General features: G+C 48.3%; 2 protein-coding genes and 1 long non-coding RNA gene across 7 annotated transcripts; 1 reads left to right on the plus strand and 2 right to left on the minus strand.

Annotated features, from left to right (window-relative positions):
* Positions 1-1009: 1009 nt before the first annotated feature.
* IWS1 (interacts with SUPT6H, CTD assembly factor 1) lies at positions 1010-113392 on the plus strand. Of its 5 annotated transcripts, none has more exons than XM_086468002.1 (16): positions 1010-1073; positions 1682-1797; positions 7925-8300; positions 83995-84009; positions 102560-103234; positions 103844-104036; positions 104280-104337; positions 104710-104810; positions 105539-105689; positions 107357-107439; positions 107761-107890; positions 109018-109135; positions 109877-109988; positions 110187-110243; positions 110436-110547; positions 112985-113392. In XM_086468002.1, the coding sequence occupies exons 1-16, from the start codon at positions 1040-1042 to the stop codon at positions 113114-113116; spliced, it is 2463 nt and encodes an 820-aa protein (XP_086324128.1). In that variant the 5' UTR covers positions 1010-1039; the 3' UTR covers positions 113117-113392. The 5 variants fall into 5 exon arrangements, with proteins under 5 accessions (XP_086324128.1, XP_086324129.1, XP_086324131.1 ...); XM_086468003.1 differs by having other exon boundaries at positions 111130-113027; XM_086468005.1 differs by lacking the exons at positions 1010-1073; positions 1682-1797; positions 7925-8300; positions 83995-84009 and adding exons at positions 95606-95675; positions 96278-96393 and having other exon boundaries at positions 102520-103234.
* Positions 113393-118196: 4804 nt separating this feature from the next.
* Positions 118197-120779, minus strand: LOC147415103 (uncharacterized). Its single transcript, XR_015183565.1, has 4 exons — positions 120610-120779; positions 119706-119730; positions 119460-119573; positions 118197-118240 (listed from the first exon to the last, which is right to left on the minus strand). It is a non-coding gene; the product is annotated as an uncharacterized LOC147415103 (long non-coding RNA).
* A 4240-nt stretch (positions 120780-125019) lies between these two features.
* PROC (protein C, inactivator of coagulation factors Va and VIIIa) lies at positions 125020-135167 on the minus strand. The gene is made up of 9 exons (XM_009955068.2): positions 135150-135167; positions 134549-134632; positions 134001-134161; positions 133245-133269; positions 132505-132615; positions 131655-131795; positions 131181-131290; positions 130101-130218; positions 125020-125690 (listed from the first exon to the last, which is right to left on the minus strand). Exons 2-9 carry the CDS (start codon positions 134613-134615, stop codon positions 125122-125124), a joined length of 1302 nt encoding a protein of 433 aa, XP_009953370.1. The 5' UTR covers positions 134616-134632; positions 135150-135167; the 3' UTR covers positions 125020-125121.
* Positions 135168-138870: the final 3703 nt, after the last annotated feature.

Below are 138870 nucleotides of genomic sequence, written 5' to 3' on the forward strand. Positions count from 1 at the left end.
AGTGTGGGATGATAGCTCTTTCAAAGGCCTCAGGCCTACAGCAATGTAAGAACTGTTGACCTCCATCATGGCACCCAGAGCCCACGTGTGTGGTTTTGCTCTGCTCCCTTCTTGTAGAGATTCACCTTAGTTCTTGCTAACTTAATTTGCAGGGAGCAGATAAATTCACCTATCACTTAAAACAGTAAAATCTTGTCTATGCAAGACAATGGATCAAACTTCTGATCTCCCATCCTTTGTCAATATGGGAAGCATTTGTACCAGATATGCCTTTGACCGGCCAAAGGGAGACATTCGGTAACTTTCGTGGAGTGCAGGGCTGAGGTTTTAAGCCATCATCTGACATTTTCTGGTGTTTACTCTCTTGGAAGTTCCCACACGGCTCATCCAAGGAAAGATCTTTACTAAAATAACCACCATTTTACACTCCTGTATAGATGTTCATTTCCCATGTTGACACAAGGGCTCAAAATGGCCGTCTTTTGTCAAAGACTCCTTCAAGTCCCCAGCTTATCAAGCTAAACCCGAACTATTTTCTAAAAAAAAAAAAAAAAGAAAAACGACGTTTAGGGAGGGGCAAAGCGCTGTTGTGTAGTTCGCTGGGCTACGTCAGACGCCATGCCGACGCAGCTCTCCCCCACTAACTGCTGGAAACCGCCGCAGCGGCCGGGAGGGGACGGGACGGGAGGGGAGGGGCGGGGCGGGGCGGGGCGGGGCGGTGTAACGGCGTAACGGTGTAACGGCTGCCGCCCCGCCCGCCCGCTCAGCGCCCCCTTGCGGCCCCCTTGCGGCGGCTCCCCCCTGAAGCCTCGCGAGAGCCTCTCCCTCCAGGGGCGTGCGCGGGAAAGCGGGCGGCCGTTCTTAGCGCATGCGCAGGGGCAGCTGCCGGCTGTTCGGAGGAGAGGCGCCATTTTGGGCCTGTGCGCAGGTCGGCGGTGTCGGCGGCGCCTGGAGGCGGCGGGCCCTAGCGGCGGGCGCTGCGCTAGGGGCTTCGCCCCGCCGCCAGCCCTCGGCGGGGAGGCGGGGCCAGCGGCCCGCCATGGAGAGCGAGTACTATGGCGGGGACCAGTCAGGTAGCGGTGCGGGAGCGTCCCACACGGGAGGGGCGACCGCGGCGCTGGGCCCGGCGAGGGGGGGTGATGGGCACGGCGAGGGCCCGCGGGGATCGCCTGGCCCTGTCCGCCCGGCGGCCGCTTCCGGCTCCCGGGGCCCTTCGCGCTTACCGCGGTGTCGCGTAGCGGCGGCGCAGCCATGCCCAGGACCCGGCCGCTCCACGGAGGGTGCGCGGGGCCGGGCCGGACCGCCTCTGCCCCGGCGACAGTCAGTAACCGGCTCCGCAGGGGTCCGGGGTGACATCGGCGGGGCCGAGCCGCGTCCGCTGGCGTGATCGCAGCACGGCGGCCGCCTTGTTATTGTTTCGGTGTTTTGGTTAGTGTATCAGTCACTGGTTGCGTGCATGTTGTACGTAGTTCTGTGATGTCTTGGGGACTATCTGTGGTGGGTTTGGTCCAAACCTTTCTAGTAGATAAGGTCCAAACTCTCCGTTTCTCTGTATTTGTGCACTGTCAGAACGACTGGTTGTAGCGCTGCCTGGCTCTCTGCTCATAACCCCTGTCAGCGCTCTTTTAAACACTGGGAGATGTCACTGAGTTTTACTTTTCTTTTTTTAACTTCGGAGTAGATGATGGCGGAGCTACTCCAGTGCAAGACGAACGAGATTCAGGATCTGATGTTGAAGATGAAGGAAATGAGCAGCATTCTGGATCTGAGAATGCCAGTGTAGGGCACCATTCAGAGGTACTACTGCAACTTTATCTGGATAAAGATTACTATTCTATAAATTGATAATTTTTTCGTTTGTTTAAAGAGGCATTTTCTCTTGACTGGACTTGTGTTTATTCAGTTGTTCTTAAGGGTCTCATCTGGCAAAACCTTACTTCCAGAAAGAAATGTGTCAGGTAGTTTCTTGACCAATACGTAGGATAGGGTCTTTTTTGTTTTTCTTCTTAATTGTTATAATAGCGTTCACCACTTTGTAGTAGAAAACGTTTAATATTGTTTGCAAGACGGTAAACCTTTTGGGTTTGAAATTCTAAGCAATGGGTTATGAGGAATTTGGAATTTTACCTCAAATTCTGCACAGTAATGTAAAACACCACGCTATGGAGGCACAGATTACCAAAGAATAAATGCGCTTCCATCTTTCCTCTCAGATGTGAGTGTTGGCTCTCAAGTCTGTTTTGTGCTGTGTTTTTCACCTTGTCATTCACAAAGGAGCAGGTCCCCATGTGGAGAAGGAGCAGGTTAAGGTTCCTAAATGGGGTCTGTTCTTCCTCTGAAGATGTTCTTGCTGCAAGAAGCCTACAGCATGAAAAGGGTGGTGATGCTTGGATCCAGGGTTGTATTTGGGGCAGAGTCACTTAATTTGGGGGTGACTATATTGGTTGAAAAGAGATTCTGATAAAAGTGAAGGTTCCCTTTAGATTTCTAGGACAGTTCTGGAGTTAATCTTGATTTTGGAGAATTTTTGGTGACTTGAAATAGAATTACATCAGGTCTCACTAGGAAGGAATCATTTTGGCTAGCGAACCCGTGTCTTCTGCCAGCAAAGTTATGTTAGGGAGAACTTTTTGATACTCAAAAAATGTAATCAAAGCCATTTCATTCTGTTTTGCATATTTTGTTGCATTTCGTCTAAAAATCAGGATTGACTCTGGGTTTTCAGTGGCTATATGTTTTTAAAATTGCTTAAAATGCTTGATGTGATACACTTGATACACTGTAGCAGGCTGATGTGTCAAAAGGCTCAGCTCTGCTGTGGTATAAGTTGCAATCTTTTTTTTTTTTTTTTTTTTTTTTTTCCCTCCTCCCCTTTATTGAATTCTTACTTTCCTCAGAGTTAGAAAGTAGGTGAACATTTCATATTTGTACGAAATGAAAGTTCTGTTGTCCGTGTATTTGAATTTGAGTGTAAAGCAGATTCGGAATTTCTTTTTTGTTTGGTGTTTTTTGTTTGTTTGTTTGTTTGTTTTATAAAGGTGTTGATATTTACCATGGAAGAAATTGATCTGGTGCGAGGCAGCATCTCTTACTGTGACAATCAGGATTTCATTGTGGGAGAAAATATGTTTTTCAGCATGGGAGAAATAACTGTCTTTCAAAGGGATGCAGTACTTCTGTTTTAATGGAAAAAAATGGTGATGAGTGCATGGAGAGTCAAATGGCTGCTGCAATAATACTAAGCTTTTTCTGCTGTATATGAAAACGTGGTCATTTGTTCTTACTCTTCTATGTTCTGTGGGATTTTAGTTTTACTTACTGTGGCAAAGTAGTTGGAAATCTGGCCTAAGGAACAGGTGGTTGACTATTACTTAAATCTCCAGCTTGCTTTTTTTTGGATTTAAATAACCAGAAGGTACTAGGACATGTTATCATTGTTAACTGATCCTCCTCGTGTGCCTGCATTATTTTAAGGGCTTTGTTCTGTGACGGCTGTTGAATATTCCTCTGTAGATAAAACACTTCAGAAAGTCCATGGAGAAATATCCTCCCCAAAACCCCCAACGAACTACAACACCTTTCTGTCCAGTAGTAAATGTGAATCTTCAAGCTTTAGTGCTTTGTTTGATTCAGTTCATATCATGAATATTCGACCACTTTGTTTTGTTATGAAGTCTTACGTTCTTTGTTTTCCCTACATCAGATTCAAATTGCAACTCAAAATGCAATAATGTGGAGCTGCTGTCTCTGAAAGGAGTAGCTTTCAGTGATTTCTCATATTATTTACTCTAAATACTCTCTCATCCTCTTATTTCCTTCATCTTTAGGAATATGTGGGAGGAATGACACTCAGAGGTAATAAAACCTTTGAGACAGCCTAATCAGTTAAGTCTATTTAATTACTATTTCGTCTCTAATTCAGAACTCAGATGTAAAGAACTGGAGTTTTAAACTTTCAAACTTTTTTTTCAGGTTCTTAACTTTAAAGAAAAGGGAAGGAATTCTGAGGAATTACTTATGTAGGTCTCAGGTATGTGGGTTTTTCTTTTCCACAATTCTTTTCTGGCTTTCCTTCCCCCAATCCCACTTTATCTATAAATGTTCTCTTTGATGTCCTTACCGATTCTGCTTTAGACAAATAGAATTAGATAACATATAGTTTTAGTACAGTAATGAATATGAAATCATGTTTACAGTGTTTGTACAAGTCAGGCCCACGGAAATCTTTAATGACTTAGATTCTTGCGCTGTCTTCATGAATTAAGTTCTGGTTTGACTGTGACTGTTAACAAAGATATACAAATATCTTACATTTCTGAAGAGACAGTTGCTGATAAGGCTGTGATGGTTATGTATGCCTTAGTTTAATAGTTGTCATTCATGAGATTGTAGTGGATGGGTCGATTTTGTTGAACTTACTAAACTATCGAAGTAGTACCTCTTAAAAGTGGCTGCATGTTGATCCAATAAACTACTTGCTGACTGAAACTTTTATGTAGAAGGATAACACTGTAAATTTGATTTTGATGTATTCCTTATTTTATACTGTACTAAAGCCTCCTGTTACAGAATTCTTTCAGTTAAAAAAATTAAGGACATCTCAATTAAAATGTTTATAGATAAAGAGGAGGAAGAAAAGAAAGCAAAGGAATTAGAGAAAAATGCAGTAGCAATTACCTGAGACCTACTTGTTTTTGAGGATGTCTGATCTTTTATCTTAATTAAGTATTTGGAAAAGGAAAAATAGAAAGCTCCAAAATTACATACTCGATTTCTTTGAAAACATCTTTTTAGAGACGAACTAGTAAAAAAAGAAACAAACGAAGGGGGGAGGAGTGGAGGGGAGACCATCCTACAGAGTTTAGTCATCTTACTGTAAAGTTGCATGCACTTTTTATATTGAGTCTATTCCAAAACATTCAGAAATTCAGTAACTGTATGCAGAAGCCCTTTGCACTGGTGGCTGTGGACAGGGCCTGCCTGTTCTCTGTAGGCTCTGAGTCAGCTCTGTCTCAGCTCTGCTTTAAAGATGCTCGGTTCTGTTCAGGTGCTGAGTCTGAGGTAGTGTGTGGCTTACTGACTTGGCGAACGTAACTGCGCTTTTTGGGTTAGCTCTGGTTGTGCTTTCCAGGCTCAGGACTGTTGGCCCAGTCTGTGTAGGGGCACCTGTTTTATCCAGGTGGTTCATCTGTAGGTGGTTGTATCACAGCAGAGTTCAGCTGCTGTAACCACTGGGATTCTGTGATGCAGAGCACTGTATAATCACGGTGTGTGAGCTAATTAGGATGCATGTCTGCTCGCCATCCCCAAATGTCTGTGTTCTCAAGAGTGATTGTCAGTTTGCAGTAACAGGTTAGAGATTCAATGTATTGTAAAGTGCCTCAGTAATAGTGCTATATAATTGTAATGACTTCTTACTGAGTATTTTGCATAGGAAGTTCCTTGTAATTTAGTAATATATTCTGAATAGGTGGATATATAACCTACAGCCACACTTCTAACCTTAGAAACATTTAAGAATCGTTATCGATTCCAGTTGTTTATTTTAGTTTTGTTTGCTTGCTTGTTCACCAAAGACTTTGTAGACTGGCAGTTTGGAAGGTGATGAGCCTAATAGTTTAAACAGGATTATTTGTATTGTTTTCCTTGGTGTTGTTTAGCAAAATCCCTTATTGATGCTGACATGATTATCAGTACCTATTCAGCGTTAGCCGTCTGAATTCAAGAGAAAAGACAGCCAAACTCACCAAAAATTAAATGGCAGGAAAATAAAGATTAAAGAACTTCTGTTATTATAAACATCAATTTTGGTGTAGCCCTCTGTATTTTAGTACTTCTCAATGACCTTACCCATAACACTGCTGTGAAATCCATGTTTCCTGTTCGGTTTGCAGCTGTAGTTTTCTTTAATCTGAAATAATACAGTCAGAGAAAATACATCACATACGCGTGTTGTTAGTTTATGTCAGAGATACTGGGCAGGAGAGGGCACTCGAATTAATTTTTTTTGGTAAGAAAAAAAAAAGTAAATAAAATCCCATAGCGAGCTGAGAGCAGTTGAGTGGGTGTATGGTATTCCTCAGCTGTGCATCCTCAGTTCTGTGACTTCTTAATCTTCATATTTAATTATTTAAAATTCCAAATTCATGTTTTAACAGCTCCATGTTTCCTTTCTGTAAGGAGAAATGAGAAATACTGAACAATAGTGCCGGCATGATGCAAAAGCCTGGCATTGCTCTAGAGACAGGGACAAGCAGTAGAGAGAAAACTACTCTCAATCACAGCAGCTGTTTTGTAGCTAGCATTTCACATGGAAAGAGTAAAGTTTGTTTGAAATGCATGTTTTAAAATTATATAGTCCTGATTTTTTTCCAATGTGCAGTAGCTTTCTGTTAGTGATTCTGCAGTAATTTAGAAGTTATTATTTTATCGAGTGCTGGCCAAGGGAATAAATGTGTAAGGTCTGAAAGCTTAAAAAGCATTGTTTCTTACCACTTAGTATAATTATGGAGGGAGTCGTTTCTGAAAGCAGTTAAAATCAATTTTATTCAAAATTCCTTCTTATTTCAAAGATGAATAGTATTGCCTGTTGTAGCTGCAGGATAGATACACCTGCATTATTTTGCATGGCTCTGAATGTGGGAGTAGAATGACTCCAGAAAATAAAAATAGATAGAAAGTCTGTCTTTCCAGGGAAATTAGATTGCTGACAAAACTACTTGGAAGTTCCAGGACATACAGGTCTTAAAGTATCTCCTGGGACAAAAAAATCCTCAGTTTGCAAATATGCTAATGGAAGCAGTCTGTGGCTCTGACAAAATCACCCCTGAGGAAAGCCTGGCTGAAGAGTGGAGTTGAGTATGTGGAAAAGTAGTTCCTTTTACAGTATTGTTCTTTTCAGTTGAAAACAGGATTATTGTAACAGTGACTGAGAGGTGTACTGAGTTAATGAAATGAGAGTTCAAGAGTCTTAATTTTGTGTTCTCAGGTAAATGCAATTGAAATGATTTATTTTTCTCAGGTAGAAATTAGGCGTTGCAGGAAAGATAAAACAAGATATTGTCAGTAATGATATTGACAGGCAGCTTCTGAAATAATTTTCCAAAAATGGAGCGTGTGGTTCGGTATTTTTTGCTGCGTAGAAAAAGACATACAGGATTGTGTTTCAGTTGTAAGGTTTTGAGAAGATCGGTGTATTTGAGCATCTCGGGTGTCTGGATAGGCATGGGAGCGATCGGCTTAAGGGAGAGAAGCTTTGAATCTCTTCTTACGTTCTTACACATTGAAAAACACAACTTGTGGACAATAATACTCTGAAAGGTCTGACTAAAACTTTATTCCTGATTTTTTTGGTAGGCTTTTGGTCTTGATGTCTTGTTAAATAAGTTCCCTTGGCAAAGAAGGAAAGGGCACAAGCTCGCTTGAGCTTCACTCTGAAAGTAATGCACGTGCAGTTTTGGTAAATGTTTAATGCAAAAAAATACCTGTTTGAGATCTTAAGAAAAAGAAAGTGACAAGGGTGAGATACTGTTTCTTGCCTTTATTACTGGGGATTTGGACTAAACCGCTCTGAAGGCCTGACTTTTAAAAAGAAAAGCACCAGGCATTTACCCTCAAGGAACTGGACTTTTCTTAGACATGTTTATTTGAATGTTTTTTAAATTCTTTTACCATTTCCAAAATATGATTGAGCTGCAGGGTGGACAGACTTCTGTTGATCTCTTAATATTTTTCTTGATCTGAAGTATTTGTTAGTCCTTTAATGCAAATTCTCTAATACTTAGATCTGTACAGAAAGTATTTCAGTTTGCAGTACCTTGGGTAATCAAATTGGAGGACGGACAAGCAAAAATTTCAGAACATTTTTTGTTTACTTTTTAAGGGTTTTTTTGCTTAGTTGCCTGAGATTATTTTTCTCTTTCAGAATGAACACAGCGATGGAGAAGATGATGGGCAAATGGAAGAGCCTCATATGACAGACTCTGAAAATGAAGATATCCCGAGGCAAAAAGACAGTGACTCAGATGATGAGGAGCCTGCAAATCACAACGTAAGTGACTCAGACAATGAAGCGGCTCATGGAGGGAAAGACAGTGATTCTGATACTGAGGACCGTCCAAGTCGGCGTTTAAGTGACTCTGAAAATGAAGATGCCTTAAATCATCGAGCAAGTGACTCTGAAAATGGAGAACCTCACAGGGATCACAGTAGTGATTTTGAAAATGAGGAATCACACAAGCAGCCGGCCAGCGACTCGGAGAGCGAGGAGCTCCGCAGGCAGCCGGCCAGCGATTCGGAGAGTGAGAAAGTTCCCAGACACAAACAAGAAATAGAGTCTGAGGATAGTGATGCGGAGGACAAGAAGGAGGACGTGCAGAACGATGCTCATCATTCAGATAACAAACATGTAAGGGAAGGATTTCAGGGCTCTGACAGTGAAGAGGAAGCTCCTAAGAGACTAAAAACACCAGACAGTGATGAAGAAGAGACGGAGGAGGAGAAGACAGTAAAGCGGAAAACAGCTGTTATTTCTGACAGTGAGGATGACAATGAGAGGGGCTGGGAGATGCAGGCAGAGCTGAGAGATCTGCGCTTACGTTCCTCAACTCCTGGGTGAGCTCTTGCAGAAAGGTCCAAGATGATGGGCCGGAGCTGTCACAGAAAATCTCATTTCCTTGGGATTCCTCGCCGGAAGGCAGGTCTCTGACAGCTTCTCTCACACCTCCAGCACTGGTCCCAGCTCTGCACGTTATACTGCAAAGGAAACAGCCAAGGGCTCACTTCTTTGCCCAGCATATATTCACGCTTTATTCTAAGAAGCGTAATCTTCTGATGTACAGTATCCCTGTTGGGACTGGTAGCAGGGACGCTAGAAGGGGTTAGAATGAAGTGAGTCCAGAGAAAGCCTGGTGTGCGTGAGGGAGGAACTCGGAGGCGATGGCAGAGCTGAGAGGTCTCCGCTCACGTTCCTCAACTCCTGGGTGAGCTCTTGCAGAAAGGTCCAAGATGATGGGCCGGAGCTGTCACAGAAAATCTCATTTCCTTGGGATTCCTCGCCGGAAGGCAGGTCTCTGACAGCTTCTCTCACAGATCCAGCACTGGTCCCAGCTCTGCACGTTATACTGCAAAGGAAACAGCCAAGGGCTCACTTCTTTTGGCCAGCATATATTTACTATTTATTCTAAGAAGCGTAATCTTCTGGTGTACAGTATCCCTGTTGGGACTGGTAGCAGGGACGCTAGAAGGGGTTAGAACGAAATGAGTCCAGAGAAACCCAGGTGTGCGTGAGGGAGGGGCTGGGAGACGCAGGCAGAGGTGAGGGGTCTGCGCTCACATTCCTCAAGTGCTGGGTGAGCTCTTGCAGAAAGGTCCAAGACGATGGGCCGGAGCTGTCACAGAAAATCTCATTTCCTTGGGATTCCTCGCCGGAAGGCTGGTCTCTGACAGCTTCTCTCACAGATCCAGCACTGGTCCCAGCTCTGCACGTTATACTGCAAAGGAAAGAGCCAAAACAGCCAAGGGCTCACTTGCTTTGGCCAGCATATGTTTACTATTTATTCTAAGAAGCGTAATCTTCTGATGTACAGTATCCCTGTTGGTCATGGTAGCAGGGACGCTAGAAGGGGTTAGAATGGAGTGAGTCCAGAGAAACCCAGGTGTGCGTGAGGGAGGGGCTGGGAGACGCAGGCAGAGCTGAGGGATCTGCGCTCGCGTTCCTCAACTCCTGGGTGAGCTCTTGCAGAAAGGTCCAAGATGATGGGCCGGAGCTGTCACAGAAAATCACATTTCCTTGGGATTCCTCGCGGGAAGGCAGCTCTCTGACAGCTTCTCTCACAGATCCAGCAGTGGTCCCCCCTCTCCACGTTCTACTGCAAAGGAAGCAGCCAAAGGCTCACTTGCTTTGGCCAGCATATGTTTACTATTTAGTCTAAGAAGCGTAATCTTCTGATGTACAGTATCCCTGTTGGTCATGGTAGCAGGGACGCTAGAAGGGGTTAGAATGGAGTGAGTCCAGAGAAACCCAGGTGTGCGTGAGGGAGGGGCTGGGAGACGCAGGCAGAGCTGAGGGGTCTGCCCTCACGTTCCTCAACTGCTGGGTGAGCTCTTGCAGAAAGGTCCAAGATGATGGGCTGGAGCTGTCAGAGAAAATCTCATTTCCTTGGGATACCGGGCCGCAGCTGTCACAGAAAATCTCATTTCCTTGGGATTCCTCACCGGAAGGCAGGTCTCTGACAGCTTCTCTCACAGATCCAGCACTGGTCCCAGCTCTGCACGTTATACTGCAAAGGAAACAGCCAAAACAGCCAAGGGCTCACTTATTTTGGCCAGCATATATTTACTGTTTACTCCGAGAAGCGTAATCTTCTGATGTACAGTATCCCTGTAGGGACTGGTAGCAGGGACGCTAGAAGGGGTTAGAATGAAGTGAGTCCAGAGAAACCCAGGTGTGCGTGAGGGAGGGGCTGGGAGACGCAGGCAGAGCTGAGGGATCTGCGCTCATGTTCGTCAACTGCTGGGTGAGCTCTTGCAGAAAGGTCCAAGACGATGGGCCGGAGCTGTCACAGAAAATCTCATTTCCTTGGGATTCCTCACCGGAAGGCAGGTCTCTGACAGCTTCTCTCACAGATCCAGCAGTGGTCCCCCCTCTCCACGTTCTACTGCAAAGGAAGCAGCCACAGGCTCACTTCTTTTGGCCAGCATATATTCATGGTTTATTCTAAGAAGCGTAATCTTCTGATGTACAGTATCCCTGTTGGTCATGGTAGCAGGGACGCTAGAAGGGGTTAGAATGGAGTGAGTCCAGAGAAACCCAGGTGTGCGCGAGGGAGGGGCTGGGAGACGCAGGCAGAGCTGAGGGGTCTGCGCTCCCGTTCTTCAACTCCTGGGTGAGCTCTTGCAGAAAGGTCCAAGATGATGGGCCGGAGCTATCGCAGAAAATCTCATTTCCTTGGGATTCCTCGCGGGAAGGCAGGTCTCTGACAGCTTCTGTCACAGATCCAGCAGTGGTCCCAGCTCTCCACGTTCTAGTGCAAAGGAAACAGCCAAGGGCTCACTTCTTTTGGCCAACATATGTTTACTATTTATTCTAAGAAGCGTAATCTTCTGATGTACAGTATCCCCGTTGGTCATGGTAGTAGGGACGCTAGAAGGGGTTAGAATGGAGTGAGTCCAGAGAAACCCAGGTGTGCGTGAGGGAGGGGCTGGGAGACGCAGGCAGAGCTGAGGGATCTGCGCTCGCGTTCCTCAACTCCTGGGTGAGCTCTTGCAGAAAGGTCCAAGATGATGGGCCGGAGCTGTCACAGAAAATCTCATTTCCTTGGGATTCCTCGCGGGAAGGCAGCTCTCTGGCAGATTCTCTCACAAATCCAGCAGTGGTCCCAGCTCTCCACGTTCTAGTGCAAAGGAAACAGCCAAGGGCTCACTTCTTTTGGCCAGCATATATTTACTATTTATTCCAAGAAGCGTAATCTTCTGATGTATAGTATCCCTGTTGGGACTGGTAGCAGGGACGCTAGAAGGGGATAGAATGAAGTGAGTCCAGAGAAACCCAGGTGTGCGTGAGGGAGGGGCTGGGAGACGCAGGCAGAGCTGAGGGGTCTGCGCTCACATTCCTCAAGTGCTGGGTGAGCTCTTGCAGAAAGGTCCAAGACGATGGGCCGGAGCTGTCACAGAAAATCTCATTTCCTTGGGATTCCTCGCCGGAAGGCAGCTCTCTGGCAGCTTCTCTCACAAATCCAGCAGTGGTCCCAGCTCTCCACGTTCTAGTGCAAAGGAAACACCCAAGGGCTCACTTCTTTTGGCCAGCATATGTTTACTATTTATTCTAAGAAGCGTAATCTTCTGATGTACAGTATCCCTGTAGGGACTGGTAGCAGGGACGCTAGAAGGGGTTAGAATGAAGTGAGTCCAGAGAAACCCAGGTGTGCGTGAGGGAGGGGCTGGGAGACGCAGGCAGAGCTGAGGGGTCTGCGCTCACGTTCGTCAACTGCTGGGTGAGCTCTTGCAGAAAGGTCCAAGACGATGGGCCGGAGCTGTCACAGAAAATCTCATTTCCTTGGGATTCCTCGCCGGAAGGCAGGTTTCTGACAGCTTCTCTCACAGATCCAGCACTGGTCCCAGCTCTCCACGTTATACTGCAAAGGAAACAACCAAGGGCTCACTTCTTTTGGCCAACATATGTTTACTATTTATTCTAAGAAGCGTAATCTTCTGATGTACAGTATCCCTGTTGGTCATGGTAGCAGGGACGCTAGAAGGGGTTAGAATGGAGTGAGTCCAGAGAAACCCAGGTGTGCGTGAGGGAGGGGCTGGGAGACGCAGGCAGAGCTGAGGGATCTGCGCTCACGTTCGTCAACTGCTGGGTGAGCTCTTGCAGAAAGGTCCAAGACGATGGGCTGGAGCTGTCACAGAAAATCTCATTTCCTTGGGATACCTCGCCGGAAGGCAGGTCTCTGAAAGCTTCTCTCACAGATCCAGCAGTGGTCCCCCCTCTCCACGTTCTAGTGCAAAGGAAACAGCCAAGGGCTCACTTCTTTTGGCCAGCATATGTTTACTATTTATTCTAAGAAGCGTAATCTTCTGATGTACAGTATCCCTGTAGGGACTGGTAGCAGGGACGCTAGAAGGGGTTAGAATGAAGTGAGTCCAGAGAAACCCAGGTGTGCGTGAGGGAGGGGCTGGGAGACGCAGGCAGAGCTGAGGGGTCTGCGCTCACGTTCGTCAACTGCTGGGTGAGCTCTTGCAGAAAGGTCCAAGACGATGGGCCGGAGCTGTCACAGAAAATCTCATTTCCTTGGGATTCCTCGCCGGAAGGCAGGTTTCTGACAGCTTCTCTCACAGATCCAGCACTGGTCCCAGCTCTCCACGTTATACTGCAAAGGAAACAACCAAGGGCTCACTTCTTTTGGCCAACATATGTTTACTATTTATTCTAAGAAGCGTAATCTTCTGATGTACAGTATCCCTGTTGGTCATGGTAGCAGGGACGCTAGAAGGGGTTAGAATGGAGTGAGTCCAGAGAAACCCAGGTGTGCGTGAGGGAGGGGCTGGGAGACGCAGGCAGAGCTGAGGGATCTGCGCTCACGTTCCTCAACTCCTGGGTGAGCTCTTGCAGAAAGGTCCAAGATGATGGGCATGAGCTATCCCAGAAAATCTCATTTCCTTGGGATTTCTCGCCGGAAGGCAGCTCTCTGACAGCTTCTCTCAGAGATCCAGCAGTGGTCCCAGCTCTCCACGTTCTAGTGCAAAGGAAACAGCCAAGGGCTCACTTCTTTTGGCCAGCATATGTTTACTATTTATTCTAAGAAGCGTAATCTTCTGATGTACAGTATCCCTGTAGGGACTGGTAGCAGGGACGCTAGAAGGGGTTAGAGTGAAGTGAGTCCAGAGAAAGCCAGGTGTGCGTGAGGGAGGGGCTGGGAGACGCAGGCAGAGCTGAGGGGTCTGCGCTCCCGTTCTTCAACTCCTGGGTGAGCTGTTGCAGAAAGGTCCAAGATGATGGGCCGGAGCTGTCAAAGAAAATCTCATTTCCTTGGGATTCCTCGCCGGAAGGCAGGTCTCTGACAGCGTCTGTCACAGATCCAGCACTGGTCCCAGCTCTCCACGTTATACTGCAAAGGAAACAGCCAAGGGCTCACTTCTTTTGGCCAACATATGTTTACTATTTATTCTAAGAAGCGTAATCTTCTGATGTACAGTATCCCTGTTGGGACTGGTAGCAGGGACGCTAGAAGGGGTTAGAATGAAGTGAGTCCACAGAAACCCAGGTGTGCGTGAGGGAGGGGCTGGGAGACGCAGGCAGAGCTGAGGGATCTGCGCTCACGTTCGTCAACTGCTGGGTGAGCTCTTGCAGAAAGGTCCAAGACGATGGGCTGGAGCTGTCACAGAAAATCTCATTTCCTTGGGATACCTCACCGGAAGGCAGGTCTCTGACAGCTTCTCTCACAGATCCAGCAGTGGTCCCCCCTCTCCACGTTCTACTGCAAAGGAAGCAGCCAAAGGCTCACTTCTTTTGGCCAGCATATATTCATGGTTTATTCTAAGAAGCGTAATCTTCTGATGTACAGTATCCCTGTTGGTCATGGTAGCAGGGACGCTAGAAGGGGTTAGAATGGAGTGAGTCCAGAGAAACCCAGGTGTGCGTGAGGGAGGGGCTGGGAGACGCAGGCAGAGCTGAGGGATCTGCGCTCGCGTTCGTCAACTGCTGGGTGAGCTCTTTCAGAAAGGTCCAAGATGATGGGCCGGAGCTGTCACAGAAAATCTCATTTCCTTGGGATTCCTCGCCGGAAGGCAGCTCTCTGGCAGCTTCTCTCACAAATCCAGCAGTGGTCCCAGCTCTCCACGTTCTAGTGCAAAGGAAACAGCCAAGGGGTCACTTCTTTTGGCAAGCATATATTTACTATTTATTCCAAGAAGCGTAATCTTCTGATGTATAGTATCCCTGTTGGGACTGGTAGCAGGGACGCTAGAAGGGGTTAGAATGAAGTGAGTCCAGAGAAACCCAGGTGTGCGTGAGGGAGGGGCTGGGAGACGCAGGCAGAGCTGAGGGGTCTGCGCTCCCGTTCTTCAACTCCTGGGTGAGCTCTTGCAGAAAGGTCCAAGATGATGGGACGGAGCTATCGCAGAAAATCTCATTTCCTTGGGATTCCTCGCGGGAAGGCAGGTCTCTGACAGCGTCTGTCACAGATCCAGCACTGGTCCCAGCTCTCCACGTTATACTGCAAAGGAAACAGCCAAGGGCTCACTTCTTTTGGCCAACATATGTTTACTATTTATTCTAAGAAGCGTAATCTTCTGATGTACAGTATCCCTGTTGGTCATGGTAGCAGGGACGCTAGAAGGGGTTAGAATGGAGTGAGTCCAGAGAAACCCAGGTGTGCGTGAGGGAGGGGCTGGGAGACGGAGGCAGAGCTGAGGGATCTGCGCTCGCGTTCCTCAACTCCTGGGTGAGCTCTTGCAGAAAGGTCCAAGATGATGGGCCGGAGCTGTCACAGAAAATCTCATTTCCTTGGGATTCCTCGCCGGAAGGCAGCTCTCTGGCAGCTTCTCTCACAAATCCAGCAGTGGTCCCAGCTCTCCACGTTCTAGTGCAAAGGAAACAGCCAAGGGCTCACTTCTTTTGGCCAGCATATGTTTACTATTTATTCTAAGAAGCGTAATCTTCTGATGTACAGTATCCCTGTTGGGACTGGTAGCAGGGACGCTAGAAGGGGTTAGAATGAAGTGAGTCCAGAGAAACCCAGGTGTGCGTGAGGGAGGGGCTGGGAGACGCAGGCAGAGCTGAGGGATCTGCGCTCACGTTCGTCAACTGCTGGGTGAGCTCTTGCAGAAAGGTCCAAGACGATGGGCTGGAGCTGTCACAGAAAATCTCATTTCCTTGGGATACCTCACCGGAAGGCAGGTCTCTGACAGCTTCTCTCACAGATCCAGCAGTGGTCCCCCCTCTCCACGTTCTACTGCAAAGGAAGCAGCCAAAGGCTCACTTCTTTTGGCCAGCATATATTCATGGTTTATTCTAAGAAGCGTAATCTTCTGATGTACAGTATCCCTGTTGGTCATGGTAGCAGGGACGCTAGAAGGGGTTAGAATGGAGTGAGTCCAGAGAAACCCAGGTGTGCGTGAGGGAGGGGCTGGGAGACGCAGGCAGAGCTGAGGGATCTGCGCTCGCGTTCCTCAACTCCTGGGTGAGCTCTTGCAGAAAGGTCCAAGATGATGGGCCGGAGCTGTCACAGAAAATCTCATTTCCTTGGGATTCCTCGCCGGAAGGCAGCTCTCTGGCAGCTTCTCTCACAAATCCAGCAGTGGTCCCAGCTCTCCACGTTCTAGTGCAAAGGAAACAGCCAAGGGCTCACTTCTTTTGGCCAGCATATGTTTACTATTTATTCTAAGAAGCGTAATCTTCTGATGTACAGTATCCCTGTTGGGACTGGTAGCAGGGACGCTAGAAGGGGTTAGAATGAAGTGAGTCCAGAGAAACCCAGGTGTGCGTGAGGGAGGGGCTGGGAGACGCAGGCAGAGCTGAGGGGTCTGCGCTCACGTTCGTCAACTGCTGGGTGAGCTCTTGCAGAAAGGTCCAAGACGATGGGCCGGAGCTGTCACAGAAAATCTCATTTCCTTGGGATACCTCACCGGAAGGCAGGTCTCTGACAGCTTCTCTCACAGATCCAGCAGTGGTCCCCCCTCTCCACGTTCTACTGCAAAGGAAGCAGCCAAAGCCTCACTTCTTTTGGCCAGCATATATTCATGGTTTATTCTAAGAAGCGTAATCTTCTGATGTACAGTATCCCTGTTGGTCATGGTAGCAGGGACGCTAGAAGGGGTTAGAATGGAGTGAGTCCAGAGAAACCCAGGTGTGCGTGAGTGAGGGGCTGGGAGACGCAGGCAGAGCTGAGGGGTCTGCGCTCACGTTCCTCAACTCCTGGGTGAGCTGTTGCAGAAAGGTTTGAAGATGATGGGCATGAGCTATCCCAGAAAATCTCATTTCCTTGGGATTCCTCGCGGGAAGGCAGGTCTCTGAGAGCTTCTCTCACAGATCCAGCACTGGTCCCAGCTCTCCACGTTATACTGCAAAGGAAGCAGCCAAAGGCTCACTTCTTTTGGCCAGCATATATTCATGGTTTATTCTAAGAAGCGTAATCTTCTGATGTACAGTATCCCTGTTGGTCATGGTAGCAGGGACGCTAGAAAGGGTTAGAATGGAGTGAGTCCAGAGAAACCCAGGTGTGCGTGAGGGAGGGGCTGGGAGACGCAGGCAGAGCTGAGGGATCTGCGCTCGCGTTCCTCAACTCCTGGGTGAGCTCTTGCAGAAAGGTCCAAGATGATGGGCCGGAGCTGTCACAGAAAATCTCATTTCCTTGGGATTCCTCCCCGGAAGGCAGCTCTCTGGCAGCTTCTCTCACAAATCCAGCAGTGGTCCCAGCTCTCCACGTTCTAGTGCAAAGGAAACAGCCAAGGGCTCACTTCTTTTGGCCAGCATATATTTACTATTTATTCCAAGAAGCGTAATCTTCTGATGTATAGTATCCCTGTTGGTCATGGTAGCAGGGACGCTAGAAGGGGTTAGAATGGAGTGAGTCCAGAGAAACCCAGGTGTGCGTGAGGGAGGGGCTGGGAGACGCAGGCAGAGCTGAGGGATCTGCGCTCGCGTTCCTCAACTCCTGGGTGAGCTCTTGCAGAAAGGTCCAAGATGATGGGCCGGAGCTGTCACAGAAAATCTCATTTCCTTGGGATTCCTCGCCGGAAGGCAGCTCTCTGGCAGCTTCTCTCACAAATCCAGCAGTGGTCCCAGCTCTCCACGTTCTAGTGCAAAGGAAACAGCCAAGGGCTCACTTCTTTTGGCCAGCATATGTTTACTATTTATTCTAAGAAGCGTAATCTTCTGATGTACAGTATCCCTGTTGGGACTGGTAGCAGGGACGCTAGAAGGGGTTAGAATGAAGTGAGTCCAGAGAAACCCAGGTGTGCGTGAGGGAGGGGCTGGGAGACGCAGGCAGAGCTGAGGGATCTGCGCTCACGTTCCTCAACTGCTGGGTGAGCTCTTGCAGAAAGGTCCAAGACGATGGGCTGGAGCTGTCACAGAAAATCTCATTTCCTTGGGATACCTCACCGGAAGGCAGGTCTCTGACAGCTTCTCTCACAGATCCAGCAGTGGTCCCCCCTCTCCACGTTCTACTGCAAAGGAAGCAGCCAAAGCCTCACTTCTTTTGGCCAGCATATATTCATGGTTTATTCTAAGAAGCGTAATCTTCTGATGTACAGTATCCCTGTTGGTCATGGTAGCAGGGACGCTAGAAGGGGTTAGAATGGAGTGAGTCCAGAGAAACCCAGGTGTGCGTGAGGGAGGGGCTGGGAGACGCAGGCAGAGCTGAGGGATCTGCGCTCGCGTTCCTCAACTCCTGGGTGAGCTCTTGCAGAAAGGTCCAAGATGATGGGCCGGAGCTGTCACAGAAAATCTCATTTCCTTGGGATTCCTCGCCGGAAGGCAGCTCTCTGGCAGCTTCTCTCACAAATCCAGCAGTGGTCCCAGCTCTCCACGTTCTAGTGCAAAGGAAACAGCCAAGGGCTCACTTCTTTTGGCCAGCATATGTTTACTATTTATTCTAAGAAGCGTAATCTTCTGATGTACAGTATCCCTGTAGGGACTGGTAGCAGGGACGCTAGAAGGGGTTAGAATGAAGTGAGTCCAGAGAAACCCAGGTGTGCGTGAGGGAGGGGCTGGGAGACGCAGGCAGAGCTGAGGGATCTGCGCTCACGTTCGTCAACTGCTGGGTGAGCTCTTGCAGAAAGGTCCAAGACGATGGGCTGGAGCTGTCACAGAAAATCTCATTTCCTTGGGATACCTCACCGGAAGGCAGGTCTCTGACAGCCTCTCTCACAGATCCAGCAGTGGTCCCCCCTCTCCACGTTCTACTGCAAAGGAAGCAGCCAAAGGCTCACTTCTTTTGGCCAGCATATATTCATGGTTTATTCTAAGAAGCGTAATCTTCTGATGTACAGTATCCCTGTTGGTCATGGTAGCAGGGACGCTAGAAGGGGTTAGAATGGAGTGAGTCCAGAGAAACCCAGGTGTGCGTGAGGGAGGGGCTGGGAGACGCAGGCAGAGCTGAGGGATCTGCGCTCGCGTTCCTCAACTCCTGGGTGAGCTCTTGCAGAAAGGTCCAAGATGATGGGCCGGAGCTGTCACAGAAAATCTCATTTCCTTGGGATACCTCACCGGAAGGCAGGTCTCTGACAGCTTCTCTCACAGATCCAGCAGTGGTCCCCCCTCTCCACGTTCTACTGCAAAGGAAGCAGCCAAAGGCTCACTTCTTTTGGCCAGCATATATTCATGGTTTATTCTAAGAAGCATAATCTTCTGATGTACAGTATCCCTGTTGGTCATGGTAGCAGGGACGCTAGAAAGAGTTAGAATGGAGTGAGTCCAGAGAAACCCAGGTGTGCGTGAGGGAGGGGCTGGGAGACGCAGGCAGAGCTGAGGGATCTGCGCTCGCGTTCCTCAACTCCTGGGTGAGCTCTTGCAGAAAGGTCCAAGATGATGGGCCGGAGCTGTCACAGAAAATCTCATTTCCTTGGGATTCCTCGCCGGAAGGCAGCTCTCTGGCAGCTTCTCTCACAAATCCAGCAGTGGTCCCAGCTGTCCACGTTCTAGTGCAAAGGAAACAGCCAAGGGCTCACTTCTTTTGGCAAGCATATATTTACTATTTATTCCAAGAAGCGTAATCTTCTGATGTATAGTTTCCCTGTTGGGACTGGTAGCAGGGACGCTAGAAGGGGTTAGAATGAAGTGAGTCCAGAGAAACCCAGGTGTGCGTGAGGGAGGGGCTGGGAGACGCAGGCAGAGCTGAGGGGTCTGCGCTCCCGTTCTTCAACTCCTGGGTGAGCTCTTGCAGAAAGGTCCAAGATGATGGGCCGGAGCTGTCACAGAAAATCTCATTTCCTTGGGATTCCTCGCCGGAAGGCAGCTCTCTGGCAGCTTCTCTCACAAATCCAGCAGTGGTCCCAGCTCTCCACGTTCTAGTGCAAAGGAAACAGCCAAGGGCTCACTTCTTTTGGCCAGCATATGTTTACTATTTATTCTAAGAAGCGTAATCTTCTGATGTACAGTATCCGTGTTGGTCATGGTAGCAGGGACGCTAGAAGGGGTTAGAATGGAGTGAGTCCAGAGAAACCCAGGTGTGCGTGAGGGAGGGGCTGGGAGACGCAGGCAGAGCTGAGGGATCTGCGCTCGCGTTCCTCAACTCCTGGGTGAGCTCTTGCAGAAAGGTCCAAGATGATGGGCCGGAGCTGTCACAGAAAATCTCATTTCCGTGGGATTCCTCGCCGGAAGGCAGCTCTCTGGCAGCTTCTCTCACAAATCCAGCAGTGGTCCCAGCTCTCCACGTTCTAGTGCAAAGGAAACAGCCAAGGGCTCACTTCTTTTGGCCAGCATATATTTACTATTTATTCCAAGAAGCGTAATCTTCTGATGTATAGTATCCCTGTTGGGACTGGTAGCAGGGACGCTAGAAGGGGTTAGAATGGAGTGAGTCCAGAGAAACCCAGGTGTGCGTGAGGGAGGGGCTGGGAGACGCAGGCAGAGCTGAGGGATCTGCGCTCGCGTTCCTCAACTCCTGGGTGAGCTCTTGCAGAAAGGTCCAAGATGATGGGCCGGAGCTGTCACAGAAAATCTCATTTCCTTGGGATTCCTCGCCGGAAGGCAGCTCTCTGGCAGCTTCTCTCACAAATCCAGCAGTGGTCCCAGCTCTCCACGTTCTAGTGCAAAGGAAACAGCCAAGGGCTCACTTCTTTTGGCAAGCATATATTTACTATTTATTCCAAGAAGCGTAATCTTCTGATGTATAGTATCCCTGTTGGGACTGGTAGCAGGGACGCTAGAAGGGGTTAGAATGAAGTGAGTCCAGAGAAACCCAGGTGTGCGTGAGGGAGGGGCTGGGAGACGCAGGCAGAGCTGAGGGATCTGCGCTCACGTTCGTCAACTGCTGGGTGAGCTCTTGCAGAAAGGTCCAAGACGATGGGCTGGAGCTGTCACAGAAAATCTCATTTCCTTGGGATACCTCACCGGAATGCAGGTCTCTGACAGCTTCTCTCACAGATCCAGCAGTGGTCCCCCCTCTCCACGTTCTACTGCAAAGGAAGCAGCCAAAGCCTCACTTCTTTTGGCCAGCATATATTCATGGTTTATTCTAAGAAGCGTAATCTTCTGATGTACAGTATCCCTGTTGGTCATGGTAGCAGGGACGCTAGAAGGGGTTAGAATGGAGTGAGTCCAGAGAAACCCAGGTGTGCGTGAGGGAGGGGCTGGGAGACGCAGGCAGAGCTGAGGGATCTGCGCTCGCGTTCCTCAACTCCTGGGTGAGCTCTTGCAGAAAGGTCCAAGATGATGGGCCGGAGCTGTCACAGAAAATCTCATTTCCTTGGGATTCCTCGCCGGAAGGCAGCTCTCTGGCAGCTTCTCTCACAAATCCAGCAGTGGTCCCAGCTCTCCACGTTCTAGTGCAAAGGAAACAGCCAAGGGCTCACTTCTTTTGGCAAGCATATATTTACTATTTATTCCAAGAAGCGTAATCTTCTGATGTATAGTATCCCTGTTGGGACTGGTAGCAGGGATGCTAGAAGGGGTTAGAATGAAGTGAGTCCAGAGAAACCCAGGTGTGCGTGAGGGAGGGGCTGGGAGACGCAGGCAAGGTGAGGGGTCTGCGCTCCCGTTCTTCAACTCCTGGGTGAGCTATTGCAGAAAGGTCCAAGATGATGGGCATGAGCTATCCCAGAAAATCTCATTTCCTTGGGATTTCTCGCCGGAAGGCAGCTCTCTGACAGCTTCTCTCACAGATCCAGCAGTGGTCCCAGCTCTCCACGTTCTAGTGCAAAGGAAACAGCCAAGGGCTCACTTCTTTTGGCCAGCATATGTTTACTATTTATTCTAAGAAGCGTAATCTTCTGATGTACAGTATCCCTGTAGGGACTGGTAGCAGGGACGCTAGAAGGGGTTAGAGTGAAGTGAGTCCAGAGAAAGCCAGGTGTGCGTGAGGGAGGGGCTGGGAGACGCAGGCAGAGCTGAGGGGTCTGCGCTCCCGTTCTTCAACTCCTGGGTGAGCTCTTGCAGAAAGGTCCAAGATGATGGGACGGAGCTATCGCAGAAAATCTCATTTCCTTGGGATTCCTCGCGGGAAGGCAGGTCTCTGACAGCGTCTGTCACAGATCCAGCACTGGTCCCAGCTCTCCACGTTATACTGCAAAGGAAACAGCCAAGGGCTCACTTCTTTTGGCCAACATATGTTTACTATTTATTCTAAGAAGCGTAATCTTCTGATGTACAGTATCCCTGTTGGTCCTGGTAGCAGGGACGCTAGAAGGGGTTAGAATGGAGTGAGTCCAGAGAAACCCAGGTGTGCGTGAGGGAGGGGCTGGGAGACGCAGGCAGAGCTGAGGGATCTGCGCTCGCGTTCCTCAACTCCTGGGTGAGCTCTTGCAGAAAGGTCCAAGATGATGGGCCGGAGCTGTAACAGAAAATCTCATTTCCTTGGGATTCCTCGCCGGAAGGCAGCTCTCTGGCAGCTTCACTCACAAATCCAGCAGTGGTCCCAGCTCTCCACGTTCTAGTGCAAAGGAAACAGCCAAGGGCTCACTTCTTTTGGCCAGCATATATTTACTATTTATTCCAAGGAGCGTAATCTTCTGATGTATAGTATCCCTGTTGGTCATGGTAGCAGGGACGCTAGAAGGGGTTAGAATGGAGTGAGTCCAGAGAAACCCAGGTGTGCGTGAGGGAGGGGCTGGGAGACGCAGGCAGAGCTGAGGGATCTGCGCTCGCGTTCCTCAACTCCTGGGTGAGCTCTTGCAGAAAGGTCCAAGATGATGGGCCGGAGCTGTCACAGAAAATCTCATTTCTTTGGGATTCCTCGCCGGAAGGCAGCTCTCTGGCAGCTTCTCTCACAAATCCAGCAGTGGTCCCAGCTCTCCACGTTCTAGTGCAAAGGAAACAGCCAAGGGCTCACTTCTTTTGGCCAGCATATGTTTACTATTTATTCTAAGAAGCGTAATCTTCTGATGTACAGTATCCCTGTAGGGACTGGTAGCAGGGACGCTAGAAGGGGTTAGAATGAAGTGAGTCCAGAGAAACCCAGGTGTGCGTGAGGGAGGGGCTGGGAGACGCAGGCAGAGCTGAGGGATCTGCGCTCACGTTCGTCAACTGCTGGGTGAGCTCTTGCAGAAAGGTCCAAGATGATGGGCTGGAGCTGTCACAGAAAATCTCATTTCCTTGGGATACCTCACCGGAAGGCAGGTCTCTGACAGCTTCTCTCACAGATCCAGCAGTGGTCCCCCCTCTCCACGTTCTACTGCAAAGGAAGCAGCCAAAGGCTCACTTCTTTTGGCCAGCATATATTCATGGTTTATTCTAAGAAGCGTAATCTTCTGATGTACAGTATCCCTGTTGGTCATGGTAGCAGGGACGCTAGAAGGGGTTAGAATGGAGTGAGTCCAGAGAAACCCAGGTGTGCGTGAGGGAGGGGCTGGGAGACGCAGGCAGAGCTGAGGGATCTGCGCTCGCGTTCCTCAACTCCTGGGTGAGCTCTTGCAGAAAGGTCCAAGATGATGGGCCGGAGCTGTCACAGAAAATCTCATTTCCTTGGGATTGCTCGCCGGAAGGCAGCTCTCTGGCAGCTTCTCTCACAAATCCAGCAGTGGTCCCAGCTCTCCACGTTCTAGTGCAAAGGAAACAGCCAAGGGCTCACTTCTTTTGGCCAGCATATATTTACTATTTATTCCAAGAAGCGTAATCTTCTGATGTACAGTATCCCTGTAGGGACTGGTAGCAGGGACGCTAGAAGGGGTTAGAGTGAAGTGAGTCCAGAGAAACCCAGGTGTGCGTGAGGGAGGGGCTGGGAGACGCAGGCAGAGCTGAGGGATCTGCGCTCGCGTTCCTCAACTCCTGGGTGAGCTCTTGCAGAAAGGTCCAAGATGATGGGCCGGAGCTGTCACAGAAAATCTCATTTCCTTGGGATTCCTCGCCGGAAGGCAGCTCTCTGGCAGCTTCTCTCACAAATCCAGCAGTGGTCCCAGCTCTCCACGTTCTAGTGCAAAGGAAACAGCCAAGGGCTCACTTCTTTTGGCCAGCATATGTTTACTATTTATTCTAAGAAGCGTAATCTTCTGATGTACAGTATCCCTGTAGGGACTGGTAGCAGGGACGGTAGAAGGGGTTAGAATGAAGTGAGTCCAGAGAAACCCAGGTGTGCGTGAGGGAGGGGCTGGGAGACGCAGGCAGAGCTGAGGGATCTGCGCTCACGTTCGTCAACTGCTGGGTGAGCTCTTGCAGAAAGGTCCAAGACGATGGGCTGGAGCTGTCACAGAAAATCTCATTTCCTTGGGATACCTCACCGGAAGGCAGGTCTCTGACAGCTTCTCTCACAGATCCAGCAGTGGTCCCCCCTCTCCACGTTCTACTGCAAAGGAAGCAGCCAAAGCCTCACTTCTTTTGGCCAGCATATATTCATGGTTTATTCTAAGAAGCGTAATCTTCTGATGTACAGTATCCCTGTTGGTCATGGTAGCAGGGACGCTAGAAGGGGTTAGAATGGAGTGAGTCCAGAGAAACCCAGGTGTGCGTGAGGGAGGGGCTGGGAGACGCAGGCAGAGCTGAGGGATCTGCGCTCGCGTTCCTCAACTCCTGGGTGAGCTCTTGCAGAAAGGTCCAAGATGATGGGCCGGAGCTGTCACAGAAAATCTCATTTCCTTGGGATTGCTCGCCGGAAGGCAGCTCTCTGGCAGCTTCTCTCACAAATCCAGCAGTGGTCCCAGCTCTCCACGTTCTAGTGCAAAGGAAACAGCCAAGGGCTCCCTTCTTTTGGCCAGCATATGTTTACTATTTATTCTAAGAAGCGTAATCTTCTGATGTATAGTATCCCTGTTGGGACTGGTAGCAGGGACGCTAGAAGGGGTTAGAATGAAGTGAGTCCAGAGAAACCCAGGTGTGCGTGAGGGAGGGGCTGGGAGACGCAGGCAGAGCTGAGGGGTCTGCGCTCCCGTTCTTCAACTCCTGGGTGAGCTCTTGCAGAAAGGTCCAAGATGATGGGACGGAGCTATCGCAGAAAATCTCATTTCCTTGGGATTCCTCGCGGGAAGGCAGGTCTCTGACAGCGTCTGTCACAGATCCAGCACTGGTCCCAGCTCTCCACGTTATACTGCAAAGGAAACAGCCAAGGGCTCACTTCTTTTGGCCAACATATGTTTACTATTTATTCTAAGAAGCGTAATCTTCTGATGTACAGTATCCCTGTTGGTCCTGGTAGCAGGGACGCTAGAAGGGGTTAGAATGGAGTGAGTCCGGAGAAACCCAGGTGTGCGTGAGGGAGGGGCTGGGAGACGCAGGCAGAGCTGAGGGATCTGCGCTCGCGTTCCTCAACTCCTGGGTGAGCTCTTGCAGAAAGGTCCAAGATGATGGGCCGGAGCTGTCACAGAAAATCTCATTTCCTTGGGATTCCTCGCCGGAAGGCAGCTCTCTGGCAGCTTCTCTCACAAATCCAGCAGTGGTCCCAGCTCTCCACGTTCTAGTGCAAAGGAAACAGCCAAGGGCTCACTTCTTTTGGCCAGCATATGTTTACTATTTATTCTAAGAAGCGTAATCTTCTGATGTACAGTATCCCTGTTGGGACTGGTAGCAGGGACGCTAGAAGGGGTTAGAATGAAGTGAGTCCAGAGAAACCCAGGTGTGCGTGAGGGAGGGGCTGGGAGACGCAGGCAGAGCTGAGGGAACTGCGCTCGCGTTCCTCAGCTCCTGGGTGAGCTCTTGCAGAAAGGTCCAAGATGATGGGCCGGAGCTGTCACAGAAAATCTCATTTCCTTGGGATTCCTCGCCGGAAGGCAGCTCTCTGGCAGCTTCTCTCACAAATCCAGCAGTGGTCCCAGCTCTCCACGTTCTAGTGCAAAGGAAACAGCCAAGGGCTCACTTCTTTTGGCCAGCATATGTTTACTATTTATTCTAAGAAGCGTAATCTTCTGATGTACAGTATCCCTGTAGGGACTGGTAGCAGGGACGCTAGAAGGGGTTAGAATGAAGTGAGTCCAGAGAAACCCAGGTGTGCGTGAGGGAGGGGCTGGGAGACGCAGGCAGAGCTGAGGGATCTGCGCTCGCGTTCGTCAACTGCTGGGTGAGCTCTTGCAGAAAGGTCCAAGATGATGGGCTGGAGCTGTCACAGAAAATCTCATTTCCTTGGGATACCTCACCGGAAGGCAGGTCTCTGACAGCTTCTCTCACAGATCCAGCAGTGGTCCCCCCTCTCCACGTTCTACTGCAAAGGAAGCAGCCAAAGGCTCACTTCTTTTGGCCAGCATATATTCATGGTTTATTCTAAGAAGCGTAATCTTCTGATGTACAGTATCCCTGTTGGTCATGGTAGCAGGGACGCTAGAAGGGGTTAGAATGGAGTGAGTCCAGAGAAACCCAGGTGTGCGTGAGGGAGGGGCTGGGAGACGCAGGCAGAGCTGAGGGATCTGCGCTCGCGTTCCTCAACTCCTGGGTGAGCTCTTGCAGAAAGGTCCAAGATGATGGGCCGGAGCTGTCACAGAAAATCTCATTTCCTTGGGATTGCTCGCCGGAAGGCAGCTCTCTGGCAGCTTCTCTCACAAATCCAGCAGTGGTCCCAGCTCTCCACGTTCTAGTGCAAAGGAAACAGCCAAGGGCTCACTTCTTTTGGCCAGCATATATTTACTATTTATTCCAAGAAGCGTAATCTTCTGATGTACAGTATCCCTGTAGGGACTGGTAGCAGGGACGCTAGAAGGGGTTAGAGTGAAGTGAGTCCAGAGAAACCCAGGTGTGCGTGAGGGAGGGGCTGGGAGACGCAGGCAGAGCTGAGGGATCTGCGCTCGCGTTCCTCAACTCCTGGGTGAGCTCTTGCAGAAAGGTCCAAGATGATGGGCCGGAGCTGTCACAGAAAATCTCATTTCCTTGGGATTCCTCGCCGGAAGGCAGCTCTCTGGCAGCTTCTCTCACAAATCCAGCAGTGGTCCCAGCTCTCCACGTTCTAGTGCAAAGGAAACAGCCAAGGGCTCACTTCTTTTGGCCAGCATATGTTTACTATTTATTCTAAGAAGCGTAATCTTCTGATGTACAGTATCCCTGTAGGGACTGGTAGCAGGGACGGTAGAAGGGGTTAGAATGAAGTGAGTCCAGAGAAACCCAGGTGTGCGTGAGGGAGGGGCTGGGAGACGCAGGCAGAGCTGAGGGATCTGCGCTCACGTTCGTCAACTGCTGGGTGAGCTCTTGCAGAAAGGTCCAAGACGATGGGCTGGAGCTGTCACAGAAAATCTCATTTCCTTGGGATACCTCACCGGAAGGCAGGTCTCTGACAGCTTCTCTCACAGATCCAGCAGTGGTCCCCCCTCTCCACGTTCTACTGCAAAGGAAGCAGCCAAAGCCTCACTTCTTTTGGCCAGCATATATTCATGGTTTATTCTAAGAAGCGTAATCTTCTGATGTACAGTATCCCTGTTGGTCATGGTAGCAGGGACGCTAGAAGGGGTTAGAATGGAGTGAGTCCAGAGAAACCCAGGTGTGCGTGAGGGAGGGGCTGGGAGACGCAGGCAGAGCTGAGGGATCTGCGCTCGCGTTCCTCAACTCCTGGGTGAGCTCTTGCAGAAAGGTCCAAGATGATGGGCCGGAGCTGTCACAGAAAATCTCATTTCCTTGGGATTGCTCGCCGGAAGGCAGCTCTCTGGCAGCTTCTCTCACAAATCCAGCAGTGGTCCCAGCTCTCCACGTTCTAGTGCAAAGGAAACAGCCAAGGGCTCCCTTCTTTTGGCCAGCATATGTTTACTATTTATTCTAAGAAGCGTAATCTTCTGATGTATAGTATCCCTGTTGGGACTGGTAGCAGGGACGCTAGAAGGGGTTAGAATGAAGTGAGTCCAGAGAAACCCAGGTGTGCGTGAGGGAGGGGCTGGGAGACGCAGGCAGAGCTGAGGGGTCTGCGCTCCCGTTCTTCAACTCCTGGGTGAGCTCTTGCAGAAAGGTCCAAGATGATGGGACGGAGCTATCGCAGAAAATCTCATTTCCTTGGGATTCCTCGCGGGAAGGCAGGTCTCTGACAGCGTCTGTCACAGATCCAGCACTGGTCCCAGCTCTCCACGTTATACTGCAAAGGAAACAGCCAAGGGCTCACTTCTTTTGGCCAACATATGTTTACTATTTATTCTAAGAAGCGTAATCTTCTGATGTACAGTATCCCTGTTGGTCCTGGTAGCAGGGACGCTAGAAGGGGTTAGAATGGAGTGAGTCCGGAGAAACCCAGGTGTGCGTGAGGGAGGGGCTGGGAGACGCAGGCAGAGCTGAGGGATCTGCGCTCGCGTTCCTCAACTCCTGGGTGAGCTCTTGCAGAAAGGTCCAAGATGATGGGCCGGAGCTGTCACAGAAAATCTCATTTCCTTGGGATTCCTCGCCGGAAGGCAGCTCTCTGGCAGCTTCTCTCACAAATCCAGCAGTGGTCCCAGCTCTCCACGTTCTAGTGCAAAGGAAACAGCCAAGGGCTCACTTCTTTTGGCCAGCATATGTTTACTATTTATTCTAAGAAGCGTAATCTTCTGATGTACAGTATCCCTGTTGGGACTGGTAGCAGGGACGCTAGAAGGGGTTAGAATGAAGTGAGTCCAGAGAAACCCAGGTGTGCGTGAGGGAGGGGCTGGGAGACGCAGGCAGAGCTGAGGGAACTGCGCTCGCGTTCCTCAGCTCCTGGGTGAGCTCTTGCAGAAAGGTCCAAGATGATGGGCCGGAGCTGTCACAGAAAATCTCATTTCCTTGGGATTCCTCGCCGGAAGGCAGCTCTCTGGCAGCTTCTCTCACAAATCCAGCAGTGGTCCCAGCTCTCCACGTTCTAGTGCAAAGGAAACAGCCAAGGGCTCACTTCTTTTGGCCAGCATATGTTTACTATTTATTCTAAGAAGCGTAATCTTCTGATGTACAGTATCCCTGTAGGGACTGGTAGCAGGGACGCTAGAAGGGGTTAGAATGAAGTGAGTCCAGAGAAACCCAGGTGTGCGTGAGGGAGGGGCTGGGAGACGCAGGCAGAGCTGAGGGATCTGCGCTCGCGTTCCTCAACTCCTGGGTGAGCTCTTGCAGAAAGGTCCAAGATGATGGGCCGGAGCTGTCACAGAAAATCTCATTTCCTTGGGATTCCTCGCCGGAAGGCAGCTCTCTGGCAGCTTCTCTCACAAATCCAGCAGTGGTCCCAGCTCTCCACGTTCTAGTGCAAAGGAAACAGCCAAGGGCTCCCTTCTTTTGGCCAGCATATGTTTACTATTTATTCTAAGAAGCGTAATCTTCTGATGTATAGTATCCCTGTTGGGACTGGTAGCAGGGACGCTAGAAGGGGTTAGAATGAAGTGAGTCCAGAGAAACCCAGGTGTGCGTGAGGGAGGGGCTGGGAGACGCAGGCAGAGCTGAGGGGTCTGCGCTCCCGTTCTTCAACTCCTGGGTGAGCTCTTGCAGAAAGGTCCAAGATGATGGGACGGAGCTATCGCAGAAAATCTCATTTCCTTGGGATTCCTCGCGGGAAGGCAGGTCTCTGACAGCGTCTGTCACAGATCCAGCACTGGTCCCAGCTCTCCACGTTATACTGCAAAGGAAACAGCCAAGGGCTCACTTCTTTTGGCCAACATATGTTTACTATTTATTCTAAGAAGCGTAATCTTCTGATGTACAGTATCCCTGTTGGTCCTGGTAGCAGGGACGCTAGAAGGGGTTAGAATGGAGTGAGTCCGGAGAAACCCAGGTGTGCGTGAGGGAGGGGCTGGGAGACGCAGGCAGAGCTGAGGGATCTGCGCTCGCGTTCCTCAACTCCTGGGTGAGCTCTTGCAGAAAGGTCCAAGATGATGGGCCGGAGCTGTCACAGAAAATCTCATTTCCTTGGGATTCCTCGCCGGAAGGCAGCTCTCTGGCAGCTTCTCTCACAAATCCAGCAGTGGTCCCAGCTCTCCACGTTCTAGTGCAAAGGAAACAGCCAAGGGCTCACTTCTTTTGGCCAGCATATGTTTACTATTTATTCTAAGAAGCGTAATCTTCTGATGTACAGTATCCCTGTTGGGACTGGTAGCAGGGACGCTAGAAGGGGTTAGAATGAAGTGAGTCCAGAGAAACCCAGGTGTGCGTGAGGGAGGGGCTGGGAGACGCAGGCAGAGCTGAGGGAACTGCGCTCGCGTTCCTCAACTCCTGGGTGAGCTCTTGCAGAAAGGTCCAAGATGATGGGCCGGAGCTGTCACAGAAAATCTCATTTCCTTGGGATTCCTCGCCGGAAGGCAGCTCTCTGGCAGCTTCTCTCACAAATCCAGCAGTGGTCCCAGCTCTCCACGTTCTAGTGCAAAGGAAACAGCCAAGGGCTCACTTCTTTTGGCCAGCATATGTTTACTATTTATTCTAAGAAGCGTAATCTTCTGATGTACAGTATCCCTGTAGGGACTGGTAGCAGGGACGCTAGAAGGGGTTAGAATGAAGTGAGTCCAGAGAAACCCAGGTGTGCGTGAGGGAGGGGCTGGGAGACGCAGGCAGAGCTGAGGGATCTGCGCTCACGTTCGTCAACTGCTGGGTGAGCTCTTGCAGAAAGGTCCAAGACGATGGGCTGGAGCTGTCACAGAAAATCTCATTTCCTTGGGATACCTCACCGGAAGGCAGGTCTCTGACAGCTTCTCTCACAGATCCAGCAGTGGTCCCCCCTCTCCACGTTCTACTGCAAAGGAAGCAGCCAAAGCCTCACTTCTTTTGGCCAGCATATATTCATGGTTTATTCTAAGAAGCGTAATCTTCTGATGTACAGTATCCCTGTTGGTCATGGTAGCAGGGACGCTAGAAGGGGTTAGAATGGAGTGAGTCCAGAGAAACCCAGGTGTGCGTGAGTGAGGGGCTGGGAGACGCAGGCAGAGCTGAGGGATCTGCGCTCGCGTTCCTCAACTCCTGGGTGAGCTCTTGCAGAAAGGTCCAAGATGATGGGCCGGAGCTGTCACAGAAAATCTCATTTCCTTGGGATTCCTCGCCGGAAGGCAGCTCTCTGGCAGCTTCTCTCACAAATCCAGCAGTGGTCCCAGCTCTCCACGTTCTAGTGCAAAGGAAACAGCCAAGGGCTCCCTTCTTTTGGCCAGCATATGTTTACTATTTATTCTAAGAAGCGTAATCTTCTGATGTATAGTATCCCTGTTGGGACTGGTAGCAGGGACGCTAGAAGGGGTTAGAATGAAGTGAGTCCAGAGAAACCCAGGTGTGCGTGAGGGAGGGGCTGGGAGACGCAGGCAGAGCTGAGGGGTCTGCGCTCCCGTTCTTCAACTCCTGGGTGAGCTCTTGCAGAAAGGTCCAAGATGATGGGACGGAGCTATCGCAGAAAATCTCATTTCCTTGGGATTCCTCGCGGGAAGGCAGGTCTCTGACAGCGTCTGTCACAGATCCAGCACTGGTCCCAGCTCTCCACGTTATACTGCAAAGGAAACAGCCAAGGGCTCAGTTCTTTTGGCCAACATATGTTTACTATTTATTCTAAGAAGCGTAATCTTCTGATGTACAGTATCCCTGTTGGTCATGGTAGCAGGGACGCTAGAAGGGGTTAGAATGGAGTGAGTCCAGAGAAACCCAGGTGTGCGTGAGGGAGGGGCTGGGAGACGCAGGCAGAGCTGAGGGATCTGCGCTCGCGGTCCTCAACTCCTGGGTGAGCTCTTGCAGAAAGGTCCAAGATGATGGGCCGGAGCTGTCACAGAAAATCTCATTTCCTTGGGATTCCTCGCCGGAAGGCAGCTCTCTGGCAGCTTCTCTCACAAATCCAGCAGTGGTCCCAGCTCTCCACGTTCTAGTGCAAAGGAAACAGCCAAGGGCTCACTTCTTTTGGCCAGCATATATTTACTATTTATTCCAAGAAGCGTAATCTTCTGATGTATAGTATCCCTGTTGGTCATGGTAGCAGGGACGCTAGAAGGGGTTAGAATGGAGTGAGTCCAGAGAAACCCAGGTGTGAGGGAGGGAGGGGCTGGGAGACGCAGGCAGAGCTGAGGGATCTGCGGTCGCGTTCCTCAACTCCTGGGTGAGCTCTTGCAGAAAGGTCCAAGATGATGGGCCGGAGCTGTCACAGAAAATCTCATTTCCTTGGGATTCCTCGCCGGAAGGCAGCTCTCTGGCAGCTTCTCTCACAAATCCAGCAGTGGTCCCAGCTCTCCACGTTCTAGTGCAAAGGAAACAGCCAAGGGCTCACTTCTTTTGGCCAGCATATGTTTACTATTTATTCTAAGAAGCGTAATCTTCTGATGTACAGTATCCCTGTTGGGACTGGTAGCAGGGACGCTAGAAGGGGTTAGAATGAAGTGAGTCCAGAGAAACCCAGGTGTGCGTGAGGGAGGGGCTGGGAGACGCAGGCAGAGCTGAGGGATCTGCGCTCACGTTCGTCAACTGCTGGGTGAGCTCTTGCAGAAAGGTCCAAGACGATGGGCTGGAGCTGTCACAGAAAATCTCATTTCCTTGGGATACCTCACCGGAAGGCAGGTCTCTGACAGCTTCTCTCACAGATCCAGCAGTGGTCCCCCCTCTCCACGTTCTACTGCAAAGGAAGCAGCCAAAGCCTCACTTCTTTTGGCCAGCATATATTCATGGTTTATTCTAAGAAGCGTAATCTTCTGATGTACAGTATCCCTGTTGGTCATGAAAGCAGGGACGCTAGAAGGGGTTAGAATGGAGTGAGTCCAGAGAAACCCAGGTGTGCGTGAGGGAGGGGCTGGGAGACGCAGGCAGAGCTGAGGGATCTGCGCTCGCGTTCCTCAACTCCTGGGTGAGCTCTTGCAGAAAGGTCCAAGATGATGGGCCGGAGCTGTCACAGAAAATCTCATTTCCTTGGGATTCCTCGCCGGAAGGCAGCTCTCTGGCAGCTTCTCTCACAAATCCAGCAGTGGTCCCAGCTCTCCACGTTCTAGTGCAAAGGAAACAGCCAAGGGCTCACTTCTTTTGGCCAGCATATATTTACTATTTATTCCAAGAAGCGTAATCTTCTGATGTATAGTATCCCTGTTGGGACTGGTAGCAGGGACGCTAGAAGGGGTTAGAATGAAGTGAGTCCAGAGAAACCCAGGTGTGCGTGAGGGAGGGGCTGGGAGACGCAGGCAGAGCTGAGGGGTCTGCGCTCCCGTTCTTCAACTGCTGGGTGAGCTCCTGCAGAAAGGTCCAAGATGATGGGACGGAGCTATCGCAGAAAATCTCATTTTCTTGGGATTCCTCGCGGGAAGGCAGGTCTCTGACAGCGTCTGTCACAGATCCAGCACTGGTCCCAGCTCTCCACGTTATACTGCAAAGGAAACAGCCAAGGGCTCACTTCTTTTGGCCAACATATGTTTACTATTTATTCTAAGAAGCGTAATCTTCTGATGTACAGTATCCCTGTTGGTCATGGTAGCAGGGACGCTAGAAGGGGTTAGAATGGAGTGAGTCCAGAGAAACCCAGGTGTGCGTGAGGGAGGGGCTGGGAGACGCAGGCAGAGCTGAGGGATCTGCGCTCACGTTCGTCAACTGCTGGGTGAGCTCTTGCAGAAAGGTCCAAGACGATGGGCTGGAGCTGTCACAGAAAATCTCATTTCCTTGGGATACCTCACCGGAAGGCAGGTCTCTGACAGCTTCTCTCACAGATCCAGCAGTGGTCCCCCCTCTCCACGTTCTACTGCAAAGGAAGCAGCCAAAGGCTCACTTCTTTTGGCCAGCATATATTCATGGTTTATTCTAAGAAGCGTAATCTTCTGATGTACAGTATCCCTGTTGGTCATGGTAGCAGGGACGCTAGAAGGGGTTAGAATGGAGTGAGTCCAGAGAAACCCAGGTGTGCGTGAGGGAGGGGCTGGGAGACGCAGGCAGAGCTGAGGGATCTGCGCTCGCGTTCCTCAACTCCTGGGTGAGCTCTTGCAGAAAGGTCCAAGATGATGGGCCGGAGCTGTCACAGAAAATCTCATTTCCTTGGGATTCCTCGCCGGAAGGCAGCTCTCTGGCAGCTTCTTTCACAAATCCAGCAGTGGTCCCAGCTCTCCACGTTCTAGTGCAAAGGAAACAGCCAAGGGCTCACTTCTTTTGGCCAGCATATATTTACTATTTATTCCAAGAAGCGTAATCTTCTGATGTATAGTTTCCCTGTTGGGACTGGTAGCAGGGACGCTAGAAGGGGTTAGAATGAAGTGAGTCCAGAGAAACCCAGGTGTGCGTGAGGGAGGGGCTGGGAGACGCAGGCAGAGCTGAGGGGTCTGCGCTCCCGTTCTTCAACTCCTGGGTGAGCTCTTGCAGAAAGGTCCAAGATGATGGGCCGGAGCTGTCACAGAAAATCTCATTTCCTTGGGATTCCTCGCCGGAAGGCAGCTCTCTGGCAGCTTCTCTCACAAATCCAGCAGTGGTCCCAGCTCTCCACGTTCTAGTGCAAAGGAAACAGCCAAGGGCTCACTTCTTTTGGCCAGCATATGTTTACTATTTATTCTAAGAAGCGTAATCTTCTGATGTACAGTATCCGTGTTGGTCATGGTAGCAGGGACGCTAGAAGGGGTTAGAATGGAGTGAGTCCAGAGAAACCCAGGTGTGCGTGAGGGAGGGGCTGGGAGACGCAGGCAGAGCTGAGGGATCTGCGCTCGCGTTCCTCAACTCCTGGGTGAGCTCTTGCAGAAAGGTCCAAGATGATGGGCCGGAGCTGTCACAGAAAATCTCATTTCCGTGGGATTCCTCGCCGGAAGGCAGCTCTCTGGCAGCTTCTCTCACAAATCCAGCAGTGGTCCCAGCTCTCCACGTTCTAGTGCAAAGGAAACAGCCAAGGGCTCACTTCTTTTGGCCAGCATATATTTACTATTTATTCCAAGAAGCGTAATCTTCTGATGTATAGTATCCCTGTTGGGACTGGTAGCAGGGACGCTAGAAGGGGTTAGAATGGAGTGAGTCCAGAGAAACCCAGGTGTGCGTGAGGGAGGGGCTGGGAGACGCAGGCAGAGCTGAGGGATCTGCGCTCGCGTTCCTCAACTCCTGGGTGAGCTCTTGCAGAAAGGTCCAAGATGATGGGCCGGAGCTGTCACAGAAAATCTCATTTCCTTGGGATTCCTCGCCGGAAGGCAGCTCTCTGGCAGCTTCTCTCACAAATCCAGCAGTGGTCCCAGCTCTCCACGTTCTAGTGCAAAGGAAACAGCCAAGGGCTCACTTCTTTTGGCAAGCATATATTTACTATTTATTCCAAGAAGCGTAATCTTCTGATGTATAGTATCCCTGTTGGGACTGGTAGCAGGGACGCTAGAAGGGGTTAGAATGAAGTGAGTCCAGAGAAACCCAGGTGTGCGTGAGGGAGGGGCTGGGAGACGCAGGCAGAGCTGAGGGATCTGCGCTCACGTTCGTCAACTGCTGGGTGAGCTCTTGCAGAAAGGTCCAAGACGATGGGCTGGAGCTGTCACAGAAAATCTCATTTCCTTGGGATACCTCACCGGAATGCAGGTCTCTGACAGCTTCTCTCACAGATCCAGCAGTGGTCCCCCCTCTCCACGTTCTACTGCAAAGGAAGCAGCCAAAGCCTCACTTCTTTTGGCCAGCATATATTCATGGTTTATTCTAAGAAGCGTAATCTTCTGATGTACAGTATCCCTGTTGGTCATGGTAGCAGGGACGCTAGAAGGGGTTAGAATGGAGTGAGTCCAGAGAAACCCAGGTGTGCGTGAGGGAGGGGCTGGGAGACGCAGGCAGAGCTGAGGGATCTGCGCTCGCGTTCCTCAACTCCTGGGTGAGCTCTTGCAGAAAGGTCCAAGATGATGGGCCGGAGCTGTCACAGAAAATCTCATTTCCTTGGGATTCCTCGCCGGAAGGCAGCTCTCTGGCAGCTTCTCTCACAAATCCAGCAGTGGTCCCAGCTCTCCACGTTCTAGTGCAAAGGAAACAGCCAAGGGCTCACTTCTTTTGGCAAGCATATATTTACTATTTATTCCAAGAAGCGTAATCTTCTGATGTATAGTATCCCTGTTGGGACTGGTAGCAGGGATGCTAGAAGGGGTTAGAATGAAGTGAGTCCAGAGAAACCCAGGTGTGCGTGAGGGAGGGGCTGGGAGACGCAGGCAAGGTGAGGGGTCTGCGCTCCCGTTCTTCAACTCCTGGGTGAGCTATTGCAGAAAGGTCCAAGATGATGGGCATGAGCTATCCCAGAAAATCTCATTTCCTTGGGATTTCTCGCCGGAAGGCAGCTCTCTGACAGCTTCTCTCACAGATCCAGCAGTGGTCCCAGCTCTCCACGTTCTAGTGCAAAGGAAACAGCCAAGGGCTCACTTCTTTTGGCCAGCATATGTTTACTATTTATTCTAAGAAGCGTAATCTTCTGATGTACAGTATCCCTGTAGGGACTGGTAGCAGGGACGCTAGAAGGGGTTAGAGTGAAGTGAGTCCAGAGAAAGCCAGGTGTGCGTGAGGGAGGGGCTGGGAGACGCAGGCAGAGCTGAGGGGTCTGCGCTCCCGTTCTTCAACTCCTGGGTGAGCTCTTGCAGAAAGGTCCAAGATGATGGGACGGAGCTATCGCAGAAAATCTCATTTCCTTGGGATTCCTCGCGGGAAGGCAGGTCTCTGACAGCGTCTGTCACAGATCCAGCACTGGTCCCAGCTCTCCACGTTATACTGCAAAGGAAACAGCCAAGGGCTCACTTCTTTTGGCCAACATATGTTTACTATTTATTCTAAGAAGCGTAATCTTCTGATGTACAGTATCCCTGTTGGTCCTGGTAGCAGGGACGCTAGAAGGGGTTAGAATGGAGTGAGTCCAGAGAAACCCAGGTGTGCGTGAGGGAGGGGCTGGGAGACGCAGGCAGAGCTGAGGGATCTGCGCTCGCGTTCCTCAACTCCTGGGTGAGCTCTTGCAGAAAGGTCCAAGATGATGGGCCGGAGCTGTAACAGAAAATCTCATTTCCTTGGGATTCCTCGCCGGAAGGCAGCTCTCTGGCAGCTTCACTCACAAATCCAGCAGTGGTCCCAGCTCTCCACGTTCTAGTGCAAAGGAAACAGCCAAGGGCTCACTTCTTTTGGCCAGCATATATTTACTATTTATTCCAAGGAGCGTAATCTTCTGATGTATAGTATCCCTGTTGGTCATGGTAGCAGGGACGCTAGAAGGGGTTAGAATGGAGTGAGTCCAGAGAAACCCAGGTGTGCGTGAGGGAGGGGCTGGGAGACGCAGGCAGAGCTGAGGGATCTGCGCTCGCGTTCCTCAACTCCTGGGTGAGCTCTTGCAGAAAGGTCCAAGATGATGGGCCGGAGCTGTCACAGAAAATCTCATTTCTTTGGGATTCCTCGCCGGAAGGCAGCTCTCTGGCAGCTTCTCTCACAAATCCAGCAGTGGTCCCAGCTCTCCACGTTCTAGTGCAAAGGAAACAGCCAAGGGCTCACTTCTTTTGGCCAGCATATGTTTACTATTTATTCTAAGAAGCGTAATCTTCTGATGTACAGTATCCCTGTAGGGACTGGTAGCAGGGACGCTAGAAGGGGTTAGAATGAAGTGAGTCCAGAGAAACCCAGGTGTGCGTGAGGGAGGGGCTGGGAGACGCAGGCAGAGCTGAGGGATCTGCGCTCACGTTCGTCAACTGCTGGGTGAGCTCTTGCAGAAAGGTCCAAGATGATGGGCTGGAGCTGTCACAGAAAATCTCATTTCCTTGGGATACCTCACCGGAAGGCAGGTCTCTGACAGCTTCTCTCACAGATCCAGCAGTGGTCCCCCCTCTCCACGTTCTACTGCAAAGGAAGCAGCCAAAGGCTCACTTCTTTTGGCCAGCATATATTCATGGTTTATTCTAAGAAGCGTAATCTTCTGATGTACAGTATCCCTGTTGGTCATGGTAGCAGGGACGCTAGAAGGGGTTAGAATGGAGTGAGTCCAGAGAAACCCAGGTGTGCGTGAGGGAGGGGCTGGGAGACGCAGGCAGAGCTGAGGGATCTGCGCTCGCGTTCCTCAACTCCTGGGTGAGCTCTTGCAGAAAGGTCCAAGATGATGGGCCGGAGCTGTCACAGAAAATCTCATTTCCTTGGGATTGCTCGCCGGAAGGCAGCTCTCTGGCAGCTTCTCTCACAAATCCAGCAGTGGTCCCAGCTCTCCACGTTCTAGTGCAAAGGAAACAGCCAAGGGCTCACTTCTTTTGGCCAGCATATATTTACTATTTATTCCAAGAAGCGTAATCTTCTGATGTACAGTATCCCTGTAGGGACTGGTAGCAGGGACGCTAGAAGGGGTTAGAGTGAAGTGAGTCCAGAGAAACCCAGGTGTGCGTGAGGGAGGGGCTGGGAGACGCAGGCAGAGCTGAGGGATCTGCGCTCGCGTTCCTCAACTCCTGGGTGAGCTCTTGCAGAAAGGTCCAAGATGATGGGCCGGAGCTGTCACAGAAAATCTCATTTCCTTGGGATTCCTCGCCGGAAGGCAGCTCTCTGGCAGCTTCTCTCACAAATCCAGCAGTGGTCCCAGCTCTCCACGTTCTAGTGCAAAGGAAACAGCCAAGGGCTCACTTCTTTTGGCCAGCATATGTTTACTATTTATTCTAAGAAGCGTAATCTTCTGATGTACAGTATCCCTGTAGGGACTGGTAGCAGGGACGGTAGAAGGGGTTAGAATGAAGTGAGTCCAGAGAAACCCAGGTGTGCGTGAGGGAGGGGCTGGGAGACGCAGGCAGAGCTGAGGGATCTGCGCTCACGTTCGTCAACTGCTGGGTGAGCTCTTGCAGAAAGGTCCAAGACGATGGGCTGGAGCTGTCACAGAAAATCTCATTTCCTTGGGATACCTCACCGGAAGGCAGGTCTCTGACAGCTTCTCTCACAGATCCAGCAGTGGTCCCCCCTCTCCACGTTCTACTGCAAAGGAAGCAGCCAAAGCCTCACTTCTTTTGGCCAGCATATATTCATGGTTTATTCTAAGAAGCGTAATCTTCTGATGTACAGTATCCCTGTTGGTCATGGTAGCAGGGACGCTAGAAGGGGTTAGAATGGAGTGAGTCCAGAGAAACCCAGGTGTGCGTGAGGGAGGGGCTGGGAGACGCAGGCAGAGCTGAGGGATCTGCGCTCGCGTTCCTCAACTCCTGGGTGAGCTCTTGCAGAAAGGTCCAAGATGATGGGCCGGAGCTGTCACAGAAAATCTCATTTCCTTGGGATTGCTCGCCGGAAGGCAGCTCTCTGGCAGCTTCTCTCACAAATCCAGCAGTGGTCCCAGCTCTCCACGTTCTAGTGCAAAGGAAACAGCCAAGGGCTCCCTTCTTTTGGCCAGCATATGTTTACTATTTATTCTAAGAAGCGTAATCTTCTGATGTATAGTATCCCTGTTGGGACTGGTAGCAGCGACGCTAGAAGGGGTTAGAATGAAGTGAGTCCAGAGAAACCCAGGTGTGCGTGAGGGAGGGGCTGGGAGACGCAGGCAGAGCTGAGGGGTCTGCGCTCCCGTTCTTCAACTCCTGGGTGAGCTCTTGCAGAAAGGTCCAAGATGATGGGACGGAGCTATCGCAGAAAATCTCATTTCCTTGGGATTCCTCGCGGGAAGGCAGGTCTCTGACAGCGTCTGTCACAGATCCAGCACTGGTCCCAGCTCTCCACGTTATACTGCAAAGGAAACAGCCAAGGGCTCACTTCTTTTGGCCAACATATGTTTACTATTTATTCTAAGAAGCGTAATCTTCTGATGTACAGTATCCCTGTTGGTCCTGGTAGCAGGGACGCTAGAAGGGGTTAGAATGGAGTGAGTCCGGAGAAACCCAGGTGTGCGTGAGGGAGGGGCTGGGAGACGCAGGCAGAGCTGAGGGATCTGCGCTCGCGTTCCTCAACTCCTGGGTGAGCTCTTGCAGAAAGGTCCAAGATGATGGGCCGGAGCTGTCACAGAAAATCTCATTTCCTTGGGATTCCTCGCCGGAAGGCAGCTCTCTGGCAGCTTCTCTCACAAATCCAGCAGTGGTCCCAGCTCTCCACGTTCTAGTGCAAAGGAAACAGCCAAGGGCTCACTTCTTTTGGCCAGCATATGTTTACTATTTATTCTAAGAAGCGTAATCTTCTGATGTACAGTATCCCTGTTGGGACTGGTAGCAGGGACGCTAGAAGGGGTTAGAATGAAGTGAGTCCAGAGAAACCCAGGTGTGCGTGAGGGAGGGGCTGGGAGACGCAGGCAGAGCTGAGGGAACTGCGCTCGCGTTCCTCAGCTCCTGGGTGAGCTCTTGCAGAAAGGTCCAAGATGATGGGCCGGAGCTGTCACAGAAAATCTCATTTCCTTGGGATTCCTCGCCGGAAGGCAGCTCTCTGGCAGCTTCTCTCACAAATCCAGCAGTGGTCCCAGCTCTCCACGTTCTAGTGCAAAGGAAACAGCCAAGGGCTCACTTCTTTTGGCCAGCATATGTTTACTATTTATTCTAAGAAGCGTAATCTTCTGATGTACAGTATCCCTGTAGGGACTGGTAGCAGGGACGCTAGAAGGGGTTAGAATGAAGTGAGTCCAGAGAAACCCAGGTGTGCGTGAGGGAGGGGCTGGGAGACGCAGGCAGAGCTGAGGGATCTGCGCTCGCGTTCGTCAACTGCTGGGTGAGCTCTTGCAGAAAGGTCCAAGATGATGGGCTGGAGCTGTCACAGAAAATCTCATTTCCTTGGGATACCTCACCGGAAGGCAGGTCTCTGACAGCTTCTCTCACAGATCCAGCAGTGGTCCCCCCTCTCCACGTTCTACTGCAAAGGAAGCAGCCAAAGGCTCACTTCTTTTGGCCAGCATATATTCATGGTTTATTCTAAGAAGCGTAATCTTCTGATGTACAGTATCCCTGTTGGTCATGGTAGCAGGGACGCTAGAAGGGGTTAGAATGGAGTGAGTCCAGAGAAACCCAGGTGTGCGTGAGGGAGGGGCTGGGAGACGCAGGCAGAGCTGAGGGATCTGCGCTCGCGTTCCTCAACTCCTGGGTGAGCTCTTGCAGAAAGGTCCAAGATGATGGGCCGGAGCTGTCACAGAAAATCTCATTTCCTTGGGATTGCTCGCCGGAAGGCAGCTCTCTGGCAGCTTCTCTCACAAATCCAGCAGTGGTCCCAGCTCTCCACGTTCTAGTGCAAAGGAAACAGCCAAGGGCTCACTTCTTTTGGCCAGCATATATTTACTATTTATTCCAAGAAGCGTAATCTTCTGATGTACAGTATCCCTGTAGGGACTGGTAGCAGGGACGCTAGAAGGGGTTAGAGTGAAGTGAGTCCAGAGAAACCCAGGTGTGCGTGAGGGAGGGGCTGGGAGACGCAGGCAGAGCTGAGGGATCTGCGCTCGCGTTCCTCAACTCCTGGGTGAGCTCTTGCAGAAAGGTCCAAGATGATGGGCCGGAGCTGTCACAGAAAATCTCATTTCCTTGGGATTCCTCGCCGGAAGGCAGCTCTCTGGCAGCTTCTCTCACAAATCCAGCAGTGGTCCCAGCTCTCCACGTTCTAGTGCAAAGGAAACAGCCAAGGGCTCACTTCTTTTGGCCAGCATATGTTTACTATTTATTCTAAGAAGCGTAATCTTCTGATGTACAGTATCCCTGTAGGGACTGGTAGCAGGGACGGTAGAAGGGGTTAGAATGAAGTGAGTCCAGAGAAACCCAGGTGTGCGTGAGGGAGGGGCTGGGAGACGCAGGCAGAGCTGAGGGATCTGCGCTCACGTTCGTCAACTGCTGGGTGAGCTCTTGCAGAAAGGTCCAAGACGATGGGCTGGAGCTGTCACAGAAAATCTCATTTCCTTGGGATACCTCACCGGAAGGCAGGTCTCTGACAGCTTCTCTCACAGATCCAGCAGTGGTCCCCCCTCTCCACGTTCTACTGCAAAGGAAGCAGCCAAAGCCTCACTTCTTTTGGCCAGCATATATTCATGGTTTATTCTAAGAAGCGTAATCTTCTGATGTACAGTATCCCTGTTGGTCATGGTAGCAGGGACGCTAGAAGGGGTTAGAATGGAGTGAGTCCAGAGAAACCCAGGTGTGCGTGAGGGAGGGGCTGGGAGACGCAGGCAGAGCTGAGGGATCTGCGCTCGCGTTCCTCAACTCCTGGGTGAGCTCTTGCAGAAAGGTCCAAGATGATGGGCCGGAGCTGTCACAGAAAATCTCATTTCCTTGGGATTGCTCGCCGGAAGGCAGCTCTCTGGCAGCTTCTCTCACAAATCCAGCAGTGGTCCCAGCTCTCCACGTTCTAGTGCAAAGGAAACAGCCAAGGGCTCACTTCTTTTGGCCAGCATATATTTACTATTTATTCCAAGAAGCGTAATCTTCTGATGTACAGTATCCCTGTAGGGACTGGTAGCAGGGACGCTAGAAGGGGTTAGAGTGAAGTGAGTCCAGAGAAACCCAGGTGTGCGTGAGGGAGGGGCTGGGAGACGCAGGCAGAGCTGAGGGATCTGCGCTCGCGTTCCTCAACTCCTGGGTGAGCTCTTGCAGAAAGGTCCAAGATGATGGGCCGGAGCTGTCACAGAAAATCTCATTTCCTTGGGATTCCTCGCCGGAAGGCAGCTCTCTGGCAGCTTCTCTCACAAATCCAGCAGTGGTCCCAGCTCTCCACGTTCTAGTGCAAAGGAAACAGCCAAGGGCTCACTTCTTTTGGCCAGCATATGTTTACTATTTATTCTAAGAAGCGTAATCTTCTGATGTACAGTATCCCTGTAGGGACTGGTAGCAGGGACGGTAGAAGGGGTTAGAATGAAGTGAGTCCAGAGAAACCCAGGTGTGCGTGAGGGAGGGGCTGGGAGACGCAGGCAGAGCTGAGGGATCTGCGCTCACGTTCGTCAACTGCTGGGTGAGCTCTTGCAGAAAGGTCCAAGACGATGGGCTGGAGCTGTCACAGAAAATCTCATTTCCTTGGGATACCTCACCGGAAGGCAGGTCTCTGACAGCTTCTCTCACAGATCCAGCAGTGGTCCCCCCTCTCCACGTTCTACTGCAAAGGAAGCAGCCAAAGCCTCACTTCTTTTGGCCAGCATATATTCATGGTTTATTCTAAGAAGCGTAATCTTCTGATGTACAGTATCCCTGTTGGTCATGGTAGCAGGGACGCTAGAAGGGGTTAGAATGGAGTGAGTCCAGAGAAACCCAGGTGTGCGTGAGGGAGGGGCTGGGAGACGCAGGCAGAGCTGAGGGATCTGCGCTCGCGTTCCTCAACTCCTGGGTGAGCTCTTGCAGAAAGGTCCAAGATGATGGGCCGGAGCTGTCACAGAAAATCTCATTTCCTTGGGATTGCTCGCCGGAAGGCAGCTCTCTGGCAGCTTCTCTCACAAATCCAGCAGTGGTCCCAGCTCTCCACGTTCTAGTGCAAAGGAAACAGCCAAGGGCTCCCTTCTTTTGGCCAGCATATGTTTACTATTTATTCTAAGAAGCGTAATCTTCTGATGTATAGTATCCCTGTTGGGACTGGTAGCAGGGACGCTAGAAGGGGTTAGAATGAAGTGAGTCCAGAGAAACCCAGGTGTGCGTGAGGGAGGGGCTGGGAGACGCAGGCAGAGCTGAGGGGTCTGCGCTCCCGTTCTTCAACTCCTGGGTGAGCTCTTGCAGAAAGGTCCAAGATGATGGGACGGAGCTATCGCAGAAAATCTCATTTCCTTGGGATTCCTCGCGGGAAGGCAGGTCTCTGACAGCGTCTGTCACAGATCCAGCACTGGTCCCAGCTCTCCACGTTATACTGCAAAGGAAACAGCCAAGGGCTCACTTCTTTTGGCCAACATATGTTTACTATTTATTCTAAGAAGCGTAATCTTCTGATGTACAGTATCCCTGTTGGTCCTGGTAGCAGGGACGCTAGAAGGGGTTAGAATGGAGTGAGTCCGGAGAAACCCAGGTGTGCGTGAGGGAGGGGCTGGGAGACGCAGGCAGAGCTGAGGGATCTGCGCTCGCGTTCCTCAACTCCTGGGTGAGCTCTTGCAGAAAGGTCCAAGATGATGGGCCGGAGCTGTCACAGAAAATCTCATTTCCTTGGGATTCCTCGCCGGAAGGCAGCTCTCTGGCAGCTTCTCTCACAAATCCAGCAGTGGTCCCAGCTCTCCACGTTCTAGTGCAAAGGAAACAGCCAAGGGCTCACTTCTTTTGGCCAGCATATGTTTACTATTTATTCTAAGAAGCGTAATCTTCTGATGTACAGTATCCCTGTTGGGACTGGTAGCAGGGACGCTAGAAGGGGTTAGAATGAAGTGAGTCCAGAGAAACCCAGGTGTGCGTGAGGGAGGGGCTGGGAGACGCAGGCAGAGCTGAGGGAACTGCGCTCGCGTTCCTCAGCTCCTGGGTGAGCTCTTGCAGAAAGGTCCAAGATGATGGGCCGGAGCTGTCACAGAAAATCTCATTTCCTTGGGATTCCTCGCCGGAAGGCAGCTCTCTGGCAGCTTCTCTCACAAATCCAGCAGTGGTCCCAGCTCTCCACGTTCTAGTGCAAAGGAAACAGCCAAGGGCTCACTTCTTTTGGCCAGCATATGTTTACTATTTATTCTAAGAAGCGTAATCTTCTGATGTACAGTATCCCTGTAGGGACTGGTAGCAGGGACGCTAGAAGGGGTTAGAATGAAGTGAGTCCAGAGAAACCCAGGTGTGCGTGAGGGAGGGGCTGGGAGACGCAGGCAGAGCTGAGGGATCTGCGCTCGCGTTCCTCAACTCCTGGGTGAGCTCTTGCAGAAAGGTCCAAGATGATGGGCCGGAGCTGTCACAGAAAATCTCATTTCCTTGGGATTCCTCGCCGGAAGGCAGCTCTCTGGCAGCTTCTCTCACAAATCCAGCAGTGGTCCCAGCTCTCCACGTTCTAGTGCAAAGGAAACAGCCAAGGGCTCCCTTCTTTTGGCCAGCATATGTTTACTATTTATTCTAAGAAGCGTAATCTTCTGATGTATAGTATCCCTGTTGGGACTGGTAGCAGGGACGCTAGAAGGGGTTAGAATGAAGTGAGTCCAGAGAAACCCAGGTGTGCGTGAGGGAGGGGCTGGGAGACGCAGGCAGAGCTGAGGGGTCTGCGCTCCCGTTCTTCAACTCCTGGGTGAGCTCTTGCAGAAAGGTCCAAGATGATGGGACGGAGCTATCGCAGAAAATCTCATTTCCTTGGGATTCCTCGCGGGAAGGCAGGTCTCTGACAGCGTCTGTCACAGATCCAGCACTGGTCCCAGCTCTCCACGTTATACTGCAAAGGAAACAGCCAAGGGCTCACTTCTTTTGGCCAACATATGTTTACTATTTATTCTAAGAAGCGTAATCTTCTGATGTACAGTATCCCTGTTGGTCCTGGTAGCAGGGACGCTAGAAGGGGTTAGAATGGAGTGAGTCCGGAGAAACCCAGGTGTGCGTGAGGGAGGGGCTGGGAGACGCAGGCAGAGCTGAGGGATCTGCGCTCGCGTTCCTCAACTCCTGGGTGAGCTCTTGCAGAAAGGTCCAAGATGATGGGCCGGAGCTGTCACAGAAAATCTCATTTCCTTGGGATTCCTCGCCGGAAGGCAGCTCTCTGGCAGCTTCTCTCACAAATCCAGCAGTGGTCCCAGCTCTCCACGTTCTAGTGCAAAGGAAACAGCCAAGGGCTCACTTCTTTTGGCCAGCATATGTTTACTATTTATTCTAAGAAGCGTAATCTTCTGATGTACAGTATCCCTGTTGGGACTGGTAGCAGGGACGCTAGAAGGGGTTAGAATGAAGTGAGTCCAGAGAAACCCAGGTGTGCGTGAGGGAGGGGCTGGGAGACGCAGGCAGAGCTGAGGGAACTGCGCTCGCGTTCCTCAACTCCTGGGTGAGCTCTTGCAGAAAGGTCCAAGATGATGGGCCGGAGCTGTCACAGAAAATCTCATTTCCTTGGGATTCCTCGCCGGAAGGCAGCTCTCTGGCAGCTTCTCTCACAAATCCAGCAGTGGTCCCAGCTCTCCACGTTCTAGTGCAAAGGAAACAGCCAAGGGCTCACTTCTTTTGGCCAGCATATGTTTACTATTTATTCTAAGAAGCGTAATCTTCTGATGTACAGTATCCCTGTAGGGACTGGTAGCAGGGACGCTAGAAGGGGTTAGAATGAAGTGAGTCCAGAGAAACCCAGGTGTGCGTGAGGGAGGGGCTGGGAGACGCAGGCAGAGCTGAGGGATCTGCGCTCACGTTCGTCAACTGCTGGGTGAGCTCTTGCAGAAAGGTCCAAGACGATGGGCTGGAGCTGTCACAGAAAATCTCATTTCCTTGGGATACCTCACCGGAAGGCAGGTCTCTGACAGCTTCTCTCACAGATCCAGCAGTGGTCCCCCCTCTCCACGTTCTACTGCAAAGGAAGCAGCCAAAGCCTCACTTCTTTTGGCCAGCATATATTCATGGTTTATTCTAAGAAGCGTAATCTTCTGATGTACAGTATCCCTGTTGGTCATGGTAGCAGGGACGCTAGAAGGGGTTAGAATGGAGTGAGTCCAGAGAAACCCAGGTGTGCGTGAGTGAGGGGCTGGGAGACGCAGGCAGAGCTGAGGGATCTGCGCTCGCGTTCCTCAACTCCTGGGTGAGCTCTTGCAGAAAGGTCCAAGATGATGGGCCGGAGCTGTCACAGAAAATCTCATTTCCTTGGGATTCCTCGCCGGAAGGCAGCTCTCTGGCAGCTTCTCTCACAAATCCAGCAGTGGTCCCAGCTCTCCACGTTCTAGTGCAAAGGAAACAGCCAAGGGCTCCCTTCTTTTGGCCAGCATATGTTTACTATTTATTCTAAGAAGCGTAATCTTCTGATGTATAGTATCCCTGTTGGGACTGGTAGCAGGGACGCTAGAAGGGGTTAGAATGAAGTGAGTCCAGAGAAACCCAGGTGTGCGTGAGGGAGGGGCTGGGAGACGCAGGCAGAGCTGAGGGGTCTGCGCTCCCGTTCTTCAACTCCTGGGTGAGCTCTTGCAGAAAGGTCCAAGATGATGGGACGGAGCTATCGCAGAAAATCTCATTTCCTTGGGATTCCTCGCGGGAAGGCAGGTCTCTGACAGCGTCTGTCACAGATCCAGCACTGGTCCCAGCTCTCCACGTTATACTGCAAAGGAAACAGCCAAGGGCTCAGTTCTTTTGGCCAACATATGTTTACTATTTATTCTAAGAAGCGTAATCTTCTGATGTACAGTATCCCTGTTGGTCATGGTAGCAGGGACGCTAGAAGGGGTTAGAATGGAGTGAGTCCAGAGAAACCCAGGTGTGCGTGAGGGAGGGGCTGGGAGACGCAGGCAGAGCTGAGGGATCTGCGCTCGCGGTCCTCAACTCCTGGGTGAGCTCTTGCAGAAAGGTCCAAGATGATGGGCCGGAGCTGTCACAGAAAATCTCATTTCCTTGGGATTCCTCGCCGGAAGGCAGCTCTCTGGCAGCTTCTCTCACAAATCCAGCAGTGGTCCCAGCTCTCCACGTTCTAGTGCAAAGGAAACAGCCAAGGGCTCACTTCTTTTGGCCAGCATATATTTACTATTTATTCCAAGAAGCGTAATCTTCTGATGTATAGTATCCCTGTTGGTCATGGTAGCAGGGACGCTAGAAGGGGTTAGAATGGAGTGAGTCCAGAGAAACCCAGGTGTGAGGGAGGGAGGGGCTGGGAGACGCAGGCAGAGCTGAGGGATCTGCGGTCGCGTTCCTCAACTCCTGGGTGAGCTCTTGCAGAAAGGTCCAAGATGATGGGCCGGAGCTGTCACAGAAAATCTCATTTCCTTGGGATTCCTCGCCGGAAGGCAGCTCTCTGGCAGCTTCTCTCACAAATCCAGCAGTGGTCCCAGCTCTCCACGTTCTAGTGCAAAGGAAACAGCCAAGGGCTCACTTCTTTTGGCCAGCATATGTTTACTATTTATTCTAAGAAGCGTAATCTTCTGATGTACAGTATCCCTGTTGGGACTGGTAGCAGGGACGCTAGAAGGGGTTAGAATGAAGTGAGTCCAGAGAAACCCAGGTGTGCGTGAGGGAGGGGCTGGGAGACGCAGGCAGAGCTGAGGGATCTGCGCTCACGTTCGTCAACTGCTGGGTGAGCTCTTGCAGAAAGGTCCAAGACGATGGGCTGGAGCTGTCACAGAAAATCTCATTTCCTTGGGATACCTCACCGGAAGGCAGGTCTCTGACAGCTTCTCTCACAGATCCAGCAGTGGTCCCCCCTCTCCACGTTCTACTGCAAAGGAAGCAGCCAAAGCCTCACTTCTTTTGGCCAGCATATATTCATGGTTTATTCTAAGAAGCGTAATCTTCTGATGTACAGTATCCCTGTTGGTCATGAAAGCAGGGACGCTAGAAGGGGTTAGAATGGAGTGAGTCCAGAGAAACCCAGGTGTGCGTGAGGGAGGGGCTGGGAGACGCAGGCAGAGCTGAGGGATCTGCGCTCGCGTTCCTCAACTCCTGGGTGAGCTCTTGCAGAAAGGTCCAAGATGATGGGCCGGAGCTGTCACAGAAAATCTCATTTCCTTGGGATTCCTCGCCGGAAGGCAGCTCTCTGGCAGCTTCTCTCACAAATCCAGCAGTGGTCCCAGCTCTCCACGTTCTAGTGCAAAGGAAACAGCCAAGGGCTCACTTCTTTTGGCCAGCATATATTTACTATTTATTCCAAGAAGCGTAATCTTCTGATGTATAGTATCCCTGTTGGGACTGGTAGCAGGGACGCTAGAAGGGGTTAGAATGAAGTGAGTCCAGAGAAACCCAGGTGTGCGTGAGGGAGGGGCTGGGAGACGCAGGCAGAGCTGAGGGGTCTGCGCTCCCGTTCTTCAACTGCTGGGTGAGCTCCTGCAGAAAGGTCCAAGATGATGGGACGGAGCTATCGCAGAAAATCTCATTTTCTTGGGATTCCTCGCGGGAAGGCAGGTCTCTGACAGCGTCTGTCACAGATCCAGCACTGGTCCCAGCTCTCCACGTTATACTGCAAAGGAAACAGCCAAGGGCTCACTTCTTTTGGCCAACATATGTTTACTATTTATTCTAAGAAGCGTAATCTTCTGATGTACAGTATCCCTGTTGGTCATGGTAGCAGGGACGCTAGAAGGGGTTAGAATGGAGTGAGTCCAGAGAAACCCAGGTGTGCGTGAGGGAGGGGCTGGGAGACGCAGGCAGAGCTGAGGGATCTGCGCTCACGTTCGTCAACTGCTGGGTGAGCTCTTGCAGAAAGGTCCAAGACGATGGGCTGGAGCTGTCACAGAAAATCTCATTTCCTTGGGATACCTCACCGGAAGGCAGGTCTCTGACAGCTTCTCTCACAGATCCAGCAGTGGTCCCCCCTCTCCACGTTCTACTGCAAAGGAAGCAGCCAAAGGCTCACTTCTTTTGGCCAGCATATATTCATGGTTTATTCTAAGAAGCGTAATCTTCTGATGTACAGTATCCCTGTTGGTCATGGTAGCAGGGACGCTAGAAGGGGTTAGAATGGAGTGAGTCCAGAGAAACCCAGGTGTGCGTGAGGGAGGGGCTGGGAGACGCAGGCAGAGCTGAGGGATCTGCGCTCGCGTTCCTCAACTCCTGGGTGAGCTCTTGCAGAAAGGTCCAAGATGATGGGCCGGAGCTGTCACAGAAAATCTCATTTCCTTGGGATTCCTCGCCGGAAGGCAGCTCTCTGGCAGCTTCTTTCACAAATCCAGCAGTGGTCCCAGCTCTCCACGTTCTAGTGCAAAGGAAACAGCCAAGGGCTCACTTCTTTTGGCCAGCATATATTTACTATTTATTCCAAGAAGCGTAATCTTCTGATGTATAGTATCCCTGTTGGTCATGGTAGCAGGGACGCTAGAAGGGGTTAGAGTGAAGTGAGTCCAGAGAAACCCAGGTGTGCGTGAGGGAGGGGCTGGGAGACGCAGGCAGAGCTGAGGGATCTGCGCTCGCTTTCCTCAACTCCTGGGTGAGCTCTTGCAGAAAGGTCCAAGATGATGGGCCGGAGCTGTCACAGAAAATCTCATTTCCTTGGGATTCCTCGCCGGAAGGCAGCTCTCTGGCAGCTTCTCTCACAAATCCAGCAGTGGTCCCAGCTCTCCACGTTCTAGTGCAAAGGAAACAGCCAAGGGCTCACTTCTTTTGGCCAGCATATGTTTACTATTTATTCTAAGAAGAGTAATCTTCTGATGTACAGTATCCCTGTAGGGACTGGTAGCAGGGACGCTAGAAGGGGTTAGAATGAAGTGAGTCCAGAGAAACCCAGGTGTGCGTGAGGGAGGGGCTGGGAGACGCAGGCAGAGCTGAGGGATCTGCGCTCACGTTCGTCAACTGCTGGGTGAGCTCTTGCAGAAAGGTCCAAGACGATGGGCTGGAGCTGTCACAGAAAATCTCATTTCCTTGGGATACCTCACCGGAAGGCAGGTCTCTGACAGCTTCTCTCACAGATCCAGCAGTGGTCCCCCCTCTCCACGTTCTACTGCAAAGGAAGCAGCCAAAGGCTCACTTCTTTTGGCCAGCATATATTCATGGTTTATTCTAAGAAGCGTAATCTTCTGATGTACAGTATCCCTGTTGGTCATGGTAGCAGGGACGCTAGAAGGGGTTAGAATGGAGTGAGTCCAGAGAAACCCAGGTGTGCGTGAGGGAGGGGCTGGGAGACGCAGGCAGAGCTGAGGGATCTGCGGTCGCGTTCCTCAACTCCTGGGTGAGCTCTTGCAGAAAGGTCCAAGATGATGGGCCGGAGCTGTCACAGAAAATCTCATTTCCTTGGGATTCCTCGCCGGAAGGCAGCTCTCTGGCAGCTTCTCTCACAAATCCAGCAGTGGTCCCAGCTCTCCACGTTCTAGTGCAAAGGAAACAGCCAAGGGCTCACTTCTTTTGGCCAGCATATGTTTACTATTTATTCTAAGAAGCGTAATCTTCTGATGTACAGTATCCCTGTAGGGACTGGTAGCAGGGACGCTAGAAGGGGTTAGAATGAAGTGAGTCCAGAGAAACCCAGGTGTGCGTGAGGGAGGGGCTGGGAGACGCAGGCAGAGCTGAGGGATCTGCGCTCACGTTCGTCAACTGCTGGGTGAGCTCTTGCAGAAAGGTCCAAGACGATGGGCTGGAGCTGTCACAGAAAATCTCATTTCCTTGGGATACCTCACCGGAAGGCAGGTCTCTGACAGCTTCTCTCACAGATCCAGCAGTGGTCCCCCCTCTCCACGTTCTACTGCAAAGGAAGCAGCCAAAGGCTCACTTCTTTTGGCCAGCATATATTCATGGTTTATTCTAAGAAGCGTAATCTTCTGATGTACAGTATCCCTGTTGGTCATGGTAGCAGGGACGCTAGAAGGGGTTAGAATGGAGTGAGTCCAGAGAAACCCAGGTGTGCGTGAGGGAGGGGCTGGGAGACGCAGGCAGAGCTGAGGGATCTGCGCTCGCGTTCCTCAACTCCTGGGTGAGCTCTTGCAGAAAGGTCCAAGATGATGGGCCGGAGCTGTCACAGAAAATCTCATTTCCTTGGGATTCCTCGCCGGAAGGCAGCTCTCTGGCAGCTTCTCTCACAAATCCAGCAGTGGTCCCAGCTCTCCACGTTCTAGTGCAAAGGAAACAGCCAAGGGCTCACTTCTTTTGGCCAGCATATATTTACTATTTATTCCAAGAAGCGTAATCTTCTGATGTATAGTATCCCTGTTGGGACTGGTAGCAGGGACGCTAGAAGGGGTTAGAATGAAGTGAGTCCAGAGAAACCCAGGTGTGCGTGAGGGAGGGGCTGGGAGACGCAGGCAGAGCTGAGGGGTCTGCGCTCCCGTTCTTCAACTCCTGGGTGAGCTCTTGCAGAAAGGTCCAAGATGATGGGACGGAGCTATCGCAGAAAATCTCATTTTCTTGGGATTCCTCGCGGGAAGGCAGGTCTCTGACAGCGTCTGTCACAGATCCAGCACTGGTCCCAGCTCTCCACGTTATACTGCAAAGGAAACAGCCAAGGGCTCACTTCTTTTGGCCAACATATGTTTACTATTTATTCTAAGAAGCGTAATCTTCTGATGTACAGTATCCCTGTTGGTCATGGTAGCAGGGACGCTAGAAGGGGTTAGAATGGAGTGAGTCCAGAGAAACCCAGGTGTGCGTGAGGGAGGGGCTGGGAGACGCAGGCAGAGCTGAGGGATCTGCGCTCACGTTCGTCAACTGCTGGGTGAGCTCTTGCAGAAAGGTCCAAGACGATGGGCTGGAGCTGTCACAGAAAATCTCATTTCCTTGGGATACCTCACCGGAAGGCAGGTCTCTGACAGCTTCTCTCACAGATCCAGCAGTGGTCCCCCCTCTCCACGTTCTACTGCAAAGGAAGCAGCCAAAGCCTCACTTCTTTTGGCCAGCATATATTCATGGTTTATTCTAAGAAGCGTAATCTTCTGATGTACAGTATCCCTGTTGGTCATGGTAGCAGGGACGCTAGAAGGGGTTAGAATGGAGTGAGTCCAGAGAAACCCAGGTGTGCGTGAGGGAGGGGCTGGGAGACGCAGGCAGAGCTGAGGGATCTGCGCTCGCGTTCCTCAACTCCTGGGTGAGCTCTTGCAGAAAGGTCCAAGATGATGGGCCGGAGCTGTCACAGAAAATCTCATTTCCTTGGGATTCCTCGCCGGAAGGCAGCTCTCTGGCAGCTTCTCTCACAAATCCAGCAGTGGTCCCAGCTCTCCACGTTCTAGTGCAAAGGAAACAGCCAAGGGCTCACTTCTTTTGGCCAGCATATGTTTACTATTTATTCTAAGAAGCGTAATCTTCTGATGTACAGTATCCCTGTAGGGACTGGTAGCAGGGACGCTAGAAGGGGTTAGAATGAAGTGAGTCCAGAGAAACCCAGGTGTGCGTGAGGGAGGGGCTGGGAGACGCAGGCAGAGCTGAGGGATCTGCGCTCACGTTCGTCAACTGCTGGGTGAGCTCTTGCAGAAAGGTCCAAGACGATGGGCTGGAGCTGTCACAGAAAATCTCATTTCCTTGGGATACCTCACCGGAAGGCAGGTCTCTGACAGCTTCTCTCACAGATCCAGCAGTGGTCCCCCCTCTCCACGTTCTACTGCAAAGGAAGCAGCCAAAGGCTCACTTCTTTTGGCCAGCATATATTCATGGTTTATTCTAAGAAGCGTAATCTTCTGATGTACAGTATCCCTGTTGGTCATGGTAGCAGGGACGCTAGAAGGGGTTAGAATGGAGTGAGTCCAGAGAAACCCAGGTGTGCGTGAGGGAGGGGCTGGGAGACGCAGGCAGAGCTGAGGGATCTGCGCTCGCGTTCCTCAACTCCTGGGTGAGCTCTTGCAGAAAGGTCCAAGATGATGGGCCGGAGCTGTCACAGAAAATCTCATTTCCTTGGGATTCCTCGCCGGAAGGCAGCTCTCTGGCAGCTTCTCTCACAAATCCAGCAGTGGTCCCAGCTCTCCACGTTCTAGTGCAAAGGAAACAGCCAAGGGCTCACTTCTTTTGGCCAGCATATGTTTACTATTTATTCTAAGAAGCGTAATCTTCTGATGTACAGTATCCCTGTAGGGACTGGTAGCAGGGACGCTAGAAGGGGTTAGAATGAAGTGAGTCCAGAGAGACCCAGGTGTGCGTGAGGGAGGGGCTGGGAGACGCAGGCAGAGCTGAGGGATCTGCGCTCACGTTCGTCAACTGCTGGGTGAGCTCTTGCAGAAAGGTCCAAGACGATGGGCTGGAGCTGTCACAGAAAATCTCATTTCCTTGGGATACCTCACCGGAAGGCAGGTCTCTGACAGCTTCTCTCACAGATCCAGCAGTGGTCCCCCCTCTCCACGTTCTACTGCAAAGGAAGCAGCCAAAGGCTCACTTCTTTTGGCCAGCATATATTCATGGTTTATTCTAAGAAGCGTAATCTTCTGATGTACAGTATCCCTGTTGGTCATGGTAGCAGGGACGCTAGAAGGGGTTAGAATGGAGTGAGTCCAGAGAAACCCAGGTGTGCGTGAGGGAGGGGCTGGGAGACGCAGGCAGAGCTGAGGGATCTGCGCTCACGTTCGTCAACTGCTGGGTGAGCTCTTGCAGAAAGGTCCAAGACGATGGGCTGGAGCTGTCACAGAAAATCTCATTTCCTTGGGATACCTCACCGGAAGGCAGGTCTCTGACAGCTTCTCTCACAGATCCAGCAGTGGTCCCGCCTCTCCACGTTCTACTGCAAAGGAAGCAGCCAAAGGCTCACTTCTTTTGGCCAGCATATATTCATGGTTTATTCTAAGAAGCGTAATCTTCTGATGTACAGTATCCCTGTTGGTCATGGTAGCAGGGACGCTAGAAGGGGTTAGAATGGAGTGAGTCCAGAGAAACCCAGGTGTGCGTGAGGGAGGGGCTGGGAGACGCAGGCAGAGCTGAGGGATCTGCGCTCGCTTTCCTCAACTCCTGGGTGAGCTCTTGCAGAAAGGTCCAAGATGATGGGCCGGAGCTGTCACAGAAAATCTCATTTCCTTGGGATTCCTCGCCGGAAGGCAGCTCTCTGACAGCTTCTCTCACAAATCCAGCAGTGGTCCCAGCTCTCCACGTTCTAGTGCAAAGGAAACAGCCAAGGGCTCACTTCTTTTGGCCAGCATATATTTACTATTTATTCCAAGAAGCGTAATCTTCTGATGTATAGTATCCCTGTTGGTCATGGTAGCAGGGACGCTAGAAGGGGTTAGAATGGAGTGAGTCCAGAGAAACCCAGGTGTGCGTGAGGGAGGGGCTGGGAGACGCAGGCAGAGCTGAGGGATCTGCGCTCGCTTTCCTCAACTCCTGGGTGAGCTCTTGCAGAAAGGTCCAAGATGATGGGCCGGAGCTGTCACAGAAAATCTCATTTCCTTGGGATTCCTCGCCGGAAGGCAGCTCTCTGGCAGCTTCTCTCACAAATCCAGCAGTGGTCCCAGCTCTCCACGTTCTAGTGCAAAGGAAACAGCCAAGGGCTCACTTCTTTTGGCCAGCATATGTTTACTATTTATTCTAAGAAGCGTAATCTTCTGATGTACAGTATCCCTGTAGGGACTGGTAGCAGGGACGCTAGAAGGGGTTAGAATGAAGTGAGTCCAGAGAAACCCAGGTGTGCGTGAGGGAGGGGCTGGGAGACGCAGGCAGAGCTGAGGGATCTGCGCTCACGTTCGTCAACTGCTGGGTGAGCTCTTGCAGAAAGGTCCAAGACGATGGGCTGGAGCTGTCACAGAAAATCTCATTTCCTTGGGATACCTCACCGGAAGGCAGGTCTCTGACAGCTTCTCTCACAGATCCAGCAGTGGTCCCCCCTCTCCACGTTCTACTGCAAAGGAAGCAGCCAAAGGCTCACTTCTTTTGGCCAGCATATATTCATGGTTTATTCTAAGAAGCGTAATCTTCTGATGTACAGTATCCCTGTTGGTCATGGTAGCAGGGACGCTAGAAGGGGTTAGAATGGAGTGAGTCCAGAGAAACCCAGGTGTGCGTGAGGGAGGGGCTGGGAGACACAGGCAGAGCTGAGGGATCTGCGGTCGCGTTCCTCAACTCCTGGGTGAGCTCTTGCAGAAAGGTCCAAGATGATGGGCCGGAGCTGTCACAGAAAATCTCATTTCCTTGGGATTCCTCGCCGGAAGGCAGCTCTCTGGCAGCTTCTCTCACAAATCCAGCAGTGGTCCCAGCTCTCCACGTTCTAGTGCAAAGGAAACAGCCAAGGGCTCACTTCTTTTGGCCAGCATATGTTTACTATTTATTCTAAGAAGAGTAATCTTCTGATGTACAGTATCCCTGTAGGGACTGGTAGCAGGGACGCTAGAAGGGGTTAGAATGAAGTGAGTCCAGAGAAACCCAGGTGTGCGTGAGGGAGGGGCTGGGAGACGCAGGCAGAGCTGAGGGATCTGCGCTCACGTTCGTCAACTGCTGGGTGAGCTCTTGCAGAAAGGTCCAAGACGATGGGCTGGAGCTGTCACAGAAAATCTCATTTCCTTGGGATACCTCACCGGAAGGCAGGTCTCTGACAGCTTCTCTCACAGATCCAGCAGTGGTCCCCCCTCTCCACGTTCTACTGCAAAGGAAGCAGCCAAAGCCTCACTTCTTTTGGCCAGCATATATTCATGGTTTATTCTAAGAAGCGTAATCTTCTGATGTACAGTATCCCTGTTGGTCATGGTAGCAGGGACGCTAGAAGGGGTTAGAATGGAGTGAGTCCAGAGAAACCCAGGTGTGCGTGAGGGAGGGGCTGGGAGACGCAGGCAGAGCTGAGGGATCTGCGCTCGCGTTCCTCAACTCCTGGGTGAGCTCTTGCAGAAAGGTCCAAGATGATGGGCCGGAGCTGTCACAGAAAATCTCATTTCCTTGGGATTCCTCGCCGGAAGGCAGCTCTCTGACAGCTTCTCTCACAAATCCAGCAGTGGTCCCAGCTCTCCACGTTCTAGTGCAAAGGAAACAGCCAAGGGCTCACTTCTTTTGGCCAGCATATATTTACTATTTATTCCAAGAAGCGTAATCTTCTGATGTATAGTATCCCTGTTGGTCATGGTAGCAGGGACGCTAGAAGGGGTTAGAATGGAGTGAGTCCAGAGAAACCCAGGTGTGCGTGAGGGAGGGGCTGGGAGACGCAGGCAGAGCTGAGGGATCTGCGCTCGCTTTCCTCAACTCCTGGGTGAGCTCTTGCAGAAAGGTCCAAGATGATGGGCCGGAGCTGTCACAGAAAATCTCATTTCCTTGGGATTCCTCGCCGGAAGGCAGCTCTCTGGCAGCTTCTCTCACAAATCCAGCAGTGGTCCCAGCTCTCCACGTTCTAGTGCAAAGGAAACAGCCAAGGGCTCACTTCTTTTGGCCAGCATATGTTTACTATTTATTCTAAGAAGCGTAATCTTCTGATGTACAGTATCCCTGTAGGGACTGGTAGCAGGGACGCTAGAAGGGGTTAGAATGAAGTGAGTCCAGAGAAACCCAGGTGTGCGTGAGGGAGGGGCTGGGAGACGCAGGCAGAGCTGAGGGATCTGCGCTCACCTTCGTCAACTGCTGGGTGAGCTCTTGCAGAAAGGTCCAAGACGATGGGCTGGAGCTGTCACAGAAAATCTCATTTCCTTGGGATACCTCACCGGAAGGCAGGTCTCTGACAGCTTCTCTCACAGATCCAGCAGTGGTCCCAGCTCTCCACGTTCTAGTGCAAAGGAAACAGCCAAGGGCTCAATCTTTTGGCCAGCATATGTTTACTATTTACTCCAAGAAGCGTAATCTTCTGATGTACAGTATCCCTGTAGGGACTGGTAGCAGGGACGCTAGAAGGGGTTAGAATGGAGTGAGTCCAGAGAAACCCAGGTGTGCGTGAGGGAGGGGCTGGGAGACGCAGGCAGAGCTGAGGGATCTGCGCTCGCGTTCCTCAACTCCTGGGTGAGCTCTTGCAGAAAGGTCCAAGATGATGGGCCGGAGCTGTCACAGAAAATCTCATTTCCTTGGGATTCCTCGCCGGAAGGCAGCTCTCTGGCAGCTTCTCTCACAAATCCAGCAGTGGTCCCAGCTCTCCACGTTCTAGTGCAAAGGAAACAGCCAAGGGCTCACTTCTTTTGGCCAGCATATGTTTACTATTTATTCTAAGAAGCGTAATCTTCTGATGTACAGTATCCCTGTTGGGACTGGTAGCAGGGACGCTAGAAGGGGTTAGAATGAAGTGAGTCCAGAGAAACCCAGGTGTGCGTGAGGGAGGGGCTGGGAGACGCAGGCAGAGCTGAGCGGTCTGCGCTCACATTCCTCAAATGCTGGGTGAGCTCTTGCAGAAAGGTCCAAGACGATGGGCCGGAGCTGTCACAGAAAATCTCATTTCCTTGGGATTCCTCGCCGGAAGGCAGGTTTCTGACAGCTTCTCTCACAGATCCAGCACTGGTCCCAGCTCTGCACGTTATACTGCAAAGGAAACAGCCAAGGGCTCACTTCTTTTGGCCAGCATATGTTTACTATTTACTCCAAGAAGCGTAATCTTCTGATGTACAGTATCCCTGTAGGGACTGGTAGCAGGGACGCTAGAAGGGGTTAGAATGGAGTGAGTCCAGAGAAACCCAGGTGTGCGTGAGGGAGGGGCTGGGAGACGGAGGCAGAGCTGAGGGATCTGCGCTCGCGTTCCTCAACTCCTGGGTGAGCTCTTGCAGAAAGGTCCAAGATGATGGGCCGGAGCTGTCACAGAAAATCTCATTTCCTTGGGATTCCTCGCCGGAAGGCAGCTCTCTGGCAGCTTCTCTCACAAATCCAGCAGTGGTCCCAGCTCTCCACGTTCTAGTACAAAGGAAACAGCCAAGGGCTCACTTCTTTTGGCCAACATATGTTTACTATTTATTCTAAGAAGCGTAATCTTCTGATGTACAGTATCCCTGTTGGGACTGGTAGCAGGGACGCTAGAAGGGGTTAGAATGAAGTGAGTCCAGAGAAACCCAGGTGTGCGTGAGTGAGGGGCCGGGAGACGCAGGCAGAGCTGAGGGGTCTGCGCTCACATTCCTCAAGTGCTGGGTGAGCTCTTGCAGAAAGGTCCAAGATGATGGGCCGGAGCTGTCACAGAAAATCTCATTTCCTTGGGATTCCTCGCCGGAAGGCAGGTCTCTGACATCTTCTCTCACAGATCCAGCACTGGTCCCAGCTCTCCACGTTATACTGCAAAGGAAAGAGCCAAAACAGCCAAGGGCTCACTTGCTTTGGCCAGCATATATTCATGATTTATTCTAAGAAGTGTAATCTTCTGATGTACAGTATCCCTGTTGGGACTGGTAGCAGGGACGCTAGAAGGGGTTAGAATGAAGTGAGTCCAGAGAAACCCAGGTGTGCGTGAGGGAGGGGCTGGGAGACGCAGGCAGAGCTGAGGGGTCTGCGCTCACATTCCTCAACTGCTGGGTGAGCTCTTGCAGAAAGGTCCAAGACGATGGGCCGGAGCTGTCACAGAAAATCTCATTTCCTTGGGATTCCTCACCGGAAGGCAGGTTTCTGACAGCTTCTCTCACAGATCCAGCACTGGTCCCAGCTCTGCACGTTATACTGCAAAGGAAACAGCCAAGGGCTCACTTCTTTTGGCAAGCATATATTTACTATTTATTCCAAAAAGCGTAATCTTCTGATGTATAGTATCCCTGTTGGGACTGGTAGCAGGGACGCTAGAAGGGGTTAGAATGAAGTGAGTCCAGAGAAACCCAGGTGTGCGTGAGGGAGGGGCTGGGAGACGCAGGCAGAGCTGAGGGGTCTGCGCTCCCGTTCTTCAACTCCTGGGTGAGCTCTTGCAGAAAGGTCCAAGATGATGGGCATGAGCTATCCCAGAAAATCTCATTTCCTTGGGATTCCTCGCCGGAAGGCAGCTCTCTGACAGCTTCTCTCACAGATCCAGCAGTGGTCCCCCCTCTCCACGTTCTACTACAAAGGAAGCAGCCAAAGGCTCACTTCTTTTGGCCAGCATATATTCATGGTTTATTCTAAGAAGCGTAATCTTCTGATGTACAGTATCCCTGTTGGTCATGGTAGCAGGGACGCTAGAAGGGGTTAGAATGGAGTGAGTCCAGAGAAACCCAGGTGTGCGTGAGGGAGGGGCTGGGAGACGCAGGCAGAGCTGAGGGATCTGCGCTCGCGTTCCTCAACTCCTGGGTGAGCTCTTGCAGAAAGGTCCAAGATGATGGGCATGAGCTATCCCAGAAAATCTCATTTCCTTGGGATTCCTCGCCGGAAGGCAGCTCTCTGGCAGCTTCTCTCACAAATCCAGCAGTGGTCCCAGCTCTCCACGTTCTAGTGCAAAGGAAACAGCCAAGGGCTCACTTCTTTTGGCCAGCATATGTTTACTATTTATTCTAAGAAGCGTAATCTTCTGATGTACAGTATCCCTGTTGGGACTGGTAGCAGGGACGCTAGAAGGGGTTAGAATGAAGTGAGTCCAGAGAAACCCAGGTGTGCGTGAGGGAGGGGCTGGGAGACGCAGGCAGAGCTGAGCGGTCTGCGCTCACATTCCTCAAATGCTGGGTGAGCTCTTGCAGAAAGGTCCAAGACGATGGGCCGGAGCTGTCACAGAAAATCTCATTTCCTTGGGATTCCTCGCCGGAAGGCAGGTCTCTGACAGCTTCTCTCACAGATCCAGCACTGGTCCCAGCTCTGCACGTTGTACTGCAAAGGAAACAGCCAAAACAGCCAAGGGCTCACTTCTTTTGGCCAGCATATATTTACTATTTACTCCGAGAAGCGTAATCTTCTGATGTTCAGTATCCCTGTGGGGACTGGTAGCAGGGACGCTAGAAGGGGTTAGAATGAAGTGAGTCCAGAGAAATCCAGGTGTGCGTGAGGGAGGGGCTGGGAGATGCAGGCAGAGCTGAGGGGTCTGCGCTCACATTCCTCAACTGCTGGGTGAGCTCTTGCAGAAAGGTCCAAGACGATGGGCCGGAGCTGTCACTGAAAATCTCATTTCCTTGGGATTCCTCACCGGAAGGCAGGTTTCTGACAGCTTCTCTCACAGATCCAGCACTGGTCCCAGCTCTGCACGTTATACTGCAAAGGAAACAGCCAAGGGCTCACTTCTTTTGGCAAGCATATATTTACTATTTATTCCAAAAAGCGTAATCTTCTGATGTATAGTATCCCTGTTGGGACTGGTAGCAGGGACGCTAGAAGGGGTTAGAATGAAGTGAGTCCAGAGAAACCCAGGTGTGCGTGAGGGAGGGGCTGGGAGACGCAGGCAGAGCTGAGGGGTCTGCGCTCACGTTCTTCAACTCCTGGGTGAGCTCTTGCAGAAAGGTCCAAGATGATGGGCCGGAGCTATCGCAGAAAATCTCATTTCTTTGGGATTCCTCGCGGGAAGACAGGTCTCTGACAGCTTCTCTCACAGATCCAGCACTGGTCCCAGCTCTCCACGTTATACTGCAAAGGAAACAGCCAAGGGCTCACTTCTTTTGGCCAACATATGTTTACTATTTATTCTAAGAAGCGTAATCTTCTGATGTACAGTATCCCTGTTGGTCATGGTAGCAGGGACGCTAGAAGGGGTTAGAATGGAGTGAGTCCAGAGAAACCCAGGTGTGCGTGAGGGAGGGGCTGGGAGATGCAGGCAGAGCTGAGGGATCTGCGCTCGCGTTCCTCAACTCCTGGGTGAGCTCTTGCAGAAAGGTCCAAGATGATGGGCCGGAGCTGTCACAGAAAATCTCATTTCCTTGGGATTCCTCGCCGGAAGGCAGCTCTCTGGCAGCTTCTCTCACAAATCCAGCAGTGGTCCCAGCTCTCCACGTTATACTGCAAAGGAAACAGCCAAGGGCTCACTTCTTTTGGCCAGCATATGTTTACTATTTATTCTAAGAAGCGTAATCTTCTGATGTACAGTATCCCTGTTGGGACTGGTAGCAGGGACGCTAGAAGGGGTTAGAATGAAGTGACTCCAGAGAAACCCAGGTGTGCGTGAGGGAGGGGCCGTGAGACGCAGGCAGAGCTGACGGGTCTGCGCTCACATTCCTCAAGTGCTGGGTGAGCTCTTGCAGAAAGGTCCAAGACGATGGGCCGGAGCTGTAACAGAAAATCTCATTTCCTTGGGATTCCTCACAGGAAGGCAGGTCTCTGACAGCTTCTCTCACAGATCCAGCGCTGGTCCCAGCTCTGCACGTTATACTGCAAAGGAAACAGCCAAGGGCTCACTTCTTTTGGCAAGCATATATTTACTATTTATTCCAAGAAGCGTAATCTTCTGATGAACAGTATCCCTGTTGGGACTGGTAGCAGGGACGCTAGAAGGGGTTAGAATGAAGTGAGTCCAGAGAAACCCAGGTGTGCATGAGGGAGGGGCTGGGAGACGCAGGCAGAGCTAAGGGGTCTGCGCTCAAGTTCCTCAACTGCTGGGTGAGCTCTTGCAGAAAGGTCCAAGACGATGGGCCGGAGCTGTCACAGAAAATCTCATTTCCTTGGGATTCCTCACCGGAAGGCAGGTTTCTGACAGCTTCTCTCACAGATCCAGCACTGGTCCCAGCTCTGCACGTTATACTGCAAAGGAAACAGCCAAGGGCTCACTTCTTTTGGCAAGCATATATTTACTATTTATTCCAAAAAGCGTAATCTTCTGATGTATAGTATCCCTGTTGGGACTGGTAGCAGGGACGCTAGAAGGGGTTAGAATGAAGTGAGTCCAGAGAAACCCAGGTGTGCGTGAGGGAGGGGCTGGGAGACGCAGGCAGAGCTGAGGGGTCTGCGCTCACGTTCTTCAACTCCTGGGTGAGCTCTTGCAGAAAGGTCCAAGATGATGGGCCGGAGCTATCGCAGAAAATCTCATTTCTTTGGGATTCCTCGCGGGAAGACAGGTCTCTGACAGCTTCTCTCACAGATCCAGCACTGGTCCCAGCTCTCCACGTTATACTGCAAAGGAAACAGCCAAGGGCTCACTTCTTTTGGCCAACATATGTTTACTATTTATTCTAAGAAGCGTAATCTTCTGATGTACAGTATCCCTGTTGGTCATGGTAGCAGGGACGCTAGAAGGGGTTAGAATGGAGTGAGTCCAGAGAAACCCAGGTGTGCGTGAGGGAGGGGCTGGGAGATGCAGGCAGAGCTGAGGGATCTGCGCTCGCGTTCCTCAACTCCTGGGTGAGCTCTTGCAGAAAGGTCCAAGATGATGGGCCGGAGCTGTCACAGAAAATCTCATTTCCTTGGGATTCCTCGCCGGAAGGCAGCTCTCTGGCAGCTTCTCTCACAAATCCAGCAGTGGTCCCAGCTCTCCACGTTATACTGCAAAGGAAACAGCCAAGGGCTCACTTCTTTTGGCCAGCATATGTTTACTATTTATTCTAAGAAGCGTAATCTTCTGATGTACAGTATCCCTGTTGGGACTGGTAGCAGGGACGCTAGAAGGGGTTAGAATGAAGTGACTCCAGAGAAACCCAGGTGTGCGTGAGTGAGGGGCCGTGAGACGCAGGCAGAGCTGACGGGTCTGCGCTCACATTCCTCAAGTGCTGGGTGAGCTCTTGCAGAAAGGTCCAAGACGATGGGCCGGAGCTGTAACAGAAAATCTCATTTCCTTGGGATTCCTCGCAGGAAGGCAGGTCTCTGACAGCTTCTCTCACAGATCCAGCGCTGGTCCCAGCTCTGCACGTTATACTGCAAAGGAAACAGCCAAGGGCTCACTTCTTTTGGCAAGCATATATTTACTATTTATTCCAAGAAGCGTAATCTTCTGATGAACAGTATCCCTGTTGGGACTGGTAGCAGGGACGCTAGAAGGGGTTAGAATGAAGTGAGTCCAGAGAAACCCAGGTGTGCATCAGGGAGGGGCTGGGAGACGCAGGCAGAGCTAAGGGGTCTGCGCTCAAGTTCCTCAACTGCTGGGTGAGCTCTTGCAGAAAGGTCCAAGACGATGGGCCGGAGCTGTCACAGAAAATCTCATTTCCTTGGGATTCCTCACCGGAAGGCAGGTCTCTGACAGCTCCTCTCACAGATCCAGCAGTGGTCCCCCCTCTCCACGTTCTACTACAAAGGAAGCAGCCAAAGGCTCACTTCTTTTGGCCAGCATATATTCATGGTTTATTCTAAGAAGCGTAATCTTCTGATGTACAGTATCCCTGTAGGGACTGGTAGCAGGGACGCTAGAAGGGGTTAGCATGGAGTGAGTCCAGAGAAACCCAGGTGTGCGTGAGGGAGGGGCTGGGAGACGCAGGCAGAGCTGAGGGGTGTGCGCTCACGTTCCTCAACTCCTGGGTGAGCTCTTGCAGAAAGGTCCAAGATGATGGGCCGGAGCTATCGCAGAAAATCTCATTTCTTTGTGATTTCTCGCCGGGAGGCAGGTCTCTGACAGCTTCTCTCACAGATCCAGCAGTGGTCCCCCCTCTCCACGTTATACTGCAAAGGAAACAGCCAAGGGCTCACTTCTTTTGGCCAGCATATGTTTACTATTTACTCCAAGAAGCGTAATCTTCTGATGTACAGTATCCCTGTAGGGACTGGTAGCAGGGACGCTAGAAGGGGTTAGAATGGAGTGAGTCCAGAGAAACCCAGGTGTGCGTGAGGGAGGGGCTGGGAGACGCAGGCAGAGCTGAGGGATCTGCGCTCGCGTTCCTCAACTCCTGGGTGAGCTCTTGCAGAAAGGTCCAAGATGATGGGCCGGAGCTGTCACAGAAAATCTCATTTCCTTGGGATTCCTCGCGGGAAGGCAGCTCTCTGGCAGCTTCTCTCACAAATCCAGCAGTGGTCCCAGCTCTCCACGTTCTAGTGCAAAGGAAACAGCCAAGGGCTCACTTCTTTTGGCCATCATATGTTTACTATTTATTCTAAGAAGCGTAATCTTCTGATGTACAGTATCCCTGTTGGGACTGGTAGCAGGGACGCTAGAAGGGGTTAGAATGAAGTGAGTCCAGAGAAACCCAGGTGTGCGTGAGGGAGGGGCTGGGAGACGGAGGCAGAGCTGAGGGGTCTGCGCTCACATTCCTCAAGTGCTGGGTGAGCTCTTGCAGAAAGGTCCAAGACGATGAGCCGGAGCTGTCACAGAAAATCTCATTTCCTTGGGATTCCTCGCCGGAAGGCAGGTCTCTGACAGCTTCTGTCACAGATCCAGCACTGGTCCCAGCTCTCCACATTATACTGCAAAGGAAAGAGCCAAAACAGCCAAGGGCTCACTTGCTCTGGCCAGCATATTTTTACTATTTATTCTAAGAAGCGTAATCTTCTGATGTACAGTATCCCTGTTGGTCATGGTAGCAGGGACGCTAGAAGGGGTTAGAATGGAGTGAGTCCAGAGAAACCCAGGTGTGCGTGAGGGAGGGGCTGGGAGACGCAGGCAGAGCTGAGGAGTCTGCGCTCACGTTCCTCAACTCCTGGGTGAGCTCTTGCAGAAAGGTTTCAAGATGATGGGCATGAGCTATCCCAGAAAAACTCATTTCCTTGGGATTCCTCGCTGGAAGGCAGCTCTCTGACAGCTTCTCTCACAGATCCAGCAGTGGTCCCCCCTCTCAACGTTATACTGCAAAGGAAACAGCCAAGGGCTCACTTCTTTTGGCCAACATATATTCATGGTTTATTCTAAGAAGCGTAATCTTCTGATGTACAGTATCCCTGTTGGTCATGGTAGCAGGGACGCTAGAAGGGGTTAGAATGAAGTGAGTCCAGAGGAACCCAGGTGTGCGTGAGGGAGGGGCTGGGAGATGCAGGCAGAGCTGAGGGATCTGCGCTCACGTTCGTCAACTGCTGGGTGAGCTCTTGCAGAAAGGTCCAAGACGATGGGCCGGAGCTGTCACAGAAAATCTCATTTCCTTGGGATTCCTCGCCGGAAGGCAGCTCTCTGACAGCTTCTCTCACAGATCCAGCAGTGGTCCCCCCTCTCCACGTTCTACTGCAAAGGAAACAGCCAAAGGCTCACTTCTTTTGGCCAGCATATATTCATGGTTTATTCTAAGAAGCGTAATCTTCTGATGTACAGTATCCCTGTTGGTCATGGTAGCAGGGACGCTAGAAGGGGTTAGAATGGAGTGAGTCCAGAGAAACCCAGGTGTGCATGAGGGAGGGGCTGGGAGACGCAGGCAGAGCTGAGGGGTCTGCGCTCACGTTCGTCTACTGCTGGGTGAGCTCTTGCAGATAGGTCCAAGATGATGGGCCGGAGCTATCGCAGAAAATCTCATTTCCTTGGGATTCCTCGCGGGAAGGCAGGTCTCTGACAGCTTCTCTCACAGATCCAGCAGTGGTCCCCCCTCTCCACGTTATACTGCAAAGGAAACAGCCAAGGGCTCACTTCTTTTGGCCAACATATGTTTACTATTTATTCTAAGAAGCGTAATCTTCTGATGTACAGTATCCCTGTTGGGACTGGTAGCAGGGACGCTAGAAGGGGTTAGAATGGAGTGAGTCCAGAGAAACCCAGGTGTGCGTGAGGGAGGGGCTGGGAGACGCAGGCAGAGCTGAGGGATCTGCGCTCGCGTTCCTCAACTCCTGGGTGAGCTCTTGCAGAAAGGTTTCAAGATGATGGGCATGAGCTATCCCAGAAAAACTCATTTCCTTGGGATTCCTCGCTGGAAGGCAGCTCTCTGACAGCTTCTCTCACAGATCCAGCAGTGGTCCCCCCTCTCCACGTTATACTGCAAAGGAAACAGCCAAGGGCTCACTTCTTTTGGCCAACATATATTCATGGTTTATTCTAAGAAGCGTAATCTTCTGATGTACAGTATCCCTGTTGGTCATGGTAGCAGGGACGCTAGAAGGGGTTAGAATGAAGTGAGTCCAGAGGAACCCAGGTGTGCGTGAGGGAGGGGCTGGGAGACGCAGGCAGAGCTGAGGCGTCTGCGCTCACGTTCCTCAACTGCTGGGTGAGCTCTTGCAGAAAGGTCCAAGACGATGGGCCGGAGCTGTCACAGAAAATCTCATTTCCTTGGGATTCCTCGCCGGAAGGCAGCTCTCTGACAGCTTCTCTCACAGATCCAGCAGTGGTCCCCCCTCTCCACGTTCTACTGCAAAGGAAGCAGCCAAAGCCTCACTTCTTTTGGCCAGCATATATTCATGGTTTATTCTAAGAAGCGTAATCTTCTGATGTACAGTATCCCTGTTGGTCATGGTAGCAGGGACGCTAGAAGGGGTTAGAATGGAGTGAGTCCAGAGAAACCCAGGTGTGCGTGAGGGAGGGGCTGGGAGACGCAGGCAGAGCCGAGGGGTCTGCGCTCACGTTCGTCTACTGCTGGGTGAGCTCTTGCAGATAGGTCCAAGATGATGGGCCGGAGCTATCGCAGAAAATCTCATTTCCTTGGGATTCCTCGCGGGAAGGCAGGTCTCTGACAGCTTCTCTCACAGATCCAGCAGTGGTCCCCCCTCTCCACGTTATACTGCAAAGGACACAGCCAAGGGCTCACTTCTTTTGGCCAACATATGTTTACTATTTATTCTAAGAAGCGTAATCTTCTGATGTACAGTATCCCTGTTGGGACTGGTAGCAGGGACGCTAGAAGGGGTTAGAATGGAGTGAGTCCAGAGAAACCCAGGTGTGCGTGAGGGAGGGGCTGGGAGACGGAGGCAGAGCTGAGGGATCTGCGCTCGCGTTCCTCAACTCCTGGGTGAGCTCTTGCAGAAAGGTCCAAGATGATGGGCCGGAGCTGTCACAGAAAATCTCATTTCCTTGGGATTCCTCGCGGGAAGGCAGGTCTCTGACAGCTTCTCTCACAGATCCAGCACTGGTCCCAGCTCTCCACGTTATACTGCAAAGGAAACAGCCAAGGGCTCACTTCTTTTGGCCAACATATGTTTACTATTTATTCTAAGAAGCGTAATCTTCTGATGTACAGTATCCCTGTTAGGACTGGTAGCAGGGACGCTAGAAGGGGTTAGAATGAAGTGAGTCCAGAGAAACCCAGGTGTGCGTGAGGGAGGGGCTGGGAGACGGAGGCAGAGCTGAGGGGTCTGCGCTCACATTCCTCAAGTGCTGGGTGAGCTCTTGCAGAAAGGTCCAAGACGATGGGCTGGAGCTGTCACAGAAAATCTCATTTCCTTGGGATTCCTCGCCGGAAGGCAGGTCTCTGACAGCTTCTCTCACAGATCCAGCACTGGTCCCAGCTCTCCACATTATACTGCAAAGGAAAGAGCCAAAACAGCCAAGGGCTCACTTGCTCTGGCCAGCATATTTTTACTATTTATTCTAAGAAGCGTAATCTTCTGATGTACAGTATCCCTGTTGGGACTGGTAGCAGGGACGCTAGAAGGGGTTAGAATGAAGTGAGTCCAGAGGAACCCAGGTGTGCGTGAGGGAGGGGCTGGGAGACGCAGGCAGAGCTGAGGGGTCTGCGCTCACGTTCCTCAACTGCTGGGTGAGCTCTTGCAGAAAGGTCCAAGACGATGGGCCGGAGCTGTCACAGAAAATCTCATTTCCTTGGGATTCCTCGCCGGAAGGCAGCTCTCTGACAGCTTCTCTCACAGATCCAGCAGTGGTCCCCCCTCTCCACGTTCTACTGCAAAGGAAGCAGCCAAAGGCTCACTTCTTTTGGCCAGCATATATTCATGGTTTATTCTAAGAAGCGTAATCTTCTGATGTACAGTATCCCTGTTGGTCATGGTAGCAGGGACACTAGAAGGGGTTAGAATGGAGTGAGTCCAGAGAAACCCAGGTGTGCGTGAGGGAGGGGCTGGGAGACGCAGGCAGAGCTGAGGGGTCTGCGCTCACGTTCGTCTACTGCTGGGTGAGCTCTTGCAGATAGGTCCAAGATGATGGGCCGGAGCTATCGCAGAAAATCTCATTTCCTTGGGATTTCTCGCCGGAAGGCAGGTCTCTGACAGCTTCTCTCACAGATCCAGCAGTGGTCCCCCCTCTCCACGTTATACTGCAAAGGAAACAGCCAAGGGCTCACTTCTTTTGGCCAGCATATATTTACTATTTATTCTAACAAGCGTAATCTTGTAATGTACAGTATCCCTGTTGGGACTGGTAGTAGGGACGCTAGAATGGGTTAGAATGAAGTGAGTCCAGAGAAACCCAGGTGTGCGTGAGGGAGGGGCTGGGAGACGGAGGCAGAGCTGAGGGGTCTGCGCTCACATTCCTCAAGTGCTGGGTGAGCTCTTGCAGAAAGGACCAAGACGATGGGCCGGAGCTGTCACAGAAAATCTCATTTCCTTGGGATTCCTTGCCGGAAGGCAGGTCTCTGACAGCTTCTGTCACAGATCCAGCACTGGTCCCAGCTCTCCACATTATACTGCAAAGGAAAGAGCCAAAACAGCCAAGGGCTCACTTGCTCTGGCCAGCATATTTTTACTATTTATTCTAAGAAGCGTAATCTTCTGATGTACAGTATCCCTGTTGGGACTGGTAGCAGGGACGCTAGAAGGGGTTAGAGTGAAGTGAGTCCAGAGAAACCCAGGTGTGCGTGAGGGAGGGGCTGGGAGACGCAGGCAGAGCTGAGGCGTCTGCGCTCACGTTCCTCAACTGCTGGGTGAGCTCTTGCAGAAAGGTCCAAGACGATGGGCCGGAGCTGTCACAGAAAATCTCATTTCCTTGGGATACCTCACCGGAAGGCAGGTCTCTGACAGCTTCTCTCACAGATCCAGCAGTGGTCCCCCCTCTCCGCGTTCTACTGCAAAGGAAGCAGCCAAAGGCTCACTTCTTTTGGCCAGCATATATTCATGGTTTATTCTAAGAAGCGTAATCTTCTGATGTACAGTATCCCTGTTGGTCATGGTAGCAGGGACGCTAGAAGGGGTTAGAATGGAGTGAGTCCAGAGAAACCCAGGTGTGCATGAGGGAGGGGCTGTGAGACGCAGGCAGAGCTGAGGAGTCTGCGCTCACGTTCCTCAACTCCTGGGTGAGCTCTTGCAGAAAGGTTTCAAGATGATGGGCATGAGCTATCCCAGAAAAACTCATTTCCTTGGGATTCCTCGCCGGAAGGCAGGTCTCTGACAGCTTCTCTCACAGATCCAGCAGTGGTCCCCCCTCTCCACGTTATACTGCAAAGGAAACAGCCAAGGGCTCACTTCTTTTGGCCAACATATGTTTACTATTTATTCTAAGAAGAGTAATCTTCTGATGTACAGTATCCCTGTTGGGACTGGTAGCAGGGACGCTAGAAGGGGTTAGAATGAAGTGAGTCCAGAGAAACACAGGTGTGCGTGAGGGAGGGGCTGGGAGACGCAGGCAGAGCTGAGCGGTCTGCGCTCACATTCCTCAAGTGCTGAGTGAGCTCTTGCAGAAAGGTCCAAGACGATGGGCCGGAGCTGTCACAGAAAATCTCATTTCCTTGGGATTCCTCGCGGGAAGGCAGGTCTCTGACAGCTTCTCTCACAGATCCAGCACTGGTCCCAGCTCTCCACGTTATACTGCAAAGGAAACAGCCAAGGGCTCACTTCTTTTGGCCAACATATGTTTACTATTTATTCTAAGAAGCGTAATCTTGTAATGTACAGTATCCCTGTTGGGACTGGTATTAGGGACGCTAGAATGGGTTAGAATGAAGTGAGTCCAGAGAAACCCAGGTGTGCGTGAGGGAGGGGCTGGGAGACGGAGGCAGAGCTGAGGGGTCTGCGCTCACATTCCTCAAGTGCTGGGTGAGCTCTTGCAGAAAGGACCAAGACGATGGGCCGGAGCTGTCACAGAAAATCTCATTTCCTTGGGATTCCTTGCCGGAAGGCAGGTCTCTGACAGCTTCTCTCACAGATCCAGCACTGGTCCCAGCTCTCCACATTATACTGCAAAGAAAAGAGCCAAAACAGCCAAGGGCTCACTTGCTCTGGCCAGCATATTTTTACTATTTATTCTAAGAAGCGTAATCTTCTGATGTACAGTATCCCTGTTGGGACTGGTAGCAGGGACGCTAGAACGGGTTAGAGTGAAGTGAGTCCAGAGAAACCCAGGTGTGCGTGAGGGAGGGGCTGGGAGACGCAGGCAGAGCTGAGGCGTCTGCGCTCACGTTCCTCAACTGCTGGGTGAGCTCTTGCAGAAAGGTCCAAGACGATGGGCCGGAGCTGTCACAGAAAATCTCATTTCCTTGGGATTCCTCACCGGAAGGCAGGTCTCTGACAGCTTCTGTCACAGATCCAGCAGTGGTCCCCCCTCTCCACGTTCTACTGCAAAGGAAGCAGCCAAAGGCTCACTTCTTTTGGCCAGCATATATTCATGGTTTATTCTAAGAAGCGTAATCTTCTGATGTACAGTATCCCTGTTGGTCATGGTAGCAGGGACGCTAGAAGGGGTTAGAATGGAGTGAGTCCAGAGAAACCCAGGTGTGCGTGAGGGAGGGGCTGGGAGACGCAGGCAGAGCTGAGGGGTCTGCGCTCACGTTCCTCAACTCCTGGGTGAGCTCTTGCAGAAAGGTTTCAAGATGATGGGCCGGAGCTATCCCAGAAAATCTCATTTCCTTGGGATTCCTCGCCGGAAGGCAGGTCTCTGACAGCTTCTCTCACAGATCCAGCAGTGGTCCCCCCTCTCCACGTTCTAGTGCAAAGGAAACAGCCAAGGGCTCACTTCTTTTGGCCAGCATATGTTTACTATTTATTCTAAGAAGCGTAATCTTCTGATGTACAGTATCCCTGTTGGGACTGGTAGCAGGGACGCTAGAAGGGGTTAGAATGAAGTGAGTCCAGAGAAACCCAGGTGTGCGTGAGGGAGGGGCTGGGAGACGCAGGCAGAGCTGAGGGGTCTGCGCTCACGTTCCTCAACTGCTGGGTGAGCTCTTGCAGAAAGGTCCAAGACGATGGGCCGGAGCTGTCACAGAAAATCTCATTTCCTTGGGATTCCTCGCCGGAAGGCAGCTCTCTGACAGCTTCTCTCACAGATCCATCACTGGTCCCAGCTCTCCACGTTATATTGCAAAGGAAACAGCCAAGGGCTCACTTCTTTTGGCCAGCATATATTTACTATTTATTCCAAGAAGCGTAATCTTCTGATGTACAGTATCCCTGTTGGGACTGGTAGCAGGGATGCTAGAAGGGGTTAGAATGAAGTGAGTCCAGAGAAACCCAGGTGTGCATGAGGGAGGGGCTGGGAGACGCAGGCAGAGCTGAGGGGTCTGTGCTCGCGTTCCTCAACTCCTGGGTGAGCTCTTGCAGAAAGGTCCAAGATGATGGGCCGGAGCTGTCACAGAAAATCTCATTTCCTTGGGATTCCTCGCCGGAAGGCAGCTCTCTGGCAGCTTCTCTCACAAATCCAGCAGTGGTCCCAGCTCTCCACGTTCTAGTGCAAAGGAAACAGCCAAGGGCTCACTTCTTTTGGCCAGCATCTGTTTACTATTTACTCCGAGAAGCGTAATCTTCTGATGTACAGTATCCCTGTAGGGATTGGTAGCAGGGATGCTAGAAGGGGTTAGAGTGAAGTGAGTCCAGAGAAACCCAGGTGTGCGTGAGGGAGGGGCTGGGAGACGCAGGCAGAGCTGAGGGGTGTGCGCTCACGTTCCTCAACTGCTGGGTGAGCTCTTGCAGAAAGGTCCAAGACGATGGGCCGGAGCTGTCACAGAAAATCTCATTTCCTTGGGATACCTCACCGGAAGGCAGGTCTCTGACAGCTTCTCTCACAGATCCAGCAGTGGTCCCCCCTCTCCGCGTTCTACTGCAAAGGAACCAGCCAAAGGCTCACTTCTTTTGGCCAGCATATATTCATGGTTTATTCTAAGAAGCGTAATCTTCTGATGTACAGTATCCCTGTAGGGACTGGTAGCAGGGACGCTAGAAGGGGTTAGAATGGAGTGAGTCCAGAGAAACCCAGGTGTGCATGAGGGAGGGGCTGGGAGACGCAGGCAGAGCTGAGGCGTCTGCGCTCACGTTCCTCAATTCCTGGGTGAGCTCTTGCAGAAAGGTTTCAAGATGATGGGCATGAGCTATCCCAGAAAAACTCATTTCCTTGGGATTCCTCGCCGGAAGGCAGCTCTCTGACAGCTTCTCTCACAGATCCATCACTGGTCCCATCTCTCCACGTTATACTGCAAAGGAAACAGCCAAGGGCTCACTTCTTTTGGCCAACATATGTTTACTATTTATTCTAAGAAGCGTAATCTTCTGATGTACTGTATCCCTGTTGGTTATGGTAGCAGGGACGCTAGAAGGGGTTAGAATGGAGTGAGTCCAGAGAAACCCAGGTGTGCATGAGGGAGGGGCTGGGAGACGGAGGCAGAGCTGAGGGGTCTGCGCTCACGTTCCTCAACTGCTGGGTGAGCTCTTGCAGAAAGGTCCAAGACGATGGGCCGGAGCTGTCACAGAAAATCTCATTTCCTTGGGATACCTCACCGGAAGGCAGGTCTCTGACAGCTTCTCTCACAGATCCAGCAGTGGTCCCCCCTCTCCGCGTTCTACTGCAAAGGAAGCAGCCAAAGGCTCACTTCTTTTGGCCAGCATATATTCATGGTTTATTCTAAGAAGCGTAATCTTCTGATGTACAGTATCCCTGTTGGTCATGGTAGCAGGGACGCTAGAAGGGGTTAGAATGGAGTGAGTCCAGAGAAACCCAGGTGTGCATGAGGGAGGGGCTGTGAGACGCAGGCAGAGCTGAGGAGTCTGCGCTCACGTTCCTCAACTCCTGGGTGAGCTCTTGCAGAAAGGTTTCAAGATGATGGGCATGAGCTATCCCAGAAAAACTCATTTCCTTGGGATTCCTCGCCGGAAGGCAGGTCTCTGACAGCTTCTCTCACAGATCCAGCAGTGGTCCCCCCTCTCCACGTTATACTGCAAAGGAAACAGCCAAGGGCTCACTTCTTTTGGCCAACATATGTTTACTATTTATTCTAAGAAGAGTAATCTTCTGATGTACAGTATCCCTGTTGGGACTGGTAGCAGGGACGCTAGAAGGGGTTAGAATGAAGTGAGTCCAGAGAAACACAGGTGTGCGTGAGGGAGGGGCTGGGAGACGCAGGCAGAGCTGAGCGGTCTGCGCTCACATTCCTCAAGTGCTGAGTGAGCTCTTGCAGAAAGGTCCAAGACGATGGGCCGGAGCTGTCACAGAAAATCTCATTTCCTTGGGATTCCTCGCGGGAAGGCAGGTCTCTGACAGCTTCTCTCACAGATCCAGCACTGGTCCCAGCTCTCCACGTTATACTGCAAAGGAAACAGCCAAGGGCTCACTTCTTTTGGCCAACATATGTTTACTATTTATTCTAAGAAGCGTAATCTTGTAATGTACAGTATCCCTGTTGGGACTGGTATTAGGGACGCTAGAATGGGTTAGAATGAAGTGAGTCCAGAGAAACCCAGGTGTGCGTGAGGGAGGGGCTGGGAGACGGAGGCAGAGCTGAGGGGTCTGCGCTCACATTCCTCAAGTGCTGGGTGAGCTCTTGCAGAAAGGACCAAGACGATGGGCCGGAGCTGTCACAGAAAATCTCATTTCCTTGGGATTCCTTGCCGGAAGGCAGGTCTCTGACAGCTTCTCTCACAGATCCAGCACTGGTCCCAGCTCTCCACATTATACTGCAAAGAAAAGAGCCAAAACAGCCAAGGGCTCACTTGCTCTGGCCAGCATATTTTTACTATTTATTCTAAGAAGCGTAATCTTCTGATGTACAGTATCCCTGTTGGGACTGGTAGCAGGGACGCTAGAACGGGTTAGAGTGAAGTGAGTCCAGAGAAACCCAGGTGTGCGTGAGGGAGGGGCTGGGAGACGCAGGCAGAGCTGAGGCGTCTGCGCTCACGTTCCTCAACTGCTGGGTGAGCTCTTGCAGAAAGGTCCAAGACGATGGGCCGGAGCTGTCACAGAAAATCTCATTTCCTTGGGATTCCTCACCGGAAGGCAGGTCTCTGACAGCTTCTGTCACAGATCCAGCAGTGGTCCCCCCTCTCCACGTTCTACTGCAAAGGAAGCAGCCAAAGGCTCACTTCTTTTGGCCAGCATATATTCATGGTTTATTCTAAGAAGCGTAATCTTCTGATGTACAGTATCCCTGTTGGTCATGGTAGCAGGGACGCTAGAAGGGGTTAGAATGGAGTGAGTCCAGAGAAACCCAGGTGTGCGTGAGGGAGGGGCTGGGAGACGCAGGCAGAGCTGAGGGGTCTGCGCTCACGTTCCTCAACTCCTGGGTGAGCTCTTGCAGAAAGGTTTCAAGATGATGGGCCGGAGCTATCCCAGAAAATCTCATTTCCTTGGGATTCCTCGCCGGAAGGCAGGTCTCTGACAGCTTCTCTCACAGATCCAGCAGTGGTCCCCCCTCTCCACGTTCTAGTGCAAAGGAAACAGCCAAGGGCTCACTTCTTTTGGCCAGCATATGTTTACTATTTATTCTAAGAAGCGTAATCTTCTGATGTACAGTATCCCTGTTGGGACTGGTAGCAGGGACGCTAGAAGGGGTTAGAATGAAGTGAGTCCAGAGAAACCCAGGTGTGCGTGAGGGAGGGGCTGGGAGACGCAGGCAGAGCTGAGGGGTCTGCGCTCACGTTCCTCAACTGCTGGGTGAGCTCTTGCAGAAAGGTCCAAGACGATGGGCCGGAGCTGTCACAGAAAATCTCATTTCCTTGGGATTCCTCGCCGGAAGGCAGCTCTCTGACAGCTTCTCTCACAGATCCATCACTGGTCCCAGCTCTCCACGTTATATTGCAAAGGAAACAGCCAAGGGCTCACTTCTTTTGGCCAGCATATATTTACTATTTATTCCAAGAAGCGTAATCTTCTGATGTACAGTATCCCTGTTGGGACTGGTAGCAGGGATGCTAGAAGGGGTTAGAATGAAGTGAGTCCAGAGAAACCCAGGTGTGCATGAGGGAGGGGCTGGGAGACGCAGGCAGAGCTGAGGGGTCTGTGCTCGCGTTCCTCAACTCCTGGGTGAGCTCTTGCAGAAAGGTCCAAGATGATGGGCCGGAGCTGTCACAGAAAATCTCATTTCCTTGGGATTCCTCGCCGGAAGGCAGCTCTCTGGCAGCTTCTCTCACAAATCCAGCAGTGGTCCCAGCTCTCCACGTTCTAGTGCAAAGGAAACAGCCAAGGGCTCACTTCTTTTGGCCAGCATCTGTTTACTATTTACTCCGAGAAGCGTAATCTTCTGATGTACAGTATCCCTGTAGGGATTGGTAGCAGGGATGCTAGAAGGGGTTAGAGTGAAGTGAGTCCAGAGAAACCCAGGTGTGCGTGAGGGAGGGGCTGGGAGACGCAGGCAGAGCTGAGGGGTGTGCGCTCACGTTCCTCAACTGCTGGGTGAGCTCTTGCAGAAAGGTCCAAGACGATGGGCCGGAGCTGTCACAGAAAATCTCATTTCCTTGGGATACCTCACCGGAAGGCAGGTCTCTGACAGCTTCTCTCACAGATCCAGCAGTGGTCCCCCCTCTCCGCGTTCTACTGCAAAGGAACCAGCCAAAGGCTCACTTCTTTTGGCCAGCATATATTCATGGTTTATTCTAAGAAGCGTAATCTTCTGATGTACAGTATCCCTGTAGGGACTGGTAGCAGGGACGCTAGAAGGGGTTAGAATGGAGTGAGTCCAGAGAAACCCAGGTGTGCATGAGGGAGGGGCTGGGAGACGCAGGCAGAGCTGAGGCGTCTGCGCTCACGTTCCTCAATTCCTGGGTGAGCTCTTGCAGAAAGGTTTCAAGATGATGGGCATGAGCTATCCCAGAAAAACTCATTTCCTTGGGATTCCTCGCCGGAAGGCAGCTCTCTGACAGCTTCTCTCACAGATCCATCACTGGTCCCATCTCTCCACGTTATACTGCAAAGGAAACAGCCAAGGGCTCACTTCTTTTGGCCAACATATGTTTACTATTTATTCTAAGAAGCGTAATCTTCTGATGTACTGTATCCCTGTTGGTTATGGTAGCAGGGACGCTAGAAGGGGTTAGAATGGAGTGAGTCCAGAGAAACCCAGGTGTGCATGAGGGAGGGGCTGGGAGACGGAGGCAGAGCTGAGGGGTCTGCGCTCACGTTCCTCAACTCCTGGGTGAGCTCTTGCAGAAAGGTCCAAGATGATGGGCCGGAGCTGTCACAGAAAATCTCATTTTCTTGGGATTCCTCGCCGGAAGGCAGGTCTCTGGCAGCTTCTCTCACAAATCCAGCAGTGGTCCCCCCTCTCCACGTTATACTGCAAAGGAAACAGCCAAGGGCTCACTTCTTTTGGCCAGCATATATTTACTATTTACTCCGAGAAGCGTAATCTTCTGATGTACAGTATCCCTGTAGGGACTGGTAGCAGGGACGCTAGAAGGGGTTAGAATGAAGTGAGTCCAGAGAAACCCTGGTGTGCGTGAGGGAGGGGTTGGGAGACGCAGGCAGAGCTGAGGGGTCTGTGCTCGCGTTCCTCAACTCCTGGGTGAGCTCTTGCAGAAAGGTCCAGGATGATGGGCATGAGCTATCCCAGAAAATCTCATTTCCTTGGGATTCCTCACCGGAAGGCAGCTCTCTGACAGCTTCTCTCACAGATCCAGCAGTGGTCCCCCCTCTCCACGTTCTACTGCAAAGGAAGCAGCCAAAGGCTCACTTCTTTTGGCCAGCATATATACATGGTTTATTCTAAGAAGCGTAATCTTCTGATGTACAGTATCCCTGTTGGTCATGGTAGCAGGGACGCTAGAAGGGGTTAGAATGGAGTGAGTCCAGAGAAACCGAGGTGTGCGTGAGGGAGGGGCTGGGAGACGCAGGCAGAGCTGAGGGGTCTGCGCTCACGTTCCTCAACTCCTGGGTGAGCTCTTGCAGAAAGGTCCAAGATTTTGGCCCTAGCTGTCAGAGAAAATCTCATTTCCTTGGGATTCCTCGCCGGAAGGCAGGTCTCTGACAGCTTCTCTCACAGATCCAGCACTGGTCCCAGCTCTCCATGTTATACTGCAAAGGAAACAGCCAAGGGCTCACTTCTTTTGGCCAGCATATGTTTACTATTTATTCTAAGAAGCGTAATCTTCTGATGTACAGTATCCCTGTTGGGACTGGTAGCAGGGACGCTAGAAGGGGTTAGAACGAAATGAGTCCAGAGAAACCCAGGTGTGCGTGAGGGAGGGTCGGGAGACGCAGGCAGAGCTGAGGGGTCTGCGCTCACATTCCTCAACTCCTGGGTGAGCTCTTGCAGAAAGGTCCAAGACGATGGGCCGGAGCTGTCACAGAAAATCTCATTTCCTTGGGATTCCTCGCCGGAAGGCAGGTCTCTGACAGCTTCTCTCACAGATCCAGCAGTGGTCCCAGCTCTCCACGTTATACTGCAAAGGAAAGAGCCAAAACAGCCAAGGGCTCACTTGCTTTGGCCAGCATATGTTTACTATTTATTCTAAGAAGCGTAATCTTCTGATGTACAGTATCCTTGTTGGTCCTGGTAGCAGGGACGCTAGAAGGGGTTAGAATGAAGTGAGTCCGGAGAAACCCAAGCGTGCGTGAGGGAGGGGCTGGGAGACGCAGGCAGAGCTGAGGGGTCTGCGCTCACGTTCCTCAACTCCTGGGTGAGCTCTTGCAGAAAGGTCCAAGATGATGGGCATCAGCTGTCACAGAAAATCTCATTTATTGGCATCCCTCACGGGAAGGCAGGTGTCTGACAGCTTCTCTCACAGATCCAGCACTGGTCCCAGGTCTGCACGTTATACTGCAAAGGAAATAGCGAAAACAGCCAGGGTCTCACTTCTTTTCACCCACATATGTTTACTATTTATTCTAAGAAGCGTAATCTTCTCATGTACAGTATCCCTGTTGGGACTGGTAGCAGGGACGCTAGAAGGGGTTAGAATGAAGTGAGTCCAGAGAAACCCAGGTGTGCGTGAGGGAGGGGCTGGGAGACGCAGGCAGAGCTGAGGGGTCTGCGCTCACGTTCCTGAACACCTGGGTGAGGTCTTCCAAAATGGTCCAAGGTGATGGGCCGGAGCTGTCACAGAAAATCTCATTTTCTTGGGAAACCTCCCTCGCTCTTGTTGCTTCTCCTGACTCTGCGTTGCCTTTATCTGTAGTTGGATCTTCACTTTTCCAGGCAGAGTCAGTATTGGTCTGTCCCGGTGTTTCTTCGTTGCTCTGGGTCCTTCTGTACAAAACACATTCAGAAAAGACCACTCATTGATATGAATTAAGAGGCCAGTTAAAAAATCTGACAGCACAAATCTCCACAGAGTACGGTCAGCAGCTGCCTTGGCCCTCCAGCGTACTCCAACTGCAAATACTTCATAGCCAGCTGCAGCAATAAATAACTGTGGCGAAGAGCTAACTCACGGGTCTCTCTTCCTCAGCCAGACAATGACTACGCAAGATACCACTGTCCCAGGCAGCAGCACGCCCAAGGCTGCTGCAGTCACTGGGATATAGGACTTGCGCAGCTCCTCATGACCAGCAGCCTCAGCCTTTTTCCCAGCATCCGCCCCTGGAGGAGAAGAGACAAAACCACACATTACTGTGCCCTGTGCTACGGACAATCTCACAGTGTGTTTCACATGGTCAAGACACTTTTTTTTTTTTTTCAGCGGTTGGTGCCTCTGGCTCTGCTGTCTTAGCACCAGAGGACAAGAAGACTCACTTAATCTCGGCGAGAAGAGCCCACTTGCCAGCAAGCAGCTGCACCAGCGCTACCCCGGTCTGTTCCTGCAGGCTGCAGGCCAGGGCAGTGTGCTGGGTACCTGCGGTTCATCCAAGGAGAGCACAGCAGGGATAGAGCAGTAATGCCCCTGTTTTCCAAGCGGACATCTGAGCACTTCCCGCCAGGACATCCCCAAGGCTGAGAGACAGGATCCAGTCCACAGGCTATTGCCCGGCTACCACGGTGCCATGTGCTCGTTGCCCCTGGCCCTGATGTGCACACTGGGGGAAGGCTGGCCCTGAGCAGTGCAGAGCAGAGCCAGGTTGTAGCCCTCAGATGGCCTCATTCCCAAAAGGGCAAAGTTCTTACATTGCTGGGAACTGCGTGTGGTGGGAGGTGAGCAATCCCTAACCATATCCAGAGAGGTCCATGCGTGTCTCTCTGGCATGCTGCTGGCTATAGCCACACAGCAGAGATGACAGTCGTCCTCAGAGAGCCGCTCCTGGCTTCTTTGACGCTTCCCAGTTTGGCTGCTGACAGGACGTGCAAGAGTGAGCTCTGGGGGAAGAGCCTGCAGGCACACAGTGATTCTGACTGGTGACACCGAGTGACCATGGGACAGCAGTTACCTGGCGTGCCACTTTCTTGCATTGCCTCTCTTTCTTCCCCTGGCACTGGCACTGTGTAGCTGCTTCCCTTCTGAAAGGCCTCCTTAGGCGCAGTCTCACGGTCCATCTCTTTAGAAAGAAACAGGACAGTTTAATTAGCGGTAACCGTTCCTCATCAGGAGCACAATACCTTCAGTAGGCAATACTCTCCAAACACATTAATAAGTTTAGAAACAAAGCCTGGGATTTTGGGGGTGCACCCGGTCCAAACAATGTGTCATTCATAGAGGAAAAATTACGCACGCAACTCTTTTCACTTTACCAAAGCACAGACAGCAAAACCTGACCTGCTGGGAAACCAGGAGATTGCATGTGACCTTCTTGCTCACCAAGAGTCTGCAGAGATCAAGGAGAGCAGCAGGGCTGGACCAGGCTGCGAAGCCCAGGCTGCTCCGATCCTGGCCGGGGGATTGATCCTGCCTGCAGCCCAGGCAAATTCACAAATTCAGCACGTGCCGCTTCCTCACATCTGCATACCAATGTCTGCGCAAAGCAGCTCTGACCTGCAGCAGCTGGGGCAGCAGCTGCTCCTGGGACTCAGCTTGAACCACAACTGGTAGCAGACGCTGTTCTGGGCCATCTCTGTGGCTCACCAGCCCACACAAAGTGTGAAATTGAGTGTCACTGCAGTGAGGCTCTGACTCATCCCTTCCTGCTGTGTAGGCTACAGCATGTCCATACATGAACCTAAAACTTCAGCTTCCCAAGTCGTGCGGTTGCCAGAGTGAAATACACACCACGTGCTGCTTTCTCCGAGTCTTTCAGGATGTCCTTTAGCACTTCAGATATCTTTTGGGAATACTTCCCTATTTAGGCTATTTAGGCTTTTGACTTTCCTCTTCAAGGACATTAACAGAAAGTACGACGGTAAATGTCACATGAATAAAATGTTGGAAATGAGTTCTTATTCTGTGGAGTCAATAAAGACTGACTACTCGCCTTGGGATGCCAGCTGGCATCCAGCACGGGATCCAGCCAAGGAAAAACCCTCCTTCTGGCCATATTGGTAACCAAACACCCACAACAAGTTACCATCCCATGTTCTGATCTACATCACCATAACTGAATAGCAGAGCATGCAAGGGGAGCACATAACGACATGGCACACACATGCAGGGCTGTATTCTCACACCTGCAGAGGCTCCTGGCTGACACTTGGTCTTTGAGCTGGCAGCTCGCAAAAGAAGGAAAAAGCCATGACGTACCCACACGATCTCCCTGCGGGTCAGCCCTGGATCCCAGCCTCGAAGTTGGATAACCATTGCCTGCAGCCACAGCTGTAAACAAACAGAGGACAGAGCTGCTCCCATGAAATGTTTCAGTGATCTGAATGACAGTGAATGCAATTCAAACGTGATCACTCCAGAGCACTCCTCTCTCCCGTCCGCTCAGGAGCATCTTGCGAACATCTGCCAGGCACCTGCGGTGGCCACTAACCAGGCACAGAGCTGTCAGGAGAAAGGACTCCCTGGAGCTCCCCCCAGCTCAAAATTCAACCCCAACAGACCTGCTGGTGGATGCCATGGCACACTGCTTGGGGCTGGGTGCTGGACCTCTGCCTGCCCACCTGCTCCCTGCGCTCGTCTTGGAGCAGACTGGGTGTCCCGGGCTTGCAGGGCCACCAGGAGGAGGACGAGGACGGGAAGGCGGGTGAGAACTATGGCCCCCTGTGCCTGCACCATGCTGCTGCCGCTGCTGCCGCTGCTGCCACTGCCGCTGCTGCCACTGCTGCCACTGCCGCTGCTGCCGCTGCCACTGCCAGAGCATTGCCCACAACTGGCATGGCACAGTGCATCAAAGCAGGGCTCTGTGACTTCACAGCCCCATCGGGCCACGCCCCCTGCCAGGTCTCCCTGAAGTATACCCGTTGCCAGTGAATTACTGAATCTGTACACTGTTGCATTTCTTTGTTCTACATGAGCATGGAAGAAGCAGAAGTGGAGAAGGGTGGACCTGTTTATAAGTCCCAAGCCCTGCTTTTAAGGTCCAAAAAGTCATCTTAAGGGCCCAGAGCATTATTTTTAGGGCCCCAAGTCTGATTTTTAGGTCCAAACCCTCATTTTCAGGCTCCAAAGCATCATTTTTAGAACCAGTCATTTTGAGGATTCAAGATTGAGTGTCCGAACCTTCATTTCAATGCTCCAAACTGCTCTTTTAGGGCTCAAAGCGTCATTTTTAGAGTCCAAAACTTGGAATCTGGCATTGAAAACCTCCTTTTTGGGTCCCACTGCCTCACTTTTAGGGTACAATCCCCAATTTACAAGTTCCACGCACCCCTTTTAAGGTCCAAAGACTCATTTCAAGGGCCCAGAGCATCATTTTTAAGGCCCAAAGTCTGACTTTGAAGGTCCAAAGCCTTCCGGAGTGCACTGAAGCTTCTGCCAGGCTTTCCAGAAGCCCAGCAGTAGACCCTGCTGCCTTCTGGAGTGCACTGGCATTCTGGCAGGATTTCTGGAAGACCACCGGGGGCCTTGCCACCTTCTGGTGTGTGACAGGGCTTCCAGTGGGCTTTAGCGAACTCTGCTGAGGCCCCTGCTGCCTTCCGGAGTGGATTCTCTGAATCCTGCCGGCGGCCCTTCTGTCTTCTGTGGTGCACTGGGGCTGTCCCTGGGCACTCTGGAAGCCTGCCGGGGATCCTGCTGGTGCCTTCTGGAGTGTGCTAGGGCATCTGACAGGCTTTCTTTGAGCTATTGCTAACTGGAGCCTTCCCACTCTGTGTTTCATCTCTTCTCCTGGTTGGCCTGACAGGAGAAACCTCCCCCAAAGACATGTATCTCCCAGGACTCCACTCTGCAGAGGTCTCTCTCTCCATATCTCTGCCTTCTTGGTCCTTTGCTTTCTTTCAGGAGATGCAGCTGAACCAGTGCCTCTGGTCCATGTGAGCAGCAAGTCGGGAGGGGACGGGACGGGGAGACGGGAGTTGCCGGCAGGGCTGAGCAGCTCTGTGGGGCTGGGAGGAGGTTCAGACCATCCGAGGGCAGGGCAAAGGCCAATATGCAGGGAGCCAGGACCCTACCCCCTGCAGAGGCAGGGCAGGAGGGGGTCCCTCTGAGCCCCCCTCATACAAATGCCTGCCGCTGGAGAATGTCCAGCTCAGTTGCTGGCCCTGCGCCTGGCACACTCAGCTCCCGGGACTGCCAGAGCCCTTGGCACTGCAGGCGCCCAGGGAAACCCCCAGCACCTCAGTCCTTGCTGGTGCCCCCCTCCAGAGCAAGAAACCGCATCAGCCCGGTGTCCCCCTGACACCTTCACCTCTCTCAGGGAACAGGGCTGTGCAAGGCGAGATCATGGACTGTGTTTGAGCAGAATTTGCAGTGTCCGGTTTGGCTCACACACATGGTGGGACACCCAGGACAGGGGGCTGAGGCCACAAGGGTGCCATCCGGAGAAAAAAAGATAACACCCCCTTTAGGCCCCACCATAAACCCAAAGAAATCCCAAATCACAGCACATTTGGGGAAGACTCATCTTTGGTAGAGCTGAACACCCCTGAACTGATGCTCCACAGCCTTCCAGACTGCAGCTGGTGACACTGGCATTTTCATCTTGCCCCAAACCCACTGAGGCAGAAGTAAACCCACCTCCCTACACTGACTCATCCCCGATATCAGCCAAGGTAGCCCTTGTCACCCCATAACCCATGGGCCCCACCATGTCCCCCTGTCCCACCATATCCTTTGTCTCCTCCCCACCTCTTGGACCAGCTGATGATGCATGTGGATGTACCTGGGAATGCGGTGGCCCCGGGGGTGGTGGTTGTGCCAGGGACCTGCCAAGGCATGGAGGTTGAGGATGTGGACCTGGAGCTCTTCAACACCCCGGTGGCCCTGCAGCAGCCCCTGCCCTCCGCCACGTCAGTGACCGGGGACACAGGATGCTGTGGGGATAAGGGGAATGCTGCGGGGACAAGGAGTCTGTGGGGACACGGTGGGATGTGGGGCTGTAGTGGGATGTGAGAACACGGTGGGGGACATGGACTCAGAAGTCTGCAGCACCTTTGTGGCCTTGTGCCAGCCTTTGTCTGCTGACGCAGTAGTGCCTGGGGGAACATGGGGAATGCTGTGGGGACATGGCAGGACATGAGGACACAGCAGGACATGAGGACATGGGGGGGGACATGGAGGGGGGTGCAGCTCCTTGGTGGCCTTGTGCCAATCCCGTCTGCTGCCACATGAGTGATGGGGACACACAAGGGATCCCGTGGGGCCTCAGGGACCCTGTGGGGACATCGGGGACACAGCAGGTGTCACCAAAATTTGGAATAAAACTCCTTAATCGCGGATGTATTAAAGAGCAGGCATTACCTTATTCGGCGCCAGGAACATGGAGGATCTCTCCGCCAATCATGTCTGCCGTATGCTACATCAGCTAAAGCTTGTACCACTCTGTCATATACAGATGCATTAAATTTCCCGCAATGATGATACATATTCGTTCTGTTTCCCAGAACTCATTATTATATTTACATAGTCAGAATCATGTGGCTTAAGTCTCTGAGGGGCTTCTATGGGGGTGTTTGGCGGTCGGTAGCGGTCTCTGGTGGTTTTCGGGAGAGAAACTTTCCTTGAACTTCGAACTTTTGACTTTTCTTCCTTACATGGTCATGAGTTGGCTCATCACCTTGTTTGCCACGGTTCTTATCCACATTGACCCGTGTCAGCTGGATTTGAAGGACTTAAGAGGCAGCTTCAGCAATAAGGATGTAGTCAATTGCTGAGATTTGCACCAGCTGCCCAAGCTGTTTAAATTTGTAACTGTCTTTCAACAATTCCCCCCTTTGAGACTTCCAAGAATTTTCTTGGGAGTCTCACTCTACAGTTACTTATAGTAATAAGATTTCTTACCTTGTCTGAGGCTCCCTTTTATTCCAATTAAACATTGAGTAATTAGTGGGACACACTGAATCGTAAGACAACACAAAACGCATATTGCAACTATAGTTACTTGGAATGGTCCTTTCCAACTTTTCTTTAAGAGGTTCGTTGCCCCAGGTCCAGATGTATACCGAGGCTCCTGGATGATAGGGATGCGCTGGAAGTTCCAAGGTGGCTGGGGAAGCTGACACAACAAATCTATGCAAAGATGACAGTACCCTTCCCAAAGACGTTACGTATTCCCTCATACCATGGTTTCCCAATATATGACTGTCTCCAGGAACACAGTTATTTGGCAGGGTCTTCTGTATAAGATTTCATGGGGGCTCACCTTCTCCTTATAATTTGGTTGAATTCTTATTCTCAATAAGGCTAAGGGGAGAGCCTCTGACCATTTAAGTGATGTTTCTTGGCAAATTTTACTAATTTGTCCCTTTAGGCTCTGATTCATTCTTTCCACCTTGCCGCTAGATTGTGGTCTCCATGGGGTGTGTAGGTCCCACTTAATTACCTTTACTTCAGACAGATTCTGCACAACCTCTACTATAAAATGAGGTCCTCTATCTGATGACATTCCCAATGGAACTCCGAATCTGGGTATTATTTCTTTTAACAAGACTTTTGCTACTCCGCTAGCTTTGTTGGTGCAACAGGGCAAGGCTTCAGGCCACCCTGAAAAGGTGTCGACTAAAACCAGCAGATACCGATATCCCTCTTCCCGAGGTAGTTCAGAGAAATCTGTTTGCCAGTAGTCTCCAGGGCAATTGCCTCTTTTTGTGGTCCCTAAAGGGGGTCTCTCATATGAATGGGGGTTATTTTGTAAACAGATCTTACATTTGTTTACCCCATGTGTAAGCCAACACAGGCAGGACTCAGGAACAACCACAAAGCAGCTTTTATGGTGTCGAAGGAGGAAATAGTCCACTGTCAATCAGTTCTGTAATGTTAATTGGCGTACAGCTGTTACCTACTCAGGAAAAATAACAATGAGAAACATTAGTATCAAAATCACTTGGCATAGTATAATTCTGGAATACAGCCATTGGGGTCATCATGCCAAGGAAACACGTTGTCAAAAGATCTGCAGTTGTTAATCCTCCCTTAATACAAAAGGCAGATCAGTTACTTACACTAGAGGTTAACCAAATCCAAGTATTTACATGCTGATCTTGTGGGAACGTGTCCAGGGTATGTGCTTGCAGTGTAAGGCTATAAAGCACCACAAGCCAACCTGTGATAAGGGAGGAAAACAGGAGCGTCAGCTCCTTCCGATAATACATACACTGTCGCTCCAGCTCCTTCGGCTAGTATCACTCCAGGTTTAATAATCTGACGAGGGTTAATTGCCCACAAAGATTGGAGAGCTATGGCTTGCACTTTGAATTTGATTGAACTTCAACTCGATGTTGGGTTTGAGACACCAATAACACTGTTCCAGTGCTATCTCCTTTAGATAAGGCATAGGTATTCATCAAAGATTCCTGAAATACAAGAACTTGAGAATCTAATATCAATACAGGATGTAAAATAAGAGCAGAAGCTGGGCACAGAACCATACGGCATTCTCAGGGGTTATTATATGAATCTTCATGTCTAGGCTAACAGGTCACAGTCCCACCACACAATCTGTTGGTGTAAACAATTCCATTTCCCCTGTAGTTAATATTTTGGACAATAAAGAGTTGTTCTAATGCTTCCATTGTGCAATGTTGATTAGCATATTTAGTGGGTTTAGCAAAAGGTCCTGACACTGTATCCACAGCAGTGAAAACATATTGCCACCCCCTTGACAGGGGCAGGGCGCCCGTGTAATCAGCCTGCCAGGTGCTCAAGGGCCACTGACCTCGTTTTATCTTTCCCCATGGCCTATATAATGCCCTTAAATGTGGCTGCATACAAATAATACAATTACATGCACATGCTTTGTAAATATGCAATGGCTATTGAAAAGAAAGCATTAGGGAGATCTATCACCGCCTTCCAGGGTTGTAAATTTTTGCTGATTTTTTCTGTAAGAGTAACCATGTCTGGTACTGTAACTGCGGGGGGGGGGGGGGGGGAGGGCGTGTGAGTTTATTTAATTTTCTGTAATCTACAGTCATCCTCCAAGTGCTGTCTGAACAGTCCAAGTAGGATTATTAAAAGTAGTCATAGTTTCTCTAACGACTCCCACTTGTTGAAGTGCCTGAATGGTTTGAGTAATTTCCTCCTCCCAACCAGAATACGATACTGTTTTACAGTTCCCACCTTGGCAGGCACAGGCAGCACAACAGGATCCCACTTTGGGAATCCACGAAAGACCGTTATAGGTCAAATTGCAAATCCCACTTGTGAAATCCTGAAGCAGAAGTGACCATTTAAAGATTCAACTGTTCATCCTGCCAACACATTAATTCCCAAGATATATTCTTTAATTGGGGCAATTAACACCAAAGTGATAAATGGCATGGCACTCCCTATTATTAAGGTAACCTTAGTTCAGAGAGCAGGGGTCAGATTTCCCCCCCAGTCCACGAACTGGTGATGTAGCTTCTTTACTATCAATATTACAACGTAAACCAGTGACCTGAGCTCCAGGATCCACCAGAGCTAACACATGTAAAATCCCCCCCGACCGCTACTCTGTGGTTAAAGGAACATAAGGGCGTCCCCCCCATGGTAAGAGGCTACAGTGATGGCAATTTTGGGGGGCCCGCTGAACTTCATTTCTGCTATGTTGGCATCTGCCAGGTAGTGCTTTGCCTTGAGGTGGCAGGTGGGGGTGGAGGGCGGGCGCGGACCTGGTGGTGGGGCTGGGGCGGCTGGCTTTCCTGCATTCTGCCCGCCCCTCCCACGCCCCCCAAGCTGCATTCCAATACTTCTCACCACTGACACCTCGACTAAGTCCCGCAACCAACGCACAAGCCATTGCTGTTCTCACAATGTTCCCAGGCACAGCAGAATAAAATGATAAGCAGCACAGCACGCAGTAAAAGCAAAAAGCAGCCACTAACAAGCACTTGACTCTAACACACAGTAACGTGAGCAAGACTCACAGCAAGCACAGGAGCCTGCCGATGACCAGCTAAACAGCAGTAACAACTATAAATTCCATCTAGAACATTCTATTGAAATCTGTCATTATTTTGAAGCCTTCATGCCCCACGTTGGGTGCCAAAAAAGGACTGTCGTGGTCTAACCCTGACCGGCAACTAAGCACCACACAGCCACTGACTCTCCCCCCCGGTTCATTAGCAATGCTCACTGTCAACCGTTCTACAGTATCCTGCAGCCCCTGGCATCGCTTTGCTTGAGTAATAATTACTCCTTGCACAATCACCTTTCCATCTTGTAAAGTCCTAACTTCCTTTTCCAGTTCTCTCATTTTCCTCCATAATGCAACAACTTCACAATCAAGAGCTCTAAGACCGGTCACTAATGACTATCCCAATCTCCCCACTAACTTGCAAGAAGAATCTAATGCTGCTTTCCATGGCAATCCATGCATAGCCACTTCAATTGTCTGTGGGGTAACCACTGCCCCATCATCTATTTCAGGCCATGCTTCCAGAAGAGCCATTTTAGCCAGGAAAGCACCCACGGGAGCCCAGTCCTCAGCACTGGACCATCCCAGACTAGGGGGAGTCACCGTCACAGCCTCCCCAGTCCCTGACTTCTTTTTCAGCTGTGGCATGGCTGTTCCTGGATGCTGTCAATGTGTGAAAAAGTAGGGCTGCATCAGTGCTATATAGGCGAGGCTCCCACAAAACGTGTCTGTGCGGTGCTCCACTGTTGGTTGGTTTGTTTCTGTGAAGAGCTGCCCCCTGTATCTTAACTCTGAAAGGAAACCCGGGTTGTCTTGGGTTGTTTGCCGTGTTGATTTTTCCAGAATTGAAGGTACAGTCAGTGGAATTTGAGACATACGTAAAAGCCACAAAAGAACATATTCTGAAGGCAAAGTGGAATTGACCTCTGCAGTACACTGCTGCATGATATTATTGGGAGCCTTTCTTGTTTAATAGATGGTTTGATCTATCAAAGTCAGGCCAGGGAAACATGGATTAACGCTCCTCCTCGAGGGACCTGTGGGCAGGCGGGACAGGCAGCAGAGCTGTCCGAGTGTCTGAAAGGTCTCTCTGAGCTCTCCCCAGGCAGAGGCAGCACTGGGAGGAGGGACAGGGTGGGCTGCTGATACTCTTTCTGCAGCTTGGTCCCTGCTGGGGGCAGTTTGGGTGCTTCCTGGATTCCTCCTCCTCTTCCTCCTCCTCCTCTCTGGTGTTGCAGAAGCCAGATGCTGTGCTCCACCCTCATCCAGGGTCATAGTCTGCCCCGTCACCACTGCAGTGCCCCGAGAGCTTGTCCAACACGCAGCTCTGGGGCGCTGAAATCCTCCTTCTCTTCCTCCTCCTCCTCCTCCTCCTCCTCCCTGCTGAGGGGTCATGTTCTGCTGACCACAAACCAGTGGACAATGGCTCCACTCCCTCTGCCTTGGCACGGTTGGCTCCCAAGCAGCACTGGGTGCGGGAGTCAACTGGGAGCAGCAGCAGTTGGACGGCCCTAGAGCTGTGCCATCCCTGGGAGCACGGTCATGAGTTGGAGGACCAGTTCTCCTCTGCTTCCATGCTGAGTGGTCGTAGTCCGTGTACTCCACGACCCAGCTGTGGAGATCGTTGCCCTGCTGCGGGGATCTGCTCTGGGCTCTCTCCCTGGCCCCACTCCTCTGGCAGCAGGATGAAGGGTTGAATTCTGGTCCCACAGAACCTGCCTGCTTGCTGACAGCCACCCACTGACTGAGGAAGGAACAGGCACATGATGGTGCTGGTGAGGAAGAAGGCCTTTCTTCAATTTTGAAGTCAGTGTGCCTGGAGAGAAAAAGAGCGATCTCTGGTTAGGGCTGTTCTTGCAGCCTCCTCTGGGCTTCAGTCATTTTCTTGCAGCAGTTTCTACGACAGAGAGAAGACATAACCAAGACCACAGATGGGAAATTCAACAGGGGTCTTCCCACCTGGTCTGCCCCTGCTGGGGCAAGTCCTTATCTTCATACCCCCTACGGCCTCCATTTCGTAGGATCATGGAATCACAGAATGGTTTGGGCTGGAAGGGACCTCAGAGATCATCTAGTCCACCCCACAGGAGGGAAAACAGGGAATGGGGGTTGGGGTCAGTTCATCACACTGTTGTTTTCTGCCGCTTCTTCCTCCTCAGGGGGAGGATTCCTCACACGTTTCCCCTGCTCCAGTGTGGGGTCCCCCTCATGGGAGAAAGTCCTCCGTGACTTCTCCAGCGTGAGTCTTCCCACGGGTTCAGTCCTTCATGAACTGCTCCAGCGTGGGTCTCCTTCATGGTGTGCAGTCCTTCAGGAACCGACTGCTCCAGCGTGAGCCCCCTCACGGGGTCTCTGGCAGCAAACCTGCTCCAGCGTGGGCTTCTCTCTCTCCACGGGCCACAGGTCCTGCCAGGAGCCTGCTCCGGTGCAGGCTTCCCACGGGGTCACAGCTTCCTTCAGGTATCCAGCTACTCCGGCGTGGGGGCCCTCCACGGGGTGTAGGCAGTCATCTGCTCCACCGCCCATGGGCTGCAGGGGGACAGCCTGCCTCACCATGGTCTTCACCACAGGCCGCAGGGGAGTCGCTGCTCCGGCGCCTGGAGCATCTCCTCCCCTTCCTTCTGCGCTGACCTTGGTGTCTGCAGGATGTTTCTCTCACATATTCTCACTCCTCTCACTCGCTGCAATTACTGCTGCGCAACTTTTTTCACTCTCTTAAACACGTTATCACAGAAGCGAAAAACGCTGTTGCTGATTGGCTCGGCCTTGGCCAGCGGTGGGTCCGTCTTAAAGCCGGCTGGCATTGGCTATATCTAACATAGGGGAAACTTCTAGCAGCTTCGTACAGAAGCCACCCCTGTAACCCCCCCGCTACCAAAATCTTGCCACGCAGACCCGTTGCAGGAGCATGAACAGAGAGTCCGTTTTAACACCTTCTGCTGTAACTGTTCTCTTGGTTTTCTCACACCTTCTAACAACTCCACCTTGGGAAATCCTTCATCTCATCCCCTTTTCTTCCCTTCTGGTGTTTTTTATGTTTATTTCCTTTGCCATCTCCCAGCGGATTTTCCACCTCCTGCTCTTTTGTTTTTATAAGATCTTTGTTGCCGTGGTTCTCTCTTCCCAGAAGCTCCTTCAGCGTAATTTCTAGCTCTATTACAATTTCGGTGGCTCCGCCCACCAGGACAGTCCTCTCTGCGACCCCAGCATATGGTGAATTCTCTCGTCTGGTCCCAGATGGACCAAACCTATCTGGAGAAAAGTTGTCTCTGTTTACTGGAGGTCGAGATTGAGCACCCACAGCACAGCCCTTGCAACACATCTCATACCATTTTCTGTAGAGCCTTTCCCATTCTCTGTATGGTTCCTTTTCAAGTGGATCTCCAAAGTCCACAGATCTGCCGTAGTAAGCTCTCATATCATACGGTGGAACCTCTCTATCTCTGTTAGAATACTTGCTTTCTCCTTGCCCTTGAGGTACAGCCCGTTTAGCAGCAGACTGGCCTCTTAACTACTGGAGACCTTGGCCGTGAAGGGGATCTTCTGTATGGGAGTGACCTTGACCTTGAACGGTAGTTCCGACTCTTCCCTTTGCCTCTTCTTGGATACGACGGCAATCATGAGCAGGAATGGGAATGGGAACGACTAAATGATTGAGAGTAGGAGCGAGTTCGGGAAGAACCCGGTCTTGACTCGGAGCAGGTATACGAACTTCTAGAGATAGATGAAGCACTAGAGGGAGACTTGGACCTTAAAAAAAGCACAACACACACAAACACACTCAGTTTGGTCTGACTCCGGAAATTGTGGCACCTGCATTTTGAAAAGAGGAAGGATGAGTAAAGAAGGCTGGAGATGCAGCAGAGGCTAGTCATGGGAGAGAAGAGTGGGGTAGAGAAGTGCTCTCTTTGGTGACGCTTTCCCCGATAACCCCTCCACAAAGTGTTTAAGGGTAAAATGATGCAGCTGCCTGCGGCCATGTCAATGCCTCTGGATGCCAGCTGCATTGGTCATGATTGGAGATGGACATTTCCCCTTTTCCTGATCAAAAGGGAGCAGTGATGCTCCTTAGGCACAAGTTGTGCTGGGAGATGTGGAGCTTCCTAGTTACTGCTCAGCAACCGATGCTGCCCCTTATTTAGATGGTAGGGGCTGCTGAACTGTTAGTGCTTTTTCAGGCTTCAGAGTGTAAAACAATTGAAAAACGTTTATGTCCTGCTCCCCTATCCCTCCTCCTTTTAGCAACATGACCAACTGTTGGCAGGAGCAGTTCCCACGTCTCAGTAAGTAGGCCAAATCTGCTTCTAAGAATGGGGTACCACCTATGCCCTCGTCTACTGAAATGTCATTCTCTTCTCTTCAAACAAATGCTGTTGTCTAATATGTTTTGATCTCTAATGCAGCCCTTTATTAGACAGCCCTGGCTTGTTGGTGTTTGGAAATACTGTCTGAGGGGTTGCACATTTCTGCTTCTTTAATACTGAAAAGAACAGGCTTGGGCAGCTTTGGTTTATGGACCTGAGCAAACAGCTTCTCTCAACTAGACAAGAGTGACACGTAATAAAGTGCAAGAGCACATGCACATGTGGAGGTGATAAGGAGAATCAATTGCACCCTTTTTATCAATACTTCTTTTTACATAGCTGTGACTTTATTGTGCAATCATGTGGGGTTTGAAATTATTCCTGAGCAGGTGCTAAAATTTGGGAAAAGCTTGTTTGGTTGTGGAGAATGACAAGCTGTTCTTCTGAGCCTGGAGAGAAGCTGGGTTTGCAAAAATCACTTGCTTAGTCAAGTGTGCAATCCAGGATTTAAAACTTAATAAATGCCCTGCTTCAGCTCTCATATACTCACACATGATATTCAAAGTTCAAACTGTTTGCCAGAGTTCGAACTTCCTAACCATACAGTTGTCATTAAAAGGGTTTTTTTTTCTATTTATCACCCAGAAACTGAGAGCTACATACATCTGATGGTAATTGAAAGTTGACTTCTTGTTTTCATATTACTACTTTTCTGGCAGGTATCAAATGTAGAGACGTTTGCAGCCCCCAGTGGTCACAGAGGAATTATCTGACCAGGTAGAGTCTCCTTTAATCATGGTTCTTGTTTCTTTTGGCTCTGTGTGCGTGTGGCACCCGTGCAGAGGCTGAGGGCAGGACTGGGAGAACTGCTCTGCCACATCTGCTGCATCTGCCTGGGCTTGATGTACAGGCCTTGTTTCTGTTGAAAGCTGCCCACAGGTCAGTGTGCTTAAGACTCTGTTTCTCCAGTCCTTCCCCATTTAATTGTTCATTTCAGGCCATAGAGAGAGAGGTCGTTGCTGCATTTGGCAAAGGGGAGCCAGAGGAGGTCATCAGCGTTGCCTTCAAACTAAAGGTCACTTGTGAAGACATCCACACTCTGAGGCACCTGCGCTGGTTGAACGATGAGGTAAAACGAGCCGCAGCACAGTGATATTCTGATTCAGCGTTTCTTTAAAAATACCCCTTCACTGTGTCCAGCAGTCTTTCCAAAGTTATTTGATGACTTCCACTGCAGAGCCTAGAAATCTCTGTACAGTTCTTATTTTAGGTACTTAAGGGTCTAGTGTTCTGGAAGTTCCTCTACGTCTTGTGTGATGCAGCTTCCAGGAGTTAGTCTGGGTTGTTGGAGTGGGTGGCAGGTGTTTTTATCAACCTGCAGAGGTAACCAAGTGCCAGATTCTCAAAACTGGAGTTCTCTCAGCTCTGTACTCAAGGGTGGCCAGCAAAGGCCTGTTGCTGTATTTTTGTTTTGGTAAGCCAGTGTCTTATTTTACATCTCAAGCTTACACTTTATGCTACAGATCATTAACTTCTACATGATGCTCCTGATGGAAAGAAGCAAGAAGGCAGGATATCCAACATAATATTGTTGGTGTGGGCAACATGTGCTGCTTCCAAATTGCTTTTCTTTGAAGACAGAGGGAAATTCTCCATCTTTGCATTCGTTAGGAAATCCTCCAGCAGTTTAACAGCAGCGACTGCGGTGTGTTTGTGTGCCAGTACGCGAATCACATCTCGCGAGACCAGCCGCTCACATTCACCCAGGTGAGTGAAGGTTCTGAATAGCTCCAGGCTTTTTTGCACCGCACCAGGTGTCGGGGAAGTCACACAGCAGTTGTTAATGGTGTCTGGGGCAGGGCCTGAGGTTTTGTACCTCTGTCTGGGTTTGGTGACTGGTTGCTGGGCTTGGAACTTCCCAGCGGCCTCCTCAGCAGGGCAGAGCTGTATTGTCCATCCTTACGTCTGGGGTCTGCCTCCCAGCTGAACCAGTGAGATCCCTCTGGGGCATGATGCTGCAGCCAGTGGGTTTGTGACATCTGGCCTTTGGGCCTTTTGGAGAAACGGGTTTCCCCCTGTTGTCATTGATATTAAAGAAATGTAAAGTGTGATTGAAGCAACTGGGAAGCTGCTCAGAGTCCTTTATATGGTCCTGATCCAATTTTGGTGAAACAGTTAACTAGACATGATTTAAGACTAGATTTAGGAACTAGCTATTAGGCAACGTGGCTCTGTCGGAAAGGGTGATGGATTGTGGTTTGGCCAGCAAACCATGAAGAACTGCTTGGGACTGCCAAGATTAGAGAAGAAGGAGGCAAAAGGTAATGCCAGCAAGGGGACATCACGACCACCGACTCATTGACCACCTACCCAAATGATACCACCTACTCAAAAAGGACAATAGAAGACAGAGACTGTGCACTAATTTGGATTAGAAGCAAGGAAGAAGAACCAATCACTGAAGGGAATAATTATAAATATGTATTAGTTAAGTGTATAATTATGGAAAACTCTCAAGCCAGGTGTGCTGTCTTGGGACAGACGCCCATTGACATGCATCAATGAAATAAAATACCTCGACTCTGTGTGTGTATTGGCGTTTTGCACACCGGGTTACCAGACCCCACTTGTGGCACAACACCCATTGACCAGTTAAGACACTGGTTATTTTCCTGCATGGTGGTCTTTTAGTAAAGTGCTTGTAAGCTGCTCTGTAGTCAAGTAAACCTGGTTTTGTTGGGTTGTCATGTCACCCTCTTAGGAGCTGTGTGGGTGAACCCCATGTTGTACCCAAATGGCGTGTGTTGACAGTTCTTAAAAGGAACTTAACATGAAAGAGTTAACTGGGTGTTTATGCATATGTTCTGCCTCTTTCTGCCATGACTTCCTGTTTAATGGATTCTTCTTTTCAGAATCACATGCCTTACTTCTGCAGGAAGATGGTGTGGGAAATAATCCATCAGCAGCTGCTGTGAGAGAGCACATATTTCAGGAATGGGTTCTGTTTGTTGGGTTTTCTTTTTCTGTCTCAGGAAGTTATCTAATGCAAAGAGGGAAGTATTTATGTATTTTTTAGAATAAGAATCCATCTCAGCACCTCAGAGCTGTTGAGCCCCCTCAGGAAATGCACCAGTGCCCAAAAAAAGCCGGAAGTGAAGTGATTTGTCCACAATCACACAGGGCGTCATCAGCAGAACCAGTATCTCCTGCATCCCAGGGCTTCTGCCCCAAATCTGCTGCCCCATCAGCAGCGTACTCTGGTCACAGTTGGTTTCACACTCTCCCCGGCTGGCTGTTTGGATAGCTAAATGACACGTCATCGTTACTAACAATGCTACCATCTGCCTAGGGCAGAGATGTAGCTTTAGAGCTGCAGCTGGGGTTCTTCGGATGCCACAGAAAGCAAACCTATTTCCAGGATTCTCAGGAGCAGGTTGGAGGCACACACACACCACCCATGCGGAAAGCAGGGCTCCAGCTTGCTTGGAGATCTGGAGAGAGATGGGTGGGCACAGCCAGGAGAGAAGCATATTCAAAATTACGCATTAAGCTAGTTAAACAATTAGTTTTCAAGTATATTTTACAGTATCCACATGGAAGGATATGCTCTCTTATTGAATGTGGAGTCCCCTTACAAATATTCCCGGGTTGGCATGCCAGTGTGGGATGATAGCTCTTCCAAAGGCCTCAGGCCTACAGCAACGTAAGAACTGTTGACCTCCATCATGGCACCCAGAGCCCACGTGTGTGGTTTTGCTCTGCTCCCTTCTTGTAGAGATTCACCTTAGTTCTTGCTAACTTAATTTGCAGGGAGCAGATAAATTCACCTATCACTTAAAACAGTAAAATCTTGTCTATGCAAGACAATGGATCAAACTTCTGATCTCCCATCCTTTGTCAATATGGGAAGCATTTGTACCAGATATGCCTTTGACCGGCCAAAGGGAGACATTCGGTAACTTTCGTGGAGTGCAGGGCTGAGGTTTTAAGCCATCATCTGACATTTTCTGGTGTTTACTCTCTTGGAAGTTCCCACACGGCTCATCCAAGGAAAGATCTTTACTAAAATAACCACCATTTTACACTCCTGTATAGATGTTCATTTCCCATGTTGACACAAGGGCTCAAAATGGCCGTCTTTTGTCAAAGACTCCTTCAAGTCCCCAGCTTATCAAGCTAAACCCGAACTATTTTCTAAAAAAAAAAAAAAAGAAAAACGACGTTTAGGGAGGGGCAAAGCGCTGTTGTGTAGTTCGCTGGGCTACGTCAGACGCCATGCCGACGCAGCTCTCCCCCACTAACTGCTGGAAACCGCCGCAGCGGCCGGGAGGGGACGGGACGGGAGGGGAGGGGCGGGGCGGGGCGGGGCGGGGCGGTGTAACGGCGTAACGGTGTAACGGCTGCCGCCCCGCCCGCCCGCTCAGCGCCCCCTTGCGGCCCCCTTGCGGCGGCTCCCCCCTGAAGCCTCGCGAGAGCCTCTCCCTCCAGGGGCGTGCGCGGGAAAGCGGGCGGCCGTTCTTAGCGCATGCGCAGGGGCAGCTGCCGGCTGTTCGGAGGAGAGGCGCCATTTTGGGCCTGTGCGCAGGTCGGCGGTGTCGGCGGCGCCTGGAGGCGGCGGGCCCTAGCGGCGGGCGCTGCGCTAGGGGCTTCGCCCCGCCGCCAGCCCTCGGCGGGGAGGCGGGGCCAGCGGCCCGCCATGGAGAGCGAGTACTATGGCGGGGACCAGTCAGGTAGCGGTGCGGGAGCGTCCCACACGGGAGGGGCGACCGCGGCGCTGGGCCCGGCGAGGGGGGGTGATGGGCACGGCGAGGGCCCGCGGGGATCGCCTGGCCCTGTCCGCCCGGCGGCCGCTTCCGGCTCCCGGGGCCCTTCGCGCTTACCGCGGTGTCGCGTAGCGGCGGCGCAGCCATGCCCAGGACCCGGCCGCTCCACGGAGGGTGCGCGGGGCCGGGCCGGACCGCCTCTGCCTCGGCGACAGTCAGTAACCGGCTCCGCAGGGGTCCGGGGTGACATCGGCGGGGCCGAGCCGCGTCCGCTGGCGTGATCGCAGCACGGCGGCCGCCTTGTTATTGTTTCGGTGTTTTGGTTAGTGTATCAGTCACTGGTTGCGTGCATGTTGTACGTAGTTCTGTGATGTCTTGGGGACTATCTGTGGTGGGTTTGGTCCAAACCTTTCTAGTAGATAAGGTCCAAACTCTCCGTTTCTCTGTATTTGTGCACTGTCAGAACGACTGGTTGTAGCGCTGCCTGGCTCTCTGCTCATAACCCCTGTCAGCGCTCTTTTAAACACTGGGAGATGTCACTGAGTTTTACTTTTCTTTTTTTAACTTCGGAGTAGATGATGGCGGAGCTACTCCAGTGCAAGACGAACGAGATTCAGGATCTGATGTTGAAGATGAAGGAAATGAGCAGCATTCTGGATCTGAGAATGCCAGTGTAGGGCACCATTCAGAGGTACTACTGCAACTTTATCTGGATAAAGATTACTATTCTATAAATTGATAATTTTTTCGTTTGTTTAAAGAGGCATTTTCTCTTGACTGGACTTGTGTTTATTCAGTTGTTCTTAAGGGTCTCATCTGGCAAAACCTTACTTCCAGAAAGAAATGTGTCAGGTAGTTTCTTGACCAATACGTAGGATAGGGTCTTTTTTGTTTTTCTTCTTAATTGTTATAATAGCGTTCACCACTTTGTAGTAGAAAACGTTTAATATTGTTTGCAAGACGGTAAACCTTTTGGGTTTGAAATTCTAAGCAATGGGTTATGAGGAATTTGGAATTTTACCTCAAATTCTGCACAGTAATGTAAAACACCACGCTATGGAGGCACAGATTACCAAAGAATAAATGCGCTTCCATCTTTCCTCTCAGATGTGAGTGTTGGCTCTCAAGTCTGTTTTGTGCTGTGTTTTTCACCTTGTCATTCACAAAGGAGCAGGTCCCCATGTGGAGAAGGAGCAGGTTAAGGTTCCTAAATGGGGTCTGTTCTTCCTCTGAAGATGTTCTTGCTGCAAGAAGCCTACAGCATGAAAAGGGTGGTGATGCTTGGATCCAGGGTTGTATTTGGGGCAGAGTCACTTAATTTGGGGGTGACTATATTGGTTGAAAAGAGATTCTGATAAAAGTGAAGGTTCCCTTTAGATTTCTAGGACAGTTCTGGAGTTAATCTTGATTTTGGAGAATTTTTGGTGACTTGAAATAGAATTACATCAGGTCTCACTAGGAAGGAATCATTTTGGCTAGCGAACCCGTGTCTTCTGCCAGCAAAGTTATGTTAGGGAGAACTTTTTGATACTCAAAAAATGTAATCAAAGCCATTTCATTCTGTTTTGCATATTTTGTTGCATTTCGTCTAAAAATCAGGATTGACTCTGGGTTTTCAGTGGCTATATGTTTTTAAAATTGCTTAAAATGCTTGATGTGATACACTTGATACACTGTAGCAGGCTGATGTGTCAAAAGGCTCAGCTCTGCTGTGGTATAAGTTGCAATCTTTTTTTTTTTTTTTTTTTTTTTTTTCCCTCCTCCCCTTTATTGAATTCTTACTTTCCTCAGAGTTAGAAAGTAGGTGAACATTTCATATTTGTACGAAATGAAAGTTCTGTTGTCCGTGTATTTGAATTTGAGTGTAAAGCAGATTCGGAATTTCTTTTTTGTTTGGTGTTTTTTGTTTGTTTGTTTGTTTGTTTTATAAAGGTGTTGATATTTACCATGGAAGAAATTGATCTGGTGCGAGGCAGCATCTCTTACTGTGACAATCAGGATTTCATTGTGGGAGAAAATATGTTTTTCAGCATGGGAGAAATAACTGTCTTTCAAAGGGATGCAGTACTTCTGTTTTAATGGAAAAAAATGGTGATGAGTGCATGGAGAGTCAAATGGCTGCTGCAATAATACTAAGCTTTTTCTGCTGTATATGAAAACGTGGTCATTTGTTCTTACTCTTCTATGTTCTGTGGGATTTTAGTTTTACTTACTGTGGCAAAGTAGTTGGAAATCTGGCCTAAGGAACAGGTGGTTGACTATTACTTAAATCTCCAGCTTGCTTTTTTTTGGATTTAAATAACCAGAAGGTACTAGGACATGTTATCATTGTTAACTGATCCTCCTCGTGTGCCTGCATTATTTTAAGGGCTTTGTTCTGTGACGGCTGTTGAATATTCCTCTGTAGATAAAACACTTCAGAAAGTCCATGGAGAAATATCCTCCCCAAAACCCCCAACGAACTACAACACCTTTCTGTCCAGTAGTAAATGTGAATCTTCAAGCTTTAGTGCTTTGTTTGATTCAGTTCATATCATGAATATTCGACCACTTTGTTTTGTTATGAAGTCTTACGTTCTTTGTTTTCCCTACATCAGATTCAAATTGCAACTCAAAATGCAATAATGTGGAGCTGCTGTCTCTGAAAGGAGTAGCTTTCAGTGATTTCTCATATTATTTACTCTAAATACTCTCTCATCCTCTTATTTCCTTCATCTTTAGGAATATGTGGGAGGAATGACACTCAGAGGTAATAAAACCTTTGAGACAGCCTAATCAGTTAAGTCTATTTAATTACTATTTCGTCTCTAATTCAGAACTCAGATGTAAAGAACTGGAGTTTTAAACTTTCAAACTTTTTTTTCAGGTTCTTAACTTTAAAGAAAAGGGAAGGAATTCTGAGGAATTACTTATGTAGGTCTCAGGTATGTGGGTTTTTCTTTTCCACAATTCTTTTCTGGCTTTCCTTCCCCCAATCCCACTTTATCTATAAATGTTCTCTTTGATGTCCTTACCGATTCTGCTTTAGACAAATAGAATTAGATAACATATAGTTTTAGTACAGTAATGAATATGAAATCATGTTTACAGTGTTTGTACAAGTCAGGCCCACGGAAATCTTTAATGACTTAGATTCTTGCGCTGTCTTCATGAATTAAGTTCTGGTTTGACTGTGACTGTTAACAAAGATATACAAATATCTTACATTTCTGAAGAGACAGTTGCTGATAAGGCTGTGATGGTTATGTATGCCTTAGTTTAATAGTTGTCATTCATGAGATTGTAGTGGATGGGTCGATTTTGTTGAACTTACTAAACTATCGAAGTAGTACCTCTTAAAAGTGGCTGCATGTTGATCCAATAAACTACTTGCTGACTGAAACTTTTATGTAGAAGGATAACACTGTAAATTTGATTTTGATGTATTCCTTATTTTATACTGTACTAAAGCCTCCTGTTACAGAATTCTTTCAGTTAAAAAAATTAAGGACATCTCAATTAAAATGTTTATAGATAAAGAGGAGGAAGAAAAGAAAGCAAAGGAATTAGAGAAAAATGCAGTAGCAATTACCTGAGACCTACTTGTTTTTGAGGATGTCTGATCTTTTATCTTAATTAAGTATTTGGAAAAGGAAAAATAGAAAGCTCCAAAATTACATACTCGATTTCTTTGAAAACATCTTTTTAGAGACGAACTAGTAAAAAAAGAAACAAACGAAGGGGGGAGGAGTGGAGGGGAGACCATCCTACAGAGTTTAGTCATCTTACTGTAAAGTTGCATGCACTTTTTATATTGAGTCTATTCCAAAACATTCAGAAATTCAGTAACTGTATGCAGAAGCCCTTTGCACTGGTGGCTGTGGACAGGGCCTGCCTGTTCTCTGTAGGCTCTGAGTCAGCTCTGTCTCAGCTCTGCTTTAAAGATGCTCGGTTCTGTTCAGGTGCTGAGTCTGAGGTAGTGTGTGGCTTACTGACTTGGCGAACGTAACTGCGCTTTTTGGGTTAGCTCTGGTTGTGCTTTCCAGGCTCAGGACTGTTGGCCCAGTCTGTGTAGGGGCACCTGTTTTATCCAGGTGGTTCATCTGTAGGTGGTTGTATCACAGCAGAGTTCAGCTGCTGTAACCACTGGGATTCTGTGATGCAGAGCACTGTATAATCACGGTGTGTGAGCTAATTAGGATGCATGTCTGCTCGCCATCCCCAAATGTCTGTGTTCTCAAGAGTGATTGTCAGTTTGCAGTAACAGGTTAGAGATTCAATGTATTGTAAAGTGCCTCAGTAATAGTGCTATATAATTGTAATGACTTCTTACTGAGTATTTTGCATAGGAAGTTCCTTGTAATTTAGTAATATATTCTGAATAGGTGGATATATAACCTACAGCCACACTTCTAACCTTAGAAACATTTAAGAATCGTTATCGATTCCAGTTGTTTATTTTAGTTTTGTTTGCTTGCTTGTTCACCAAAGACTTTGTAGACTGGCAGTTTGGAAGGTGATGAGCCTAATAGTTTAAACAGGATTATTTGTATTGTTTTCCTTGGTGTTGTTTAGCAAAATCCCTTATTGATGCTGACATGATTATCAGTACCTATTCAGCGTTAGCCGTCTGAATTCAAGAGAAAAGACAGCCAAACTCACCAAAAATTAAATGGCAGGAAAATAAAGATTAAAGAACTTCTGTTATTATAAACATCAATTTTGGTGTAGCCCTCTGTATTTTAGTACTTCTCAATGACCTTACCCATAACACTGCTGTGAAATCCATGTTTCCTGTTCGGTTTGCAGCTGTAGTTTTCTTTAATCTGAAATAATACAGTCAGAGAAAATACATCACATACGCGTGTTGTTAGTTTATGTCAGAGATACTGGGCAGGAGAGGGCACTCGAATTAATTTTTTTTGGTAAGAAAAAAAAAGTAAATAAAATCCCATAGCGAGCTGAGAGCAGTTGAGTGGGTGTATGGTATTCCTCAGCTGTGCATCCTCAGTTCTGTGACTTCTTAATCTTCATATTTAATTATTTAAAATTCCAAATTCATGTTTTAACAGCTCCATGTTTCCTTTCTGTAAGGAGAAATGAGAAATACTGAACAATAGTGCCGGCATGATGCAAAAGCCTGGCATTGCTCTAGAGACAGGGACAAGCAGTAGAGAGAAAACTACTCTCAATCACAGCAGCTGTTTTGTAGCTAGCATTTCACATGGAAAGAGTAAAGTTTGTTTGAAATGCATGTTTTAAAATTATATAGTCCTGATTTTTTTCCAATGTGCAGTAGCTTTCTGTTAGTGATTCTGCAGTAATTTAGAAGTTATTATTTTATCGAGTGCTGGCCAAGGGAATAAATGTGTAAGGTCTGAAAGCTTAAAAAGCATTGTTTCTTACCACTTAGTATAATTATGGAGGGAGTCGTTTCTGAAAGCAGTTAAAATCAATTTTATTCAAAATTCCTTCTTATTTCAAAGATGAATAGTATTGCCTGTTGTAGCTGCAGGATAGATACACCTGCATTATTTTGCATGGCTCTGAATGTGGGAGTAGAATGACTCCAGAAAATAAAAATAGATAGAAAGTCTGTCTTTCCAAGGAAATTAGATTGCTGACAAAACTACTTGGAAGTTCCAGGACATACAGGTCTTAAAGTATCTCCTGGGACAAAAAAATCCTCAGTTTGCAAATATGCTAATGGAAGCAGTCTGTGGCTCTGACAAAATCACCCCTGAGGAAAGCCTGGCTGAAGAGTGGAGTTGAGTATGTGGAAAAGTAGTTCCTTTTACAGTATTGTTCTTTTCAGTTGAAAACAGGATTATTGTAACAGTGACTGAGAGGTGTACTGAGTTAATGAAATGAGAGTTCAAGAGTCTTAATTTTGTGTTCTCAGGTAAATGCAATTGAAATGATTTATTTTTCTCAGGTAGAAATTAGGCGTTGCAGGAAAGATAAAACAAGATATTGTCAGTAATGATATTGACAGGCAGCTTCTGAAATAATTTTCCAAAAATGGAGCGTGTGGTTCGGTATTTTTTGCTGCGTAGAAAAAGACATACAGGATTGTGTTTCAGTTGTAAGGTTTTGAGAAGATCGGTGTATTTGAGCATCTCGGGTGTCTGGATAGGCATGGGAGCGATCGGCTTAAGGGAGAGAAGCTTTGAATCTCTTCTTACGTTCTTACACATTGAAACACACAACTTGTGGACAATAATACTCTGAAAGGTCTGACTAAAACTTTATTCCTGATTTTTTTGGTAGGCTTTTGGTCTTGATGTCTTGTTAAATAAGTTCCCTTGGCAAAGAAGGAAAGGGCACAAGCTCGCTTGAGCTTCACTCTGAAAGTAATGCACGTGCAGTTTTGGTAAATGTTTAATGCAAAAAAATACCTGTTTGAGATCTTAAGAAAAAGAAAGTGACAAGGGTGAGATACTGTTTCTTGCCTTTATTACTGGGGATTTGGACTAAACCGCTCTGAAGGCCTGACTTTTAAAAAGAAAAGCACCAGGCATTTACCCTCAAGGAACTGGACTTTTCTTAGACATGTTTATTTGAATGTTTTTTAAATTCTTTTACCATTTCCAAAATATGATTGAGCTGCAGGGTGGACAGACTTCTGTTGATCTCTTAATATTTTTCTTGATCTGAAGTATTTGTTAGTCCTTTAATGCAAATTCTCTAATACTTAGATCTGTACAGAAAGTATTTCAGTTTGCAGTACCTTGGGTAATCAAATTGGAGGACGGACAAGCAAAAATTTCAGAACATTTTTTGTTTACTTTTTAAGGGTTTTTTTGCTTAGTTGCCTGAGATTATTTTTCTCTTTCAGAATGAACACAGCGATGGAGAAGATGATGGGCAAATGGAAGAGCCTCATATGACAGACTCTGAAAATGAAGATATCCCGAGGCAAAAAGACAGTGACTCAGATGATGAGGAGCCTGCAAATCACAACGTAAGTGATTCAGACAATGAAGCGGCTCATGGAGGGAAAGACAGTGATTCTGATACTGAGGACCGTCCAAGTCGGCGTTTAAGTGACTCTGAAAATGAAGATGCCTTAAATCATCGAGCAAGTGACTCTGAAAATGGAGAACCTCACAGGGATCACAGTAGTGATTTTGAAAATGAGGAATCACACAAGCAGCCGGCCAGCGACTCGGAGAGCGAGGAGCTCCGCAAGCAGCCGGCCAGCGACTCGGAGAGCGAGGAGCTCCGCAAGCAGCCGGCCAGCGACTCGGAGAGCGAGGAGCTCCGCAAGCAGCCGGCCAGCGACTCGGAGAGCGAGAATGTTCCCAGACACAAACAAGAAATAGAGTCTGAGGATAGTGATGTGGAGGACAAGAAGGAGGACGTGCAGAACGATGCTCATCATTCAGATAACAAACATGTAAGGGAAGGATTTCAGGGCTCTGACAGTGAAGAGGAAGCTCCTAAGAGACGAAAAATACCAGACAGTGATGAAGAAGAGAAGGAGGAGGAGAAGACAGTAAAGCGGAAAACAGCTGTTCTTTCTGACAGTGAGGATGACAATGAGAAAACATGTAAGGATCTATAGTGTGAAAATAAAAATGTGATGTGACAAGCAGTAGTGTTAAATATTGGTTTTATGTGAAGAAAGCATCTAAGATAAATGTGAAAGCATAAAGCAAATTTGGTTTTAGAGCACAAGTGCATTTGTAGAGGCTATTTTTCTAACTGCATTTCTGTATGAATGTGTATCTTATACTTTTGAGTGATAAGTAGGTCTAATAGAAGTCAGAAGACTGCAGTGGTCTTGCTTTATACTGGTATCTGCTGTTGCGTTGATCATTCCTAGTCGTTTCTTTACTTTGTTGTTATTTCTCTAGTAATTTTTTCCTCTGTGTTTTGGTTTGTTTGGTGGTTGGGTTTTTTTCCATATACTGGGGGTTAGAGTCAGTTTTGAAATGATAAGCCTTTATGGATGGAGGCAGTGTATGGAGATTTCAGTTACTGATGGAATAAACAGATTTTAGAATGGATAAGTTTTTTAAGAAATGGCAGTGATTTTGTGTAGGAAGTCTAGTCAGCTTCTCTCTTGTCCAGTTCGAATTTGGGAGCATAGTGGTTTAAGAGTACCAGTTGTCACCTCTGTTACTAGGACATGTAGTAATATTCCTTTCTGTTGGCAGCTGCAAAAAAAGTACGAATCCTTTCTGATGTCGAAGAATCAGATAGTGATGCTGTTTCAGAGAAATCTGACAAAAGGAAGAAAAATATTGTGTCAGATAGTGAAGAAGAAGAAGAAAGAAAAGAGAATGCTGGGAAGAAAACAGAAGAGAAAGATCTGTTTGGCAGCGACAGTGAATCTGGAAATGAACAAGAGTAAGTGCTTCTGGGAATGTGAATTCCTTCAGGGTTGCAGATGGTGAGACTGGTCATGAATGGAGAAGGGATGAATCCCAACCAGAGAATGATTGTCCACCTTCATTTGTGGTGTGAAGAGTAAGGTTAGTAGTAGGTAGCAGAATGAAAGGTGGATCTCCACACAGTCATTAGAAATTTTGCAGAAAATGCATTTCTCACTGTTGCAGTCTAAATAGGTAAATGTTACTGTTACCTTCACAGGAACCTGATTGCAGATATATTTGGAGAATCTGGTGATGAGGAAGAAGAGGAATTTACAGTAAGTGTAAATGTGGATGTCTCTTGTTCACGTGCTAGATCTAATCTTCGTGGGAAGGTACTCCAGAGTGAGTGTTCGAGTTTGAACTCATGTTTAAGGATATGCTGTATCAGGAGGGAAGCTTTATATATGCTGGCTCACTGGGGTAGTCTTTGGATTAAATAATGTTTACAGCTTTTCTGTTGGGAGAGTTATTGGTGTGAAAGTCACAAGTTGAATTAGGAAGCCTTTGTTCCTCTTTCTTCTAGATCCTCTGCAGGCTTACCTGAAGCTTTTTGATTATCAGTGTCAGGTGCCTGAGTAGATGCTCAGTCACAGAATCCATACACTCAGTTAATCCATACACTGATTTGCACTGTCTTCACCCATCAGGGTTTTAACCAGGAAGATTTGGAGGAGGAGAAAGGTGATGCAGACATGAAGGAGACAGCAGATGAATCGGACTCTGACGATAACATCAAAAGAGGGAAGCAGTAAGTCAGTCTGTTACATACTGCTTCGTTAATAGCAAATGCAAGGTTTTAGTGAAAGGGCTCCTCTAAAGACTCAGTTTAGAAAGACATGGGACTGCGTTTCTGCAGAAAGTGTGTTCTCATAAACTATGACAGAAGGTCCTCTGTCAGCCTGTACCGTTAGTCACTTGGCGATCCATAGCAGATTACCTGGGCTGCTGCTTCAGAGAACAGTAATTCATGGTTCATACCAAAACCTGGGTGAAATGAATATCTAATCAAACAAGCATCTAACTCTGCTTTCAGCAGTTCAGCATTGGGGTCACAGGTGTGTTTCTCTGCTGGTGTAAGGGATAAGGTATGGCAGGACTTGCCATCAGCATGTCTCCTGTTTCCTGTCTGCTCCAGTACATCAGAGCGGTGCTTTGCAGGTACAGGAAAGATGAATCTTCACCAGCTTCAGTGACAGCTTTACCGTGTTCTGAACCCTGGATCTTACACCTGTGCATGTCGTTAGCTATTTCAGCAAGGTCCTGCAGACTCCTGAGGGCATCTCGGGGCGACTGATGCCCTTTGCTAGTTTCCCAGTTTGAGTACTGAGGGTAACTAATTACCTTACGGGGACATTGAGACATGATGCCTGTAGATTTATTGGAGAATTTTTAAAAGGTTGTGCTACAGAAATCCAAAATTATTTCATACAAAGACTGTAAGATCAACCATCAGCGAACTCTCTTCTTGCATTTCAGTATGGACTTCATGTCAGATTTTGACATGATGCTGCAACGAAAGAAGAGTATGAGTGGCAAGCGTAGACGAAACCGTGATGGTGGAACTTTTATTAGTGATGCAGATGATGTGGTCAGTGCTATGATTGTGAAGATGAATGAAGCTGCTGAGGTGAGTTTTCTGGGCTCCAAAGACACATTAAAATCCAGTTCCATTCCATGGGAAAATCTTGTAATCAGTAAAATACAGAAATCTGGCTGGTACTCAGGAGGAGTAATCTGTACGCTACGGAAAGCTTCCAATATCTAAATAACTGTTTAAATGTTATTTTACTACTCAGAATTAAAACATTTCTTCTATTGAAATTTGGAGAAAATATTTATTCATTTTAAAGATGAAAATTCGTTAACTTGCTAAACTTTGATCAGATGAGATCAGCTGTCCTATAAAGAGGGATGTGTACGTATGCTATAAACTGCATGAATAAGTATATCAAACACTGAGAAAGGGACTATGTTTTATTTTCATTATGCAGTTACTACCATATGTAGTACTTTGGTGTTTGTTCCTGAGAAGAACCCTTTTCTGAACTGTTGGAATGACAGTACCTTGGTAAATGATGGTAGAGCAACAGAATTATGGGAGAATTATGCCTTGGCAGACTGCCTCTTTTCAAGGATTCTCCTTTAATATGTTTCTGTGCAAGGTTTATTGGGGTCTTACCTTTTGTTGTGTATCTTCTGTTGTGGTCGTAGTTTTGTTGGAGTAGCAATAAAATTAACATACAGCACTGCGAAACTCATTCAAACCAATTGGGGAGAATACACGGAACTTTAGAAAGAGGAATCTTGCAAATAACAACAAAAAAGAGAATCTTCGTGAGAACAAGATAAGAAGAATAACATGTTTGGGGAGGAAGGGGAGAGGGAGGTAGGGATCTGGGAGGCAACTGAGACTTCTTGGTCTTTCTTGGACAAGATGATATCCAAATGTTTCAAATGAAGCCATAAAGTTTGAAATGCTGGAGGAAGGAAGAGCTGAGCTCCAATACTGTGGTGCCTTTAATTCTGTAGCATGTGCCTGTCAAACCATTCTGGGGCATGAAGAGCAGGAGAAGGGCATTAGAAGAAACTCCTCCCTTGCAATAAAAAAACATTGTGCAGAAAGAGCCTTCAGTGTATTAAGATGCGTGGAAAGTAATTGCCACAGCAGGAGGTAAATCTGTGATTGTAATGGGTCTTTTTGGTACGGGCGCCCAAGTACTGAACAGTGACATTATGTCCTTGGATGATGGTCACTTTGAAACCCAGTCTTTGTTTTAGCATGACGCACATTTGTGTGCTCTTTTACTTGGACCATGCTTCATCCTAAACCTCTAGGTTATCCAGTTACATACTTCGCTGAAGTGAACATGCTTTTTTCTCACTTCCCATTGTTTTGGTTAGCTATTTTTCTGTTGTTCCAGTGAGATTTTGTTTTCAAGGTTTCTAGGTTGTCTGTGCATAGCTAGCGTGGAGGACTCTGCAGATCTCCAGTTTATTGCATTCGACCAAAATCATGAAATGGAAAAAAAAAAATGTAATTTTAGGGGGCATCTCCTAACGTGGTGCTTTTAAGGAAAATGTTGACTAAAGTGGGGACCCTTTTTGAAGAGAAGTCATCATATAATGTGTTTTGGGGCTGTAGGAAGATGGAGCAGGGTGCAAAGTTAGTGTAATCCTGCCAAAGTTGCACTTATTTAATGGACTAATTAATCTCTTTCCTGTAAATGTTGTTAAGGATAAGCATTGCTGATTCTTCTTTTCATTAACTTGTGCTGATTCTTCAACTCCCTACAGGAGGATCGACAGCTGAATACACAAAAGAAACCAGCACTAAAGAAATTAACATTACTACCAACTGTAGTTATGCATCTTAAAAAGTGAGTTTTCATTCTCCCAGTTAATTAACATCTTGGGGAATGTTGGGAATTTGGTAGATTTCATGGAGTGACTTTGTACTGAGTATGCAGTGAAATGCTTTTTTTTTAAATGCCTTTTTTTTTTTTTTCTTCCAAGTAAATGCTGGAGCTAGGTGGCCTCCAAACCCTAAAATTCTACCTAATTTCACCTGGTAATTTGACATGAAACAAACTCAAATGCACTGTTGTGCTGAAGGAAAATCACATCTTAAGATTGTGATGTAGTATATGACTTTGTGGCTTCTCTTTACTTTAACTTTCTTTAAATTTTAAACTTTCTAGGCAGGACCTCAAAGAAACTTTCATCGATAGTGGTGTCATGTCTGCCATCAAAGAGTGGCTTTCTCCTCTTCCAGACCGAAGTCTGCCAGCACTGAAAATACGAGAGGAGCTTCTGAAGATCCTGCAAGAGGTTTGAAACTGACTTTTAACCATATTTGATTCATGGCTTCTCCATGGTTTTACAATTGTGTGCTTTAGGGAAATGTTTGGTGATAAATGTACTGCAGCTGCTGCCAGTGGTCTGTGCAGTGGAATACACAAGGAAGCAAACTGCAAAATAGATGTGCTTGTTAAAAAGTTGCATGATTTTAATGAGTCTTGTGCTGTAGACATGCTGTCTAGCTGAACAAAATTTGGCTAGGGAACTTCAGGCATTGTTGTTAGAAAAATTTTGCCCATGTTCACAACAAAGCAAATAGCTCTGCTAGCAGCTGGCCAGAAGCCATTTCTGAGAGTCTCAGGTGAACTACAGACATAAAGTTCCTTCTCTCAGGCAGTTACGTGCTATGGCATTTCTAGATACATCTAAACTGCTTAGTCACTCACCTTTCCTCATTCTCAGTGGCTCATACGTTGTGAGTGGTCACTTTAATTAGTCATTGCTGAGTTCATAAAATAAGCACGGCATAGTCTGATAGTGAAGCAGAAGTGAAATTTTTCTTGCAGCACCACTAGCCAGCTTTATTTGACTGAAGCTCTAGAAATACCTCTCCTTGCTAAGAATTTGCAAGAGTCGTGCCTGTATTTAGATTATTTGGCCCTGCCTGTTTCAGGTTTATGTGCAAAGCTTAGTGAGGAGTCATTTGCTATCTGTCCCTGAGGTTTTTTTCTCTCTCGTGGTCCCTTCTGTCCTATTGAAGTATGCTGTGCACTAGAAAGCCCATTGTACCGAGTGCAGACTTTTAGCGTTTGTAGCTAAGCTGGTTACTTGAATGCTTTTGCACATAAGTTTCTATCTTTAGAAAATAATGCTTTGAAGGCAGTAACTCAATTCTTGGGTAATACAAGCAAAAGAGCATTTGGAGTAAATAGTTCTGGAAACTTACTTAATTTTGTGTATAAACCCCAAGAATGTTAATGCAAATCTCTAGGCTTTGGTGTTTGATACTTTAACCAGTTCCTAGTGGGACAATGAAAAATGCTAATTTTTTTGAGCTTATTGTGAAGGTGGGTTTTGATCTTTTTGCAAAGTTCAGTGACACCATTAATGTTCAGACACGATTTCTTTCATTTTCTGACTTTTCCTTCACCCTGCAGCTGCCCAGTGTGAGCCAAGAGACCCTGAAGCACAGTGGCATTGGACGAGCTGTGATGTACCTCTACAAACACCCCAAAGAGTCGAGACCTAACAAGGATATGGCAGGGAAACTAATCAGTATGTAAACCTCCCTTTGCCTTGCATCAGTGAGGTTTCACTGATAATTAATTGACTTCTGCATCAGTCTCTGTGGCATGTTTTTTGCTCTCGTCTGTAGTAGAATTAAGTCTGCAATGTAGGAATCTCACTAATCTGTTTAATTGCTTTCTTTGTCGAGCTCTTAACAAGTGCTATTCCATTAACTTCTTCATGCACCTTTTCCTATTTCTTTCCTTCTTGTTCTAAACCAGAGGATGGCATTTATTTTGCCCAGATTCTCTCTTGGCTAGTTGTCCAGACCTCATGTATATGCTACAGAGGCAGGAAGGTGCTGCCAGAAGACTGTTTATTCCATGGACTTTAGAGAGATCTTGGGTGACTGAAATTTTACTTCTTAAACAACTGTAGTCCATGTGTAGTGCATTCCATCCTGAATGTCTGCAAACTAATTATAAACTTAGTTTCTTTAGGAACTATTTTGCATATTTCTAAAGTAGCATTCACTGTGGTGTGCAGGAGTTCCTGACAGCTGAGAGAGATTCTAAAAGAGCAGGCAACAGCCAGAGATTTCATGGATGAAAGCGTTTTCTTACTGTCCACAAGGCTGGATTTCCCTGAAATATTAAGAGATCAAAAATCACTTGTTTGGTTGAAAGGAAGCATAAATACTTTGAAAGCTGTATTTGGTCACCAGAATGGATGAAGATAAGCTTCAGAGGCCTAGCATTCATTAAGCAATATTTTATTATTTTTTAATAGATGAATGGTCTCGACCCATCTTTGGCCTTACCTCAAACTACAAAGGCATGACAAGAGAAGAGAGGGAACAGAGAGATTTGGAACAGATGCCTCAGCGAAGGAGATTGAGCAGGTAGGAGCAGCAGGCAGAAACGTGAAATCCTTTCTTTTTAAGGCTCCATCAAGAAAAACAAAATGGTATGTAACTATTAAGGGAAATAATAGGATAATAAGTGAGGACCTCTCTGCTTTCTTTTACCACACTTGACTGTCTTTTAAAAGTACTCTTTCTCTGTGTACAGGTGCCCATAAAATTTTATTTTTCTTGCAGTTCTGGTGGTCAGACTCCCCGCAGGGACCTGGAAAAAGTGTTAACTGGAGAGGAAAAGTAGGTTGGATTTTTTTTTTTTAATTTTTGATTAGAAAATAGCATTTTAATAGCACTAACAATGTGCAATTTGTTTTGATGTTTTAGAGGCAACGGTTATACAGTGTGGTTCAGAGGTACAACATGATATATCGCTTGTACTACTTTCTGTATAAGATTTGTCTCTAGCAGTCACATCTTTTTTTTCTGCAGGGCTCTTAGACCCGGAGACCCTGGGTTCTGTGCCCGTGCGAGGGTGCCAATGCCCTCCAACAAGGACTATGTGGTCAGACCAAAGTGGAATGTGGAGATGGAGTCCTCCAGGGTAAGCACTGCCATGTGGGAGTAGCTTAGAGAGTCCGTGTCTCTGATTAAGCCTGGGAATCTGTCACCTTATAGCCGTCGTTACTGTACAACACAGTGGTACTTTTAAGTGTCTCTTCTAATGTGAGTAATCAGTAAGTTCTGCTATCAAGTGGGCTGTTGGAAGCTTATCAAATACTTTCACTTGGGTATTGTGGCTTCTCTTGCCAAAAAAAGATTTCCATGTTAACTGTTCTAGGGTTTCTCTCTAGGGCAAGAATCTGATTACAGACCTCTTCATTTTAGAGTATTTTGAACTAAAGCTACAATTCAGTGTGTCGCTGATACTTTTGTACCTCTCCCAGTTTTTGTATCGTGTTGTTCTGATAATAGTCCAGTTTTCCCAAACTTCGAGGTTTTGGTATACATTAACAGTGCCAGTAGAGGCTTTTGCCTTGCTTTATTTGGTTAATCCATCTACCTTGTACAGTTTAATTTGAAAGCAGAGTACATGATAGAACACATGTAGATGGAAGAAGTAATAATTACTGTGCTTTCTGCTGTTATCTTTCCTTCTGTGCATTAATTGAGCTATTGTTTCTAGCCCGGGACTATTAAGAGAGGTATTAGTCGCTTGGAAAAACACAAGAGACGGTTTGCTGAACAGAAACGACTCAGCAAAGTGCATCGGGCCATCAAGTTCAGCATTGAAGGCAACAGGATGCCCCTGTAGCCATGACACTGCCTTCCCCAAGTTTGAGAGGTATCCCTCAAGGGAGGTGTGAACAGTGCATGTGCTTCAGCTGTTGGCAGTTTGCACATACAGGAGAGGAGTGTGTGCACCCTAACTTAAACTTGGAAGACTCTCATGTTCTTTCATGTCTGTACTGTGACCTAAAAGGGAACTTGTACAAGAAAAAGTAGGCTGTAGCACATAACATGTGCCACAATAGCTGCCTCAACAGCTTCCGGTTACAAATGACAGGCGTTAAATGAAAGTACCTGTACTCAAAAATAGCTTTGCACCACCTGTCGTTTTGAATGCTGTTCTGACTTAATTAGGTTCTCTGGGTTTACCTGAACTGACACAGGAATTCTTAGCCCTTCATGTAGGGCCGTATGTCACCGTGTACCAACATCTGTGGCTGATGTTTTACTGGTCCAAAGTAAGGTGTTTTTCACACCTGCTCTTTGAAGGAAGTTGAGTGATGTGAGACTTGAGGGGTGGTTGACAGGAGGCAGAGAACAAGGCCTCTGCGGACCAGGAGGAGAAGAATCCCCTGCTGTGAATGCGGAGTCGGGTGAGGTCAATCAATGACACACATCAGTGTGGGAATTGTCTCGACAGTTTCTAGTCTGCATTTCAGTTCTGTGAGCAGGCCTGCCACAAACTAATAGAGACAGGAGGAGGCTAGCACAAGTGGTAGATAACAATTGAGTTTAAGCTTCATATTTATTTGTTTAAAAAAAAAAAAACTTTTTTTATAAATCACTGTGAAATTGCAGATGTAATTTTAGTGAATAGGTTTTGAATAAAGTTTATTTAAAATCAGTGTGTCAGGAGCACCTTCCTCAGTGATGGGAACAAGAGGTTCAGTTTCTAATACATGTTTTATGTCAGATATTAAGTAGCATGTTCTGGGTATCTCTGTTCTCCCAAGCTTAAACGGTGTGAAGTTTCCATCATCTGTTGTTTCTGTTATCTAGTTAGTGAAAATGGCTTTCTAGGAAGTAACGGCTATGGATTGGAAGGTCCTTGCTGTTTGTCTTCGGTGGCATTTCTTTACAGAATCACTGTATTTAGTCTGTGAAAAATAACTGCTGCGTCATCTTAGTCTTTCCTTTGCAGTTAAAAATGCAGAGATGAAATGCAGTAACTGTTCTAGGAACTTGTATGGTCAGCTTAGGCATTTCTTTTGCTTCCCCCTTCACCCCCTTTCCCCCAATAATCTCTTGCTTTATAAATACTAATCAGTGACCTTTAAAATAAATTGCGGTTTGGAATTGCTATGTCAACTCAATCCACCTCAGTTACTGTGTATTTGTATCTAAAAATCTCTCCACCCCCTCCCAGGAAGCGTGTCTGTGTGACACTGCGGGGCAGTACATTTCTGACACTGAACTCCAGCCAACACAGATACAAGACTGTTCCAAACTGTATATGCAGCCGGCATGTGAACAACTAACGTGGCTGTTAATCCCTGCAGTGCGAAAGCTTTCCTGTGTGATGTTTGTGAGTGCAACTGCCTCCATATATGCGATGCCTAGATTGGGGGAAACATTTTATCCACTTTTTGTGGGGAGAGAACGCTGCAGACGTGCACACATGCACACAACCAGTTGGAACCAGTGGCTTCATCACCTCCCTCTTGCAGGTTTAACCTTGCATGCATCACTTTTCTTGAACCTCTGGGACGTCTGCTTTTTTTCAGTGGTAATTATTAGTCTTATTTTTTAAGTTCCAGGGGACCTCTAAGAAAGGGGTGAGTCGACTGGACAAACAGATGCGGAAATTCACAGATATCAGGAAAAAAAGCAGATCAGCCCATGCGGTGAAAATCAGCATTGAGGGCAATAAGATGCCATTGTGACCCTTCACAGAATACCCCATGATCTCTGCTGTAAGACAGTACACCCATAGACTCTTGGGAGACCTTTAAATTTTTTAACAACTTGTTTGGGTTTTTATTTTTTAGTGAATCTTTAAATTGTTGGTTCAGGTTCTGGTATAAGTGTTGTCTGAGGACTGTGAATATGGGGACTCCTTTCTCCTGATTGTATTTAAACCTGCTCTATTGTGTCCTTTGTACAGATCACATATTTGTTGTATTGCAACACTTTAGACAATAAAACATCTTCTGTTTTTTCGGGGGGCTGTCTGTTGATTGCTCAAGAGAATGTATGTGCTCAAGAGAATGTATGGGCCACCTGGTATGTGGAAAAGCTGCTAATGGTTAATTTTCTGTTTACCTTTGTGCATTTCCTCTTTATTCAGTGCTTTATTAATTAGGATGAGAGTTTTTTTTTCTGTCTCTGTGCCTGCCACCCCACACCTTTTTGTTTGTTTGTTTTGGTTTTTTGGTGTTTTTTTTTTTTGTAGTTCTCTCACTGTAGAGATGAGGGACTGTAGGCAGGCTCCATCTAAATCCTAAGAGGTGCTACCTTAAAGTACTTTCCCATGTGGTCTGTGCAGTCGTAATACAGTTTGTCATCAAAATTAATCGTAATAGCTTGGCATCATGTGGTCTCTGATGCAAAAAAAAAAAAAAGGTTCTATTTCTTGTGGAATCGTAATAATGGACTTTTACAAGGCTTGGAACAAAGCTGAGGAACAGCACCACTCATCAGTGTGAGTGCTGTGTTAGGTTTCTTAACTTAAAACTTCATAGTGAAGGGTAAGAAAGGTCACGAAAAAAAATCAAATTTTTTTTTACATGGGTCCTAAAGAGCACTTATTAATTGCAGCAGAAAGAAGCAGCAGAGAAAGGCAATGCTGTGAAGATGGCAGTGTTAGTTGGGGGATATTAGTCTGGCCCATTGGTACTTTTTCACTTGCATTTTTGGCATTGGACACTTTAAGTATGAAGCTGCTTATGCTGTGTGGGGAAATCAGCCTCTTGGAGGCATGGGTGGGTGCAGATGGTCTATCTTTTGTTATAGCTAGAGAAGTTAGATCTTGCTGTGTGAGCTTTTTCCCCATCAAGTGTGTTCATAAATATTTCACACCTGAATTACTGGTTTTCATCAAAAACCAGGAGAGGTAAATTGTGTACATGAAGGGCTGGGGGGGCGCTGTCAGAATAAGAAAAAGGGGTTTATTAAAAAAGTGGGGAAAAAAGGACAGTTCTGTTGCTGCTTCTGCAAGTCTCTGGAGTGCTCTGCCCAGGGCTGGGAGCACAAAGCCCACCTTCATGCTGCTCCTTGCCAGCCGCTGCAGCTGAGCAGCACTGTAAGCCAGGCTGAGGCACAGGAGATGGCCTTTCCTCACAGCTCCCCCCGCCGCCCCCCCCCCCCCCCCCCCCCGAATTTCAGAATTGTACCATACAGCCCTGCATTCCTCCAGCTGCAGCCAGGTGCGTTCCCTCTCAGACAGTTTATCCCCTGCAGTGTGTAACACTGCAAACATGGCTTTTGTATCAGAAAACATTTGTAATGTAGTAACCTGAACTGTACTTGAGGTGAGAGTAGTACCTGGTGACAGAACTTCACAGATCCTTAACTACTGTGTTCAGCACCATGTTTCATAACAAGAGGACAGCTGACACTATCAGAAATGCACTTCCTTTTCTAAACAACTAAGTCACACCCAGGACTATGTGCCTGGGTTTTGTGATATGGATGTAGGCTTGAGAAATTGAAAGCTTTTTCTTCGGAAAAAAAAAAAAAACCACAACCCTTGTTGAGAGGAATTTACTGTAGTTGCCTCGTGTGTTATTTGCAGAATAGTTCTTTATTATACACAAATATTTTACTCAGTAATACTTGAATGAACAATTTAACCAGTTACAGCAAACAGACACTCAAAATTTCTTTGAAGATAATCTTGATTTTACACCATTAAGGACAGAAACTGCATCGTGGCCTAGACTGAAACACTCTTAATAGAATTGTCCCTGCTTTTAAAGATGGTATTAAGAAAAGTTGATTGGAAAAGTTTATCTACATGAACAAGGGAGAGAAAAGAGCTTTTCACTTCCCCAGTTGTCAAGTGAAAGTGCAAGTAAGAGTGGAGAGTCAGGAACTTTTGTTATTTTTTCCTTTTATTGGTAATAAAATTTGGAATGATCTACAGCGTAGGAAATGGAGAAGTAAAAACACACTGCTCGGTGCAAGATGTTTGTCTCTTCAGAATTGTAAGCTCCATTAATGCCCATTATTTCATGTGTTAAACTGAAGGAAAAGCTTCAATTTTGGTACTCTGCTGTTTCAGTGAAGTTAATAATCAAATAGTGGAAAAAGGTGCAACACAGTCTAGTTCCTGGAGTAATGTAAGGTTTTACATAAGCCATTCTGACTTAATTCTATGGATTATGATGCTTTTAGTTCTGTTAAGTAGTGCTCCAACAAAACACTGCAAAGTAGCAAAAATTCCCTGAAAATTCCGTCTTAGGTTATGAAGAACTAGAATGGAAAGTTAAAAAAGAAAAAAACCCTTTAAAAAAGAAAAAAAAAAACATATATATACACATAATACAAGCTTGACGTGTGAATTGCAAATGTAATGAAAATTTAAAGCTTCCTTGATGGTAACACTATTTCAAGAACTCTGTAGGTGAGGCAGCACTCAGACTACATTCCTTCCCACAACCTAAAATCAGGTTTCACTTGATCCAAAGGAAAGCAGCTGCTGTTCCTCCTAGAAGTGTGTAAAATGGCAGAAACTCAGACAATTCACTAGTAGCAACCATTCAGCTTGCAAAAGTGCGCAATGACTGCATGGTCCACTCAGGTTCAGCCTACTGGTTTTCCACCTGTAAAATACCTCCTGATGTGTGGAATGGGAAAATCTTTTTGTGTGACAGCAATAAAACAGGCTGAGAGTAACCTCAGTTTTTTAGATCAGTCTATTAACTCTCTGCACAAGCCTGTAAACAGTAATAGTACACTGAGGAAATAGAGACAATATAAATAAGTGAAAACTAATAACAAATGAGGATATACACACACACAAAAGCCCAAAACCAAGATTAAAAAACAAAGCAAGAAAGTGGAAATAAACAATTCTGGCAGGTTCGCCTACTTGCTGCATGCCACTTACTGTCACATGTGAGCCCTCTCAGTCTTACCCTCCTTACCATAGCAAGTATGAAAAGCTCAGCATTCTAATGAAGATTCTCACATGGTCACAGAAAAATGTTTGTGAAAAATACCACCAGCCATTCCAAAAGGAGGCAGAAGCACAGCTTTTTGCCAAGAACATTTAGAAACAAAGCAGGAGCAGATCTGATTGATGTAGTTAAGAGAGAAAGTATTAAGCTGAGATCACAAAAGGGCACATATCTAGGATAGGGGGAAGAATGATAAATAAGGTGACTAAATACACGTATCATCAAAAAGACCTGCGGAAGTTTGAGAAATACATGTAGTTGGATTGCTCTCGACCTGAAAAAATACTTCATAATGCCCTGATGAACTCTGCTCCAGCTGGAGCCAGTGATGATAAAGTAAGCAAGCATTCAGGTATGGTATTTATGGCCAGACTGGAAGAAAAGCATTACCTGCCAGGGACAATGTCCACGATGACACAAAGTTCCTCCCGTTACCCTGGAGTCATTGTGCTCTAAAGTAGAGCTGACATTTAGCTGGACGAACTGAGGCGTGTCTGAAATACTTCCCCAGTCACAGCTCTGATCAAGCCCACCGCGTGCAGTTTGACTGGCCCCCGTTTTGTCCTGGCCAGTGCTCTCCCCCATTTGGTTTTGCCCAGCAGCATTTTCCAGTGTGGTGTTCTGCCTGGCAGGAGGCACTGTGGTCTCATTCTGCCATGGAGGGTCCTGGGTCAGCTCGCTCCACGGAGCCAGGCCTCTCCCAGGCTTGCCAGGCCCCTCCAGTGTCTAGTTGCACTCGGGGCCAGCCACCTCCTGCCCAACAGCACCATCCCCTAGTGGCTTCTGGGTGACTGAGTCCACCAGTGCCTTGTTCCAGCTTGAAGCATTTCCTGCCACCTCAGTTTGTCCAGCGTCACCCTCCATGTGCATGCTCTGCTCAAAGGCATCCTTTAAGGAACCATTTTCCCCAACAGCACTTTGTTCCAGCGCCCTTTGCCTAACTGTGCCCTCCGTGCTCTCATTCCACTTGGCCACACCATCCCCGTGCTCACGCAGTCCCCTCAGGAGCCTTTTCTGCCCCAGCCACTCTTCCTGCAGAGGGTGCCTGGCTTTAATCAGGCCACACAGAAACGCTGCTGGAGGGACGAAAGACAGAAATACAGATTTGAGTTCAGACACCTGGTGTCATGTCAAAGTCCAACACAAAAGCACTTTTCCTGTGCAAGAATGGCCTTCAATCCTCCTGTAAGAGCCCAGGAACAACTGTGACAGCTTGATGTCAAACCACTTTCGCCACCCACCCCTGCCATCCTCTGACCAAAGGTGTGTAGTGCTAATTACCAAGAAGCAGCACACGGCTGACCCACAGGCTACTCCAGGAGCAGTCTGCCAAGGGCTCGCTTCAGGACAGAAGCCAAACCCAGCGCTGCCCTCCTGCCAGGAGACCTTACACAAAGTCTTGAAGACCCTCGTCATGTCCCCTCGCCTCCTAACACTGCAGTTAGCTTCATAACCCAGTTAAGCTGACCCAAGTCTGTGCTGCTGTTAGAACAAACAGGCCCACCCCAGACTGTACTGCTGCTCCTTTACACAGCACGTGCCCACAGGCACTGGCTTAGAGAGACACCTGATTGAGAAGAACCTTAAAATTTAAAATAAACAAACAAAACATTCTAAATAAGATCTTTTCGATACAGTAAGTGCAAGCTGCAGCAGCCACAGCACGCGTGGCTCTTCTGCAACGAGGGAAGAGGAAAAGACGGTGCCTGCAAATCTGCTCTTTACCGAGGTAACTCTGAACTGCCTGTGCCTTACCTGCTTGCAGACATCTCTTCCCATCCTCGTGCAGGGCATAATCCTTTGCACAGGAACACACCACGTGAAAGGTGCTGCTGTCCCTGCAGTACTGCCAGCACCCACCATTCTTATACCAGCACTCAAATTTTTCTGCAATGGAAACACAGGTGTTCACTTGGTTATTGCTGCGCACAGACCCTGGGCAGTGCCCAGCTTCTAGCACTATTACTATGTGAAAGAAAGTAGGAAAGAAATCTGCTGTACTCTTGCAGGGAAACAGAAGGAACTACCTCTTACAGTTCCAGAAATCCGTGCTGATTTGTAGCAAACCAAACACATTGCTTCATGTCTATTGTTGCTCGCCTGTTTCTACGATTTTCTGGCTTTGTCTGGAGGCCACAGCTGGGCTCTAGGCCCTTCTGCCTGTAGAGCAGGGGCAAGAAAATGTCTGGAATAGCAAACACTTCCAAATGCATCCATTTTTGATCTGTCTGCACATCTTGCCTTTTACACCATGACAAATGTAAAGTACTAGGCAGTTTGGTGGGGGCCAAGTCTGTGAGAAATTGACTCAGCTTTTTGATATGTTGTTACATTAAAAAAATAATCATGTTTAATTGCTTCACTGTAAAAAGAAAAGGTTGACAAAAGTACTTGGGGGAAAAATATATTATTTATGATTCATAGTTCCAACATCAGTTTGGCTTTTGCTGTAATTTCATGCCTCAGTCATTTGCAAACTGGATACACTATTTCAGAGGACCAAAAAATCTCTAAGAGATAGGCAGCATTTCTACTTCATTTTTCATCATTCATATGTTACAACATAAATACAGTATTTTTTTTGTTTACACTAAGCTTTGGCTAATTTGTTTGATGCATTTACTCAATAAAATTAAAAAGAGAACAGGGTTCCACCATGAACAATCTCCAGTGCAGGCTAGACTAGGGCAGGAGTCACCATTCTAAAGCAGTAAAAGACGGTCGCCCGTTCATGGGGGAAGATGGGAGACGGCCACAGGCCTGCCTCGGGGCTTGCAGAGATGAGTGCAAGAGCCCCGAACTGCAGCTGCTGTATGACAGGAGGTGGTGCCACTCTCTTCTTCTGCACAGCAGAGCTATGTGTAGCTACAGCTGCTGTCACAACATCACTCCCTTCCTAGGGTGGCGGTGCCCCAACGTGTCATATAGGAAAACACCACTCTAATGTACGAATCTTAAACAACCAACCACTTCTGTATCAGCCAGTCACCACCGATAACCTCGGTGAGAAGCCTGTGCAAAGGTTCACCTCAGGTATCCAAGGAGCAAATTCCAGCGTTAATCCTTCCTTCACAATGAATGTCAACGTGTCTGTTCCTGTACTCACCTTTTTCACAGTTGTGTCCTCCAAATTTGGGGGGGCAGATACAAAAGTAATTGTAGTGTCTTATTTTGCAGACTCCACCATTGTTACAGGGATTTGTACTGCATGGATTTAAACCTAAGAAGAAGAAACAAGGCATAGTGTAATTCCAGGAATTAAGAGAAGCCTGGCTTTAAACTGCCACATAATTCTTTGTACCCAGAAAGGACACAAGAAATAGATTTTTTTAGAAATTCTGTTTCTACCTACCTTTGTAATTGAACCAAAACTCCATCTGCAAGAAGAAATCATAAATGAAGAAAAGTCAGTAAGTGGTCATATTGGTTACTGAAGATATGATTTAGAAAACTGGGGTTTTTTAGGGTACATGTAAATTAACATTTTGATTAGAACCATAAAATACATTCTCAGAGCAGACCTCCTGATCATCACCACGCAGCTCGCTTTTGCTTGCATCATGTACCAGCCACAGAGTACATAAACTGGGTTGTATTGGAATGAAAATTGAACTGAAAGCTTAGATCTGACAAATGCTCCAGCCAGTGAAAGGTCTGTGGCCCCAGCCTAGGAGTTTCAAGTGACACCCCACCCTGCCCCAAAATGTGTCACTGCAAGGTCCTCAGCCCCAACTGCTTCACTCTGAGGAGCCATTTTTATTGTGCTGCACTACCTGCTGAGGAAGACCTTAGCACCTAAGCAACTCAGGCAAGATGCAAGAGAAACTGGGCACCTCTATTGAAAATGGCAGCTCAAACACCTGCTTCAGCAGGAGGTCCCCAGCAGAACGCCTGCAGCCCTGCTTGCCAGCTGGACGCTACAGGGCCCTGGTAACAAGGGGCTCCTCCTCTGTAATCTGGAGGACTCTGATCAAGCAAGTGGCCTCTGTAAATGTCAGAACCACATTGCTGGATTAAGGCTCTTGCAGAAATAGGTTTTGGACACTTCTAAGGAATTGTGTTTAACGTTTGCACAACAAACTGAGCACTGGCTTAGAAAGGGAACTCTCACAGGTGCCTAGAGTGACCCATCCTGACTACCAAACTGCAGAACCAACAGGCACACACCTGTCAGAGCCATGCCAGCTGGCTTGGGCAGGATTACTTACAGCTCACTGTTAACTTTCTTCTATTTTTCCTAAAACAGTGTCTCTCACCATTTTCTCCTGCAAATGGAAGATCTCCTTAGCCTCCTCAAATGAACATGTTTCCTCATTGCATTCTCTCTCCAAATTCCCTGGCCGAATCTCTTATAGAAAATAGTTAGCATGTTTATGGACCTTCAGCACCTCACGTGCTCCGTCTTTTCTCATAAACACTGGAAAACCAAAATGGAACAGTTGATACTGGAAGACAACAAACCGGCATCATTACAGGCATAGTCATGCAAGCTTTCAGTTGAGTAAACAACATAAAGAAGGGGAGCGAGAATCTACATCAACAGCCCAAAGGAAAACAAGAGTAGTCCGTGTTCCAACAAAAGACTAGTAGTTTAAGCTTTCTTTTAGTGGATCAAAAGACCCACTACTGAGACTTGGAGATTAGTGCAGAAATAATTTTTATTCCACAAGACTTGAGTACTGCAGCTGCTTCTTTGGAGGCTGGTTATATTTTTCTGCCTAACCATCCTGATTCCCAACAATTATTAGTTGCCTGGTTCTGTGTGCACGTGGAAATAAAGCTGAAAGGAGAGGTTTGGTTTCTATCTGGTGTCAGCTTTGTGAGCTGTTCCATGATGGAGACACAGTGCTTTCCAGGTAGCTACTGCAGCCACAACAGGACAGACATCGCTCCCTCATTAAAGGAAATTATTATAAAGTGTGTGGTTCTGCACTTACATTTAGGTACATTTAGTTCATCTCCACTTCACTGAGCTACCTGCCTTCCTGCAATGTCTTAAGAGCTATTACTGCCAATAAACTAAGGGAGGAGCGGCCAGAAGAGGGAATACAGCAGTAAGGTCCTCCCCACATACCCCCTGCTGCTCCAGAGCCAGTCTATGCTATGGCACCTCTTGCTGAAGCACAGTGCTCCCAGGATTTTCCAGCCAGGATGCTCTGAAGGAAACTGGGGGCTCACTCAGCCCTTGTGGATGTACTGACGCCACGTGCCACCACTATTTAGAGAAGATGGAGGGTTTTGCCTTTTTGTTAAATCTCCAGAACTGTAGCCCTATATCCAAAACCCATCCGACAGACTGAAAAACTGCTGCTAAGAAGCGTTTTAAGAAGAAAGCTCACTTTGTAATCCTGACCAAGCCTATTAAAATTCACGCAGCCATTCACTTAACAGTACTCTTTTCCTAGTCATGGTTTAGTGTCCTAGACAACCCAAAACCCTCTCACAAAGAACCTAGTTTTGGAGATGGACCATAAAGGACATATTTCTTTGCAGTTGCAGGATCGTTATCTATATGACTAGAATTCAAGAATAATATTAAATTGCTTCATTTGCAACTAGAAACAGCCCACAAAAACTCTTAGCTGAGGAAAGCTTTGGACAGATCCTGCTGTCTGGTAATGGGGAAAATGTCTTTTACTTACATCAGTGAAACTGCCCTTCACCACCCCTTGAGTTCTGGGGTCATCTTTAAAGGATTTACCTATCATAAGTAGGTATCCCACACAGAGGATATGCCTGTTGTAAAGCCTTCTAGTTTGCAGTACCACTTCTACTTCTGCTCTTCCTAGTCTGCAAGGACAGCCATAATGATCCTGTACGTTCTCACGCCTGTTCTAAAGCTCTCTGAAGCCATTTCCAAACCTTGTGTAGTTCCTGTAGTAAAAACAACATGAGGTCCATGAACACATGTTGAAAGTGCCTAATTTTAGCCTCCCAAATTAGAAAACTTTGCCACGTAAAAATAATTCAGATTTTGGGTTCAACATCAGAAGGAGAATACTTTTCAACAGGACAGTGGTCCAAGTAGGAAGTTAAGAAAGGCTGATTTCTCTTGGGAATATATATGTGAATATTCATTTTTTCTTGTGCATTTCAGGAAGTGCTTCTTCAGGACTTTGTGTTCAGAAAAGGAAGATAGTTTCAGTTTAAATGCCAAGATTGACACAACAAGACAATTAAGTTAAAAACATAATTCAGAAGAACATACCCGAGTATGAAAACAGACAGCTGCTGCTGATGGAGCACATCAGTAAGAGAACCATCACAAGTGAGGAGCTGCTCTCCATTTTAGTGATTGTTCAGAATACTCTGACTTCCTGCTGATTTCCTTCAGAGGGAAAAGAAGAATGAAATTAGTATATTGTCACAAAAACAAGGGTGAATTAGCCTGCAAAAAAAGAAGTAGAAGCAAGAGGACAAGAGAAGGGACAAAAAGCAAATTCTGCCCAGTTCATTTTGATCTGATGTCCGTTGTCTCTCCAAGCCACATCGATGCTGCACACTACAACAGGAATCCCAACAGTTTGCAAGGCAACGTGCAGAGATTGACCTAGCCCAGGGTGTGGTGCAGGGTCTGACCCAAAGCCCACAGAAGTAATAAAAAAGCTGTGGTGAAGGCATGTTCAGGCCCAAACTGAGCAGCAGCCAGTCTGAATGACAGCCTTGTTTCAGCTGCAAAGGATCCCAGGCTGAGGGCTGAGCTGCACACTTCAGCCAGCAGTTTCTAATGACAGCAGCTGCTGTGTAATTACTGATGGTCTCATCAAGTAAGACTGAATGGACAAACCCCGATGAGGAAAGCATCCACCACATACCTGGCAGTAGAAGTTACAATAGAGAAGGTTGTATTTCTTCATGTTACCTTCCCAGGCTAAATAATTTACCGGGATTTGACAGCACATACCTCTGGGCTACCTGTATCATTTTTCCACAGGATCCAGAATGCATTCACTTTACACAGAACCATGCAATTATACTCACTTTTTTTTTTTTCTTTATTTTTTTAGAGGAAGACAGAAGAGAGATTTGGATGTACACCAGGAACAGCCATGAGGTCAAGAGGTTGATCATTAACCAGTCACAAATATTGACAGAGGAGAGACAACCTTCTGGATTCTATGAAACACATTTGAAATCCAAAATCAGAAGGAAATTGTGTGTGCATTTCCACACACATACACATGTGCATTAAAAAAAAAAAAAAAAGTCCTTAAAAACATCCTCCAACAATAAAAGACACTGCTTTGCAACAAATTTCTTCAGGAAAATCTGGAATTTTTAAGAGAAGATTTCTGACACTCCATCATCTTTCAGTAGGTAAGACCAACTGGTCTGGAAAATACACAAGCTGCTCTGTAAATATCTGCTGAAATATGCAGAGCTGTGAGTGTATAGCAGCCACCTGCAGGAAGGTAAATATTGCCCTGTAATAGTCACAGCTATTAACTGACATCATGAATTCTACCTTTAATTAGACCCATGTTCTACTGGCTTTGAACACAGTAATGTTTTTCCTTGTAATTCAATGACTAGCAACGTCAGCCTTCTCAGAAGCACATATTCTTGGCACAGGCCCTGGCTGGAAGGCTGCTGTTCAAAGCGTTATTCTTTAATGCTCGTTGATCCTTAAATCCAGTCCCAACTAAAAAAGGGGAATGGAAAAAAAGAGAAAAAGAAAGATGGAAACAGCAACACAGAGAGATGGCTGACTGTGCCCTTCAGTTTCAGCTCAGCTCCAACACAAAGCCCTTAGCCTGGCTGCTACTTTAATGCAAGAATCAACTTCAGCACTTGCTTAATAAGCATGTAAGCAGCTTGTAAGTCAACAAGACCAAGTCCACAAGTTTCAGAGGGATACTTCCTATGAACTTATTGGTGCTATGTATCTTTATTTTATATACTGCTATACACACAGACATATAGGTACAGACACACACACACACATCAGTAAGTATTAGTAACACTAATATAGCCTGCAGCTGATTGTATTCTCTAGAATAGGAATGAACAAAAGCGTTTGCTTAGCTTGCTAGTTAGAAGAGATTTACAGACCTTAGGATAAATAGAGCACGCAAAAGCTTGGAATTAACCTCTTTTTTTGAATAACACCAGAATTCCCATTGACTTTTAAGGAAGTCTGGGAGGGTAAAACCAGGCACCGAGTGTGCAAAGGATAGAAAATACAGAGAAGTTCTAGTGACCTGCTGAATCAGCTTAACCTGCGAGCACTGGAGTGAGATGTGAATGAGTGGAGGCAGTGATGATGCTACTAAAATTTCACTGTGTTGAAAGAAAAATTATACAAATACAGAGCAAACCAAAATAGTTACTGTGGGTAGTATGTTAGAGTAAAGCTGAAATGACAGAACTGCGTCACTACAGTGATTGTTAAAACACTTTTCTCTGTCCCCTCCTGCCCCCCACCCCAACCAATTCAGTCATTTTACACTCCAAAGATGGAGTTGCCCGACCATGCACCATCTTATTTTCCACAGTGCTGTACAGCATCTCTGTGTAACAGGGTATTATTTCTTCCCTGTAAGGCCTAAGTAGGACCATGCTACAAATAAACAACCTAACGTGGAAACTAACCAATGTAAACAATTTAAAAAATAGAAAAAAAAAAGAAGTAAAAAAAAAAGTACCAAGGAAAACAGTACACAAGGTTAACATATACTCAATATTTAATACTGAAGATCTGACAGTACATTACACTGCGTATTGTCACTAGCACATAGCCACAATATTGCAGACTCTCAATATCAGAATCAACCCTTCCAAGAAGCTGACATCTCATCTATGTGGTGCTGGATCCACTCAAGATACTGACTAACTTTGGTGTAGACTCCAAATTTCTCCCTTCTTCCACAGCCTTCACCCCAGCTCACCAGTCCTACCAAAAACCAAGTATCCTTGTATTTAGTGATCATAGGGCCTCCACTGTCCCCACTGCAGGAATCTTGTTTGTCTCCTAAGCTCCCAGCACACAGCATGTTGTCGGAGATAGCAAATCTCATCACCTGGGCACACTCGTTCCGTGGAACCATAGGGATCTGAATGTAACTGAGGAAAGTAGAGTAATTGCTGTTAACATCGCTTGTGCTGCCCCAGCCAGTTACCACCATCTGCTTCCCACTTTTCATCAGCTCCTGTTCTGCCAGGTCGCGGGTGGGAAGACAGATAGGGAGCACATATTTGTTATACATCACGGGCTCAGCCAAGTGCAGCATGGCTATGTCATTATCGGAGGTCTCCTTGCTGTAATTTTCATGGCTCACACATTTATCAACCCAAATGGTTTGCTCGTCTGCCTCAGTACGGAGACGGTGGAATTTACCTGGAAGAGCAAACAAGAAGATGATAGATACTACTGAATCTTCCTTCACCTTGAACACCAAGGCATCTGGATTACATTGGGCTTTAGGACTGCACGTTTTCACTTCCCTTGTAATAGAGACATTTGCCATTTTATGTTATAGGTTAACAGTGCTCTTACCAGATGGACAAATCTGTAAACTTGCTATATTTACCTAAATCATGAAAACATAGAGTACTAAATTAATTAGTACCCTAGAGGTATGGTCATCAGCTGAGAAACTGCAATGCCTTGGTATTGCCCTGTTGTGCCAGTATTACAGTACTTTTGCAACTTGAGAGATCTTCTTCAGGAGGAAAATAATCTTCTTGGAGTCAGCACTAAAAGTTGGGAGAGTAAGCATACAGCAAAGCAAGACATTTACAGCAGTACATGAGCTTTATGCTGTATAACCAGTGCCCAAATGACTGAACTTCAGGATTTATAAGATAAAGATGACTGACTGGCAAGGCTAGTCCTTTCTGAAATCTTTCATCTGTATTTTAAGGAATTTTGACTACTTAAGACTTATCAGTTGTTATTTGTGCTACATGATCACGGCCACTTTGTGAGACAAGCAGTTATGGAACAGTAAGCAGGAAACTTAAGTTGGAAAGGGCCAGAAGGGCAGGAACAAGTCACTTGTGATAGACTGGAAAAGACAGAAACGGATCTCTCTGATAGGATGCAAAGAGATAGCCCCAAGAATAATTATCAGGGACTGTCACACTTTTGAACTGTTGGTTAATTTAAGCTTCATACCAAGGCCTACTGCAGTATGTACTTGGTAAAAACACTTCTTTGGAGAACTGTCCATGATGTGCATTTGAGCTGCAGGCAGGCACATGTCCAAGCACAAGAGGTGGCAGGACATCCAGGCTGACACCTCACCTCTGCCCATGCTGCATGTGTGTGACAGAAGTGACCTTTCCTTCTCAGTCCCTCTCTCTGAGTTGGAAGTTGCTCTTTATCACTCCCTTTTCAAATGTGTGCTTCACAATACTATCCTTCAAATTTGTTCCCCCACCTCCATTAACTTTTGCCTTCTTTCAGTCTTATTTGAATCCCTCCAGATACAAATTCTAAAGCCAAGTTGCTCTGACTCTGTGTGACCAAGGTCTCCTGAAGTCACTTTCTTCAGTGTAAGCTCCCCTGTGCCCGAGCCTGTCCATGAGGTATTGCAGCTGTTTGTTTGGGTTTTTTTCTGTAAAGAGTCAGTGCCTCCAAGCATAGGGACTTTATGATCCACAGTAGTTCCAGAAATAGATTCTCAAAAGACCCCTTAAGTCCAGCTTTGGATCTTGGACTTCCAGACCAATTATTTCTAAGTCTCTCCTCTTGCTCCTCTGCAGATAGCAAATGGACACTTCATACATGGCCACAGCAGACAGTTCAGGCTGCTCTGACAGGCACCTCTTACTAAGTAGTACCAGAGCCTGAAGGACTTGCTATTATCAAGCCAACACTCACAAATTAATTTGTGGTTTTGTTTTTGGTTTTTTTTTCTGTTATCATGACCTCTCTTCTTTGTAGCAACAGTGTCCATAGCACCCTTGGAGCACATTTCCTTGCTACCCACTCTGCAGCTGCTGTGTGAGGGCTGACTGGCAGATAAGGGGCAGGGGTTTGTTCCTTTCTTCACAGGTACAAAACTCTGCTTTAGGCCTCAGAAATAACTCTGGACTCAAACATGGTCAGATCATCTCCTCTGAGGAAGGCAGTTTAGTTGTGTAAGAGCATACTCTCTGCTAGGATTCACGTGCTCTGTATACAAGCATGGCCACGAACTGCCTGTATCCTGAGACACCTATGAACAAGTGGGTGACAGCTTTTACGCCGGTGCCACTGTAGCAACAGCTCTCCCAGCCCAGGGTAAGACCCTTTTGACTTCTGGTCATGAATATTTCCTTTCTCAGTTGAAAACTCTCCACCTCCAGAGTTTCGAATTCCAGAAGTCCTATCCACACCTGGATGTACTGAACCTGGAGGCTGTGTGAAACGCACCTAGTTCCTTCTACATAATAAGGAGCATTATAATCTTGTTGCTGGCAGAAGAATATTAATTATGACATTCTACATAAACAAGGAAGTGTGAGACCTGTTCTGTGAAGGGAGAGACAGTATTTTGAATTGAATCATTATGATTATCTATCTGCTCTATTTTCTCAGAGCTTCGAACACACTTCTGGATGCCTTTAAGCTGGAGATGCAGGAACAAGAGCCACAAACAGAAAATTATGTTGTTCTCAATTCCATCTTCCAAAACTTCAGCTACACCAAGATCTAACTTTCACTTCAGACACTAAAAAGCCACGTGAGTCCTGCCACAAAACTACTCCCCAATATCAGTGCAAACGTAGACAAGAGCTTCTCCTCCAGTTTTGCTCTTATGGATAGCAAGCAGAGAGCTGCAGCAGGACGAGTCCAGAACATGTTGGGTATCCCAGCCCAATAGAGGCAGGACGAGTATCACCTCTGCAGTCTCAGTATGAACACCTTCATTACTGTCATGGAGCTCGCACCCGCCCCCCACAGACACAGCAATGTCTACATTCAAAACTCTGTTCCACGTATCTCACTCGATCTCTCTAGGGTTTAGAGCATGCATTTTTCTGATGAGAACTGCTTTTCTGGTGGCAGTAAAATGCCCAAAAGATACATGTAAAAGGACAACCATGTGATGTTAGGCTTAGTCTTAAAAAGGTTCCCCTCTGCTTGACCTGGAGTACTATTTGGAAAAGAATCTTATCTCTCTTGGTGGAAGTCTCAGGCTGTAGTCATCTCAGTCCTGCACATGCACCCCCATAACACAGTAAAGGACCCTTCTGTGGTTTCCATCTCACCACAGAAATATTGCTTAAGAATGAGAAGGGTTCTCCTCTCATGCGTCACAACTCAGTCCATGACCACACACTTGCTTCTTCCTCCATTAATAAGGAAATTCTTTTGGGCAGCTATGAGAGAGAGATAAATTTGAGCCCCTATTGCTGATCATCCTTACAACTAGAAATTACCCTGCATACCCACCCCAAATTTACATGTGAGAAAAAAATCTTCTCAAATCAAGGTTCTCAAGTGCCGACACTTTTCTTCACCTACTGAAAATCACTTTTTATTCGGACAGTACCGGACTCTCTTGACAGATCCCACCCCTTCTTTCTTTGCTGCAGAGATCTCTGGGCACGGCTATCCCAGCTGAGAGCTTGTCAGACTGCACAGATCTCTACCAAGACCTGCAGCAAGAGGCCAGGGTGGAGTAACTTCAGTGCAGCCTCAATACTTCCCCTTGTTACCATTTTCCCACTGGCCTATCCCCTTCAAGTTCGCTCAAAGCTACATCTAGCACTGTAGAGCATTCAAACACCACATCTGATGGTTGCTTTTCCCCTAAATCTTTCCAAGATCCTTTACCAAGCAAACTGCACAGGTTTCTTCTTCTTGGGCCTCACTAAAACTAAATACATATGTTGTCAATCACTTAAAAGGGAAGAAAATTATTTACTAGTAACTGGAAGTGCTTGGAGATGTGTAGTCTGTATGCATATTTCCAAACTGGCACGCGCACTTCTGCTTTGATGTCCCTCTGTGGAAAAGGTAGCTATTGTGGCACCACGATTAAAAAAAAAAAAAAAAAAAAAAAAAAAAGCATGTGCTTTTCCATTCATCCTTTACGTTGAACAACAAAGGATGTACACAAACACATCCATCTGTATGTGCCTTATTGTCTCTGTTTCTCAACCAAAGGAGGAAGTTGAGCTGTTATACCTCTGTCATCAATGGTGGATAGAAAACACTAATCCAAAAAAAAAACCCAAAAAACCAACTACTTAAGTGTGAATGGAACACTAATTATTTTTTGCCTGGTAATTCAGCAACAGTACTGTACTTGACAGATTTTCTCATGCTGAAGAGCAGCAGTGCCAGTAAAGGCAATGTTGCTGTTCAGCAGCACCTCTCCTCCTTCTCTGCTGAAACTCTCTTAAGTAATGGTGTTCAAATGCACGAAAAGGCAGGAGGAGGCACTGTGACATTCTCCTCCTGGGATCAAGACTTTTTTTTTCAGTATTGGGATGACCTTGAGTATTTTCATCACCAGAAAAACACAAGCAAAAGAGATCCAGTCTTTCTACACTTTACAGACAAGCAGCAGTGCTCAGAAGACATCAGCTCACTTCCATAGTAAGGTTAATAGTGGCTCAAATTAAATCAGATTTTTACTAAACTTTTTTGGTTTGTGCTAAGGTGCATATTAAATATTTCCCAGACACTCTACTCCTGCAACCAAGAAGGACTTTTGTCTCCATAACCTGCTGGTCTTTCTCCTGAGATGACAAACCTTGGGAATGAAACAGTTATATTTAAAAAAAACAGGGACAGACTTTTTTTCCATACCAAGTCTTACTTTGAGCCCCTCTTCTGCCTCAGTGCAGTGTGCTGCTGTTAGGACCCAAGATGGATGGATGAGAACACCCCCACACAGAAACTTCCCTTTGCTATTTTGCAGCATAATCTGGAAAAAAAAAAAAAAAAGAGAGGTCTGACAATGCATAGAGCACAGCTCACAAAATGTTATACACGTTCTTCTTGGTGGTTGCAAAATGCCCAGATGCATCAAGTACCAAAACATGCCACGTTCATTGAAGCCAAAGCTCTACCATGGGTCAAAAGCACTATGAATAAGATCTCTGCAGAACACCTACAAAAAAATTTTGAATATTCCTCCTGAATGAGGGCTGGCTTCATCCAAATCAGCATGGGACAATGCTGGTCACTGCAAAGAAGCACTTTGGTACTTCAAAGCTTTGAAACACAGAGTTCAAATGAAGGGATTATTCTTGTGTCCACAGCACACCAGAAACAGTGCATCATCTCAGGCTGCACCACTCATGCTATGGTTTAAAAGGGCCTTTAATGTCAAAGAGAACCAGGCCCTGATTATATGCATCCACTAGTTCCACGACAAGCTCTGCAAGGTCTCCCCTTTCTCTGTGATGTCACAACCTGCTCTGTAAAGCTATGGCACATTTTGCTGATGAAAGCTGCTAACTTGAACTGACGAGAGATCAGCCTTATAAGAACAGATCCATGCAGATACGGGGAGCAGCTTACCTCACACTCCCACCATAAGGCTGTTACAGTAGCTGGAGCATGCAGCACACAGCACGAGCTGCAGTGATTAAGTGGCATTCCCCAGGATGGAGCAACAGAGTAGGTAAGTGTCCTCTCTCTTGACATTGTTGGCAAGGTAAGGTAAAGAGCTTCACAACAGTGACAAGGGTGAAGAGATAATAAACTGATTTTTTCCTGTTACTCCAACTTTTGGGTTGCTTTTGAAAAAGCGAAGCTAAAAGAATCTTAGCTTCACATGACACCACCACTAGTAATGTAGGAGCCTTTCTGGAGCAGCTAGGCAGGCAGGGCTGATCAGGAAGACCCTGAACTATTTGTGGTGAAAAACTCTTTTCTCCTTACCTGCCAAGGGCTGCCTCCCCTTCTCCCTACTTTTCCCTCAATGAGACGAATAGTGAATCCTGCTCTGGCTTCAGTGTAGTCCATCTTCACTCTTCCACAGGGGAACTCCACTACAGGAGATGCAGAGAAGTTAACTAGCAAAGACCAGATCGCTCAATACAAACCTCTTTCTAAAACGTTCCCTCCATCTGTCTAACCTAGGCAGTATTATTCAGTGACTTCATGGAAGTCCCTCAGTGCTTTGCAGAGGAGGCAGTTTCCTGGTTCTCCTGTATGCCGCCATAAGGCAAACACAGGTTAAAGGCCACAGAGTGAATATGGAGTTGGGAAACACAGGTACAGAGTACTCTGCATGGAATGGACGTTTTGAAAATTAGTACTAAGCGCACTGCAGACAATTCTCCCATAAACCCCTCTTACTTCATGTCTGAATAATCCTCTGTCAAATCTGGACTACAAACATCCTCCTCTTACCTACAGGCTTGCACATGGTATGGTCGTCCATCAGCTGATACCCAGATGCACAGCTGCAAAAGCGGCACTGGTTGGCAGCATCATCCCTACAGAAATGTTCACATCCTCCATTACTGACAGAACAGTTGGTGTATTTGACCTCTGCGGGAAAAATGAACAGCAAGAGAGACAAGAGGAGTTGGAAAGCCAAAGAGTCACAGGAAGGTAAAGTGGCAAAATGACATCATGATTCAAATGAGCAGCTGACAGTGGATTTGGGATAAGAGTTGTGGGCTTTAACGGCACTTGGGCCCTCAGACTGCCAACAGACCTTGGTCCAGAAGAAGGCAGTGGGGAGATGGAGAAAATATTACTGCCAGGGCAGGTAGACTGGAGAACAGAAAATTCACTGTCACTGACTGTAAGTCAGACAGTGCAAACTGTTGATGAGACATGACATACACACTCATCCCTAAATACGCTATTCAGCTTTTGTCCAAGGAAGAAATTGTCACAGTAATGCCAATCAAATATTTGCAGTGGATTTTTTTTTCCCCTGTATTGTAAAAAACCCCACCATCATCCCTGTGCTGACAGTTCTAATGTAACTGAAACCCCTGCTTTACAGGATTAACTCCAACATTTTTGTAAAATTTAGGTATCTCAGATCTCCAAACCTCTCCCATGGCAACACAAAGTTCATTTTGCTTTAGATAAGTGCATATAATCCTTTTACCATATCATGAAGCAAAACAGAAATCACATTAGTAAAGAAAACGAGTATACTGTGCAATGAAAGTGTCGATCCCTATCACACAGAGATCCCTGTCACAAAGAATGTTATTTTACAGTGGATTAAAGGCAGCATTACCATAATTGCACAAAACCCCCTCCCAGCCTTTGTTACAGATGCAGGAAAATTTTCCAATATTGTCCTTGCAGATCCCATTGGAACAAGGCTGTGGGTTACACTGATCTCCATCTGAAACAGAGGCAGGAAAACGCAGTCCCTGAATCATACAGAGCTCACAGATGAAACATTAAACATGTACGGACCCTCCCCAGATTCCCAAGCATCACTCACAGTTTCTTCCACCGAATGGTGATCCCTCTGTGGTGTCCCCAGACCCTCCCCAGATTCCCAGGCATCACCCACTGTTTCTTGTCACCAAATTGTGATACCTCTGTGGTGCTGGCCCAGAGACAAGGGCATTTGTTTAGGTTTGGAATTACAGCTGCAGAGTGAGTGGTGTGGGCAGAAGGGGAAGAAAGAGCAAAACCTGAGGCAGACAGGGCAGTTGCAGGTTGCTGCAGAAGTGAAAAGCAGGGGTGGGGCTCCTCTTTGGACCATGTCAGGCAGGATTAGAGCATCAGAGAGCACTTTTGACCAGTGCCTTAGCTCTGGGGACATGACTGATGATAGGCACAGATGCACCTTAGGCTTTTTTAGGAAGGTTGCTTGTATGATAGAACAGGAAAATATTCTTAGCACACCCCATATAAAAGAGAATGAGAATTTGAATCAGTATGTGATACATAGCAGCAGGAAGGCTGAATACCAGTTACTCTTGAGGAAACGCAGAGAAGTGGTTAGGAAAGTCTTTTACTTACCCACATACTTGGTCCAAAATTCTAGCTGTGGAGAAACAAACTTACATTAAGGCTAGAAGCAGATTTTTAACAAGCGAGGGATTTAAAGAGTATCATGGTCTTGGCCAACAGAGCACAGCACCCCAGTCAACAGCATTTGGTCTCATTCTTGACAGCATAGTGACTGCCACTACAAACCTACAAAACTGGTCAGTCTAGATGTGCATGTATTGCCCGTACCCAGCACAGATCCCCCTGCCCTGCTTGCAGACCCACAACCCTTCTGTTCTCTTGTCACTTACTGCCAGGTAAGCCACCTGCATTGTTGAGTGCACAATTCATTTGTGCCCAGCTAGACAAAACATGGCCACTGCGAAGACAGACCCCACTCCACTCTGGGGTCTGAGGGACAGCAAGGACTATGTGGCAAGCCTACTCTGCTTAACACAGTAAGAAAAAGTCCAAGGCAACACAACCATTGGGTGTGGAAAGGGGCAGGAATCAGCGATGTTGACAATAAAGGTAACATCCAATTGAAAATACAAAGTTTGGAGAAGGAGAGAGAACCTACTAGTAAGAGAAATTTTTGTAAGGCACAGGTGGGAGACTGCGGAGATACAGTGCAAGGCAGCCAGGGCTGGCGAATGGACAACAGAGGGCGAAGGACTGGGAAAAACTCAGCACTGGGAAAAAATCCAAACCCTGGATTGTAATGCTTTAAGAAAGCAAACAATTGATTGGTTACGTCCCACATTCATCCTTAAAAAAAAACCTTACTGTTGCTTCCTTGGTTTCAAATATCTCACTGGCTTCCTCAAAGTCACACTGCTCTTTGATGCATTCACGTTCCAGAGAGCCTGGTTTGAGCTCCTCAAGAAAAGAGTTTGCCCGCTTCTGGATTTTCAGGACTTGGTTTGCATCTTTATTGCTGTAAAATACTGGAAGCAAAAATGTGAATGCACAAGCAAGGAAAAGAGCTGGCTGAAAACTGGTAGTGGTCCTTCCCAAAGGACACTTATCAGAGCAACAGCCCCTGTCTAGCACAGCAAGAGGCTGCCCTAAAAACCACAGGCTGTCAGTGCTGTCTGCAGAAGCAAGCTCCAGCCTCTGCTCTGTAGTACACAGACAGCTCGTAGGGCTCATGAGGGCTGTGATCAGGCAGCCATCACGGCCCAGCACCATGTCTGTCAACCTCTGCTAGAGGAATTCAAACCCCCCCCCCCCGGTGCAAACAATTCCAGCCACTCCCTGTAACTGACAGAGGAGCAGGAAGCACTTGCAGCAACTGGGAAAGGGTGAAGGGTATCTCTAAAATGAAAACTTACTTGAGGTACTACAGACTAGTGAAGAGCTGGCAACCAGCAGCACCGCTATGGTGATGAGCTTCCACATACTGCAGCAGGAAACACCTAAAGAAGAAAAGGGGATTGCGCTGCTGAGCTGCAACACAACCTCCATGCTGCAGACAGTTTCTATTCAGACAGCTCAGCTAGCTCCTTCACTTGTTTTCCCAGAGCAGCTCCCTCGCTGAATGCTGTGCCATGCCATGACTTTCTCCGACTCCAGCTCCAAACTGGCTGTTCACTAGAGACCCTCCAGACTGGCTTGCTAGTTCCCTTTAACCCATCAGCAGCTCTCCCAGAACACTTCTTGCCTGCCCCAACATCCTCCCCTTGTCACCAGACATTTTTGACAAGCTTTATGCTTCATTAAAGCACACTGTACTCTGAAATCCCAAAGGATACAATACTTTTGAAGCACTTACTGCTTTATTCAGTGTGAATCAGCGTAATCTATTCTTCCGCCATGAGCTCTGCTGGAACTTAGTTAATCCATAACTTCAGATATTTACTCTTTGGAGTGACATGAAGTGCTTTCTTTTTAGTCATTAAACAAACAGTGCTCAGGGGGAGCTTGACAATTTACCTGCATGCAGGAGAAAAGTGGAACAGCCGAGGCATCCACTCTGCCTTTTTTTTTTTTTTCTTTTCGTTCTCTGGGAAGTAGAAATGGTTATGTTTAGTTTGCAAGCATAACCACCCAGTGCTGAGGTCTCTTGAGAGATCCTACCACCTTCTCACAGCACACAATCACCCAAAAGGGACACATACTGCTACTTTTAAGAGTCCTCTACTTTCTCATCAAAGGTTCCACCACAAACCAGCCATAGCAACTAACCCCTCTTACAGCCATGAGCAGGCTGCACCTGCCCCATCAGCTACCTGCAATGAGGCCGGGCAAGAAACGTGTACTAGAATGCTGCATCTTTTGCTGTACTGGATGAGCTCTCATCAGCACAAAATCTTCTGTTGAATTTTGAATATTAAACATTTTACAGAAAAAACTCAATGCTTTTCATAAGTTTTCTTGCATTGGAGATGGTATGAACCAGTGTGTCCCCCTTTCTCTGAAAGCAGTTTGCACAGCGGCACCTCTGCAAGCCGTGCAGCATGTAACATCTTCATGCAAATTGCCTCTTCAGCCGTGTGTCCTTAGGGGTCCTTCATTGGAGAAAGTGCCACAGGGCGTCAGGAAAAGGTGGACCTCCCCAGGATCTCAGCTCACATCCAGTGACACTATTGAGGAGAGCTCCAAGCGCTTATAAAACTTTTTTTCTTTTTTCCTTACAAACTTGCCCATGGACTTCCTTGAAAACAAGCTCTCTTTAAACACAGCTTTCAAAGTTCATCCATTTGGGACTTGTGCTAAAAGGAAGTGTGCACTGTGAAGCTCTACTGATGTATTCTTTATCCTCAACTCAGCCATTCAACAAAAAAAAATTCAGTTGAGATTAATGATAACAGATTTTTGATTTAAAAAAAATAATTATGAAACATACCTGAAGACAGGAAAGAAACTAGGAAATCTAAACAGGAACAAGTGTGTTACCATATATTCTGCGTATTACTCATAATATTTGTAGCCGACTCAGCTACCTAGAAACAGCGCTTTGCTACCACATAGGTCACATGTTTTTGAACACATTTTCATTTCTAAGACTTGTTATAGGTTGGAAATCTAGGACACGCACATCAACTGCCAACCTAAAATATCTAAACCAATGTGTCAGGCTCCTAAAAAACTTTTAAAAATCTTTTTAAAACCAATACCGATACTCAGAAAAAATGAATTTAGTTCTTCATCGTCCCTTGTGTTTTGGGGGCTTTATATTCCTACTTTCCCATTTCTCTAGCTACTGCAATGCAGAAATACATATTTTAAAAGCCAGCACTTGGGCTCTCAGGTAATCATATGACTCCAGGCGCAGGGGACTGAAGAAAAGATGCTACAGGATACTTCAAAATCTGCCCAGTTTTGCACACCAGGGAACCATTTCAATCTAAACAGTTATGGTGCTGGGCTCACTACTTTCCAGTTCACTTTCATTAAAAGAATAGTCATTTTTCTGAGGAGGGCTGGAAAAGGGTAAAGAGGAGCAAAGAGAAACTTCAGAGATTGCAAGACAGAGGCTCCACTTCATTTTAATTAACACTGTGGGGAGTTCTGATTCACAGTGTGTTACAAACAGGCATTAACAATCAAAGGAAATCACTTCCCTGAAGTAAAAAAGTACCATGGATCTTTCAAATTTCACAGCTTAAAGATACCTCCCTTACAACTGAAGGGAAAGAGAACACCCAACTGCACATTTTATTCTTGTTTCCCCTGTGTATAAAAAAGCCAAATGCTTTGGGTTTGCCTCTTCTACAGGAAAGCTGGGAAACTCTCTAATGCGTTCTCAGCCTTCAGCTGTAATTCCAAATGTAAATTTCCATAAATTAAACAAATTATAGACAGATGTAAATTTTGACAGAGAGGGGAACTGAGGCGACAAACCTACAAGGCCTCAAAAATCACAGCTCTTCAGCAATCCATCTGGTGTTGCATCCATCGGTTCTTCCTATTGTACCATAACAGCTTTCAACTTGTAATGGATCTGAATAATTCACTGAGCAATAAAAGCACTAAGCCTATGGGCACACTGGAGCCTCTCCCAGCCAGAGCACTACCAAGGTCTGCCTCTCATCCCAGATACTGATTTCTTGCAAGACTTGTAGAAATGTAATGATCTGTGAGCCATCTCTCCCCATGAACCATCTGAAAGGAGACAGCAAGTTCCAAAAAGGCATTAAAAGGGGAAAGACAGGGAGATTCACACAGCACCAGACAAACGAGACTGTTTGTACTTCCCTAGGAAACCAAGCTGAAATACTATTCTCCTCGGGCTGCTTTCTTAAAAGAAAAGGTCCTTGGAGGCCAAGGTTTCGCACTGCTCAACCATGAGCACAGAAAGACATTGCCAGGAACACAAAAACACCTCTAGTGGAGAGCCTGTGTGCAGAGAGGCAGCTCAGAGCATGTTCTCAGCAGGCTGCTGGGAAGTGCTGGTGTGAATCCAGTCTGCAGCCTAGGAACAAGAGGAATTTGACCACCTGTGCAGACTGCCCCCATGATAGTCCCTCCCAGCCTGTTACTAACCTAGTTGGTATCTGCTCACACCCACCTGAGGCTGCAGCTGTGCACAGCCTTTAACAAAAAGGAGACCTACTACTCGCTCCAACTCCTGTCAGCAGCACAGCCCATCAGCCAAACTGCTCGTAAAGGACAAGAGGCCTGGAATCACCCCCTTCCCCACTGAATGGGAGCAGATTTCCTCGACTTCTCTTCAACTCTCCTGCTTTACACTGTATTAAAAAACTCAAACACATTAAAAAACCCAACCCAACTCCACACAAGACAAAGGGAACAGCAGCAGAATAAATTTTTAAAAAAACCCTCATTGATACTTCAAGATCTTTACAGCACACCCCTCTCCAAATCCACTCTACCCTCCCGAGATCCATTAGGTAATTATCAATCAAACCAAGAGGACAGCAGCCCTCAGTGGCAGGTCTGATATCCCACTAACGATACACTGAGTGAGGCAAAGAGTTTCTTGTCATTGGCTTCTGCCACATAAATAAAAAAAAAAGACTGAAACAAATTACCTGCATCAGAGGAGTGAGCATATCTTCTGTCTCTCTGCTGCTGCTTTCTTTGCACATTTTCTGTAGCACTATTTAATGCACAGTCTGACACTCAGGTCCAGTGCATGTGTGAGCAAAGGCAGTAAATTTTCTTTTCTCCTTACTAGGACTAGGTAACTAACATTTTAATGATCGATTTTACCATTTTCATCTTGCAACAGTATATGTCACTATGGTTTCTTATGTGCCTGTCACATAAACTATTCCCTCCACACAAAGACAAAATAATTCCTTCAGTTTAACTATCAAATACAAAGGACTTTCTCACATAGAAAATATTCATGACCATTATAAATTACTTTCCGTTTACTTTGCATCAGTACTATGGAACTCTACAACCATCCTCTCTGTTTAACTTAATCTGCTGAAAGTTTCTTGTCAGCATCTTACGAACACATCAATCTTTGCAGATGGAAGAGAAAGCTCATCACAATCCGATCCACGTACTGCTCACCTAAACATCTCCAAAACTTTTACTTTCAAATTTACAGGTGTCATTTTATGGCAGTCAATTTCTACATTTCATGAGAAAATTAATTTCTCCCACATTTTTATAATTGCACTTATTCCGCTTACTGTATATATTGCCTGCAATAAACTGAATGCACAGATGTCCAAAC

Source organism: Leptosomus discolor, chromosome 7 (assembly GCF_034619465.1).
Source record: "Leptosomus discolor isolate bLepDis1 chromosome 7, bLepDis1.hap2, whole genome shotgun sequence".
In the NCBI taxonomy this organism is placed as follows: domain Eukaryota; kingdom Metazoa; phylum Chordata; class Aves; order Leptosomiformes; family Leptosomidae; genus Leptosomus; species Leptosomus discolor.

Excerpts from the sequence above, each read along its gene's own strand:
- PROC (XM_009955068.2), bottom strand. The coding sequence starts at position 134,615 with ATGTGGAAGCTCATCACCATAGCGGTGCTGCTGGTTGCCAGCTCTTCA. Across the intron at positions 134,162-134,548 it reads ACTAGTCTGTAGTACCTCAA|TATTTTACAGCAATAAAGAT; the intron begins GTAAGTTTTCAT and ends TTTTGCTTCCAG. Across the intron at positions 132,616-133,244 it reads ATTTTGGACCAAGTATGTGG|ATGGAGATCAGTGTAACCCA; the intron begins GTAAGTAAAAGA and ends CCTCTGTTTCAG.
- IWS1 (XM_086468002.1), top strand. The coding sequence starts at position 1,040 with ATGGAGAGCGAGTACTATGGCGGGGACCAGTCAG. Across the intron at positions 105,690-107,356 it reads AGATGAATGAAGCTGCTGAG|GAGGATCGACAGCTGAATAC; the intron begins GTGAGTTTTCTG and ends AACTCCCTACAG. Across the intron at positions 107,891-109,017 it reads TTCTGAAGATCCTGCAAGAG|CTGCCCAGTGTGAGCCAAGA; the intron begins GTTTGAAACTGA and ends TTCACCCTGCAG.